Below are 141,545 nucleotides of genomic sequence, written 5' to 3'. Positions count from 1 at the left end.
GGGATGGAGTCCTGGGCTTCTAACCTGGTCAGCATGGAGTCCTGAGCTTCTAACCTGGTCAGTATGGAGAGGTGGAGTCCTGGGCTGCTAACATGGTCAGCATGGAGGGATGGCGTCCTGGGCTTCTAACCTGGTCAGTATGGAGTCCTGGGCTTCTAACCTGGTCAGAATGGAGAGGTGGAGTCCTGGGCTTCTAACCTGGTCAGCTTGGAGGGATGGAGTCCTGGGCTTCTAACCTGGTCAGCATGGAGGGATGGAGTCCTGGACTGCTAACCTGATCAGCATGGAGGGATGGAGTCCCGGTCTTCTAACCTGGACAGCTTGGAGGGATGGAATCCTGGGCTTCTCACCTGGTCAGCATGGAGGGATGGAGTCCTGGTCTTCTAACCTGGTCAGCATGGAGGGATGGAGTCCTGGTCTTCTAACCTGGTCAGCTTGGAGTGATGGAGTCCTGGGCTTATCACCTGGTCAGCATGGAGGGATGGAGTCCTGGGCTTCTAACCTGGTCAGCTTGGAGGGATGGAGTCCTGGGCTTCTAACCTGGTCAGCATGGAGGGATGGAGGCCGTGCTTCTAACCTGGACAGCATGGAGACGTGGAGTCCTGGGCTGCTAACATGGTCAGCATGGAGTCCTGGGCTTCTAACCTGGTCAGCATGGAGTCCTGGGCTTCTAACCTGGTCAGCATGGAGGGATGGAGTCCTGGGCTGCTAACATGGTCAGCATGGAGGGATGAAGTCATTGGCTTCTAACCTGGTCAGCTTGGAGGGATGGAGTCCTGGGCTAATCACCTGGTCAGCATGGAGGGATGGAGTCCTGGGCTACTAACCCGGTCAGCTTGGAGGGATGGAGTCCTGGACTGCTAACCTGGTCAGCATGGAGGGATGGAGTCCTGGGCTTCTAACCTGGTCAGCTTGGAGGGATGGAGTCCTGGGTTCTAAACTGGTCAGCATGGAGGAATGGAGTCCTGGACTGCTAACCTGATCAGCATGGAGGGATGGAGTCCCGGTCTTCTAACCTGGATAGCTTGGAGGGATGGAGTCCTGGGCTTATCACCTGGTCAGCATGGAGGGATGGAGTCCTGGGCTTCTAACCTGGTCAGCTTTGAGGGATGGAGTCCTCGGCTTCTCACCTGGTCAGCATGGAGGGATGGAGTCCTGGTCATCTAACCTGGTCAGCTTGGAGGGATGGAGTCCTGGGCTTATCACCTGGTCAGCATGGAGGGATGGAGTCCTGGGCTTCTAACCTGGTCAGCATGGAGCGGTGCAGTCCTGGGCTTCTAATCTGGTCAGCTTGGAGGGATGGAGTCCTGGGCTTCTAACCTGGTCAGCTTGGAGGGATGGAGTCCTGGGCTTCTAACCTGGTCAGCATGGAGTCCTGGGCTTCTAACCTGGTCAGTATGGTGAGGTGGAGTCCTGGGCTGCTAACATGGTCAGCATGGAGGGATGGAGTCCTGGGCTTCTAACCTGGTCAGTATGGAGTCCTGGGCTTCTAACCTGGTCAGCATGGAGAGGTGGAGTCCTGGGCTTCTAACCTGGTCAGGTTGGAGGGATGGAGTCCTGGGCTTCTAACCTGGTCAGCATGGAGGGATGGAGTCCAGGACTGCTAACCTGATCAGCATGGAGGGATGGAGTCCCGGTCTTCTAACCTGGACAGCTTGGAGGGATGGTGTCCTGGGCTTCTCACCTGGTCAGCATGGAGGGATGGAGTCCTGGTATTCTAAACTGGTCAGCATGGAGTCCTGGGTTTCTAACCTGGTCAGCATGGTGTCCTGGGCTTCTAACCTGGTCAGCCTGGAGAGATGCAGTCCTGGGCTGCTAACATGGTCAGCATGGAGGGATGAAGTCATGGGCTTCTAACCTGGTCTGCATGGGGTCCTGGGCTTCTAGCCTTTTCAGCTTGGAGGGTTGGAGTCCAGGACTGCTAACCTGGTAAGCTTGGAGGGATGGAGTCCTGGGCTTCACACCTGGTCAGCATGGAGGGATGGAGTCCTGGTCTTCTAACCTGGTCAGCTTGGAGGGATGGAGTCCTGGTCTTATCACCTGGTCAGCATGGAGGGATGGAGTACTGGGCTTCTAACCTGGTCAGCTTGGAGGGATGGAGTCCTGGACTGCGAATCTGGTCATGATGGAGGGATGGAGTCCTGGGCTTCTAACCTGGTCAGCTTGGAGGGATGCAGTCCTGGTCTTCTAAACTGGTCAGCATGGAGGGATGGAGTCTTGGACTGCTAACCTGATCAGCATGGAGGCATGGAGTCCCGCTCTTCTAACCTGGTCAGCTTGGAGGGCTGGAGTCCTGGGCTTATCACCTGGTCAGCATGGAGGGATGGAGTCCTGGGCTTCTGACCTGGTCAGCTTGGAGGGATGGAGTCCTGGGCTTATAATCTGGTCAGCATGGAGAGGTGGAGTCCTGGGCTTCTAACCTGGTCAGCATGGAGTCCTGGGCTTCTAACCTGGTCAGCATGGAGGGATGGAGTCCTGGGCTTCTAACCTGGTCAGCATGGAGAGGTGGAGTCCTGGGCTTCTCATCTGGTCAGCTTGGAGGGATGGAGTCCTGGGCTTCTAACCTGGTCAGCATGGAGGGATGGAGTCCTGGGTTTCTAACCTGGTCAGCATGGAGTCCTGGGCTTCTAATCTGGTCAGCTTGGAGGGATGGACTCCTGGGCTTCTAACCTGGTCAGCTTGGAGGGATGGAGTCCTGGGCTTCTAACCTGGTCAGCATGGATTCCTGGGCTTCTAACCTGGTCAGCATGGAGAGGTGGAGTCCTGGGCTTCTCACCTGGTCAGCTTGGAGAGATGGAGTCCTGGGCTTCTAACCTGGTCAGTATGGAGAGATGGAGTCCTGGACTGCTAACCTGATCAGCATGGAGAGATGGCCTCCTGGGCTTCTCACCTGGTCAGCATAGCGGGATGAGGTCCTGGGCTTCTAACCTGGACAGCATGGAGGGATGGAGTCCTGGGCTTCTAACCTTGTCTGCATGGGGTCCTGGGCTTCTAACCTGGTCAGCTTGGAGGGAAGGAGTCCTGGGCTTCTAACGTGGTCTGCATGGGGTCCTGGGCAGCTAACATGGTCAGCTTGGAGGGATGGAGTCCTGGACTGCTAACCTGATCAGTATGGAGGGATGGAGTCCTGGACTGCTAACCTGGTCAACATGGAGGGATGGAGTCCTGGCCTTCTAACCTGGTCAGCTTGGAGGGATGGAGTCCTGGGCTTCTCACGTGGTCAGCATGGAAGGATGGAGTCCCGGGCTTCTAACCTGGTCAGCTTGGCGGGCTGGAGTCCTGGACTGCTAATCTGGTCAGCATGGAGGGATGGAGTCCTGGGCTTCTAACCTGGTCAGCTTGGAGGGATGGAGTCCTGGGCTTCTCACCTGGTCAGCATAGCGTGACGAAGTCCTGGGCTTCTAACCTGGTCAGCTTGGAGGGATGGAGTCCTGGGCTTCTAACCTGGTCAGCATGGAGGGATGGAGTCCTGGGCCTCTAAACTGGTCAGCTTGGAGGGATGGAGTCCTGGGCTTCTAACGTGGTCTGCATGGGTTCCGGGGCTTCTAACCTGGTCAGCTTGGAGGGATGTAGTCCTGGGATTCTAAACTGGTCAGCTTGGAGGGATGGAGTCCTGGACTGCTAACCTGGTCAGCATGGAGGGATGGCGTCCTGGGCTTCAAACCTGGTCAGCTTGGAGGGATGGAGTCCTGGGCTTCTCACCTGGTCAGCATAGCGGGATGAAGTCCTGGGCGTCTAACCAGGTCAGCATGAATTCCTGGGCTTCTCACCTGGTCAGCATGGAGAGGTGGAGTCCTGGGCTTCTCACCTGGTCAGCATGGAGAGGTGGAGTCCTGGGCGTCTAACCTGGTCAGCTTCGAGGGAAGGAGTCCTGGGCTTCTAACCTGGTCTGCATGGGGTCCTGGGCTTCTAACCTGGTTAGCTTGGAGGGATGGAGTCCTGGACTGCTAACCTGATCAGCATGGACGGATGGAGTCCCGGTCTTCTAACCTGGACAGCTTGGAGGGATGGAGTCCTGGGCTTCTCATCTGGTCAGCATGGAGGGATGGAGTCCTGGGCTTATCACCTGGTCAGCTTGGAGGGATGGAGTCCTGGGCTTATCACCTGGTCAGCATGGAGGGATGGAGTCCTGGACTGCTAACCTGTTAGCATGGAGCGGTGGAGTCCTGGGCTTCTCACCTGGTCAGCTTGGAGGGATGGAGTCCTGGGCTTCTAACCTGGTCAGCATGGAGGGATGGAGTCCTGGGTTTCTAACCTCGTCAGCATGGAGTCCTGAGCTTCTAACCTGCTCAGTATGGAGAGGTGGAGTCCTAGGCTGCTAACATGGTCAGCATGGAGGGATGGAGTCCTGGGCTTCTAACCTGGTCAGTATGGAGTCCTGGGCTTCGAACCTGGTCAGCATGGAGAGGTGGAGTCCTGGGCTTCTAACCTGGTCAGCTTGGAGGGATGGAGTCCTGGGCTTCTATCCTGGTCAGCATGGAGGGATGGAGTCCTGGACTGCTAACCTGATCAGCATGGAGGGATGGAGTCCCGGTCTTCTAACCTGGACAGCTTGGAGGGATGGAATCCTGGGCTTCTCACCTGGTCAGCATGGAGGGATGGAGTCCTGGTCTTCTAACCTGGTCAGCTTGGAGTGATGGAGTCCTGGGCTTATCACCTGGTCAGCATGGAGGGATGGAGTCCTGGGCTTCTAACCTGGTCAGCTTGGAGGGATGGAGTCCTGGGCTTCTAACCTGGTCAGCATGGAGGGATGGAGGCCTGGGCTTCTAACCTGGTCAGCATGGAGACGTGGAGTCCTGGGCTGCTAACACGGTCAGCATGGAGTCCTGGGCTCCTAACCTGGTCAGCATGGAGTCCTGGGCTTCTAACCTGGTCAGCATGGAGGGATGGAGTCCTGGGCTGCTAACATGGTCAGCATGGAGGGATGAAGTCATGGGCTTATCACCTGGTCAGTATGGATAGGTGGAGTCCTGGGCTGCTAACATGGTCAGCATGGAGGGATAGAGTCCTGGGCTTCTAACCTGGTCAGCATGGAGGGGTGGAGTCCTGGGCTTCTAACCTGGTCACCATGGAGGGATGGAGTCCTGGGCTTCTAACCTGGTCAGCTTGGAGGGATGGAGTCCTGGTCTTCTAATCTGGTCAGCATGGAGAGGTGGAGTACTGGGCTTCTAACCTGGTCAGCATGGAGTCCTGGGCTTCTAACCTGGTCAGCATGGAGAGGTGGAGTCCTGGGCTTCTAACCTGGTCAGCTTGGAGGGATGGAGTCATGGGCGTCTAAACTGGTCAGCATGGAGGCATGGAGTCCTGGGCTTCTAACCTGGTCAGTATGGAGGGATGGAGTCCCGGGCTTCTCACCTGGTCGGCATGGAGGGATGGTGTCCTGGGCTTCTAACCTGGTCAGTATGGAGGGATGGAGTCCTCGGCTTCTAACCTGGTCAGCTTGGAGGGATGGAGTCCTGGGCTTCTCGCCTAGTCAGCATAGCGGGATGAAGTCCTGGGCTTCAAACCTGGTCAGCTTGGAGGGATGGAGTCCTGGGCTTCTAACCTGGTCAGCTTGGAGGGATGGAGTCCTGGACTGCTAACCTTATCAGCATGGAGGGATGGAATCCCGGTCTTCTAACTTGGACAGCTTGGAGGGATGGAGTCCTGGGCTTCTCACCTGGTCAGCATGGAGGGATGGAGTCCTGGGCTTATCACCTGGTCAGCTTGGAGGGATGGAGTCCTGGGCTTATCACCTGGTCAGCATGGAGGGATAGAGTCCTGGACTTCTAACCTGGTCAGCATGGAGCGGTGGAGTCCTGGGCTTCTCACCTGGTCAGCTTGGAGGGATGGAGTCCAGGGCTTCTAACCTGGTCAGCATGGAGGGATGGAGTCCTGGGTTTCTAACCTCGTCAGCATGGAGTCCTGGGCTTCTAATCTGGTCAGCTTGGAGGTATGGAGTCCTGGGCTTCTAACCTGGTCAGCTTGGAGGGATGGAGTCCTGGGCTTCTAACCTGGTCAACATGGAGTCCTGAGCTTCTAACCTGGTCAGTATGGAGAGGTGGAGTCCTGGGCTGCTGACATGGTCAGCATGGAGGGATGGAGTCCTGGGCTTCTAACCTGGTCAGTATGGAGTCCTGGGCTTCTAACCTGGTCAGCATGGAGAGGTGGAGTCCTGGGCTTCTAACCTGGTCAGCTTGGAGGGATGGAGTCCTGGGCTTCTAACCTGGTCAGTATGGATAGGTGGAGTCCTGGGCTGCTAACATGGTCAGCATGGAGGGATAGAGTCCTGGGCTTCTAACCTGGTCAGCATGGAGGGGTGGAGTCCTGGGCTTCTAACCTGGTCACCATGGAGGGATGGAGTCCTGGGCTTCTAACCTGGTCAGCTTGGAGGGATGGAGTCCTGGTCTTCTAATCTGGTCAGCATGGAGAGGTGGAGTCATGGGCTTCTAACCTGGTCAGCATGGAGTCCTGGGCTTCTAACCTGGTCAGCATGGAGAGGTGGAGTCCTGGGCTTCTAACCTGGTCAGCTTGGAGGGATGGAGTCCTGGGCGTCTAACCTGGTCAGCATGGAGGGATGGAGTCCTGGGCTTCTAACCTGGTCAGTATGGAGGGATGGAGTCCCGGGCTTCTAACCTGGTCGGCATGGAGGGATGGAGTCCTGGGCTTCTAACCTGGTCAGTATGGAGGGATGGAGTCCTGGACTGCTAACCTGGTCAGCATGGAGGGATGGAGTCCTCGGCTTCTAACCTGGTCAGCTTGGAGGGATGGAGTCCTGGGCTTCTCGCCTGGTCAGCATAGCGGGATGAAGTCCTGGGCTTCAAACCTGGTCAGCTTGGAGGGATGGAGTCCTGGGCTTCTAACCTGGTCAGCTTGGAGAGATGGAGTCCCGGGCTTCTCACCTGGTCGGCATGGAGGGATGGTGTCCTGGGCTTCTAACCTGGTCAGTATGGAGGGATGGAGTCCTGGACTGCTAACCTGGTCAGCATGGAGGGATGGAGTCCTCGGCTTCTAACCTGGTCAGCTTGGAGGGATGGAGTCCTGGGCTTCTCGCCTAGTCAGCATAGCGGGATGAAGTCCTGGGCTTCAAACCTGGTCAGCTTGGAGGGATGGAGTCCTGGGCTTCTAACCTGGTCAGCTTGGAGGGATGGAGTCCTGGACTGCTAACCTTATCAGCATGGAGGGATGGAATCCCGGTCTTCTAACTTGGACAGCTTGGAGGGATGGAGTCCTGGGCTTCTCACCTGGTCAGCATGGAGGGATGGAGTCCTGGGCTTATCACCTGGTCAGCTTGGAGGGATGGAGTCCTGGGCTTATCACCTGGTCAGCATGGAGGGATAGAGCCCTGGACTTCTAACCTGGTCAGCATGGAGCGGTGGAGTCCTGGGCTTCTCACCTGGTCAGCTTGGAGGGATGGAGTCCTGGGCTTCTAACCTGGTCAGCATGGAGGGATGGAGTCCTGGGTTTCTAACCTCGTCAGCATGGAGTCCTGGGCTTCTAATCTGGTCAGCTTGGAGGTATGGAGTCCTGGGCTTCTAACCTGGTCAGCTTGGAGGGATGGAGTCCTGGGCTTCTAACCTGGTCAGCATGGAGTCCTGAGCTTCTAACCTGGTCAGTATGGAGAGGTGGAGTCTTGGGCTGCTAACATGGTCAGCATGGAGGGATGGAGTCCTGGGCTTCTAACCTGGTCAGTATGGAGTCCTGGGCTTCTAACCTGGTCAGCATGGAGAGGTGGAGTCCTGGGCTTCTAACCTGGTCAGCTTGGAGGGATGGAGTCCTGGGCTTCTAACCTGGTCAGTATGGATAGGTGGAGTCCTGGGCTGCTAACATGGTCAGCATGGAGGGATAGAGTCCTGGGCTTCTAACCTGGTCAGCATGGAGGGGTGGAGTCCTGGGCTTCTAACCTGGTCACCATGGAGGGATGGAGTCCTGGGCTTCTAACCTGGTCAGCTTGGAGGGATGGAGTCCTGGTCTTCTAATCTGGTCAGCATGGAGAGGTGGAGTCATGGGCTTCTAACCTGGTCAGCATGGAGTCCTGGGCTTCTAACCTGGTCAGCATGGAGAGGTGGAGTCCTGGGCTTCTAACCTGGTCAGCTTGGAGGGATGGAGTCCTGGGCTTCTAACCTGGTCAGTATGGAGGGATGGAGTCCCGGGCTTCTAACCTGGTCGGCATGGAGGGATGGAGTCCTGGGCTTCTAACCTGGTCAGTATGGAGGGATGGAGTCCTGGACTGCTAACCTGGTCAGCATGGAGGGATGGAGTCCTCGGCTTCTAACCTGGTCAGCTTGGAGGGATGGAGTCCTGGGCTTCTCGCCTGGTCAGCATAGCGGGATGAAGTCCTGGGCTTCAAACCTGGTCAGCTTGGAGGGATGGAGTCCTGGGCTTCTAACCTGGTCAGCTTGGAGAGATGGAGTCCTGGGATTCTAACCTGGTCTGCATGGGGTCCTGGGCTTCTAACCTGGTCAGCTTGGAGGGATGGAGTCCTGGGCTTCGAACCTGGTCTGCATCGGGTCCTAGGCTGCTAACATGGTCAGCATGGAGGGATGGAGTCCTGGGCTTCTAACCTGGTCAGTATGGAGGGATGGAGTCCTGGACTGCTAACCTGGTCAGCATGGAGTCCTGGGCTTCTAACCTGGTCAGCATGGAGTCCTGGGCTTCTAACCTGGTCAGCATGGAGGGATGGAGTCCTGGGCTGCTAACATGGTCAGCATGGAGGGGTGAAGTCATGGGCTTCTAACCTGGTCAGCTTGGAGGGATGGAGTCCTGGGCTTATCACCTGGTCAGCATGGAGGGATGGAGTCCTGGGCTTCAAACCCGGTCAGCTTGGATGGATGGAGTCCTGGACTGCTAACCTGGTCAGCATGGAGGGATGGAGTCCGGGGCTTCTAAACTGGGCAGCATGGAGGGATGGAGTCCTGGACTGCTAACCTGATCAGCATGGAGGGATGGAGTCCCGGTCTTCTAACCTGGTCAGCTTGGAGGGATGGAGTCCTGGGCTTCTAACCTGGTCAGTATGGATAGGTGGAGTCCTGGGCTGCTAACATGGTCAGCATGGAGGGATAGAGTCCTGGGATTCTAACCTGGTCAGCATGGAGGGGTGGAGTCCTGGGCTTCTAACCTGGTCACCATGGAGGGATGGAGTCCTGGGCTTCTAACCTGGTCAGCTTGGAGGGATGGAGTCCTGGTCTTCTAATCTGGTCAGCATGGAGAGGTGGAGTCATGGGCTTCTAACCTGGTCAGCATGGAGTCCTGGGCTTCTAACCTGGTCAGCATGGAGAGGTGGAGTCCTGGGCTTCTAACCTGGTCAGCTTGGAGGGATGGAGTCCTGGGCGTCTAACCTGGTCAGCATGGAGGGATGGAGTCCTGGGCTTCTAACCTGGTCAGTATGGAGGGATGGAGTCCCGGGCTTCTAACCTGGTCGGCATGGAGGGATGGAGTCCTGGGCTTCTAACCTGGTCAGTATGGAGGGATGGAGTCCTGGACTGCTAACCTGGTCAGCATGGAGGGATGGAGTCCTCGGCTTCTAACCTGGTCAGCTTGGAGGGATGGAGTCCTGGGCTTCTCGCCTGGTCAGCATAGCGGGATGAAGTCCTGGGCTTCAAACCTGGTCAGCTTGGAGGGATGGAGTCCTGGGCTTCTAACCTGGTCAGCTTGGAGAGATGGAGTCCCGGGCTTCTCACCTGGTCGGCATGGAGGGATGGTGTCCTGGGCTTCTAACCTGGTCAGTATGGAGGGATGGAGTCCTGGACTGCTAACCTGGTCAGCATGGAGGGATGGAGTCCTCGGCTTCTAACCTGGTCAGCTTGGAGGGATGGAGTCCTGGGCTTCTCGCCTAGTCAGCATAGCGGGATGAAGTCCTGGGCTTCAAACCTGGTCAGCTTGGAGGGATGGAGTCCTGGGCTTCTAACCTGGTCAGCTTGGAGGGATGGAGTCCTGGACTGCTAACCTTATCAGCATGGAGGGATGGAATCCCGGTCTTCTAACTTGGACAGCTTGGAGGGATGGAGTCCTGGGCTTCTCACCTGGTCAGCATGGAGGGATGGAGTCCTGGGCTTATCACCTGGTCAGCTTGGAGGGATGGAGTCCTGGGCTTATCACCTGGTCAGCATGGAGGGATAGAGCCCTGGACTTCTAACCTGGTCAGCATGGAGCGGTGGAGTCCTGGGCTTCTCACCTGGTCAGCTTGGAGGGATGGAGTCCTGGGCTTCTAACCTGGTCAGCAAGGAGGGATGGAGTCCTGGGTTTCTAACCTCGTCAGCATGGAGTCCTGGGCTTCTAATCTGGTCAGCTTGGAGGTATGGGGTCCTGGGCTTCTAACCTGGTCAGCTTGGAGGGATGGAGTCCTGGGCTTCTAACCTGGTCAGCATGGAGTCCTGAGCTTCTAACCTGGTCAGTATGGAGAGGTGGAGTCCTGGGCTGCTAACATGGTCAGCATGGAGGGATGGAGTCCTGGGCTTCTAACCTGGTCAGTATGGAGTCCTGGGCTTCTAACCTGGTCAGCATGGAGAGGTGGAGTCCTGGGCTTCTAACCTGGTCAGCTTGGAGGGATGGAGTCCTGGGCTTCTAACCTGGTCAGTATGGATAGGTGGAGTCCTGGGCTGCTAACATGGTCAGCATGGAGGGATAGAGTCCTGGGCTTCTAACCTGGTCAGCATGGAGGGGTGGAGTCCTGGGCTTCTAACCTGGTCACCATGGAGGGATGGAGTCCTGGGCTTCTAACCTGGTCAGCTTGGAGGGATGGAGTCCTGGTCTTCTAATCTGGTCAGCATGGAGAGGTGGAGTCATGGGCTTCTAACCTGGTCAGCATGGAGTCCTGGGCTTCTAACCTGGTCAGCATGGAGAGGTGGAGTCCTGGGCTTCTAACCTGGTCAGCTTGGAGGGATGGAGTCCTGGGCTTCTAACCTGGTCAGTATGGAGGGATGGAGTCCCGGGCTTCTAACCTGGTCGGCATGGAGGGATGGAGTCCTGGGCTTCTAACCTGGTCAGTATGGAGGGATGGAGTCCTGGACTGCTAACCTGGTCAGCATGGAGGGATGGAGTCCTCGGCTTCTAACCTGGTCAGCTTGGAGGGATGGAGTCCTGGGCTTCTCGCCTGGTCAGCATAGCGGGATGAAGTCCTGGGCTTCAAACCTGGTCAGCTTGGAGGGATGGAGTCCTGGGCTTCTAACCTGGTCAGCTTGGAGAGATGGAGTCCTGGGATTCTAACCTGGTCTGCATGGGGTCCTGGGCTTCTAACCTGGTCAGCTTGGAGGGATGGAGTCCTGGGCTTCGAACCTGGTCTGCATCGGGTCCTAGGCTGCTAACATGGTCAGCATGGAGGGATGGAGTCCTGGGCTTCTAACCTGGTCAGTATGGAGGGATGGAGTCCTGGACTGCTAACCTGGTCAGCATGGAGTCCTGGGCTTCTAACCTGGTCAGCATGGAGTCCTGGGCTTCTAACCTGGTCAGCATGGAGGGATGGAGTCCTGGGCTGCTAACATGGTCAGCATGGAGGGGTGAAGTCATGGGCTTCTAACCTGGTCAGCTTGGAGGGATGGAGTCCTGGGCTTATCACCTGGTCAGCATGGAGGGATGGAGTCCTGGGCTTCAAACCCGGTCAGCTTGGATGGATGGAGTCCTGGACTGCTAACCTGGTCAGCATGGAGGGATGGAGTCCGGGGCTTCTAAACTGGGCAGCATGGAGGGATGGAGTCCTGGACTGCTAACCTGATCAGCATGGAGGGATGGAGTCCCGGTCTTCTAACCTGGTCAGCTTGGAGGGATGGAGTCCTGGGCTTCTAACCTGGTCAGTATGGATAGGTGGAGTCCTGGGCTGCTAACATGGTCAGCATGGAGGGATAGAGTCCTGGGCTTCTAACCTGGTCAGCATGGAGGGGTGGAGTCCTGGGCTTCTAACCTGGTTACCATGGAGGGATGGAGTCCTGGGCTTCTAACCTGGTCAGCTTGGAGGGATGGAGTCCTGGTCTTCTAACCTGGTCAGCTTGGAGGGATGGAGTCCTGGGCTTCTAATCTGGTCAGCATGGAGAGGTGGAGTCCTGGGCTTCTAACATGGTCAGCATGGAGTCCTGTGCTTCTAACCTGGTCAGCATGGAGGGATGGAGTCCTGGGCGTCTAACCTGGTCAGCATGGAGGGATGGAATCCTGGGCTTCCAACCTGGTCAGTATGGAGGGATGGAGTCCCGGGCTTCTAACCTGGTCGGCATGGAGGGATGGAGTCCTGGGCTTCTAACCTGGTCAGTATGGAGGGATGGAGTCCTGGACTGTTAACCTGGTCAGCATGGAGGGATGGAGTCCTCGGCTTCTAACCTGGTCAGCTTGGAGGGATGGAGTCCTGGGCTTCTCGCCTGGTCAGCATAGCGGGATGACGTCCTGGGCTTCAAACCTGGTCAGCTTGGAGGGATGGAGTCCTGGGCTTCTAAACTGGTCAGCTTGGAGGGATGGAGTCCTGTGTTCTAAACTGGTCAGCATGGAGGGATGGAGTCCTGGACTGCTAACCTGATCAGCATGGAGGGATGGAGTCCCGGTCTTCTAACCTGGACAGCTTGGAGGGATGGAGTCCTGGGCTTCTCACCTGGTCAGCATGGAGCGGTGGAGTCCTGGGCTTCTCACCTGGTCAGCGTGGAGGGATGGAGTCCTGGGCTTCTAACCTGGTCAGCATGGAGGGATGGAGTCCTGGGTTTCTAACCTCGTCAGCATGGAGTCCTGGGCTTCTAATCTGGTCAGCTTGGAGGTATGGAGGCTGGGCTTCTAACCTGGTCAGCTTGGAGGGATGGAGTCCTGGGCTTCTAACCTGGTCAGCATGGAGTCCTGAGCTTCTAACCTGGTCAGTATGGAGAGGTGGAGTCCTGGGCTGCTAACATGTTCAGCATGGAGGGATGGCGTCCTGGGCTTCTAACCTGGTCAGTATGGAGTCCTGGGCTTCTAACCTGGTCAGAATGGAGAGGTGGAGTCCTGGGCTTCTAACCTGGTCAGCTTGGAGGGATGGAGTCCTGGGCTTCTAACCTGGTCAGCATGGAGGGATGGAGTCCTGGACTGCTAACCTGATCAGCATGGAGGGATGGAGTCCCGGTCTTCTAACCTGGACAGCTTGGAGGGATGGAATCCTGGGCTTCTCACCTGGTCAGCATGGAGGGATGGAGTCCTGGTCTTCTAACCTGGTCAGCATGGAGGGATGGAGTCCTGGTCTTCTAACCTGGTCAGCTTGGAGTGATGGAGTCCTGGGCTTATCACCTGGTCAGCATGGAGGGATGGAGTCCTGGGCTTCTAACCTGGTCAGCTTGGAGGGATGGAGTCCTGGGCTTCTAACCTGGTCAGCATGGAGGGATGGAGGCCGTGCTTCTAACCTGGACAGCATGGAGACGTGGAGTCCTGGGCTGCTAACATGGTCAGCATGGAGTCCTGGGCTTCTAACCTGGTCAGCATGGAGTCTTGGGCTTCTAACCTGGTCAGCATGGAGGGATGGAGTCCTGGGCTGCTAACATGGTCAGCATGGAGGGATGAAGTCATTGGCTTCTAACCTGGTCAGCTTGGAGGGATGGAGTCCTGGGCTTATCACCTGGTCAGCATGGAGGGATGGAGTCCTGCGCTACTAACCCGGTCAGCTTGGAGGGATGGAGTCCTGGACTGCTAACCTGGTCAGCATGGAGGGATGGAGTCCTGGGCTTCTAACCTGGTCAGCTTGGAGGGATGGAGTCCTGGGTTCTAAACTGGTCAGCATGGAGGAATGGAGTCCTGGACTGCTAACCTGATCAGCATGGAGGGATGGAGTCCCGGTCTTCTAACCTGGATAGCTTGGAGGGATGGAGTCCTGGGCTTATCACCTGGTCAGCATGGAGGGATGGAGTCCTGGGCTTCTAACCTGGTCAGCTTGGAGGGATGGAGTCCTGGGCTTCTCACCTGGTCAGCATGGAGGGATGGAGTCCTGGTCATCTAACCTGGTCAGCTTGGAGGGATGGAGTCCTGGGCTTATCACCTGGTCAGCATGGAGGGATGGAGTCCTGGGCTTCTAATCTGGTCAGCATGAAGCGGTGGAGTCCTGGGCTTCTAATCTGGTCAGCTTGGAGGGATGGAGTCCTGGGCTTCTAACCTGGTCAGCTTGGAGGGATGGAGTCCTGGGCTTCTAACCTGGTCAGCATGGAGTCCTGGGCTTCTAACCTGGTCAGTATGGTGAGGTGGAGTCCTGGGCTGCTAACATGGTCAGCATGGAGGGATGGAGTCCTGGGCTTCTAACCTGGTCAGTATGGAGTCCTGGGCTTCTAATCTGGTCAGCATGGAGAGGTGGAGTCCTGGGCTTCTAACCTGGTCAGGTTGGAGGGATGGAGTCCTGGGCTTCTAACCTGGTCAGCATGGAGGGATGGAGTCCAGGACTGCTAACCTGATCAGCATGGAGGGATGGAGTCCCGGTCTTCTAACCTGGACAGCTTGGAGGGATGGTGTCCTGGGCTTCTCACCTGGTCAGCATGGAGGGATGGAGTCCTGGTATTCTAACCTGGTCAGCATGGAGCCCTGGGTTTCTAACCTGGTCAGCATGGAGTCCTGGGCTTCTAACCTGGTCAGCCTGGAGGGATGCAGTCCTGGGCTGCTAACATGGTCAGCATGGAGGGATGAAGTCATGGGCTTCTAACCTGGTCTGCATGGGGTCCTGGGTTTCTAGCCTTTTCAGCTTGGAGGGTTGGAGTCCAGGACTGCTAACCTGGTAAGCTTGGAGGGATGGAGTCCTGGGCTTCACACCTGGTCAGCATGGAGGGATGGAGTCCTGGTCTTCTAACCTGGTCAGCTTGGAGGGATGGAGTACTGGGCTTCTAACCTGGTCAGCTTGGAGGGATGGAGTCCTGGACTGCGAATCTGGTCATGATGGAGGGATGGAGTCCTGGGCTTCTAACCTGGTCAGCTTGGAGGGATGCAGTCCTGGTCTTCTAAACTGGTCAGCATGGAGGGATGGAGTCTTGGACTGCTAACCTGATCAGCATGGAGGCATGGAGTCCCGCTCTTCTAACCTGGTCAGCTTGGAGGGCTGGAGTCCTGGGCTTATCACCTGGTCAGCATGGAGGGATGGAGTCCTGGGCTTCTGACCTGGTCAGCTTGGAGGGATGGAGTCCTGGGCTTATAATCTGGTCAGCATGGAGAGGTGGAGTCCAGGGCTTCTAACCTGGTCAGCATGGAGTCCTGGGCTTCTAACCTGGTCAGCATGGAGGGATGGAGTCCTGGGCTTCTAACCTGGTCAGCATGGAGAGGTGGAGTCCTGGGCTTCTCATCTGGTCAGCTTGGAGGGATGGAGTCCTGGGCTTCTAACCTGGTCAGCATGGAGGGATGGAGTCCTGGGTTTCTAACCTGGTCAGCATGGAGTCCTGGGCTTCTAATCTGGTCAGCTTGGAGGGATGGACTCCTGGGCTTCTAACCTGGTCAGCTTGGAGGGATGGAGTCCTGGGCTTCTAACCTGGTCAGCATGGATTCCTGGGCTTCTAACCTGGTCAGCATGGAGAGGTGGAGTCCTGGGCTTCTCACCTGGTCAGCTTGGAGAGATGGAGTCCTGGGCTTCTAACCTGGTCAGTATGGAGAGATGGAGTCCTGGACTGCTAACCTGATCAGCATGGAGAGATGGCCTCCTGGGCTTCTCACCTGGTCAGCATAGCGGGATGAGGTCCTGGGCTTCTAACCTGGTCAGCATGGAGGGATGGAGTCCTGGGCTTCTAACCTTGTCTGCATGGGGTCCTGGGCTTCTAACCTGGTCAGCTTGGAGGGATGGAGTCCTGGGCTTCTAACGTGGTCTGCATGGGGTCCTGGGCAGCTAACATGGTCAGCTTGGAGGGATGGAGTCCTGGACTGCTAACCTGATCAGTATGGAGGGATGGAGTCCTGGACTGCTAACCTGGTCAACATGGAGGGATGGAGTCCTGGCCTTCTAACCTGGTCAGCTTGGAGGGATGGAGTCCTGGGCTTCTCACCTGGTCAGCATGGAAGGATGGAGTCCTGGGCTTCTAACCTGGTCAGCTTGGCGGGCTGTAGTCCTGGACTGCTAATCTGGTCAGCATGGAGGGATGGAGTCCTGGGCTTCTAACCTGGTCAGCTTGGAGGGATGGAGTCCTGGGCTTCTCACCTGGTCAGCATAGCGTGACGAAGTCCTGGGCTTCTAACCTGGTCAGCTTGGAGGGATGGAGTCCTGGGCTTCTAACCTGGTCAGCATGGAGGGATGGAGTCCTGGGCCTCTAAACTGGTCAGCTTGGAGGGATGGAGTCCTGGGCTTCTAACGTGGTCTGCATGGGTTCCGGGGCTTCTAACCTGGTCAGCTTGGAGGGATGGAGTCCTGGGATTCTAAACTGATCAGCTTGGAGGGATGGAGTCCTGGACTGCTAACCTGGTCAGCATGGAGGGATGGAGTCCTGGGCTTCAAACCTGGTCAGCTTGGAGGGATGGAGTCCTGGGCTTCTCACCTGGTCAGCATAGCGGGATGAAGTCCTGGGCGTCTAACCAGGTCAGCATGAATTCCTGGGCTTCTCACCTGGTCAGCATGGAGAGGTGGAGTCCTGGGCTTCTCACCTGGTCAGCATGGAGAGGTGGAGTCCTGGGCGTCTAACCTGGTCAGCTTCGAGGGATGGAGTCCTGGGCTTCTAACCTGGTCTGCATGGGGTCCTGGGCTTCTAACCTGGTTAGCTTGGAGGGATGGAGTCCTGGACTGCTAACCTGATCAGCATGGACGGATGGAGTCCCGGTCTTCTAACCTGGACAGCTTGGAGGGATGGAGTCCTGGGCTTCTCACCTGGTCAGCATGGAGGGATGGAGTCCTGGGCTTATCACCTGGTCAGCTTGGAGGGATGGAGTCCTGGGCTTATCACCTGGTCAGCATGGAGGGATGGAGTCCTGGACTTCTAACCTGGTAGCATGGAGCGGTGGAGTCCTGGGCTTCTCACCTGGTCAGCTTGGAGGGATGGAGTCCTGGGCTTCTAACCTGGTCAGCATGGAGGGATGGAGTCCTGGGTTTCTAACCTCGTCAGCATGGAGTCCTGAGCTTCTAACCTGCTCAGTATGGAGAGGTGGAGTCCTAGGCTGCTAACATGGTCAGCATGGAGGGAAGGAGTCCTGGGCTTCTAACCTGGTCAGGATGGAGTCCTGGGCTTCGAACCTGGTCAGCATGGAGAGGAGGAGTGCTGGGCTTCTAACCTGGTCAGCTTGGAGGGATGGAGTCCTGGGTTTCTATCCTGGTCAGCATGGAGGGATGGAGTCCTGGACTGCTAACCTGATCAGCATGGAGGGATGGAGTCCCGGTCTTCTAACCTGGACAGCTTGGAGGGATGGAATCCTGGGCTTCTCACCTGGTCAGCATGGAGGGATGGAGTCCTGGTCTTCTAACCTGGTCAGCTTGGAGTGATGGAGTCCTGGGCTTATCACCTGGTCAGCATGGAGGGATGGAGTCCTGGGCTTCTAACCTGGTCAGCTTGGAGGGATGGAGTCCTGGGCTTCTAACCTGGTCAGCATGGAGGGATGGAGGCCTGGGCTTCTACCCTGGTCAGCATGGAGACGTGGAGTCCTGGGCTGCTAACATGGTCAGCATGGAGTCCTGGGCTTCTAACCTGGTCAGCATGGAGTCCTGGGCTTCTAACCTGGTCAGCATGGAGGGATGGAGTCCTGGGCTGCTAACATGGTCAGCATGGAGGGATGAAGTCATGGGCTTATCACCTGGTCAGTATGGATAGGTGGAGTCCTGGGCTGCTAACATGGTCAGCATGGAGGGATAGAGTCCTGGGCTTCTAACCTGGTCAGCATGGAGGGGTGGAGTCCTGGGCTTCTAACCTGGTCACCATGGAGGGATGGAGTCCTGGGCTTCTAACCTGGTCAGCTTGGAGGGATGGAGTCCTGGTCTTCTAATCTGTTCAGCATGGAGAGGTGGAGTACTGGGCTTCTAACCTGGTCAGCATGGAGTCCTGGGCTTCTAACCTGGTCAGCATGGAGAGGTGGAGTCCTGGGCTTCTAACCTGGTCAGCTTGGAGGAATGGAGTCATGGGCGTCTAAACTGGTCAGCATGGAGGCATGGAGTCCTGGGCTTCTAACCTGGTCAGTATGGAGGGATGGAGTCCCGGGCTTCTTACCTGGTCGGCATGGAGGGATGGTGTCCTGGGCTTCTAACCTGGTCAGTATGGAGGGATGGAGTCCTGGACTGCTAACCTGGTCAGCATGGAGGGATGGAGTCCTCGGCTTCTAACCTGGTCAGCTTGGAGGGATGGAGTCCTGGGCTTCTCGCCTAGTCAGCATAGCGGGATTAAGTCCTGGGCTTCAAACCTGGTCAGCTTGGAGGGATGGAGTCCTGGGCTTCTAACCTGGTCAGCTTGGAGGGATGGAGTCCTGGACTGCTAACCTTATCAGCATGGAGGGGTGGAATCCCGGTCTTCTAACTTGGACAGCTTGGAGGGATGGAGTCCTGGGCTTCTCACCTGGTCAGCATGGAGGGATGGAGTCCTGGGCGTATCACCTGGTCAGCTTGGAGGGATGGAGTCCTGGGCTTATCACCTGGTCAGCATGGAGGGATAGAGTCCTGGACTTCTAACCTGGTCAGCATGTAGCGGTGGAGTCCTGGGCTTCTCACCTGGTCAGCTTGGAGGGATGGAGTCCTGGGTTTCTAACCTGGTCAGCATGGAGGGATGGATTCCTGGGTTTCTAACCTCGTCAGCATGGAGTCCTGGACTTCTAATCTGGTCAGCTTGGAGGTATGGAGTCCTGGGCTTCTAACCTGGTCAGCTTGGAGGGATGGAGTCCTGGGCTTCTAACCTGGTCAGCATGGAGTCCTGAGCTTCTAACCTGGTCAGTATGGAGAGGTGTAGTCCTGGGCTGCTAACATGTTCAGCATGGAGGGATGGAGTCCTGGGCTTCTAACCTGGTCAGTATGGAGTCCTGGGCTTCTAACCTGGTCAGCATGGAGAGGTGGAGTCCTGGGCTTCTAACCTGGTCAGCTTTGAGGGATGGAGTCCTGGGCTTCTAACCTGGTCAGTATGGAGGGATGGAGTCCTGGACTGTTAACCTGGTCAGCATGGAGGGATGGAGTCCTCGGCTTCTAACCTGGTCAGCTTGGAGGGATGGAGTCCTGGGCTTCTCGCCTGGTCAGCATAGCGGGATGAAGTCTTGGGCTTCAAACCTGGTCAGCTTGGAGGGATGGAGTCCTGGGCTTCTAAACTGGTCAGCTTGGAGGGATGGAGTCCTGTGTTCTAAACTGGTCAGCATGGAGGGATGGAGTCCTGGACTGCTAACCTGATCAGCATGGAGGGATGGAGTCCCGGTCTTCTAACCTGGACAGCTTGGAGGGATGGAGTCCTGCGCTTCTCACCTGGTCAGCATGGAGCGGTGGAGTCCTGGGCTTCTCACCTGGTCAGCTTGGAGGGATGGAGTCCTGGGCTTCTAACCTGGTCAGCATGGAGGGATGGAGTCCTGGGTTTCTAACCTCGTCAGCATGGAGTCCTGGGCTTCTAATCTGGTCAGCTTGGAGGTATGGAGGCTGGGCTTCTAACCTGGTCAGCTTGGAGGGATGGAGTCCTGGGCTTCTAACCTGGTCAGCATGGAGTCCTGAGCTTCTAACCTGGTCAGTATGGAGAGGTGGAGTCCTGGGCTGCTAACATGGTCAGCATGGAGGGATGGCGTCCTGGGCTTCTAACCTGGTCAGTATGGAGTCCTGGGCTTCTAACCTGGTCAGAATGGAGAGGTGGAGTCCTGGGCTTCTAACCTGGTCAGCTTGGAGGGATGGAGTCCTGGGCTTCTAACCTGGTCAGCATGGAGGGATGGAGTCCTGGACTGCTAACCTGATCAGCATGGAGGGATGGAGTCCCGGTCTTCTAACCTGGACAGCTTGGAGGGATGGAATCCTGGGCTTCTCACCTGGTCAGCATGGAGGGATGGAGTCCTGGTCTTCTAACCTGGTCAGCATGGAGGGATGGAGTCCTGGTCTTCTAACCTGGTCAGCTTGGAGTGATGGAGTCCTGGGCTTATCACCTGGTCAGCATGGAGGGATGGAGTCCTGGGCTTCTAACCTGGTCAGCTTGGAGGGATGGAGTCCTGGGCTTCTAACCTGGTCAGCATGGAGGGATGGAGGCCGTGCTTCTAACCTGGACAGCATGGAGACGTGGAGTCCTGGGCTGCTAACATGGTCAGCATGGAGTACTGGGCTTCTAACCTGGTCAGCATGGAGTCTTGGGCTTCTAACCTGGTCAGCATGGAGGGATGGAGTCCTGGGCTGCTAACATGGTCAGCATGGAGGGATGAAGTCATTGGCTTCTAACCTGGTCAGCTTGGAGGGATGGAGTCCTGGGCTTATCACCTGGTCAGCATGGAGGGATGGAGTCCTGCGCTACTAACCCGGTCAGCTTGGAGGGATGGAGTCCTGGACTGCTAACCTGGTCAGCATGGAGGGATGGAGTCCTGGGCTTCTAACCTGGTCAGCTTGGATGGATGGAGTCCTGGGTTCTAAACTGGTCAGCATGGAGGAATGGAGTCCTGGACTGCTAACCTGATCAGCATGGAGGGATGGAGTCCCGGTCTTCTAACCTGGATAGCTTGGAGGGATGGAGTCCTGGGCTTATCACCTGGTCAGCATGGAGGGATGGAGTCCTGGGCTTCTAACCTGGTCAGCTTGGAGGGATGGAGTCCTGGGCTTCTCACCTGGTCAGCATGGAGGGATGGAGTCCTGGTCATCTAACCTGGTCAGCTTGGAGGGATGGAGTCCTGGGCTTATCACCTGGTCAGCATGGAGGGATGGAGTCCTGGGCTTCTAACCTGGTCAGCATGGAGCGGTGGAGTCCTGGGCTTCTAATCTGGTCAGCTTGGAGGGATGGAGTCCTGGGCTTCTAACCTGGTCAGCTTGGAGGGATGGAGTCCTGGGCTTCTAACCTGGTCAGCATGGAGTCCTGGGCTTCTAACCTGGTCAGCATGGAGGGATGGAGTCCAGGACTGCTAACCTGATCAGCATGGAGGGATGGAGTCCCGGTCTTCTAACCTGGACAGCTTGGAGGGATGGTGTCCTGGGCTTCTCACCTGGTCAGCATGGAGGGATGGAGTCCTGGTATTCTAACCTGGTCAGCATGGAGCCCTGGGTTTCTAACCTGGTCAGCATGGAGTCCTGGGCTTCTAACCTGGTCAGCCTGGAGGGATGCAGTCCTGGGCTGCTAACATGGTCAGCATGGAGGGATGAAGTCATGGGCTTCTAACCTGGTCTGCATGGGGTCCTGGGCTTCTAGCCTTTTCAGCTTGGAGGGTTGGAGTCCAGGACTGCTAACCTGGTAAGCTTGGAGGGATGGAGTCCTGGGCTTCACACCTGGTCAGCATGGAGGGATGGAGTCCTGGTCTTCTAACCTGGTCAGCTTGGAGGGATGGAGTACTGGGCTTCTAACCTGGTCAGCTTGGAGGGATGGAGTCCTGGACTGCGAATCTGGTCATGATGGAGGGATGGAGTCCTGGGCTTCTAACCTGGTCAGCTTGGAGGGATGCAGTCCTGGTCTTCTAAACTGGTCAGCATGGAGGGATGGAGTCTTGGACTGCTAACTTGATCAGCATGGAGGCATGGAGTCCCGCTCTTCTAACCTGGTCAGTTTGGAGGGCTGGAGTCCTGGGCTTATCACCTGGTCAGCATGGAGGGATGGAGTCCTGGGCTTCTGACCTGGTCAGCTTGGAGGGATGGAGTCCTGGGCTTATAATCTGGTCAGCATGGAGAGGTGGAGTCCTGGGCTTCTAACCTGGTCAGCATGGAGTCCTGGGCTTCTAACCTGGTCAGCATGGAGGGATGGAGTCCTGGGCTTCTAACCTGGTCAGCATGGAGAGGTGGAGTCCTGGGCTTCTCATCTGGTCAGCTTGGAGGAATGGAGTCCTGGGCTTCTAACCTGGTCAGCATGGAGGGATGGAGTCCTGGGTTTCTAACCTGGTCAGCATGGAGTCCTGGGCTTCTAACCTGGTCAGCTTGGAGGGATGGAGTCCTGGGCTTCTAACCTGGTCAGCATGGATTCCTGGGCTTCTAACCTGGTCAGCATGGAGAGGTGGAGTCCTGGGGTTCTCACCTGGTCAGCTTGGAGAGATGGAGTCCTGGGCTTCTAACCTGGTCAGTATGGAGAGATGGAGTCCTGGACTGCTAACCTGATCAGCATGGAGAGATGGCCTCCTGGGCTTCTCACCTGGTCAGCATAGCGGGATGAGGTCCTGGGCTTCTAACCTGGTCAGCATGGAGGGATGGAGTCCTGGGCTTCTAACCTTGTCTGCATGGGGTCCTGGGCTTCTAACCTGGTCAGCTTGGAGGGATGGAGTCCTGGGCTTCTAACGTGGTCTGCATGGGGTCCTGGGCAGCTAACATGGTCAGCTTGGAGGGATGGAGTCCTGGACTGCTAACCTGATCAGTATGGAGGGATGGAGTCCTGGACTGCTAACCTGGTCAACATGGAGGGATGGAGTCCTGGCCTTCTAACCTGGTCAGCTTGGAGGGATGGAGTCCTGGGCTTCTCACCTGGTCAGCATGGAAGGATGGAGTACTGGGCTTCTAACCTGGTCAGCTTGGCGGGCTGGAGTCCTGGACTGCTAATCTGGTCAGCATGGAGGGATGGAGTCCTGGGCTTCTAACCTGGTCAGCTTGGAGGGATGGAGTCCTGGGCTTCTCACCTGGTCAGCATAGCGTGACGAAGTCCTGGGCTTCTAACCTGGTCAGCTTGGAGGGATGGAGTCCTGGGCTTCTAACCTGGTCAGCATGGAGGGATGGAGTCCTGGGCCTCTAAACTGGTCAGCTTGGAGGGATGGAGTCCTGGGCTTCTAACGTGGTCTGCATGGGTTCCGGGGCTTCTAACCTGGTCAGCTTGGAGGGATGGAGTCCTGGGATTCTAAACTGGTCAGCTTGGAGGGATGGAGTCCTGGACTGCTAACCTGGTCAGCATGGAGGGATGGAGTCCTGGGCTTCAAACCTGATCAGCTTGGAGGGATGGAGTCCTGGGCTTCTCACCTGGTCAGCATAGCGGGATGAAGTCCTGGGCGTCTAACCAGGTCAGCATGAATTCCTGGGCTTCTCACCTGGTCAGCATGGAGAGGTGGAGTCCTGGGCTTCTCACCTGGTCAGCATGGAGAGGTGGAGTCCTGGGCGTCTAACCTGGTCAGCTTCGAGGGATGGAGTCCTGGGCTTCTAACCTGGTCTGCATGGGGTCGTGGGCTTCTAACCTGGTTAGCTTGGAGGGATGGAGTCCTGGACTGCTAACCTGATCAGCATGGACGGATGGAGTCCCGGTCTTCTAACCTAGACAGCTTGGAGGGATGGAGTCCTGGGCTTCTCACCTGGTCAGCATGGAGGGATGGAGTCCTGGGCTTATCACCTGGTCAGCTTGGAGGGATGGAGTCCTGGGCTTATCACCTGGTCAGCATGGAGGGATGGAGTCCTGGACTTCTAACCTGGTAGCATGGAGCGGTGGAGTCCTGGGCTTCTCACCTGGTCAGCTTGGAGGGATGGAGTCCTGGGCTTCTAACCTGGTCAGCATGGAGGGATGGAGTCCTGGGTTTCTAACCTCGTCAGCATGGAGTCCTGAGCTTCTAACCTGCTCAGTATGGAGAGGTGGAGTCCTAGGCTGCTAACATGGTCAGCATGGAGGGAAGGAGTCCTGGGCTTCTAACCTGGTCAGTATGGAGTCCTGGGCTTCGAACCTGGTCAGCATGGAGAGGTGGAGTGCTGGGCTTCTAACCTGGTCAGCTTGGAGGGATGGAGTCCTGGGTTTCTATCCTGGTCAGCATGGAGGGATGGAGTCCTGGACTGCTAACCTGATCAGCATGGAGGGATGGAGTCCCGGTCTTCTAACCTGGACAGCTTGGAGGGATGGAATCCTGGGCTTCTCACCTGGTCAGCATGGAGGGATGGAGTCCTGGTCTTCTAACCTGGTCAGCTTGGAGTGATGGAGTCCTGGGCTTATCACCTGGTCAGCATGGAGGGATGGAGTCCTGGGCTTCTAACCTGGTCAGCTTGGAGGGATGGAGTCCTGGGCTTCTAACCTGGTCAGCATGGAGGGATGGAGGCCTGGGCTTCTACCCTGGTCAGCATGGAGACGTGGAGTCCTGGGCTGCTAACATGGTCAGCATGGAGTCCTGGGCTTCTAACCTGGTCAGCATGGAGTCCTGGGCTTCTAACCTGGTCAGCATGGAGGGATGGAGTCCTGGGCTGCTAACATGGTCAGCATGGAGGGATGAAGTCATGGGCTTATCACCTGGTCAGTATGGATAGGTGGAGTCCTGGGCTGCTAACATGGTCAGCATGGAGGGATAGAGTCCTGGGCTTCTAACCTGGTCAGCATGGAGGGGTGGAGTCCTGGGCTTCTAACCTTGTCACCATGGAGGGATGGAGTCCTGGGCTTCTAACCTGGTCAGCTTGGAGGGATGGAGTCCTGGTCTTCTAATCTGGTCAGCATGGAGAGGTGGAGTACTGGGCTTCTAACCTGGTCAGCATGGAGTCCTGGGCTTCTAACCTGGTCAGCATGGAGAGGTGGAGTCCTGGGCTTCTAACCTGGTCAGCTTGGAGGAATGGAGTCATGGGCGTCTAAACTGGTCAGCATGGAGGCATGGAGTCCTGGGCTTCTAACCTGGTCAGTATGGAGGGATGGAGTCCCGGGCTTCTCACCTGGTCGGCATGGAGGGATGGTGTCCTGGGCTTCTAACCTGGTCAGTATGGAGGGATGGAGTCCTGGACTGCTAACCTGGTCAGCATGGAGGGATGGAGTCCTCGGCTTCTAACCTGGTCAGCTTGGAGGGATGGAGTCCTGGGCTTCTCGCCTAGTCAGCATAGCGGGATTAAGTCCTGGGCTTCAAACCTGGTCAGCTTGGAGGGATGGAGTCCTGGGCTTCTAACCTGGTCAGCTTGGAGGGATGGAGTCCTGGACTGCTAACCTTATCAGCATGGAGGGATGGAATCCCGGTCTTCTAACTTGGACAGCTTGGAGGGATGGAGTCCCGGGCTTCTCACCTGGTCAGCATGGAGGGATGGAGTCCTGGGCGTATCACCTGGTCAGCTTGGAGGGATGGAGTCCTGGGCTTATCACCTGGTCAGCATGGAGGGATGGAGTCCTGGGTTTCTAACCTCGTCAGCATGGAGTCCTGGGCTTCTAATCTGGTCAGCTTGGAGGTATGGAGTCCTGGGCTTCTAACCTGGTCAGCTTGGAGGGATGGAGTCCTGGGCTTCTAACCTGGTCAGCATGGAGGGATGGAGTCCTGGACTGCTAACCTGATCAGCATGGAGGGATGGAGTCCCGGTCTTCTAACCTGGAGAGCTTGGAGGGATGGAATCCTGGGCTTCTCACCTGGTCAGCATGGAGGGATGGAGTCCTGGTCTTCTCACCTGGTCAGCTTGGAGTGATGGAGTCCTGGGCTTATCACCTGGTCAGCATGGAGGAATGGAGGCCTGGGCTTCTAACCTGGTCAGCATTGAGACGTGGTGTCCTGGGCTGCTAACATGGTCAGCATGGAGTCCTGGGCTTCTAACCTGGTCAGCATGGAGTCCTGGGCTTCTAACCTGGTCAGCATGGAGGGATGGAGTCCTGGGCTGCTAACATGGTCAGCATGGAGGGATGAAGTCATGGGCTTCTAACCTGGTCAGTTTGGAGGGATGGAGTCCTGGGCTTATCACCTGGTCAGCATGGAGGGATGGAGTCCTGGCCTTCTAACCCGGACAGCTTGGAGGGATGGAGTCCTGGACTGCTAACCTGGTCAGCATGGAGGGATGGAGTCCTGGGCCTCTAACCTGGTCAGCTTGGAGGGATGGAGTCCGGGGCTTCTAAACTGGTCAGCATGGAGGGATGGAGTCCTGGACTGCTAACCTGATCAGCATGGAGGGATGGAGTCCCGGTCTTCTAACCTGGTCAGCTTGGAGGGATGGAGTCCTGGGCTTCTAACCTGGTCAGTATGGATAGGTGAGGTCCTGGGCTGCTAACATGGTCAGCATGGAGGGATAGAGTCCTTGGCTTCTAACCTGGTCAGCATGGAGGGGTGGAGTCCTGGGCTTCTAACCTGGTCACCATGGAGAGGTGGAGTCCTGGGCTTCTAACCTGGTCAGCATGGAGTTCTGGGCTTCTAACCTGGTCAGCATGGAGAGGTGGAGTCCTGGGCTTCTAACCTGGTCAGCTTGGAGGGATGGAGTCCTGGGGTTCTAACCTGGTCAGTATGGAGGGATGGAGCCCCGGGCTTCTAACCTGGTCGGCATGGAGGGATGGAGTCCTGGACTGCTAACCTGGTCAGTATGGAGGGATGGAGTCCTGGACTGCTAACCTGGTCAGCATGGAGGGATGGTGTCCTCGGCTTCTAACCTGGTCAGCTTGGAGGGATGGAGTCCTGGGCTTCTCGCCTGGTCAGCATAGCGGGATGAAGTCCTGGGCTTCAAACCTGGTCAGCTTGGAGGGATGGAGTCCTGGGCTTCTAACCTGGTCTGCATGGGGTCCTGGGCTTCTAACCTGGTCAGCATGGAGGGATGGAGCCCTGGGCTTCGAACCTGGTCTGCATCGGGTCCTAGGCTGCTAACATGGTCAGCATGGAGGGATGGAGTCCTGGGCTTCTAACCTGGTCAGTATGGAGGGATGGAGTCCTGGACTGCTAACCTGGTCAGCATGGAGTCCTGGACTTCTAACCTGGTCAGCATGGAGTCCTGGGCTTCTAACCTGGTCAGCATGGAGGGATGGAGTCCTGGGCTGCTAACATGGTCAGCATGGAGGGATGAAGTCATGGGCTTCTAACCTGGTCAGCTTGGAGGGATGGAGTCCTGGGCTTATCACCTGGTCAGCATGGAGGGATGGAGTCCTGGGCTTCTAACCCGGTGAGCTTGGATGGATGGAGTCCTGGAATGCTAACCTGGTCAGCATGGAGGGATGGAGTCCGGGGCTTCTAAACTGGTCAGCATGGAGGGATGGAGTCCTGGACTGCTAACCTGATCAGCATGGAGGGATGGAGTCCCGGTCTTCTAACCTGGTCAGCTTGGAGGGATGGAGTCTTGGGCTTCTAACCTGGTCAGTATGGATAGGTGGAGTCCTGGGCTGCTAACATGGTCAGCATGGAGGGATAGAGTCCTGGGCTTCTAACCTGGTCAGCATGGAGGGGTGGAGTCCTGGGCTTCTAACCTGGTCACCATGGAGGGATGGAGTCCTGGGCTTCTAACCTGGTCAGCTTGGAGGGATGGAGTCCTGGTCTTCTAATCTGGTCAGCATGGAGAGGTGGAGTCCTGGGCTTCTAACCTGGTCAGCATGGAGTCCTGGGCTTCTAACCTGGTCAGCATGGAGGGATGGAGCCCTGGGCGTCTAACCTGGTCAGCATGGAGGGATGGAGTCCTGGGCTTCTAATCTGGTCAGTATGGAGGGATGGATTCCCGGGCTTCTAACCTGGTCGGCATGGAGGGATGGAGTCCTGGGCTTCTAACCTGGTCAGTATGGAGGGATGGAGTCCTGGACTGCTAACCTGGTCAGCATGGAGGGATGGAGTCCTCGGCTTCTAACCTGGTCAGCTTGGAGGGATGGAGTCCTGGGCTTCTCGGCTGGTCAGCATAGCGGGATGAAGTCCTGGGCTTCAAACCTGGTCAGCTTGGAGGGATGGAGTCCTGGGCTTCTAAACTGGTCAGCTTGGAGGGATGGAGTCCTGGGTTCTAAACTGGTCAGCATGGAGGGATGGAGTCCTGGACTGCTAACCTGATCAGCATGGAGGGATGGAGTCCCGGTCTTCTAACCTGGACAGCTTGGAGGGATGGAGTCCTGGGCTTCTCACCTGGTCAGCATGGAGCGGTGGAGTCCTGGGCTTCTCACCTGGTCAGCTTGGAGAGATGGTGTCCTGGGCTTCTAACCTGGTCAGCATGGAGGGATGGAGTCCTGGGTTTCTAACCTCGTCAGCATGGAGTCCTGGGCTTCTAATCTGGTCAGCTTGGAGGTATGGAGTCCTGGGCTTCTAACCTGGTCAGCTTGGAGGGATGGAGTCCTGGGCTTCTAACCTGGTCAGCATGGAGTCCTGAGCTTCTAACCTGGTCAGTATGGAGAGGTGGAGTCCTGGGCTGCTAACATGGTCAGCATGGAGGGATGGCGTCCTGGGCTTCTAACCTGGTCAGTATGGAGTCCTGGGCTTCTAACCTGGTCAGCATGGAGAGGTGGAGTCCTGGGCTTCTAACCTGGTCAGCTTGGAGGGATGGAGTCATGGGCTTCTAACCTGGTCAGCATGGAGTGATGGAGTCCTGGTCTTCTAACCTGGTCAGCTTGGAGTGATGGAGTCCTGGGCTTATCACCTGGTCAGCATGGAGGGATGGAGTCCTGGGCTTCTAACCTGGTCAGCTTGGAGGGATGGAGTCCTGGGCTTCTAACCTGGTCAGCATGGAGGGATGGAGGCCTGGGCTTCTAACCTGGTCAGCATGGAGACGTGGAGTCCTGGGCTGCTAACATGGTCAGCATGGAGTCCAGGGCTTTGAACCTGGTCAGCATGGAGTCCTGGGCTTCTAACCTGGTCAGCATGGAGGGATGGAGTCCTGGGCTGCTAACATGGTCAGCATGGAGGGATGAAGTCATGGGCTTCTAACCTGGTCAGCTTGGAGGGATGGAGTCCTGGGCTTATCACCTGGTCAGCATGGAGGGATGGAGTCCTGGGCTACTAACCCGGTCAGCTTGGAGGGATGGAGTCCTGGACTGCTAACCTGGTCAGCATGGAGGGATGGAGTCCGGGGCTTCTAAACTGGTCTGCATGGAGGGATGGAGTCCTGGACTGCTAACCTGATCAGCATGGAGGGATGGAGCCCCGGTCTTCTAACCTGGCCAGCTTGGAGGGATGGAGCCCCGGTCTTCTAACCTGGCCAGCATGGAGGGATGGAGTCCTGGGCTTCTAACCTGGTCAGTATGGATAGGTGGAGTCCTGGGCTGCTAACATGGTCAGCATGGAGGGATAGAGTCCTGGGCTTCTAACCTGGTCAGCATGGAGGGGTGGAGTCCTGGGCTTCTAACCTGGTCACCATGGAGGGATGGAATCCTGGGCTTCTAACCTGGTCAGCTTGGAGGGATGGAGTCCTGGTCTTCTAATCTGGTCAGCATGGAGAGGTGGAGTCCTGGGCTTCTAACCTGGTCAGCATGGAGTCCTGGGCTTCTAACCTGGTCAGCGTGGAGAGGTGGAGTCCTGGGCTTCTAACCTGGTCAGCTTGGAGGGATGGAGTCCTGGGCGTCTAACCTGGTCAGCATGGAGGGATGGAGTCCTGGGCTTGTAAACTGGTCAGTATGGAGGGATGGAGTCCCGGGCATCTAACCTGGTCGGCATGGAGGGATGGAGTCCTGGGCTTCTAACCTGGTCAGTATGGAGGGATGGAGTCCTGGACTGCTAACCTGGTCAGCATGGAGGGATGGAGTCCTCGGCTTCTAACCTGGTCAGCTTGGAGGAATGGAGTCCTGGGCTTCTAACCTGGTCAGCTTGGAGAGATGGAGTCCTGGGCTTCTAACCTGGTCTGCATGGGGTCCTGGGCTTCTAACCTGGTCAGCTTGGAGGGATGGAGTCCTGGGCTTCTAACCTGGTCTGCATGGGGTCCTAGGCTGCTAACATGGTCAGCATGGAGGGATGGAGTCCTGGGCTTCTAACCTGGTCAGTATGGAGGGATGGAGTCCTGGACTGCTAACCTGGTCAGCATGGAGGGATGGAGTCCTGGGCTTCTAACCTGGTCAGCTTGGCGGGATGGAGTCCTGGACTGCTAACCTGGTCAGCATGGAGGGATGGAGTCCTGGGCTTATCACCTGGTCAGCATGGAGGGATGGAGTCCTGGGCTACTAACCCGGTCAGCTTGGAGGGATGGAGTCCTGGACTGCTAACCTGGTCAGCATGGAGGGATGGAGTCCTGGGCTTCTAACCTGGTCAGCTTGGAGGGATGGAGTCCGGGGCTTCTAAACTGGTCAGCATGGAGGGATGGAGTCCTGGACTGCTAACCTGATCAGCATGGAGGGATGGAGCCCCGGTCTTCTAACCTGGCCAGCTTGGAGGGATGGAGTCCTGGGCTTCTAACCTGGTCAGTATGGATAGGTGGAGTCCTGGGCTGACAACATGGTCAGCATGGAGGGATAGAGTCCTGGGCTTCTAACCTGGTCAGCATGGAGGAGTGGAGTCCTGGGCTTCTAACCTGGTCACCATGGAGGGATGGAATCCTGGGCTTCTAACCTGATCAGCTTGGAGGGATGGAGTCCTGGTCTTCTAATCTGGTCAGCATGGAGAGGTGGAGTCCTCGGCTTCTAACCTGTCAGCATGGAGTCCTGGGCTTCTAACCTGGTCAGCATGGAGAGGTGGAGTCCTGGGCTTCTAACCTGGTCAGCTTGGAGGGATGGAGTCCTGGGCGTCTAACCTGGTCAGCATGGAGGGATGGAGTCCTGGGCTTCTAACCTGGTCAGTATGGAGGGATGGAGTCCCGGGCATCTAACCTGGTCGGCATGGAGGGATGGAGTCCTGGGCTTCTAACCTGGTCAGTATGGAGGGATGGAGTCCTGGACTGCTAACCTGGTCAGCATGGAGGGATGGAGTCCTTGGCTTCTAACCTGGTCAGCTTGGAGGGATGGAGTCCTGGGCTTCTCGCCTGGTCAGCATAGCGGGATGAAGTCCTGGGCTTCAAACCTGGTCAGCTTGGAGGGATGGAGTCCTGGGCTTCTAACCTGGTCAGCTTGGAGAGATGGCGTCCTGGGCTTCTAACCTGGTCTGCATGGGGTCCTGGGCTTCTAACCTGGTCAGCTTGGAGGGATGGAGTCCTGGGCTTCTAACCTGGTCTGCATGGGGTCCTAGGCTGCTAACATGGTCAGCATGGAGGGATGGAGTCCTGGGCTTCTAACCTGGTCAGCATGGAGGGATGGAGTCCTGGGCTTCTAACCTGGTCAGCTTGGCGGGATGGAGTCCTGGACTGCTAACCTGGTCAGCATGGAGGGATGGAGTCCAGGGCTTCTAACCTGGTCAGCTTGGAGGGATGGAGTCCTGGGCTTCTCACCTGGTCTGCTTGGAGAGATGGAGTCCTGGGCTTCTCACCTGGTCAGCATAGCGGGATGAAGTCCTGGGCTTCTAACCTGGTCAGCATGGAGTCCTGGGCTTCTAACCTGGTCAGCATGGAGGGATGGAGTCCTGGGCGTCTAACCTGGTCAGCATGGAGGGATGGAGTCCTGGGCTTCTAACCTGGTCAGTATGGAGGGATGGAGTCCCGGGCTTCTAACCTGGTCGGCATGGAGGGATGGAGTCCTGGGCTTCTAACCTGGTCAGTATGGAGCGATGGAGTCCTGGACTGCTAACCTGGTCAGCATGGAGGGATGGAGTCCTCGGATTCTAACCTGGTCAGCTTGGAGGGATGGAGTCCTGGGCTTCTCGCCTGGTCAGCATAGCGGGATGAAGTCCTGGGCTTCAAACCTGGTCAGCTTGGAGGGATGGAGTCCTGGGCTTCTAAACTGGTCAGCTTGGAGGGATGGAGTCCTGGGTTCTAAACTGGTCAGCATGGAGGGATGGAGTCCTGGACTGCTAACCTGATCAGCATGGAGGGATGGAGTCCCGGTCTTCTAACCTGGACAGCTTGGAGGGATGGAGTCCTGGGCTTCTCACCTGGTCAGCATGGAGCGGTGGAGTCCTGGGCTTCTCACCTGGTCAGCTTGGAGGGATGGAGTCCTGGGCTTCTAACCTGGGCAGCATGGAGGGATGGAGTCCTGGGTTTCTAACCTCGTCAGCATGGAGTCCTGGGCTTCTAATCTGGTCAGCTTGGAGGTATGGAGTCCTGGGCTTCTAACCTGGTCAGCTTGGAGGGATGGAGTCCTGGGCTTCTAACCTGGTCAGCATGGAGTCCTGAGCTTCTAACCTGGTCAGTATGGAGAGGTGGAGTCCTGGGCTGCTAACATGGTCAGCATGGAGGGATGGCGTACTGGGCTTCTAACCTGGTCAGTATGGAGTCCTGGGCTTCTAACCTGGTCAGCATGGAGAGGTGGAGTCCTGGGCTTCTAACCTGGTCAGCTTGGAGGGATGGAGTCCTAGGCTTCTAACCTGGTCAGCATGGAGGGATGGAGTCCTGGACTGCTAACCTGATCAGCATGGAGGGATGGAGTCCCGGTCTTCTAACCTGGACAGCTTGGAGGGATGGAATCCTGGGCTTCTCATCTGGTCTGCATGGAGGGATGGAGTCCTGGTCTTCTAACCTGGTCAGCATGGAGTGATGGAGTCCTGGTCTTCTAACCTGGTCAGCTTGGAGTGATGGAGTCCTGGGCTTATCACCTGGTCAGCATGGAGGGATGGAGTCCTGGGCTTCTAACCTGGTCAGCTTGGAGGGATGGAGTCCTGGGCTTCTAACCTGGTCAGCATGGAGGGATGGAGGCCTGGGCTTCTAACCTGGTCAGCATGGAGACGTGGAGTCCTGGGCTGCTAACATGGTCAGCATGGAGTCCTGGGCTTTGAACCTGGTCAGCATGGAGTCCTGGGCTTCTAACCTGGTCAGCATGGAGGGATGGAGTCCTGGGCTGCTAACATGGTCAGCATGGAGGGATGAAGTCATGGGCTTCTAACCTGGTCAGCTTGGAGGGATGGAGTCCTGGGCTTATCACCTGGTCAGCATGGAGGGATGGAGTCCTGGGCTACTAAACCGGTCAGCTTGGAGGGATGGAGTCCTGGACTGCTAACCTGGTCAGCATGGAGGGATGGAGTCCTGGGCTTCTAACCTGGTCAGCTTGGAGGGATGGAGTCCGGGGCTTCTAAACTGGTCAGCATGGAGGGATGGAGTCCTGGGCTTCTAACCTGGTCAGTATGGATAGGTGGAGTCCTGGGCTGCTAACATGGTCAGCATGGAGGGATAGAGTCCTGGGCTTCTAACCTGGTCAGCATGGAGGGGTGGAGTCCTGGGCTTCTAACCTGGTCACCATGGAGGGATGGAGTCCTGGGCTTCTAACCTGGTCAGCTTGGAGGGATGGAGTCCTGGTCTTCTAATCTGGTCAGCATGGAGAGGTGGAGTCCTGGGCTTCTAACCTGGTCAGCATGGAGTCCTGGGCTTCTAACCTGGTCAGCATGGAGAGGTGGAGTCCTGGGCTTCTAACCTGGTCAGCTTGGAGGGATGGAGTCCTGGGCGTCTAACCTGGTCAGCATGGAGGGATGGAGTCCTGGGCTTCTAACCTGGTCAGTATGGAGGGATGGAGTCCCGGGCATCTAACCGGGTCGGCATGGAGGGATGGAGTCCTGGGCTTCTAACCTGGTCAGTATGGAGGGATGGAGTCCTGGACTGCTAACCTGGTCAGCATGGAGGGATGGAGTCCTCGGCTTCTAACCTGGTCAGCTTGGAGGGATGGAGTCCTGGGCTTCTCGCCTGGTCAGCATAGCGGGATGAAGTCCTGGGCTTCAAACCCGGTCAGCTTGGAGAGATGGAGTCCTGGGCTTCTAACCTGGTCTGCATGGGGTCCTGGGCTTCTAGCCTGGTCAGCTTGGAGGGATGGAGTCCTGGGCTTCTAACCTGGTCTGCATGGGGTCCTAGGCTGCTAACATGGTCAGCATGGAGGGATGGAGTCCTGGGCTTCTAACCTGGTCAGTATGGAGGGATGGAGTCCTGGACTGCTAACCTGGTCAGCATGGAGGGATGGAGTCCTGGGCTTCTAACCTGGTCAGCTTGGCGGGATGGAGTCCTAGACTGCTAACCTGGTCAGCATGGAGGGATGGAGTCCTCGGCTTCTAACCTGGTCAGCTTGGAGGGATGGAGTCCTGGGCTTCTCGCCTGGTCAGCATAGCGGGATGAAGTCCTGGGCTTCAAACCCGGTCAGCTTGGAGGGATGGAGTCCTGGGCTTCTAACCTGGTCAGCTTGGAGAGATGGAGTCCTGGGCTTCTAACCTGGTCTGCATGGGGTCCTGGGCTTCTAACCTGGTCAGCTTGGAGGGATGGAGTCCTGGGCTTCTAACCTGGTCTGCATGGGGTCCTAGGCTGCTAACATGGTCAGCATGGAGGGATGGAGTCCTGGGCTTCTAACCTGGTCAGTATGGAGGGATGGAGCCTTGGACTGCTAACCTGGTCAGCATGGAGGGATGGAGTCCTGGGCTTCTAACCTGGTCAGCATGAAGTCCTGGGCTTCTCACCTGGTCAGCATGGAGGGATGGAGTCCTGGGCTTCTAACCTGGTCTGCATGGGGTCCTGGGCTGCTAACCTGGTCAGCTTGGAGGGATGGAGTCCTGGACTGCTAACCTGATCAGCATGGAGGGATGGAGTCCCGGTCTTCTAACCTGGTCAGCTTGGAGGGATGGAGTCCTGGGCTTCTCACCTGGTCAGCATGGAGGGATGGAGTCCTCGGCTTCTAACATGGTCAGCTTGGAGGGATGGAGTCCTGGGCTTCTCGCCTGGTCAGCATAGCGGGATGAAGTCCTGGGCTTCAAACCTGGTCAGCTTGGAGGGATGGAGTCCTGGGCTTCTAAACTGGTCAGCTTGGAGGGATGGAGTCCTGGGTTCTAAACTGGTCAGCATGGAGGGATGGAGTCCTGGACTGCTAACCTGATCAGCATGGAGGGATGGAGTCCCGGTCTTCTAACCTGGACAGCTTGGAGGGATGGAGTCCTGGGCTTCTCACCTGGTCAGCATGGAGCGGTGGAGTCCTGGGCTTCTCACCTGGTCAGCTTGGAGGGATGGAGTCCTGGGCTTCTAACCTGGTCAGCATGGAGGGATGGAGTCCTGGGTTTCTAACCTCGTCAGCATGGAGTCCTGGGCTTCTAATCTGGTCAGCTTGGAGGTATGGAGTCCTGGGCTTCTAACCTGGTCAGCTTGGAGGGATGGAGTCCTGGGCTTCTAACCTGGTCAGCATGGAGTCCTGAGCTTCTAACCTGGTCAGTATGGAGAGGTGGAGTCCTGGGCTGCTAACATGGTCAGCATGGAGGGATGGCGTCCTGGGCTTCTAACCTGGTCAGTATGGAGTCCTGGGCTTCTAACCTGGTCAGCATGGAGAGGTGGAGTCCTGGGCTTCTAACCTGGTCAGCTTGGAGGGATGGAGTCCTGGGCTTCTAACCTGGTCAGCATGGAGGGATGGAGTCCTGGACTGCTAACCTGATCAGCATGGAGGGATGGAGTCCCGGTCTTCTAACCTGGACAGCTTGGAGGGATGGAATCCTGGGCTTCTCATCTGGTCTGCATGGAGGGATGGAGTCCTGGTCTTCTAACCTGGTCAGCATGGAGTGATGGAGTCCTGGTCTTCTAACCTGGTCAGCTTGGAGTGATGGAGTCCTGGGCTTATCACCTGGTCAGCATGGAGGGATGGAGTCCTGGGCTTCTAACCTGGTCAGCTTGGAGGGATGGAGTCCTGGGCTTCTAACCTGGTCAGCATGGAGGGATGGAGGCCTGGGCTTCTAACCTGGTCAGCATGGAGACGTGGAGTCCTGGGCTGCTAACATGGTCAGCATGGAGTCCTGGGCTTTGAACCTGGTCAGCATGGAGTCCTGGGCTTCTAACCTGGTCAGCATGGAGGGATGGAGTCCTGGGCTGCTAACATGGTCAGCATGGAGGGATGAAGTCATGGGCTTCTAACCTGGTCAGCTTGGAGGGATGGAGTCCTGGGCTTATCACCTGGTCAGCATGGAGGGATGGAGTCCTGGGCTACTAAACCGGTCAGCTTGGAGGGATGGAGTCCTGGACTGCTAACCTGGTCACCATGGAGGGATGGAGTCCTGGGCTTCTAACCTGGTCAGCTTGGAGGGATGGAGTCCGGGGCTTCTAAACTGGTCAGCATGGAGGGATGGAGTCCTGGACTGCTAACCTGATCAGCATGGAGGGATGGAGCCCCGGTCTTCTAACCTGGTCAGCTTGGAGCGATGGAGTCCTGGGCTTCTAACCTGGTCAGTATGGATAGGTGGAGTCCTGGGCTGCTAACATGGTCAGCATGGAGGGATAGAGTCCTGGGCTTCTAACCTGGTCAGCATGGAGGGGTGGAGTCCTGGGCTTCTAACCTGGTCACCATGGAGGGATGGAGTCCTGGGCTTCTAACCTGGTCAGCTTGGAGGGATGGAGTCCTGGTCTTCTAATCTGGTCAGCATGGAGAGGTGGAGTCCTGGGCTTCTAACCTGGTCAGCATGGAGTCCTGGGCTTCTAACCTGGTCAGCATGGAGAGGTGGAGTCCTGGGCTTCTAACCTGGTCAGCTTGGAGGGATGGAGTCCTGGGCGTCTAACCTGGTCAGCATGGAGGGATGGAGTCCTGGGCTTCTAACCTGGTCAGTATGGAGGGATGGAGTCCCAGGCATCTAACCTGGTCGGCATGGAGGGATGGAGTCCTGGGCTTCTAACCTGGTCAGTATGGAGGGATGGAGTCCTGGACTGCTAACCTGGTCAGCATGGAGGGATGGAGTCCTCGGCTTCTAACCTGGTCAGCTTGGAGGGATGGAGTCCTGGGCTTCTCGCCTGGTCAGCATAGCGGGATGAAGTCCTGGGCTTCAAACCCGGTCAGCTTGGAGGGATGGATTCCTGGGCTTCTAACCTGGTCAGCTTGGAGAGATGGAGTCCTGGGCTTCTAACCTGGTCTGCATGGGGTCCTGGGCTTCTAGCCTGGTCAGCTTGGAGGGATGGAGTCCTGGGCTTCTAACCTGGTCTGCATGGGGTCCTAGGCTGCTAACATGGTCAGCATGGATGGATGGAGTCCTGGGCTTCTAACCTGGTCAGTATGGAGGGATGGAGTCCTGGACTGCTAACCTGGTCAGCATGGAGGGATGGAGTCCTGGGCTTCGAACCTGGTCAGGTTGGCGGGATGGAGTCCTAGACTGCTAACCTGGTCAGCATGGAGGGATGGAGTCCTCGGCTTCTAACCTGGTCAGCTTGGAGGGATGGAGTCCTGGGCTTCTCGCCTGGTCAGCATAGCGGGATGAAGTCCTGGGCTTCAAACCCGGTCAGCTTGGAGGGATGGAGTCCTGGGCTTCTAACCTGGTCAGCTTGGAGAGATGGAGTCCTGGGCTTCTAACCTGGTCTGCATGGGGTCCTGGGCTTCTAACCTGGTCAGCTTGGAGGGATGGAGTCCTGGGCTTCTAACCTGGTCTGCATGGGGTCCTAGGCTGCTAACATGGTCAGCATGGAGGGATGGAGTCCTGGGCTTCTAACCTGGTCAGTATGGAGGGATGGAGCCTTGGACTGCTAACCTGGTCAGCATGGAGGGATGGAGTCCTGGGCTTCTAACCTGGTCAGCATGAAGTCCTGGGCTTCTCACCTGGTCAGCATGGAGGGATGGAGTCCTGGGCTTCTAACCTGGTCTGCATGGGGTCCTGGGCTGCTAACCTGGTCAGCTTGGAGGGATGGAGTCCTGGACTGCTAACCTGATCAGCATGGAGGGATGGAGTCCCGGTCTTCTAACCTGGTCAGCTTGGAGGGATGGAGTCCTGGGCTTCTCACCTGGTCAGCATGGAGGGATGGAGTCCTGGTCTTCTAAACTGGTCAGCTTGGAGGGATGGAGTCCTGGGCTTATCACCTGGTCAGCATGGAGGGATGGAGTCCTGGGTTTCTAACCTGGTCAGCATGGAGTCCTGGGCTTCTAACCGGGTCAGCTTGGAGGGATGGAGTCCTGGGCTTCTAATCTGGTCAGCATGGAGAGGTGCAGTCCTGGGCTTCTAACCTGGTCAGCATGGAGTCCTGGGCTTCTAACCTGGCCAGCATGGAGGGATGGAGTCCTGGGCTTCTAACCTGGTCAGCATGGAGAGGTGGAGTCCTGGGCTTCTCACCTGGTCAGCTTGGAGGGATGGAGTCCTGGGCTTCTAACCTGGTCAGCATGGAGGGATGGAGTCCTGGGTTTCTAACCTGGTCAGCATGGAGTCCTGGGCTTCTAATCTGGTCAGCTTGGAGGGATGGACTCCTGGGCTTCTAACCTGGTCAGCTTGGAGGGATGGAGTCCTGCGCTTCTAACCTGGTCAGCATGGATTCCTGGGCTTCTAACCTGGTCAGTATGGAGAGGTGGAGTCCTGGGCGGCGAACATGGTCAGCATGGAGGGATGGAGTCCTGGGCTTCTAACCTGGTCAGTATGGAGAGGTGGAGTCCTGGGCTTCTCACCTGGTCAGCTTGGAGAGATGGAGTCCTGGGCTTCTAACCTGGTCAGTATGGAGAGATGGAGTCCTGGACTGCTAACCTGATCAGCATGGAGAGATGGCCTCCTGGGCTTCTCACCTGGTCAGCATAGCGGGATGAGGTCCTGGGCTTCTAACCTGGTCAGCATGGAGGGATGGAGTCCTGGGCTTCTAACCTGGTCTGCATGGGGTCCTGGGCTTCTAACCTGGTCAGCTTGGAGGGATGGAGTCCTGGGCTTCTAACGTGGTCTGCATGGGGTCCTGGGCTGCTAACATGGTCAGCTTGGAGGGATGGAGTCCTGGACTGCTAACCTGATCAGTATGGAGGGATGGAGTCCTGGACTGCTAACCTGGTCAGCATGGAGGGATGGAGTCCTGGTCTTCTAACCTGGTCAGCTTGGAGGGATGGAGTCCTGGGCTTCTCACCTGGTCAGCATGGAAGGATGGAGTCCTGGGCTTCTAACCTGGTCAGCTTGGCGGGCTGGAGTCCTGGGCTTCTCACCTGGTCAGCATAGCGGGATGAAGTCCTGGGCTTCTAACCTGGTCAGCTTGGAGGGATGGAGTCCTGGGCTTCTAACCTGGTCAGCATGGAGGGATGGAGTCCTGGGCCTCTAAACTGGTCAGCTTGGAGGGATGGAGTCCTGGGCTTCTAACGTGGTCTGCATGGGTTCCGGGGCTTCTAACCTGGTCAGCTTGGAGGGATGCAGTCCTGGGATTCTAAACTGGTCAGCTTGGAGGGATGGAGTCCTGGACTGCTAAACTGGTCAGCACGGAGGGATGGAGTCCTGGGCTTCAAACCTGGTCAGCTTGGAGGGATGGAGTCCTGGGCTTCTCACCTGGTCAGCTTAGCGGGATGAAGTCCTGGGCTTCTAACCAGGTCAGCATGAAGTCCTGGGCTTCTCACCTGGTCAGCTTGGAGGGATGGAGTCCTGGGCTTCTAACCTGGTCTGCATGGGGTCCTAGGCTGCTAACATGGTCAGCATGGAGGGATGGAGTCCTGGGCTTCTAACCTGGTCAGTATGGAGGGATTTAGCCTTGGACTGCTAACCTGGTCAGCATGGAGGGATGGAGTCCTGGGCTTCTAACCTGGTCAGCATGAAGTCCTGGGCTTTTCACCTGGTCAGCATGGAGGGATGGAGTCCTGGGCTTCTAACCTGGTCTGCATGGGGTCCTGGGCTGCTAACCTGGTCAGCTTGGAAGGATGGAGTCCTGGACTGCTAACCTGATCAGCATGGAGGGATGGAGTCCCGGTCTTCTAACCTGGTCAGCTTGGAGGGATGGAGTCCTGGGCTTCTCACCTGGTCAGCATGGAGGGATGGAGTCCTGGTCTTCTAACCTGGTCAGCTTGGAGGGATGGAGTCCTGGGCTTATCACCTGGTCAGCATGGAGGGATGGAGTCCTGGGTTTCTAACCTGGTCAGCATGGAGTCCTGGGCTTCTAACCTGGTCAGCTTGGAGGGATGGAGTCCTGGGCTTCTAATCTGGTCAGCATGGAGAGGTGGAGTCCTGGGCTTCTAATCTGGTCAGCATGGAATCCTGGGCTTCTAACCTGGCCAACATGGAGGGATGGAGTCCTGGGCTTCTAACCTGGTCAGCATGGAGAGGTGGAGTCCTGGGCTTCTCACCTGGTCAGCTTGGAGGGATGGAGTCCTGGGCTTCTAACCTGGTCAGCATGGAGGGATGGAGTCCTGGGTTTCTAACCTGGTCAGCATGGAGTCCTGGGCTTCTAATCTGGTCAGCTTGGAGGGATGGACTCCTGGGCTTCTAACCTGGTCAGCTTGGAGGGATGGAGTCCTGGGCTTCTAACCTGGTCAGCATGGATTCCTGGGCTTCTAACCTGGTCAGTATGGAGAGGTGGAGTCCTGGGCGGCGAACATGGTCAGCATGGAGGGATGGAGTCCTGGGCTTCTAACCTGGTCAGTATGGAGAGGTGGAGTCCTGGGCTTCTCACCTGGTCAGCTTGGAGAGATGGAGTCCTGGGCTTCTAACCTGGTCAGTATGGAGAGATGGAGTCCTGGACTGCTAACCTGATCAGCATGGAGAGATGGCCTCCTGGGCTTCTCACCTGGTCAGCATAGCGGGATGAGGTCCTGGGCTTCTAACCTGGTCAGCATGGAGGGATGGAGTCCTGGGCTTCTAACCTGGTCTGCATGGGGTCCTGGGCTTCTAACCTGGTCAGCTTGGAGGGATGGAGTCCTGGGCTTCTAACGTGGTCTGCATGGGGTCCTGGGCTGCTAACATGGTCAGCTTGGAGGGATGGAGTCCTGGACTGCTAACCTGATCAGTATGGAGGGATGGAGTCCTGGACTACTAACCTGGTCAGCATGGAGGGATGGAGTCCTGGTCTTCTAACCTGGTCAGCTTGGAGGGATGGAGTCCTGGGCTTCTCACCTGGTCAGCATGGAAGGATGGAGTCCTGGGCTTCTAACCTGGTCAGCTTGACGGGCTGGAGCCCTGGACTGCTAATCTGGTCAGCATGGAGGGATGGAGTCCTGGGCTTCTAACCTGGTCAGCTTGGAGGGATGGAGTCCTGGGCTTCTCACCTGGTCAGCATAGCGGGATGAAGTCCTGGGCTTCTAACCTGGTCAGCTTGGAGGGATGGAGTCCTGGGCTTCTAACCTGGTCAGCATGGAGGGATGGAGTCCTGGGCCTCTAAACTGGTCAGCTTGGAGGGATGGAGTCCTGGGCTTCTAACGTGGTCTGCATGGGTTCCGGGGCTTCTAACCTGGTCAGCTTGGAGGGATGCAGTCCTGGGATTCTGAACTGGTCAGCTTGGAGGGATGGAGTCCTGGACTGCTAACCTGGTCAGCATGGAGGGATGGAGTCCTGGGCTTCAAACCTGGTCAGCTTGGCGGGATGGAGTCCTGGGCTTCTCACCTGCTCAGCTTAGCGGGATGAAGTCCTGGGCTTCTAACCAGGTCAGCATGAAGTCCTGGGCTTCTCACCTGGTCAGCATGGAGAGGTGGAGTCCTGGACTGCTAACCTGGTCAGCATGGAGGGATGGAGTCCTGGTCTTCTAACCTGGTCAGCTTGGAGGGATGGAGTCCTGGGCTTCTCACCTGGTCAGCATGGAAGGATGGAGTCCTGGGCTTCTAACCTGGTCAGCTTCGAGGGATGGAGTCCTGGGCTTCTAACCTGGTCTGCATGGGGTCCTGGGCTTCTAACCTGGTCAGCATGGAGGGATGGAGTCCTGGACTTCTAACGTGGTCAGCATGGAGGGATGGAGTCCTGGGCTTCTAACCTGGTCAGCATGGAGGGATGGAGTCCTGGGCTGCTAACATGGTCAGCATGGAGGGATGGAGTCCTGGGCTTCTAACCTGGTCAGCATGGAGGGATGGAGTCGTGGGCTTCTAACATGGTCAGTATGGAGACGTGGAGACCTGGGCTGCTAACATGGTCAGCATGGAGGAATGGAGTCCTGGGTTTCTAACCTGGTCAGCATGGAGGGATGGAGTCCTGGGCTTCTAACCTGGTCAGCATGGAGGGATGGAGTCCTGGGCTTCAAACCTGGTCAGCATGGAGCATTGGAGTCCTGGGCTTCTAACCTGGTCAGCTTGGAGCGATGGAGTCCTGGGCTTCTAATCTGGTCAGCATGGAGTCCTGGGCTTCTAATCTGGTCAACTTGGAGGGATGGAGTCCTGGGCTTCTAACCTGGTCAGCATGGAGGGATGGAGTCCTGGGCTTCTAACCTGGTCAGCTTGGAGTCCTGGTCTTCTAACCTGGTCAGTATGGAGAGGTGGAGTCCTGGGCTGCTAACATGGTCAGCATGGAGGGATGGAATCCTGGGCTGCTAATATGGTCAGCATGGAGGGATGGAGTCCTGGGCTTCTAATCTGGTCCGCTTGGAGGGATGGAGTCTTGGGCTTCTAACCTGGTCAGTATGGAGAGATGGAGTTCTGGACTGCTAACCTGTTCAGCTTGGAGGGATGGCGTCCTGGGGTTCTAACTTGGTCAGCATGGAGGGATGGCGTCCTGGGCTTCTAACCTGGTCAGCATGGAGTCCTGGGCTTCTAACCTGGTCAGTGTGGAGTCCTGGGCTTCTAACCTGGTCAGCATGGAGACGTGGAGTCCTGGGCTTCTAACCTGGTCAGTATGGAGAGATGGAGCCCTGGACTGCTAACCTGGTCATCTTGGAGGGATGGCGTCCTGGGCTTCTAACCTGGTCAGCATGGAGGGATGGAGTCCTGGGCTTCCAAACTGGTCAGCATGGAGAAGTGGAGTCCTGGGCTTCTAACCTGGTCAGCTTGGAGTGATGGAGTCCTGGGCTTCTAACCTGGTCAGTATGGAGGGATGGAGTCCTGGGCTTCTAACCTTGTCAGCATGGAGTCCTGGGCTTCTAATCTGGTCAGCCTGGAGGGATATAGTCCTGGGCTTCTAACCTGGTCAGCATGGAGGGATGGAGTCCTGGGCCTCTAAACTGGTCAGCTTGGAGTCCAGGGCTTCTAACCTGGTCAGTATGGAGAGGTGGAGTCCTGGGCTGCTAACATGGTCAGCATGGAGGGATGGAGTCCTGGGCTGCTAACATGGTCAGCATGGAGGGATGAAGTCCTGGGCTTCTAACCTGGTCAGCTTGGAGGGATGGAGTCCTGGGCTTCTATCCTGGTCAGTATGGAGAGATGGAGTCCTGGACTGCTAACCTGATCAGCTTGGAGGGATGGCGTCCTGGGCTTATCACCTGGTCAGCATGGAGGGATGGAGTCCTGGGCTTCTAACCTGGTCAGCATGGAGCGGTGCAGTCCTGGGCTTCTAATCTGGTCAGCTTGGAGGGATGGAGTCCTGGGCTTCTAACCTGGTCAGCTTGGAGGGATGGAGTCCTGGGCTTCTAACCTGGTCAGCATGGAGTCCTGGGCTTCTAACCTGGTCAGTATGGTGAGGTGGAGTCCTGGGCTGCTAACATGGTCAGCATGGAGGGATGGAGTCCTGTACTGCTAACCTGGTCAGCATGGAGGGATGGAGTCCTGGGCTTCTAACCTGGTCAGCTTGGAGGGATGGAGTCCGGGGCTTCTAAACTGGTCAGCATGGAGGGATGGAGTCCTGGACTGCTAACCTGATCAGCATGGAGGAATGGAGCCCCGGTCTTCTAACCTGGTCAGCTTGGAGGGATGGAGTCCTGGGCTTCTAACCTGGTCAGTATGGATAGGTGGAGCCCTGGGCTGCTAACATGGTCAGCATGGAGGGATAGAGTCCTGGGCTTCTAACCTGGTCAGCATGGAGGGATGGAGTCCTGGGCTTCTAACCTGGTCAGCATGGAGCGGTGGAGTCCTGGCTTCTAACCTGGTCAGCATGGAGCGGTGGAGTCCTGGGCTTCTCACCTGGTCAGCTTGGAGGGAGGAGTCCTGGGCTTCTAACCTGGTTAGCATGGAGGGATGGAGTCCTGGGTTTCTAACCTGGTCAGCATGGAGTCCTGGGCTTCTAATCTGGTCAGCTTGGAGGGATGGAGTCCTGGGCTTCTAACCTGGTCAGCTTGGAGGGATGGAGTCCTGGGCTTCTAACCTGGTCAGCATGGAGTCCTGGGCTTCTAACCTGGTCAGTATGGTGAGGTGGAGTCCTGGGCTGCTAACATGGTCAGCATGGAGGGATGGAGTCCTGGGCTTCTAACCTGGTCAGTATGGAGTCCTGGGCTTCTAACCTGGTCAGCATGGAGAGGTGGAGTCCTGGGCTTCTAACCTGGTCAGCTTGGAGGGATGGAGCCCTGGGCTTCTAACCTGGTCAGCATGGAGGGATGGAGTCCAGGACTGCTAACCTGATCAGCATGGAGGGATGGAGTCCCGGTCTTCTAACCTGGACAGCTTGGAGGGATGGTGTCCTGGGCTTCTCACCTGGTCAGCATGGATGGATGGAGTCCTGGTCTTCTAACCTGGTCAGCATGGAGTCCTGGGTTTCTAACCTGGTCAGCATGGAGTCCTGGGCTTCTAACCTGGTCAGCCTGGAGGGATGCAGTCCTGGGCTGCTAACATGGTCAGCATGGAGGGATGAAGTCATGGGCTTCTAACCTGGTCTGCATGGGGTCCTGGGCTTCTAGCCTTTTCAGCTTGGAGGGATGGAGTCCAGGACTGCTAACCTGGTAAGCTTGGAGGGATGGAGTCCTGGGCTTCACACCTGGTCAGCATGGAGGGATGGAGTCCTGGTCTTCTAACCTGGTCAGCTTGGAGGGATGGAGTCCTGGTCTTATCACCTGGTCCGCATGGAGGGATGGAGTACTGGGCTTCTAACCTGGTCAGCTTGGAGGGATGGAGTCCTGGACTGCGAATCTGGTCATGATGGAGGGATGGAGTCCTGGGATTCTAACCTGGTCAGCTTGGAGGGATGCAGTCCTGGGCTTCTAAACTGGTCAGCTTGGAGTCCTGGGCTTCTAACCTGGTCAGTATGGAGAGGTGGAGTCCTGGGCTGCTAACATGGTCAGCATGGAGGGATGGAATCCTGGGCTGCTAACATGGTCAGCATGGAGGAATGGAGTCCTGGTCTTCTAACCTGGTCCGCTTGGAGGGATGGAGTCCTGGGCTTCTAACCTGGTCAGTATGGAGAGATGGAGTTCTGGACTGCTAACCTGGTCAGCTTGGAGGGATGGCGTCCTGGGCTTCTAACTTGGTCAGCATGGAGGGATGGCGTCCTGGGCTTCTAACCTGGTCAGCATGGAGTCCTGGGCTTCGAACCTGGTCAGTATGGAGAGATGGAGTTCTGGACTGCTAACCTGGTCAGCTTGGAGGGATGGCGTCCTGGGCTTCTAACTTGGTCAGCATGGAGGGATGGCGTCCTGGGCTTCTAACCTGGTCAGCATGGAGTCCTGGGATTCTAACCTGGTCAGTGTGGAGTCCTGGGCTTCTAACCTGGTCAGCATGGAGAGGTGGAGTCCTGGGCTTCAAACCTGATCAGTATGGAGAGATGGAGCCCTGGACTGCTAACCTGGTCATCTTGGAGGGATGGCGTCCTGGGCTTCTAACCTGGTCAGCATGGAGGGATGGAGTCCTGGGCTTCTAAACTGGTCAGCATGGAGAAGTGGAGTCCTGGGCTTCTAACCTGGTCAGCTTGGAGGGATGGAGTCCTGGGCTTCTAACCTGGTCAGTATGGAGGGATGGAGTCCTGGGCTTCTAACCTTGTCAGCATGGAGTCCTGGGCTTCTAATCTGGTCAGCCTGGAGGGATGGAGTCCTGGGCCTCTAACCTGGTCAGCATGGAGGGATGGAGTCCTGGGTTTCTAACCTGGTCAGCTTGGAGTCCTGGGCTTCTAACCTGGTCAGTATGGAGAGGTGGAGTCCTGGGCTGCTAACATGGTCAGCATGGAGGGATGGAGTCCTGGGCTTCTAACATGGTCAGCATGGAGGGATGGAGTCCTGGGCTTCTAACCTGGTCAGCTTGGAGGGATGGAGTCCTGGGCTTCTATCCTGGTCAGTATGGAGAGATGGAGTCCTGGACTGCTAACCTGGTCAGCTTGGAGGGATGGCGCACTGGGCTTCTAACCTGGTCAGCATGGAGGGATGGCGTCCTGGGCTTCTAACCTGGTCAGCATGGAGTCCTGGGCTTCTAACCTGGTCAGTATGGAGTCCTGGGCTTCTAACCTGGTCAGCATGGAGAGGTGGAGTCCTGGGCTTCTAACCTGGTCAGTATGGAGAGATGGAGTCCTGGACTGCTAACATGGTCAGCTTGGACGGATGGCGTCCTGGGCTTCTAACCTGGTCAGCATGGAGGGATGGCGTCCTGGGCTTCTCACCTGGTCAGCATAGCGGGATGAAGTCCTGGGCTTCTAACCTGATCAGCATGGAGTCCTGGGCTTCTAACCTGGTCAGCATGGGGTCCTGGGCTTCTAACCTGGTCAGCTTGGAGGGATGGAGTCCGGGGCTTCTAACCTGGTCAGCATGGAGGGATGGAGTCCTGGGCTTCTAACCTGGTCAGTTTGGAGAGGTGGAGTCCTGGGTTGCTAACATGGTCAGCATGGAGTCATGGGCTTCTAACCTGGTCAGCATGGAGGGATGGAGTCCTGGGCTTCTAACCTGGTCAGCATGGAGGGATGGAGTCCTGGGCTTCTAACCTGGTCAGTATGGAGGGATGGAGCCCTGGGCTGCTAACATGGTCAGCATGGAGGAATGGAGTCCTGGGCTTCTAACCTGGTCAGCATGGAGGGATGGAGTCCTGGGCTTCAAACCTGGTCAGCATGGAGAAGTGGAGTCCTGGGCTTCTAACCTGGTCAGCTTGGAGGGATGGAGTCCTGGGCTTCTAACCTGGTCAGTATGGAGGGATCGAGTCCTGGGCTTCTAATCTGGTCAGCATGGAGTCCTGGGCTTCTAATCTGGTCAGCTTGGACGGATGGAGTCCTGGGCTTCTAACCTGGTCAGCATGGAGGGATGGACTCCTGGGCTTCTAACCTGGTCAGCTTGGAGGGATGGAGTCCTGGGCTTCTAACCTGGTCAGTATGGAGAGGTGGAGTCCTGGGCTGCTAACATGGTCAGCATGGAGGGATGGAACCCTGGGCTGCTAACATGGTCAGCATGGAGGAATGGAGTCCTGGTCTTCTAACCTGGTCCGCTTGGAGTGATGGAGTCCTGGGCTTCTAACCTGGTCAGTATGGAGAGATGGAGTTCTGGACTGCTAACCTGGTCAGCTTGGAGGGATGGCGTCCTGGGCTTCTAACTTGGTCAGCATGGAGGGATGGCGTCCTGGGCTTCTAACCTGGTCAGCATGGAGTCCTGGGCTTCTAACCTGGTCAGTATGGAGAGATGGAGTTCTGGACTGCTAACCTGTTCAGCTTGGAGGGATGGCGTCCTGGGCTTCTAACTTGGTCAGCATGGAGGGATGGCGTCCTGGGCTTCTAACCTGGTCAGCATTGAGTCCTGGGCTTCTAACCTGGTCAGTGTGGAGTCCTGGGCTTCTAACCTGGTCAGCATGGAGAGGTGGAGTCCTCGGCTTCTAACCTGGTCAGTATGGAGAGATGGAGCCCTGGACTGCTAACCTGGTCATCTTGGAGGGATGGCGTCCTGGGCTTCTAACCTGGTCAGCATGGAGGGATGGAGTCCTGGGCTTCTAAACTGGTCAGCATGGAGAAGTGGAGTCCTGGGCCTCTAACCTGGTCAGCTTGGAGGGATGGAGTCCTGGGCTTCTAACCTGGTCAGTAAGGAGGGATGGAGTCCTGGGCTTCTAACCTTGTCAGCATGGAGTCCTGGGCTTCTAATCTGGTCAGCCTGGAGGGATGGAGTCCTGGGCTTCTAACCTGGTCAGCATAGAGGGATGGCGTCCTGGGCTTCTAACCTGGTCAGCATGGAGGGATGGAGTCCTGGGCTTCTCACCTGGTCAGCATAGCGGGATGGAGTCCTGGGCTTCTTACCTGGTCAGCATGGAGTCCTGGGCTTCTAACCTGGTCAGCATGGAGGGATGGAGTCCTGGGATTCTAACCTGGTCAGCATGGAGGGATGGAGTCCTGGGCTTCTAACCTGGTCAGCTTGGAGGGATGGAGTCCTGGGATTCTAACCTGGTCAGCATGGGGGGATGGAGTCCGGGGCTTCTAACCTGGTCTGCATGGGGTCCTGGGCTTCTAACCTGGTCAGCTTGGAGGGATGGAGTCCTGGGCTTCTAACCTGGTCAGTATGGAGAGATGGAGTCCTGGACTGCTAACCTGGTCAGCATGGAGGGATGGCGTCCTGGGCTTTTAACCTGGTCAGCTTGGTGGGATGGAGTCCTGTGCTTCTAACCTGGTCAGTATGGAGAGGTGGAGTCCTGGGCTGCTAACATGGTCAGTATGGAGGAATGGAGTCCTGGTCTTCTAACCTGGTCCGCTTGGAGGGATGGAGTCCTGGGCTTATCACCTGGTCAGCATGGAGGGATGGAGTCCTGGGCTACTAACCCGGTCAGCTTGGAGGGATGGAGTCCTGGACTGCTAACCTGGTCAGCATGGAGGGATGGAGTCCTGGGCTTCTAACCTGGTCAGCTTGGAGGGATGGAGTCCGGGGCTTATCACCTGGTCAGCATGGAGGGATGGAGTCCTGGGCTACTAACCCGGTCAGCTTGGAGGGATGGAGTCCTGGGCTTCTAACCTGGTCAGCTTGGAGGGATGGAGTCCTGGGCTTATCACCTGGTCAGCATGGAGGGATGGAGTCCTGGGCTACTAACCCGGTCAGCTTGGAGGGATGGAGTCCTGGACTGCTAACCTGGTCAGCATGGAGGGATGGAGTCCTCGGCTTCGAACCTGGTCAGCTTGGAGGGATGGAGTCCGGGGCTTCTAAACTGGTCAGCATAGCGGGATGAAGTCCTGGGCTTCAAACCTGGTCAGCTTGGAGGGATGGAGTCCTGGGCATCTAACCTGGTCAGCTTTGAGAGATGGAGTCCTGGGCTTCTAACCTGGTCTGCATGGGGTCCTGGGCTTCTAACCTGTTCAGCTTGGAGGGATGGAGTCCTGGGCTTCTGACCTGGTCTGCATGGGGTCCTAGGCTGCTAACATGGTCAGCATGGAGGGATGGAGTCCTGGACTTCTAACCTGGTCAGTATGGAGGGATCGAATCCTGGACTGCTAACCTGGTCAGCATGGAGGGATGGAGTCCTGGGCTTCTAACCTGGTCAGCTTGGCGGGATGGAGTCCTGGACTGCTAACCTGGTCAGCATGGAGGGATGGAGTCCTGGGCTTCTAACCTGGTCAGCTTGGAGGGATGGAGTCCTGGGCTTCTAACCTGGTCAGCTTGGAGAGATGGAGTCCTGGGCTTCTCACCTGGTCAGCATAGCGGGATGAAGTCCTGGGCTTCTAACCTGGTCAGCATGAAGTCCTGGGCTTCTCACCTGGTCAGCATGGAGGGATGTAGTCCTGGGCTTCTAACCTGGTCTGCATGGGGTCCTGGGCTACTAACCTGGTCAGCTTGGAGGGATGGAGTCCTGGACTGCTAACCTGATCAGCATGGAGGGATGGAGTCCCGGTCTTCTAACCTGGTCAGCTTGGAGGGATGGAGTCCTGGGCTTCTCACCTGGTCAGCATGGAGGGATGGAGTCCTGGTCTTCTAACCTGGTCAGCTTGGAGGGATGGAGTCCTGGGCTTATCACCTGGTCAGCATGGAGGGATGGAGTCCTGGGCTTCTAACCTGGTCAGCTTGGAGGGATGGAGTCCTGGGTTCTAAACTGGTCAGCATGGAGGGATGGAGTCCTGGACTGCTAACCTGATCAGCATGGAGGGATGGATTCCCGGTCTTCTAACCTGGACAGATGGAGGGATGGAGTCCTGGGCTTCTCACCTGGTCAGCATGGAGGGATGGAGTCCTGGTCTTCTAACCTGGTCAGCTTGGAGGGATGGAGTCCTGGGCTTATCACCTGGTCAGCATGGAGGGATGGAGTCCTGGGCTTCTAACCTGGTCAGCATGGAGCGGTGGAGTCCTGGGCTTCTCACCTGGTCAGCTTGGAGGGAGGAGTCCTGGGCTTCTAACCTGGTTAGCATGGAGGGATGGAGTCCTGGGTTTCTAACCTGGTCAGCATGGAGTCCTGGGCTTCTAATCTGGTCAGCTTGGAGGGATGGAGTCCTGGGCTTCTAACCTGGTCAGCTTGGAGGGATAGAGTCCTGGGCTTCTAACCTGGTCAGCATGGAGTCCTGGGCTTCTAACCTGGTCAGTATGGTGAGGTGGAGTCCTGGGCTGCTAACATGGTCAGCATGGAGGGATGGAGTCCTGGGCTTCTAACCTGGTCAGTATGGAGTCCTGGGCTTCTAACCTGGTCAGCATGGAGAGGTGGAGTCCTGGGCTTCTAACCTGGTCAGCTTGGAGGGATGGAGCCCTGGGCTTCTAACCTGGTCAGCATGGAGGGATGGAGTCCAGGACTGCTAACCTGATCAGCATGGAGGGATGGAGTCCCGGTCTTCTAACCTGGACAGCTTGGAGGGATGGTGTACTGGGCTTCTCACCTGGTCAGCATGGATGGATGGAGTCCTGGTCTTCTAACCTGGTCAGCATGGAGTCCTGGGTTTCTAACCTGGTCAGCATGGAGTCCTGGGCTTCTAACCTGGTCAGCCTGGAGGGATGCAGTCCTGGGCTGCTAACATGGTCAGCATGGAGGGATGAAGTCATGGGCTTCTAACCTGGTCAGCATGGAGGGATGGAGTCCTGGTCTTCTCACCTGGTCAGCTTGGAGGGGTGGAGTCCTGGTCTTATCACCTGGTCCGCATGGAGGGATGGAGTACTGGGCTTCTAACCTGGTCAGCTTGGAGGGATGGAGTCCTGGACTGCGAATCTGGTCATGATGGAGGGATGGAGTCCTGGGCTTCTAACCTGGTCAGCTTGGAGGGATGCAGTCCTGGGCTTCTAAACTGGTCAGCTTGGAGTCCTGGGCTTCTAACCTGGTCAGTATGGAGAGGTGGAGTCCTGGGCTGCTAACATGGTCAGCATGGAGGGATGGAATCCTGGGCTGCTAACATGGTCAGCATGGAGGAATGGAGTCCTGGCCTTCTAACCTGGTCCGCTTGGAGGGATGGAGTCCTGGGCTTCTAACCTGGTCAGTATGGAGAGATGGAGTTCTGGACTGCTAACCTGGTCAGCTTGGAGGGATGGCGTCCTGGGCTTCTAACTTGGTCAGCATGGAGGGATGGCGTCCTGGGCTTCTAACCTGGTCAGCATGGAGTCCTGGGCTTCGAACCTGGTCAGTATGGAGAGATGGAGTTCTGGACTGCTAACCTGTTCAGCTTGGAGGGATGGCGTCCTTGGCTTCTAACTTGGTCAGCATGGAGGGATGGCGTCCTGGGCTTCTAACCTGGTCAGCATGGAGTCCTGGGATACTAACCTGGTCAGTGTGGAGTCCTGGGCTTCTAACCTGGTCAGCATGGAGAGGTGGAGTCCTGGACTTCTAACCTGGTCAGTATGGAGAGATGGAGCCCTGGACTGCTAACCTGGTCATCTTGGAGGGATGGCGTCCTGGGCTTCTAACCTGGTCAGCATGGAGGGATGGAGTCCTGGGCTTCTAAACTGGTCAGCATGGAGAAGTGGAGTCCTGGGCTTCTAACCTGGTCAGCTTGGAGGGATGGAGTCCTGGGCTTCTAACCTGGTCAGTATGGAGGGATGGAGTCCTGGGCTTCTAACCTTGTCAGCATGGAGTCCTGGGCTTCTAATCTGGTCAGCCTGGAGGGATGGAGTCCTGGGCCTCTAACCTGGTCAGCATGGAGGGATGGAGTCCTGGGTTTCTAACCTGGTCAGCTTGGAGTCCTGGGCTTCTAACCTGGTCAGTATGGAGAGGTGGAGTCCTGGGCTGCTAACATGGTCAGCATGGAGGGATGGAGTCCTGGGCTTCTAACATGGTCAGCATGGAGGGATGGAGTCCTGGGCTTCTAACCTGGTCAGCTTGGAGGGATGGAGTCCTGGGCTTCTATCCTGGTCAGTATGGAGAGATGGAGTCCTGGACTGCTAACCTGGTCAGCTTGGACGGATGGCGTGCTGGGCTTCTAACCTGGTCAGCATGGAGGGATGGCGTCCTGGGCTTCTCACCTGGTCAGCATAGCGGGATGAAGTCCTGGGCTTCTAACCTGATCAGCATGGAGTCCTGGGCTTCTAACCTGGTCAGCATGGGGTCCTGGGCTTCTAACCTGGTCAGCTTGGAGGGATGGAGTCCGGGGCTTCTAACCTGGTCAGCATGGAGGGATGGAGTCCTGGGCTTCTAACCTGGTCAGTTTGGAGAGGTGGAGTCCTGGGTTGCTAATATGGTCAGCATGGAGTCATGGGCTTCTAACCTGGTCAGCATGGAGGGATGGAGTCCTGGGCTTCTAACCTGGTCAGCATGGAGGGATGGAGTCCTGGGCTTCTAACCTGGTCAGTATGGAGGGATGGGGCCCTGGGCTGCTAACATGGTCAGCATGGAGGAATGGAGTCCTGGGCTTCTAACCTGGTCAGCATGGAGGGATGGAGTCCTGGGCTTCTAACCTGGTCAGCATGGAGGGATGGAGTCCTGGGCTTCAAACCTGGTCAGCATGGAGAAGTGGAGTCCTGGGCTTCTAACCTGGTCAGCTTGGAGGGATGGAGTCCTGGGCTTCTAACCTGGTCAGTATGGAGGGATGGAGTCCTGGGCTTCTAATCTGGTCAGCATGGAGTCCTGGGCTTCTAATCTGGTCAGCTTGTAGGGATGGAGTCCTGGGCTTCTAACCTGGTCAGCATGGAGGGATGGACTCCTGGGCTTCTAACCTGGTCAGCTTGGAGGGATGGAGTCCTGGGCTTCTAACCTGGTCAGTATGGAGAGGTGGAGTCCTGGGCTGCTAACATGGTCAGCATGGAGGGATGGAATCCTGGGCTGCTAACATGGTCAGCATGGAGGAATGGAGTCCTGGTCTTCTAACCTGGTCCGCTTGGAGGGATGGAGTCCTGGGCTTCTAACCTGGTCAGTATGGAGAGATGGAGTTCTGGACTGCTAACCTGGTCAGCTTGGAGGGATGGCGTCCCGGGCTTCTAACTTGGTCAGCATGGAGGGATGGCGTCCTGGGCTTCTAACCTGGTCAGCATGGAGTCCTGGGCTTCTAACCTGGTCAGTATGGAGAGATGGAGTTCTGGACTGCTAACCTGTTCAGCTTGGAGGGATGGCGTCCTGGGCTTCTAACTTGGTCAGCATGGAGGGATGGCGTCCTGGGCTTCTAACCTGGTCAGCATGGAGAGGTGGAGTACTGGGCTTCTAACCTGGTCAGTATGGAGAGATGGAGCCCTGGACTGCTAACCTGGTCATCTTGGAGGGATGGCGTCCTGGGCTTCGAACCTGGTCAGCATGGAGGGATGGAGTCCTGGGCTTCTAAACTGGTCAGCATGGAGAAGTGGAGTCCTGGGCCTCTAACCTGGTCAGCTTGGAGGGATGGAGTCCTGGGCTTCTAACCTGGTCAGTATGGAGGGATGGAGTCCTGGGCTTCTAACCTTGTCAGCATGGAGTCCTGGGCTTCTAATCTGGTCAGCCTGGAGGGATGGAGTCCTGGGCTTCTAACCTGGTCAGCATGGAGGGATGGCGTCCTGGGCTTCTAACCTGGTCAGCATGGAGGGATGGAGTCCTGGGCTTCTCACCTGGTCAGCATAGCGGGATGGAGTCCTGGGCTTCTTACCTGGTCAGCATGGAGTCCTGGGCTTCTAACCTGGTCAGCATGGAGGGATGGAGTCCTGGGATTCTAACCTGGTCAGCATGGAGGGATGGAGTCCTGGGCTTCTAACCTGGTCAGCTTGGAGGGATGGAGTCCTGGGATTCTAACCTGGTCAGCATGGGGGGATGGAGTCCGGGGCTTCTAACCTGGTCTGCATGGGGTCCTGGGCTTCTAACCTGGTCAGCTTGGAGGGATGGAGTCCTGGGCTTCTAACCTGGTCAGTATGGAGAGATGGAGTCCTGGACTGCTAACCTGGTCAGCATGGAGGGATGGCGTCCTGGGCTTCTAACCTGGTCAGCTTGGTGGGATGGAGTCCTGTGCTTCTAACCTGGTCAGCATGGAGTCCTGGGCTTCTAACCTGGTCAGTATGGAGTCCCGGGCTTCTAGCCTGGTCAGTATGGAGAGGTGGAGTCCTGGGCTGCTAACATGGTCAGCATGGAGGGATGGAGTCCTTGGCTTCTAACCTGGTCAGCATGGAGAGGTGGAGTCCTGGGCTTCTAACCTGGTCAGCATGGAGTCCTGGGCTTCTAACCTGGTCAGCTTGGAGGGATGGAGTCCTGGGCTTCTAAACTGGTCAGCATGGAGGGATGGAGTCCTGGGCTTCTAACCTGGTCAGTATGGAGTCCCGGGCTTCTAACCTGGTCGGCATGGAGGGATGGAGTCCTGGGTTTCTAACCTGGTCAGTATGGAGGATTGGAGTCCTGGACTGCTAACCTGGTCAGCATGGAGGGATGGAGTCCTTGGCTTCTAACCTGGTCAGCTTGGAGGGATGGAGTCCTGGGCTTCTAACCTGGTCAGCATGGAGGGATGGAGTCCTGGGCTTCTAACCTGGTCAGTATGGAGGATTGGAGTCCTGGGCTTCTAACCTGGTCAGTATGGAGGATTGGAGTCCTGGACTGCTAACCTGGTCAGCATGGAGGGATGGAGTCCTTGGCTTCTAACCTGGTCAGCTTGGAGGGATGGAGTCCTGGGCTTCTAACCTGGTCTGCATTGGGTCCTGGGCTTCTAACCTGGTCTGCATGGAGGGATGGAGTCCTGGGCTTCTAACCTGGTCTGCATGGGGTCCTGGGCTTCTAACCTGGTCAGCTTGGAGGGATGGAGTCCGGGGCTTCTAACCTGGTCAGCATGGAGAGGTGGAGTCCTGGGCTTCTAACCTGGTCAGCTTGGAGGGATGGAGTCCTGGGCTTCTAACCTGGTCAGCATGGAGGGATGGAGTCCTGGGCTTCTAACCTGGTCAATATGGAGGGATGGAGTCCTGGGCTTCTAACCTGGTCAGCATGGAGTCCTGGGCTTCTAACCTGGTCATCTTGGAGGGATGGAGTCCTGGGCTTCTAACCTGGTCAGCATGGAGAGGTGGAGTCCTGGGCTTCTAACTTGGTCAGCTTGGAGGGATGGAGACCTGGGCTTCTAACCTGGTCAGTATGTAGGGATGGAGTCCTGGGCTTCTAACCTGGTCAGTATGGAGGGATGGAGTACCGGGCTTCTAAACTGGTCAGCATGGAGGGAGTCCTGGGCTTCTAACCTGGTCAGCTTGGAGGGATGGACTCCTGGGCTTCTAACCTGGTCAGTATGGAGGGATGGAGTCCTGGGCTTCTAACCTGGTCAGTATGGAGGGATGGAGTCCCGGGCTTCTAACCTTGTCAGCTTGGAGGGATGGAGTCCTGGGCTTCTCACCTGGTCAGCATGGAGGGATGGAGTCCTGGGCTTCTAACCTGGTCAGCATGTGGTCCTGGGCTTCTAACCTGGTCAGCTTGGAGGGATGGAGTCCTGGACTGCTAACCTGGTCAGCATGGAGGGATGGAGCCCTGGGCTTCTAACCTGGCCTGCATGGGGTCCTGGGCTGCTAACATGTTCAGCATGGAGGGATGGAGTCCTGGGCTTCTAACCTGGTCAGTATGGAGGGATGGAGTCCTGGACTGCTAATCTGGTCAGCATGGAGTCCTGGTCTTCCAACCTGGTCAGCTTGGAGAGATGGAGTCCTGGGATTCTCATCTGGTCAGCATGGCGGGATGGAGTCCTGGGCTTTTCATCTGGTCAGCATGGAGGGATGGAGTCCTGGGCTTCTAACCTGGTCAGCTTGGAGGGATGGAGTCCTGGACTGCTAACCTGGTCAGCATGGAGGGATGGAGTCCTGGGCTTCTAACCTGGTCAGCTTGGAGGGATGGAGTCCTGGGCTTCTCACCTGGTCAGCATAGCGGGATGAAGTCCTGAGCTTCTAACCTGGTCAGCATGAATCCTGGGCTTCTAACCTGGTCAGCTTGGAGGGATGGAGTCCTGGGCTTCTAACCTGGTCAGTATGGAGGGATGGAGTTGGGCTTCTAACCTGGTCAGCATGGAGTCCTGGGCTTCTAACCAGGTCAGCATGGAGGGATGGAGTCCTGGGCTTCTAACCTGGTCAGTATGGAGGGATGGAGTCCTGGGCTTCTAACCTGGTCAGTATGGAGGGATGGAGTCCTGGGCTTCTAACCTGGTCAGCATGGAGGGATGGAGTCCTGGGCTTCTAACCTGGTCAGTATGGAGCGATGGAGTCCTGGGCTTCTAACCTGGTCAGCATGGAGTCCTGGGCTTCTAACATGGTCAGCATGGAGGGATGGAGTCCTGGGCTTCTAACCTGGTCATCTTGGAGGGATGGAGTCCTGGGCTTCTAACCTGGTCAGCATGGAGAGGTGGAGTCCTGGGCTTCTAACTTGGTCAGCTTGGAGGGATGGAGACCTGGGCTTCTAACCTGGTCAGTATGTAGGGATGGAGTCCTGGGCTTCTAACCTGGTCAGTATGGAGGGATGGAGTACCGGGCTTCTAAACTGGTCAGCATGGAGGGAGTCCTGGGCTTCTAACCTGGTCAGCTTGGAGGGATGGACTCCTGGGCTTCTAACCTGGTCAGTATGGAGGGATGGAGTCCTGGGCTTCTAACCTGGTCAGTATGGAGGGATGGAGTCCCGGGCTTCTAACCTTGTCAGCTTGGAGGGATGGAGTCCTGGGCTTCTCACCTGGTCAGCATGGAGGGATGGAGTCCTGGGCTTCTAACCTGGTCAGCATGTGGTCCTGGGCTTCTAACCTGGTCAGCTTGGAGGGATGGAGTCCTGGACTGCTAACCTGGTCAGCATGGAGGGATGGAGCCCTGGGCTTCTAACCTGGCCTGCATGGGGTCCTGGGCTGCTAACATGTTCAGCATGGAGGGATGGAGTCCTGGGCTTCTAACCTGGTCAGTATGGAGGGATGGAGTCCTGGACTGCTAATCTGGTCAGCATGGAGTCCTGGTCTTCCAACCTGGTCAGCTTGGAGAGATGGAGTCCTGGGATTCTCATCTGGTCAGCATGGCGGGATGGAGTCCTGGGCTTCTCATCTGGTCAGCATGGAGGGATGGAGTCCTGGGCTTCTAACCTGGTCAGCTTGGAGGGATGGAGTCCTGGACTGCTAACCTGGTCAGCATGGAGGGATGGAGTCCTGGGCTTCTAACCTGGTCAGCTTGGAGGGATGGAGTCCTGGGCTTCTCACCTGGTCAGCATAGCGGGATGAAGTCCTGAGCTTCTAACCTGGTCAGCATGAAGTCCTGGGCTTCTAACCTGGTCAGCTTGGAGGGATGGAGTCCTGGGCTTCTAACCTGGTCAGTATGGAGGGATGGAGTTGGGCTTCTAACCTGGTCAGCATGGAGTCCTGGGCTTCTAACCAGGTCAGCATGGAGGGATGGAGTCCTGGGCTTCTAACCTGGTCAGTATGGAGGGATGGAGTCCTGGGCTTCTAACCTGGTCAGTATGGAGGGATGGAGTCCTGGGCTTCTAACCTGGTCAGCATGGAGGGATGGAGTCCTGGGCTTCTAACCTGGTCAGTATGGAGCGATGGAGTCCTGGGCTTCTAACCTGGTCAGCATGGAGGGATGGAGTCCTTGGCTTCTAACCTGGTCAGCATGGAGTCCTGGGCTTCTAACCTGGTCAGTATGGAGGGATGGAGTCCTGGGCTTCTAACCTGGTCAGCTTGGAGGGATGGAGTCCCGGGCTTCTAACCTGGTCAGCATGGAGTCCTGGACTTCTAACCTGGTCTGCATGGGGTCCTGGGCTTCTAACCTGATCAGCTTGGAGGGATGGAGTCCTGGGCTTCTAACCTGGTCAGTATGGAGGGATGGAGTCCTGGGCTTCTAACCTGGTCAGTATGGAGGGATGGAGTCCCGGGCTTCTAACCTGGTCAGCTTGGAGGGATGGAGTCCTGGGCTTCTCAACTGGTCAGCATGGAGGGATGGAGTTGGGCTTCTAACCTGGTCAGCATGGAGTCCTGGGCTTCTAACCAGGTCAGCATGGAGGGATGGAGTCCTGGGCTTCTAACCTGGTCAGTATGGAGGGATGGAGTCCTGGGCTTCTAACCTGGTCAGTATGGAGGGATGGAGTCCTGGGCTTCTAACCTGGTCAGCATGGCGGGATGGAGTCCTGGGCTTCTCACCTGGTCAGCATGGAGGGATGGAGTCCTGGGCTTCTAACCTGGTCAGCTTGGAGGGATGGAGTCCTGGGCTTCTAATCTGGTCAGCTTGGAGGGATGGAGTCCTGGGCTCCTAACCTGGTCTGCATGGGGTCCTGGGCTGCTATCATGTTCAGCATGGAGGGATGGAGTCCTGGGCTTCTAACCTGGTCAGTATTGAGGGATGGAGTCCTGGACTGCTAACCTGGTCAGCATGGAGGGATGGAGTCCTGGTCTTCTAACCTGGTCAGCATGGAGGGATGGAGTCCAGGGCTTCTCACCTGGTCAGCATGGCGGGATGGAGTCCTGGGCTTCTCACCTGGTCAGCATGGAGGGATGGAGTCCTGGGCTTCTAACCTGGTCAGCTTGGAGGGATGGAGTCCTGGGCTTCTAACCTGGTCAGCTTGGAGGGATGGAGTCCTGGGCTTCTAACCTGGTCAGTATGGAGAGATGGAGTCCTGGACTGCTAACCTGGTCAGCATGGAGGGATGGCGTCCTGGGCTTCTAACCTGGTCAGCTTGGAGGGATGGAGTCCTGGGCTTCTCACCTGGTCAGCATAGCGGGATGAAGTCCTGCGCTTCTTACCTGGTCAGCATGGAGTCCTGGGCTTCTAACCTGGTCAGCATGGAGGGATGGAGTCCTGGGATTCTAACCTGGTCAGCATGGAGGGATGGAGTCCTGGGCTTCTAACCTGGTCAGCTTGGAGGGATGGAGTCCTGCGATTCTAACCTGGTCAGCATGGGGGGATGGAGTCCGGGGCTTCTAACCTGGTCTGCATGGGGTCCTGGGCTTCTAACCTGGTCAGCTTGGAGGGATGGAGTCCTGGGCTTCTAACCTGGTCAGTATGGAGAGATGGAGTCCTGGACTGCTAACCTGGTCAGCATGGAGGGATGGCGTCCTGGGCTTCTAACCTGGTCAGCTTGGTGGGATGGGGTCCTGTGCTTCTAACCTGGTCAGCATGGAGTCCTGGGCTTCTAATCTGGTCAGTATGGAGTCCCGGGCTTCTAACCTGGTCAGTATGGAGAGGTGGAGTCCTGGGCTGCTAACATGGTCAGCATGGAGGAATGGAGTCCTTGGCTTCTAACCTGGTCAGCATGGAGAGGTGGAGTCCTGGGCTTCTAACCTGGTCAGCATGGAGTCTTGGGCTTCTAACCTGGTCAGCTTGGAGGGATGGAGTCCTGGGCTTCTAAACTAGTCAGCATGGAGGGATGGAGTCCTGGGCTTCGAACCTGGTCAGTATGGAGTCCCGGGCTTCTAACCTGGTCGGCATGGAGGGATGAAGTCCTGGGCTTCTAACCTGGTCAGTATGGAGGATTGGAGTCCTGGACTGCTAACCTGGTCAGCATGGAGGGATGGAGTCCTTGGCTTCTAACCTGGTCAGCTTGGAGGGATGGAGTCCTGGGCTTCTCACCTGGTGAGCATGGCGGGATGGAGTCCTGGGCTTCTAACCTGGTCTGCATGGGGTCCTGGGCTTCTAACCTGGTCTGCATGGAGGGATGGAGTCCTGGGCTTCTAACCTGGTCAGCTTGGAGGGATGGAGTCCTGGGCTTCTAACCTGGTCAGCATGGCGGGATGGAGTCCTAGGGCTTCTCACCTGGTCAGCATGGAGGGATGGAGTCCTGGGCTTCTAACCTGGTCAGCTTGGAGGGATGGAGTCCTGGGCTTCTAACCTGGTCTGCATGGGTTCCTGGGCTGCTAACATGTTCAGCATGGAGGGATGGAGTCCTGGGCTTCTAACCTGGTCAGTATGGAGGGATGGAGTCCTGGACTGCTAACCTGCTCAGCATGGAGGGATGGAGTCCTGGTCTTGTAACCTGGTCAGCATGGAGGGATGGAGTCCAGGGCTTCTCACCTGGTCAGCATGGCGGGATGGAGTCCTGGGCTTCTCACCTGGTCAGCATGGAGTCCTGGGCTTCTAACCTGGTCAGCTTGGAGGGATGGAGTCCTGGGCTTCTAACCTGGTCAGCTTGGAGGGATGGAGTCCTGGGCTTCTAACCTGGTCAGTATGGAGAGATGGAGTCCTGGACTGCTAACCTGGTCAGCATGGAGGGATGGCGTCCTGGGCTTCTAACCTGGTCAGCTTGGAGGGATGGAGTCCTGGGCTTCTCACCTGGTCAGCATAGCGGGATGAAGTCCTGCGCTTCTTACCTGGTCAGCATGGAGTCCTGGGCTTCTAACCTGGTCAGCATGGAGGGATGGAGTCCTGGGATTCTAACCTGGTCAGCATGGAGGGATGGAGTCCTGGGCTTCTAACCTGGTCAGCTTGGAGGGATGGAGTCCTGCGATTCTAACCTGGTCAGCATGGGGGGATGGAGTCCGGGGCTTCTAACCTGGTCTGCATGGGGTCCTTCGCTTCTAACCTGGTCAGTATGGAGTCCCGGGCTTCTAACCTGGTCAGTATGGAGAGGTGGAGTCCTGGGCTGCTAACATGGTCAGCATGGAGGGATGGAGTCCTTGGCTTCTAACCTGGTCAGCATGGTGAGGTGGAGTCCTGGGCTTCTAACCTGGTCAGCATGGAGTCCTGGGCTTCTAACCTGGTCAGCTTGGAGGGATGGAGTCCTGGGCTTCTAAACTGGTCAGCATGGAGGGATGGAGTCCTGGGCTTCTAACCTGGTCAGTATGGAGTCCCGGGCTTCTAACCTGGTCGGCATGGAGGGATGGAGTCCTGGGCTTCTAACCTGGTCAGTATGGGGTCCTGGGCTTCTAACCTGGTCAGCTTGGAGGGATGGAGTCCGGGGCTTCTCACCTGGTGAGCATGGCGGGATGGAGTCCTGGGCTTCTAACCTGGTCTGCATGGGGTCCTGGGCTTCTAACCTGGTCTGCATGGAGGGATGGAGTCCTGGGCTTCTAACCTGGTCTGCATGGGGTCCTGGGCTTCTAACCTGGTCAGCTTGGAGGGATGGAGTCCGGGGCTTCTAACCTGGTCAGCATGGAGAGGTGGAGTCCTGGGCTTCTAACCTGGTCAGCTTGGAGGGATGGAGTCCTGGGCTTCTAACCTGGTCAGCATGGAGGGATGGAGTCCTGGGCTTCTAACCTGGTCAGCTTGGAGGGATGGAGTCCTGGGCTTCTCACCTGGTCAGCATAGCGGGATGAAGTCCTGAGCTTCTAACCTGGTCAGCATGAAGTCCTGGGCTTCTAACCTGGTCAGCTTGGAGGGATGGAGTCCTGGGCTTCTAACCTGGTCAGTATGGAGGGATGGAGTTGGGCTTCTAACCTGGTCAGCATGGAGTCCTGGGCTTCTAACCAGGTCAGCATGGAGGGATGGAGTCCTGGGCTTCTAACCTGGTCAGTATGGAGGGATGGAGTCCTGGGCTTCTAACCTGGTCAGTATGGAGGGATGGAGTCCTGGGCTTCTAACCTGGTCAGCATGGAGGGATGGAGTCCTGGGCTTCTAACCTGGTCAGTATGGAGCGATGGAGTCCTGGGCTTCTAACCTGGTCAGCATGGAGTCCTGGGCTTCTAACATGGTCAGCATGGAGGGATGGAGTCCTGGGCTTCTAACCTGGTCATCTTGGAGGGATGGAGTCCTGGGCTTCTAACCTGGTCAGCATGGAGAGGTGGAGTCCTGGGCTTCTAACTTGGTCAGCTTGGAGGGATGGAGACCTGGGCTTCTAACCTGGTCAGTATGTAGGGATGGAGTCCTGGGCTTCTAACCTGGTCAGTATGGAGGGATGGAGTACCGGGCTTCTAAACTGGTCAGCATGGAGGGAGTCCTGGGCTTCTAACCTGGTCAGCTTGGAGGGATGGACTCCTGGGCTTCTAACCTGGTCAGTATGGAGGGATGGAGTCCTGGGCTTCTAACCTGGTCAGTATGGAGGGATGGAGTCCCGGGCTTCTAACCTTGTCAGCTTGGAGGGATGGAGTCCTGGGCTTCTCACCTGGTCAGCATGGAGGGATGGAGTCCTGGGCTTCTAACCTGGTCAGCATGTGGTCCTGGGCTTCTAACCTGGTCAGCTTGGAGGGATGGAGTCCTGGACTGCTAACCTGGTCAGCATGGAGGGATGGAGCCCTGGGCTTCTAACCTGGCCTGCATGGGGTCCTGGGCTGCTAACATGTTCAGCATGGAGGGATGGAGTCCTGGGCTTCTAACCTGGTCAGTATGGAGGGATGGAGTCCTGGACTGCTAATCTGGTCAGCATGGAGTCCTGGTCTTCCAACCTGGTCAGCTTGGAGAGATGGAGTCCTGGGATTCTCATCTGGTCAGCATGGCGGGATGGAGTCCTGGGCTTCTCATCTGGTCAGCATGGAGGGATGGAGTCCTGGGCTTCTAACCTGGTCAGCTTGGAGGGATGGAGTCCTGGACTGCTAACCTGGTCAGCATGGAGGGATGGAGTCCTGGGCTTCTAACCTGGTCAGCTTGGAGGGATGGAGTCCTGGGCTTCTCACCTGGTCAGCATAGCGGGATGAAGTCCTGAGCTTCTAACCTGGTCAGCATGAAGTCCTGGGCTTCTAACCTGGTCAGCTTGGAGGGATGGAGTCCTGGGCTTCTAACCTGGTCAGTATGGAGGGATGGAGTTGGGCTTCTAACCTGGTCAGCATGGAGTCCTGGGCTTCTAACCAGGTCAGCATGGAGGGATGGAGTCCTGGGCTTCTAACCTGGTCAGTATGGAGGGATGGAGTCCTGGGCTTCTAACCTGGTCAGTATGGAGGGATGGAGTCCTGGGCTTCTAACCTGGTCAGCATGGAGGGATGGAGTCCTGGGCTTCTAACCTGGTCAGTATGGAGCGATGGAGTCCTGGGCTTCTAACCTGGTCAGCATGGAGGGATGGAGTCCTGGGCTTCTAACCTGGTCAGCATGGAGTCCTGGGCTTCTAACCTGGTCAGTATGGAGGGATGGAGTCCTGGGCTTCTAACCTGGTCAGCTTGGAGGGATGGAGTCCCGGGCTTCTAACCTGGTCAGCATGGAGTCCTGGACTTCTAACCTGGTCTGCATGGGGTCCTGGGCTTCTAACCTGGTCAGCTTGGAGGGATGGAGTCCTGGGCTTCTAACCTGGTCAGTATGGAGGGATGGAGTCCTGGGCTTCTAACCTGGTCAGTATGGAGGGATGGAGTCCCGGGCTTCTAACCTGGTCAGCTTGGAGGGATGGAGTCCTGGGCTTCTCAACTGGTCAGCATGGAGGGATGGAGTTGGGCTTCTAACCTGGTCAGCATGGAGTCCTGGGCTTCTAACCAGGTCAGCATGGAGGGATGGAGTCCTGGGCTTCTAACCTGGTCAGTATGGAGGGATGGAGTCCTGGGCTTCTAACCTGGTCAGTATGGAGGGATGGAGTCCTGGGCTTCTAACCTGGTCAGCATGGCGGGATGGAGTCCTGGGCTTCTCACCTGGTCAGCATAGCGGGATGAAGTCCTGAGCTTCTAACCTGGTCAGCATGAAGTCCTGGGCTTCTAACCTGGTCAGCTTGGAGGGATGGAGTCCTGGGCTTCTAACCTGGTCAGTATGGAGGGATGGAGTTGGGCTTCTAACCTGGTCAGCATGGAGTCCTGGGCTTCTAACCAGGTCAGCATGGAGGGATGGAGTCCTGGGCTTCTAACCTGGTCAGTATGGAGGGATGGAGTCCTGGGCTTCTAACCTGGTCAGTATGGAGGGATGGAGTCCTGGGCTTCTAACCTGGTCAGCATGGAGGGATGGAGTCCTGGGCTTCTAACCTGGTCAGTATGGAGCGATGGAGTCCTGGGCTTCTAACCTGGTCAGCATGGAGGGATGGAGTCCTGGGCTTCTAACCTGGTCAGCATGGAGTCCTGGGCTTCTAACCTGGTCAGTATGGAGGGATGGAGTCCTGGGCTTCTAACCTGGTCAGCTTGGAGGGATGGAGTCCCGGGCTTCTAACCTGGTCAGCATGGAGTCCTGGACTTCTAACCTGGTCTGCATGGGGTCCTGGGCTTCTAACCTGGTCAGCTTGGAGGGATGGAGTCCTGGGCTTCTAACCTGGTCAGTATGGAGGGATGGAGTCCTGGGCTTCTAACCTGGTCAGTATGGAGGGATGGAGTCCCGGGCTTCTAACCTGGTCAGCTTGGAGGGATGGAGTCCTGGGCTTCTCAACTGGTCAGCATGGAGGGATGGAGTTGGGCTTCTAACCTGGTCAGCATGGAGTCCTGGGCTTCTAACCAGGTCAGCATGGAGGGATGGAGTCCTGGGCTTCTAACCTGGTCAGTATGGAGGGATGGAGTCCTGGGCTTCTAACCTGGTCAGTATGGAGGGATGGAGTCCTGGGCTTCTAACCTGGTCAGCATGGCGGGATGGAGTCCTGGGCTTCTCACCTGGTCAGCATGGAGGGATGGAGTCCTGGGCTTCTAACCTGGTCAGCTTGGAGGGATGGAGTCCTGGGCTTCTAACCTGGTCAGCTTGGAGGGATGGAGTCCTGGGCTCCTAACCTGGTCTGCATGGGGTCCTGGGCTGCTATCATGTTCAGCATGGAGGGATGGAGTCCTGGGCTTCTAACCTGGTCAGTATGGAGGGATGGAGTCCTGGACTGCTAACCTGGTCAGCATGGAGGGATGGAGTCCTGGTCTTCTAACCTGGTCAGCATGGAGGGATGGAGTCCAGGGCTTCTCACCTGGTCAGCATGGCGGGATGGAGTCCTGGGCTTCTCACCTGGTCAGCATGGAGGGATGGAGTCCTGGGCTTCTAACCTGGTCAGCTTGGAGGGATGGAGTCCTGGGCTTCTAACCTGGTCAGCTTGGAGGGATGGAGTCCTGGGCTTCTAACCTGGTCAGTATGGAGAGATGGAGTCCTGGACTGCTAACCTGGTGAGCATGGAGGGATGGCGTCCTGGGCTTCTAACCTGGTCAGCTTGGAGGGATGGAGTCCTGGGTTTCTCACCTGGTCAGCATAGCGGGATGAAGTCCTGCGCTTCTTACCTGGTCAGCATGGAGTCCTGGGCTTCTAACCTGGTCAGCATGGAGGGATGGAGTCCTGGGATTCTAACCTGGTCAGCATGGAGGGATGGAGTCCTGGGCTTCTAACCTGGTCAGCTTGGAGGGATGGAGTCCTGCGATTCTAACCTGGTCAGCATGGGGGGATGGAGTCCGGGGCTTCTAACCTGGTCTGCATGGAGTCCTGGGCTTCTAACCTGGTCAGCTTGGAGGGATGGAGTCCTGGGCTTCTAACCTGGTCAGTATGGAGAGATGGAGTCCTGGACTGCTAACCTGGTCAGCATGGAGGGATGGCGTCCTGGGCTTCTAACCTGGTCAGCTTGGTGGGATGGGGTCCTGTGCTTCTAACCTGGTCAGCATGGAGTCCTGGGCTTCTAACCTGGTCAGTATGGAGTCCCGGGCTTCTAACCTGGTCAGTATGGAGAGGTGGAGTCCTGGGCTGCTAACATGGTCAGCATGGAGGAATGGAGTCCTTGGCTTCTAACCTGGTCAGCATGGGGAGGTGGAGTCCTGGGCTTCTAACCTGGTCAGCATGGAGTCCTGGGCTTCTAACCTGGTCAGCTTGGAGGGATGGAGTCCTGGGCTTCTAAACTGGTCAGCATGGAGGGATGGAGTCCTGGGCTTCGAACCTGGTCAGTATGGAGTCCCGGGCTTCTAACCTGGTCGGCATGGAGGGATGGAGTCCTGGGCTTCTAACCTGGTCAGTATGGAGGATTGGAGTCCTGGACTGCTAACCTGGTCAGCATGGAGGGATGGAGTCCTTGGCTTCTAACCTGGTCAGCTTGGAGGGATGGAGTCCTGGGCTTCTCACCTGGTGAGCATGGCGGGATGGAGTCCTGGGCGTCTAACCTGGTCTGCATGGGGTCCTGGGCTTCTAACCTGGTCTGCATGGAGGGATGGAGTCCTGGGCTTCTAACCTGGTCAGCTTGGAGGGATGGAGTCCTGGGCTTCTAACCTGGTCAGCATGGCGGGATGGAGTCCTAGGGCTTCTCACCTGGTCAGCATGGAGGGATGGAGTCCTGGGCTTCTAACCTGGTCAGCTTGGAGGGATGGAGTCCTGGGCTTCTAACCTGGTCTGCATGGGGTCCTGGGCTGCTAACATGTTCAGCATGGAGGGATGGAGTCCTGGGCTTCTAACCTGGTCAGTATGGAGGGATGGAGTCCTGGACTGCTAACCTGCTCAGCATGGAGGGATGGAGTCCTGGTCTTCTAACCTGGTCAGCATGGAGGGATGGAGTCCAGGGCTTCTCACCTGGTCAGCATGGCGGGATGGAGTCCTGGGCTTCTCACCTGGTCAGCATGGAGTCCTGGGCTTCTAACCTGGTCAGCTTGGAGGGATGGAGTCCTGGGCTTCTAACCTGGTCAGCTTGGAGGGATGGAGTCCTGGGCTTCTAACCTGGTCAGTATGGAGAGATGGAGTCCTGGACTGCTAACCTGGTCAGCATGGAGGGATGGCGTCCTGGGCTTCTAACCTGGTCAGCTTGGAGGGATGGAGTCCTGGGCTTCTCACCTGGTCAGCATAGCGGGATGAAGTCCTGCGCTTCTTACCTGGTCAGCATGGAGTCCTGGGCTTCTAACCTGGTCAGCATGGAGGGATGGAGTCCTGGGATTCTAACCTGGTCAGCATGGAGGGATGGAGTCCTGGGCTTCTAACCTGGTCAGCTTGGAGGGATGGAGTCCTGCGATTCTAACCTGGTCAGCATGGGGGGATGGAGTCCGGGGCTTCTAACCTGGTCTGCATGGGGTCCTGGGCTTCTAACCTGGTCAGCTTGGAGGGATGGAGTCCTGGGCTTCTAACCTGGTCAGTATGGAGAGATGGAGTCCTGGACTGCTAACCTGGTCAGCATGGAGGGATGGAGTCCGGGGCTTCTAACCTGGTCTGCATGGGGTCCTTCGCTTCTAACCTGGTCAGTATGGAGTCCCGGGCTTCTAACCTGGTCAGGATGGAGAGGTGGAGTCCTGGGCTGCTAACATGGTCAGCATGGAGGGATGGAGTCCTTGGCTTCTAACCTGGTCAGCATGGTGAGGTGGAGTCCTGGGCTTCTAACCTGGTCAGCATGGAGTCCTGGGCTTCTAACCTGGTCAGCTTGGAGGGGTGCAGTCCTGGGCTTCTAAACTGGTCAGCATGGAGGGATGGAGTCCTGGGCTTCTAACCTGGTCAGTATGGAGTCCCGGGCTTCTAACCTGGTCGGCATGGAGGGATGGAGTCCTGGGCTTCTAACCTGGTCAGTATGGGGTCCTGGGCTTCTAACCTGGTCAGCTTGGAGGGATGGAGTCCGGGGCTTCTCACCTGGTGAGCATGGCGGGATGGAGTCCTGGGCTTCTAACCTGGTCTGCATGGGGTCCTGGGCTTCTAACCTGGTCTGCATGGAGGGATGGAGTCCTGGGCTTCTAACCTGGTCTGCATGGGGTCCTGGGCTTCTAACCTGGTCAGCTTGGAGGGATGGAGTCCGGGGCTTCTAACCTGGTCAGCATGGAGAGGTGGAGTCCTGGGCTTCTAACCTGGTCAGCTTGGAGGGATGGAGTCCTGGGCTTCTAACCTGGTCAGCATGGAGGGATGGAGTCCTGGGCTTCTAACCTGGTCAATATGGAGGGATGGAGTCCTGGGCTTCTAACCTGGTCAGCATGGAGTCCTGGGCTTCTAACATGGTCAGCTTGGAGGGATGGAGTCCTGGGCTTCTCACCTGGTGAGCATGGCGGGATGGAGTCCTGGGCTTCTAACCTGGTCTGCATGGGGTCCTGGGCTTCTAACCTGGTCTGCATGGAGGGATGGAGTCCTGGGCTTCTAACCTGGTCTGCATGGGGTCCTGGGCTTCTAACCTGGTCAGCTTGGAGGGATGGAGTCCGGGGCTTCTAACCTGGTCAGCATGGAGAGGTGGAGTCCTGGGCTTCTAACCTGGTCAGCTTGGAGGGATGGAGTCCTGGGCTTCTAACCTGGTCAGCATGGAGGGATGGAGTCCTGGGCTTCTAACCTGGTCAATATGGAGGGATGGAGTCCTGGGCTTCTAACCTGGTCAGCATGGAGTCCTGGGCTTCTAACATGGTCAGCATGGAGGGATGGAGTCCTGGGCTTCTAACCTGGTCAGCTTGGAGGGATGGAGTCCTGGGCTTCTAACCTGGTCAGCATGGAGAGGTGGAGTCCTGGGGTTCTAACCTGGTCAGCTTGGAGGGATGGAGTCCTGGGCTTCTAACCTGGTCAGTATGTAGGGATGGAGTCCTGGGCTTCTAACCTGGTCAGTATGGAGGGATGGAGTCCCGGGCTTCTAACCTGGTCAGCATGGAGGGAGTCCTGGGCTTCTAACCTTGTCAGCTTGGAGGGATGGAGTCCTGGGCTTCTAACCTGGTCAGTATGGAGGGATGGAGTCCTGGGCTTCTAACCTGGTCAGTATGGAGGGATGGAGTCCCGGGCTTCTAACCTTGTCAGCTTGGAGGGATGGAGTCCTGGGCTTCTCACCTGGTCAGCATGGAGGGATGGAGTCCTGGGCTTCTAACCTGGTCAGCATGGGGTCATGGGCTTATAACCTGGTCAGCTTGGAGGGATGGAGTCCTGGGCTTCTAACCTGGTCAGTATGGAGTCCTGGACTGCTAACCTGGTCAGCATGGAGGGATGGAGCCCTGGGCTTCTAACCTGGTCTGCATGGGGTCCTGGGCTGCTAACATGTTCAGCATGGAGAAATGGAGTCCTGGGCTTCTAACCTGGTCAGTATGGAGGGATGGAGTCCTGGACTGCTAACCTGCTCAGCATGGAGGGATGGAGTCCTGGTCTTCTAACCTGGTCAGCATGGAGGGATGGAGTCCAGGGCTTCTCACCTGGTCAGCATGGCGGGATGGGGTCCTGGGCTTCTCACCTGGTCAGCATGGAGTCCTGGGCTTCTAACCTGGTCAGCTTGGAGGGATGGAGTCCTGGGCTTCTAACCTGGTCAGCTTGGAGGGATGGAGTCCTGGGCTTCTAACCTGGTCAGTATGGAGAGATGGAGTCCTGGACTGCTAACCTGGTCAGCATGGAGGGATGGCGTCCTGGGCTTCTAACCTGGTCAGCTTGGAGGGATGGAGTCCTGGGCTTCTCACCTGGTCAGCATAGCGGGATAAAGTCCTGCGCTTCTTACCTGGTCAGCATGGAGTCCTGGGCTTCTAACCTGGTCAGCATGGAGGGATGGAGTCCTGGGATTCTAACCTGGTCAGCATGGAGGGATGGAGTCCTGGGCTTCTAACCTGGTCAGCTTGGAGGGATGGAGTCCTGCGATTCTAACCTGGTCAGCATGGGGGGATGGAGTCCGGGGCTTCTAACCTGGTCTGCATGGGGTCCTGGGCTTCTAACCTGGTCAGTATGGAGTCCCGGGCTTCTAACCTGGTCAGTATGGAGAGGTGGAGTCCTGGGCTGCTAACATGGTCAGCATGGAGGGATGGAGTCCTTGGCTTCTAACCTGGTCAGCATGGTGAGGTGGAGTCCTGGGCTTCTAACCTGGTCAGCATGGAGTCCTGGGCTTCTAACCTGGTCAGCTTGGAGGGATGGAGTCCTGGGCTTCTAAACTGGTCAGCATGGAGGGATGGAGTCCTGGGCTTCTAACCTGGTCAGTATGGAGTCCCGGGCTTCTAACCTGGTCGGCATGGAGGGATGGAGTCCTGGGCTTCTAACCTGGTCAGTATGGGGTCCTGGGCTTCTAACCTGGTCAGCTTGGAGGGATGGAGTCCGGGGCTTCTCACCTGGTGAGCATGGCGGGATGGAGTCCTGGGCTTCTAACCTGGTCTGCATGGGGTCCTGGGCTTCTAACCTGGTCTGCATGGAGGGATGGAGTCCTGGGCTTCTAACCTGGTCTGCATGGGGTCCTGGGCTTCTAACCTGGTCAGCTTGGAGGGATGGAGTCCGGGGCTTCTAACCTGGTCAGCATGGAGAGGTGGAGTCCTGGGCTTCTAACCTGGTCAGCTTGGAGGGATGGAGTCCTGGGCTTCTAACCTGGTCAGCATGGAGGGATGGAGTCCTGGGCTTCTAACCTGGTCAATATGGAGGGATGGAGTCCTGGGCTTCTAACCTGGTCAGCATGGAGTCCTGGGCTTCTAACATGGTCAGCTTGGAGGGATGGAGTCCTGGGCTTCTCACCTGGTGAGCATGGCGGGATGGAGTCCTGGGCTTCTAACCTGGTCTGCATGGGGTCCTGGGCTTCTAACCTGGTCTGCATGGAGGGATGGAGTCCTGGGCTTCTAACCTGGTCTGCATGGTGTCCTGGGCTTCTAACCTGGTCAGCTTGGAGGGATGGAGTCCGGGGCTTCTAACCTGGTCAGCATGGAGAGGTGGAGTCCTGGGCTTCTAACCTGGTCAGCTTGGAGGGATGGAGTCCTGGGCTTCTAACCTGGTCAGCATGGAGGGATGGAGTCCTGGGCTTCTAACCTGGTCAATATGGAGGGATGGAGTCCTGGGCTTCTAACCTGGTCAGCATGGAGTCCTGGGCTTCTAACATGGTCAGCATGGAGGGATGGAGTCCTGGGCTTCTAACCTGGTCAGCTTGGAGGGATGGAGTCCTGGGCTTCTAACCTGGTCAGCATGGAGAGGTGGAGTCCTGGGCTTCTAACCTGGTCAGCTTGGAGGGATGGAGTCCTGGGCTTCTAACCTGGTCAGTATGTAGGGATGGAGTCCTGGGCTTCTAACCTGGTCAGTATGGAGGGATGGAGTCCCGGGCTTCTAACCTGGTCAGCATGGAGGGAGTCCTGGGCTTCTAACCTTGTCAGCTTGGAGGGATGGAGTCCTGGGCTTCTAACCTGGTCAGTATGGAGGGATGGAGTCCTGGGCTTCTAACCTGGTCAGTATGGAGGGATGGAGTCCCGGGCTTCTAACCTTGTCAGCTTGGAGGGATGGAGTCCTGGGCTTCTCACCTGGTCAGCATGGAGGGATGGAGTCCTGGGCTTCTAACCTGGTCAGCATGGGGTCATGGGCTTATAACCTGGTCAGCTTGGAGGGATGGAGTCCTGGGCTTCTAACCTGGTCAGTATGGAGTCCTGGACTGCTAACCTGGTCAGCATGGAGGGATGGAGCCCTGGGCTTCTAACCTGGTCTGCATGGGGTCCTGGGCTGCTAACATGTTCAGCATGGAGGGATGGAGTCCTGGGCTTCTAACCTGGTCAGTATGGAGGGATGGAGTCCTGGACTGCTAACCTGGTCAGCATGGAGTCCTGGTCTTCTAACCTGGTCAGCTTGGAGGGATGGAGTCCTGGGCTTCTCATCTGGTCAGCATGGAGGGATGGAGTCCTGGGCTTCTAACCTGGTCAGCTTGGAGGGATGGAGTCCTGGACTGCTAACCTGGTCAGCATGGAGGGATGGAGTCCTGGGCTTCTAACCTGGTCAGCTTGGAGGGATGGAGTCCTGGGCTTCTCACCTGGTCAGCATAGCGGGATGAAGTCTTGAGCTTCTAACCTGGTCAGCATGAAGTCCTGGGCTTCTAACCTGGTCAGCTTGGAGGGATGGAGTCCTGGGCTTCTCACCTGGTCAGCATAGCGGGATGAAGTCTTGAGCTTCTAACCTGGTCAGCATGAAGTCCTGGGCTTCTAACCTGGTCAGCTTGGAGCGATGGAGTCCTGGGCTTCTAACCTGGACAGTATGGAGGGATGGAGTTGGGCTTCTAACCTGGTCAGCATGGAGTCCTGGGCTTCTAACCAGGTCAGCATGGAGGAATGGAGTCCTGGGCTTCTAACCTGGTCAGTATGGAGGGATGGAGTCCTGGGCTTCTAACCTGGTCAGTATGGAGGGATGGAGTCCTGGGCTTCTAACCTGGTCAGCATGGAGGGATGGAGTCCTGGGCTTCTAACCTGGTCAGCATGGAGGGATGGAGTCCTGGGCTTCTAACCTGGTCAGTATGGAGCAATGGAGTCCTGGACTTCTAACCTGGTCAGCATGGAGGGATGGAGTCCTGGGCTTCTAACCTGGTCAGCATGGAGTCCTGCGCTTCTAACCTGGTCAGTATGGAGGGATGGAGTCCTGGGCTTCTAACCTGGTCAGCTTGGAGTGATGGAGTCCCGGGCTTCTAACCTGGTCAGCATGGAGTCCTGGACTTCTAACCTGGTCTGCATGGGGTCCTGGGCTTCTAACCTGGTCAGCTTGGAGGGATGGAGTCCTGGGCTTCTAACCTGGTCAGTATGGAGGGATGGAGTCCTGGGCTTCTAACCTGGTCAGTATGGAGGGATGGAGTCCCGGGCTTCTAACCTGGTCAGCTTGGAGGGATGGAGTCCTGGGCTTCTCAACTGGTCAGCATGGAGGGATGGAGTTGGGCTTCTAACCTGGTCAGTCATGGAGTCCTGGGCTTCTAACCAGGTCAGCATGGAGGGATGGAGTCCTGGGCTTCTAACCTGGTCAGTACGGAGGGATGGAGTCCTGGGCTTCTAACCTGGTCAGGATGGAGGGATGGAGTCCTGGGCTTCTAACCTGGTCAGCATGGAGGGATGGAGTCCTGGGCTTCTAACCTGGTCTGCATGGGGTCCTGGGCTGCTAACATGTTCAGCATGGAGGGATGGAGTCCTGGGCTTCTAACCTGGTCAGTATGGAGGGATGGAGTCCTGGACTGCTAACCTGGTCAGCATGGAGGGATGGAGTCCTGGTCTTCTAACCTGGTCAGGTTGCAGGGATGGAGTTCTGGGCTTTTCACCTGGTCAGCATGGAGATGTGGCGTCCTGGGCTGCTAACTTGGTCAGCCTGGAGCGTGTGGGGGAAGCACGGTTTTAGTGCCTTCTGCTCGAAATCATTCCAGGGCAAGTGGGTCTGGCTCTGCCTCGTGGTCTCTGGAAGGACATACTCCTTAACCACAGCGGTACTGTGGTGTTTGGCGACTGGGTGGAAAATGTGTTGCCGGCTGATTAGAGCAGCTTTCCAACCGCTCAGAGAATCTCAAGTTGCACCAACTGTGCAGCTCCTTGAGCCTGGCCGACAGGGTGCAGTGGTCCTGGGGCGTTCCCAGAAACTTTCAGGACGTTTGCAGCTCTTGGCTGATGACAGCGGAAGAGGAACAGGGAATATCCGAGTCTCTCTGCTGTGAGCCACTCTGCTCACCCAGGCCAAATGCCCATTTCTCTCTGTTCTCAATCTGGGCAGATCAATTCTAGTTCTTTGATTTTAGCTGCTGCACTCGAATACCCAAAGTCGGCGATGAAACATGAAGGATTAACGGAAGAGTGCGAGAATGGCGCCAAAATATACAAACCTTTATCTTGTTGAAATAACTTTTCACAATGTACAGTAAATAAAAAAATAAATCAGACAGAACAGGTCTATCCATTTGTTAAATCCCTCACCAGGGACACCAGACTCCTGCCGCCCACAAAGGTTCTCTCTTCAGGGGAAGATTACTGAGATTCTAGATGCAAACTCGCCCTTCCTCAATCGAGTAAATAGCAGGGCAGCGCCCAGGAACATTCAGCAGAAAGGGACAGGGCCTCAGAACGTCACTAAGCCCTCCTCAGCCAATAAGTACGTCTGAAACAGCAATGAAATAAGGAAATGTTACATGGGGACAGGGTGAAGCTGTGCTGGCCTCTGCTGAATAGCCGCCATACTATCGAGGTTCACCCTTGATGAGTGGTAGCTGGGCTGCCACTTCCTCGACGATACCGGACCCGAACATTACTCAGTGCCTCCAAGACAAGAAATAAAGCAAATATCACCCCCCCCCCCCCACCCCCCCCAACCGCACCAAAAAAAAAACACAGGACCTGGAGAGCAAAAGGCTCAAAAGAAAGAGTGTGGGGAGGAAATCTGACTGATAGCGGATTCAGCAAGTTGGGCTTCTCCTCTCTCCACACGTGTGGAGGTGTAAGACCAGGGGGGGAGATGCTCGGGTATTTGGCAGATCAGCTGGGTCCTTAGGGCTACAATTCAGCAATAGCACCTTTGAAAACGGAGTTTATAATCAAGAGGGTTTGAGAAATTCAAATCAGGGAAACAATGTTTGAGCGGAAAACAAAGTCCCCCCCCCCCGCCCCCCCAAACCGGACAAACAGTGCACAGCAAGACTCCACAATCTGATCAAATCCAAGAAGGAACGTCCTGCCCGGTTACCCTGCTGTTCACCAGCCTACTGCGTTTTCTGTAACTAATCTGATCCCTGCCGAAAACTTTAAAATCTAAACAGCATGAAATAAATGTAGGAAAGGTAGAGTCCAATTTTACATAAAAAGCAAGTGACTCAATTGCCCGATTTCAAAACACCCATAAAATTAAATTAACATTTTTCTTTCAACATAATTTTTTTCTTGTTTTAGCCAGCTGTGACTACATATAGCCAAACTTATATTTGCGACAAGGGTGTCCAACTTGTCCATGATGAACAAGTTACTTAAGAAAATACGTATTTTCCCCCGGGTTTCTATCTCTCCCCCCCCCCCCCCCCACCCACTGTGACACTGGATCAATCCTGGTCAGTTTTTTAGATCACCCGACTCAGAACTTGCCAAGTATAAAACCGGGGCCTTCAGGTAGAACGCCAATTCGTTCCCTTCATCCAGCCGGCCATTGGCAGACAGATAATGATAAACCTTGAAGCAAAGTTTGCCCTCACTGAAGTGATGCTCTGGGCAAGTGGGGGCCACGTATAGTACAACTTAGATAAAGAGCAAAATGTCCCATCAAACACTCCCAGGACAGGCACAGCACGGGGTTAGATAGGGAGTAAAGCTCCCTCTACACTGTCCCCATCAAACACTCCCAGGACAGGTACAGCACGGGGTTAGATACAGAGTAAAGCTCCCTCCCTCTACACTGTCCCCATCAAACACTCCCAGGACAGGTACAGCACGGGATTAGATACAGAGTAAAGCTCCCTCTACACTGTCCCCATCAAACACTCCCAGGACAGGTACAGCACGGGGTTAGATACAGAGTAAAGCTCCCTCTACACTGTCCCCATCAAATACTCCCAGGACAGGTACAGCATGGGGTTAGATACAGAGTAAAGCTCCCTCTACACTGTCTCCATCAAACAGTCCCAGGACAGGTACAGCACGGGGTTAGATACAGAGTAAAGCTCCCTCTACACTGTCCCCATCAAACACTCCCAGGACAGGTACAGCACGGGGTTAGATACACAGTAAAGCTCCCTCTACACCGTCCCCATCAAACACTCCCAGGACAGGTACAGCACGGGGTTAGATACAGAGTAAAGCTCACTCCACACTGTCCCCATCAAACACTCCCAGGACAGGTACAGCACGGGGTTAGATACAGAGTAAAGCTCCCTCTACACTGTCCCCATCAAACACTCCCAGGACAGGTACAGCACGGGGTTAGATACAGAGTAAAGCTCCCTCTACACTGTCCCCATCAAACACTCCCAGGACAGGTACAGCACGGGGTTAGATACAGAGTAAAGCTCCCTCTACACTGTCCCCATCAAATACTCCCAGGACAGGTACAGCATGGGGTTAGATACAGAGTAAAGCTCCCTCTACACTGTCTCCATCAAACAGTCCCAGGACAGGTACAGCACGGGGTTAGATACAGAGTTAAGGTCCCTCTACACTGTCCCCATCAAACACTCCCAGGACAGGTACAGCACGGGGTTAGATACAGAGTAAAGCTCCCTCTACACCGTCCCCATCAAACACTCCCAGGACAGGTACAGCACGGGGTTAGATACAGAGTAAAGCTCCCTCTACACTGTCCCCATCAAACACTCCCAGGACAGGTACAGCACGGGGTTAGATACAGAGTAAAGCTCCCTCTACACTGTCCCCATTAAACACTCCCAGGACAGGTACAGCATGGGGTTAGATACAGAGTAAAGCTCACTCCACACTGTCCCCATCAAACACTCCCAGGGCAGGTACAGCACGGGGTTAGATACAGAGTAAAGCTCCCTCTACACTGTTCCCATCAAACACTCCCAGGACAGGTACAGCACGGGGTTAGATACAGAGTAAAGCTCCCTCTACACTGTCCCCATCAAACACTCCCAGGACAGGTACAGCACGGGGTTAGATACAGAGTAAAGCTCCCTCTACACTGTCCCCATTAAACACTCCCAGGACAGGTACAGCACGGGGTTAGATACAGAGTAAAGCTCCCTCTACACTGTCCCCATCAAACACTCCCAGGACAGGTACAGCACAGGGTTAGATACAGAGTAAAGCTCCCTCTACACTGTTTCCATCAAACACTCCCAGGACAGGTACAGCACGGGGTTAGATACAGAGTAAAGCTCCCTCTACACTGTCCCCATCAAACACTCCCAGGACAGGTACAGCACAGGGTTAGATACAGAGTAAAGCTCCCTCTGCACTGTTTCCATCAAACACTCCCAGGACAGCAACAGTACGGGGTTAGATACAGAGTAAAGTTCCCTCTACACTGTCCCCATCAAACACTCCCAGGACAGGTACAGCACAGGGTTAGATACAGAGTAAAGCTCCCTCTACACTGTTTCCATCAAACACTCCCAGGACAGGTACAGCACGGGGTTAGATACAGAGTAAAGCTCCCTCTACACTGTCCCCATCAAACACTCCCAGGACAGGTACAGCACAGGGTTAGATACAGAGTAAAGCTCCCTCTACACTGTTTCCATCAAACACTCCCAGGACAGCAACAGTACGGGGTTAGATACAGAGTAAAGCTCCCTCTGCACTGTCCCCATCAAACACTCCCAGGACAGGTACAGCACGGGGTTAGATACAGAGTAAAGCTCCCTCTACACTGTCCCCATCAAACACTCCCAGGACAGCAACAGTACGGGGTTAGATACAGAGTAATGCTCCCTCTACACTGTTTCCATCAAACACTCCCAGGACAGCAACAGTACGGGGTTAGATACAGAGTAAAGCTCCCTCTACACTGTTCCCATCAAACACTCCCAGGACAGGTGTCCCAACAATCTCCCATGTCCCAGTTGATAAGGATTGGATGGGGGGGGGGGGGGCGGTTCAGAGAATAAGGGTGTGCATTCACAATTTAGGGAGGCTCTATCTCTAATGAGAAGCAATCACAGAGATTGATACAGTTCCTTAGGAACAGAAACAATAATTTTTCTTTTTAGAAATCCAACACATGAAACAGCATAAACATAGATTTCAAATTCCACTGAGATCCAGAATTGGAAGCGATCCAATCTGTGCAGATATTCCGGAGTCCAGGAGGAAAGATAGGCCGGAATGGTTCACAGAACCCGGTGCTGTGCGTAGGCACGATTGAGAACAACTTCAACACTGCTGCCTCCTTGGTTGCAGATGTCAAGGATTAAGATGAAGAGCATTTCCTCCAGGTCTGTCGCAGATGTCAGAATGTCACCTGTCAATAAGCAAACCAACGATTTATATTTCAAATAATAATTCCTCGTCCCCTTCTTGGTTTGCTTTTCAACATCCAGTCAGCTGTGTTCAGTGGGTATCTCTCTCTCTCTCTCACCTTTAGTGTGTTTGAGGCTGAGAGAGAGAGTTTTAACTAGTGAGGCAATCGAGGGTGATGGGGATAAGGCGGGAAAGTGGATCTGAGGATTATATCAGATCAGCCATGATTTCATTGAATGGGGGAGCGGAGTCGATGGGGCGAATGGCCTCCGTCTGCTCCCACGTCTTAATGTCTTGAGTCAGGAAATGTGAGCTCACAACGTGGGCGTGGGCACTCTGTAGTTAGTGGGATCTTGCTGTGTGGTGCTTTCGGGTGTCCAGAGATTGTGAAAGGCACCCTGCAGGAATGCCACTTCCTATTTTGTTCCTTCTCCTAAATTCAACTTTCTCTTCTCGGTACAGGCCTGGTTACCCCCACCTGGCTACAAGTGAAGCTGGGTAGTGAGTGGTAGTGTGCTACTCGACCAGTGAGTTCATCCACCTGTGTAGCTTCCTGTATTGGTGAATAATCAGGAGGGAGACGCAAAGCAGGACAAAGCAGCCCGTTTGATCCTCCCACAATCCACCAATTTAAACATTCACTCCCTCCACGACCGTGCACAGTGGCAGCCGTGTACACCATCTACAAGTTGCACTGCAGCGACTCAACAAGGCTCCTTCAACAGCGCTGCCGAAACTCACAAACTCAACCACCGAAAGGGCAAGGACAGGAAACGCATGGGGAATCCCACCACCTACAAATTCCCCTCCAAGTCACTCACCATCCTGACTGGGAAATATATCGGCCGTTCCTTCATTGTCGCTGGGTCAAAACCCTGGAACTACCTCCCTAACAGCACTGTGGGTGTATCTACACCTCATGGACTGCAGCGGGTTCAAGAAAGTGGTTCGCTACCACCTTCTCAAGTGGCAATTCGGCATGGGCAACAATGTTGGCTTTGCGAGTGATGTCTACGCTCCATGACGAATAAAGAGAGCTACTCCACCTCCACATGCTGCTAGCAACAGCAACTTGCATTTATATAGCGCCCTTAACATTGTAAAACATGCCAAGGCAGTTCAGAGATGTGGCTATCGAGTGAAATCTGACTCCCAGCCACTGACGGGATATATTCAGACAGGTGATCAAAATCTTGATTTGAAGTAGGTTTTAAAGTTAGTAATGAAGGACGAGAGAGTTTGTAAGAGGGAAGCCCAGACCTCATGGCTCAGGCAGCTGAAGGCACGGCCACCAATGGTGGAGCGATGGGAATGGGGGGATGTTTCAAAGGCCAAAATTGGGAGAGCGTGAAGATCCCAAAGAGTTGCAGAACTGGATAGGGTTATAGAGATAGGGAGGGCTGAGGAGGGATTTGAACAGGAGGAGGAGAGGTTTACATTTTAAGGGTTGCTGGGTGTTTGGCACAATTTAGGAGGCCAGGCGGCAGAGTTTTGGATCAGATGGGGCCATGCTCCTATCATTGCTTTTGTTAACTCTGGACAGGCAGGAATCACACCTGGAACTTTACTGACCTTAGCAAAACTTGCTGAGCCATTATGGAACGGTCTGAGCAACAGACCAATGGCAGTTTCTAATTCATTCCCCATAAGACTGTAATAGACATGGGGAAAGAGCGCCCTCTCCTGGCTGGGAAATGGGACCTATCCTCGTCACTCCTCTTGCTCACAGGCCGGGTTTTACCTCCAAGGTGGTTAGGTCAAGCCCTCTCAGTAAAAAGTGCTGTAAGACGCACCATTTCCACTCTGGGCAGCATAAAGTAATGATAGCCCCTGGGGAAATGTCAACAAAGAGCTCCATTGAAACTGCATGACCAAATGCTTTTTTTCCCTAGCCTATGCCAGTCAATCAAAGCAGACAACCAGGAGGTTTATTTTGAACTCACTGACAGCGGGGGCATTTAGAAACCTTCAGATTATGACAATTAGACAGACCTTATCTGCCTTTGAGAGTGTTCACTGCTACTCCAACAATTTGTGACCCCTACAGTGCCAATTAAAGCTCTTGCAGCAGCCAATTGGGGTCTGTTTGAACTCATCATCGAGTTCATGGACCTGCTGAGTTTGGTCCCCCTCCAAAGCAATAACTGGATCTGTCAGAAATGGGGGCGGGAGCCGTTTACGGCGTTGCCGACGGGATCCAAGAAATGGAACCTGCACATCCACATCCCGCCACCCACCCGGTCATTTTTAATGGTTCGCAGGCTCTTCCGGACTCTGCCAATCTGGCCCACAATGAAGAGACCGTCAATGGGCAACCTGAGAGAAATCTTTAAAATTATGCGGCAGATCATTATGGTAAAATTGTAAAAGTTGTTTCAACTTGTGGGGAAGACCAGAACTAGGAGGCCGGAAATTTAAGACAGTCACTAATCAATCCAACAGAGTATTCCGGAAAAACATCTTTTCCCAGAGAGTGGGGAGAATGTGGAAATCGCTCCCACAGGGAATGGGGAGAATGTGGAACTCACTCCCACAGGGAGTGGGGAGAATGTGGGACTCGCTCCCACATGGAATAGGGAGAATGTGGGACTCGCTCCCACATGGAATGGGGAGAATGTGGGACTCGCTCCCACGGGGAATGGGGAGAATGTGGAAATCGCTCCCACATGGAATGGGGAGAATGTGGGACTCGCTCCCACGGGGAATGGGGAGAATGTGGGACTCGCTCCCACGGGGAATGGGAAGAATGTGGAAATCGCTCCCACGGGGAGTGGGGAAAATGTGGGACTCGCTCCCACGGGGAATGGGGAGAATGTGGAAATCGCTCCCACATGGAATGGGGAGAATGTGGGACTCGCTCCCACGGGGAATGGGGAGAAAGTGGAAATCGCTCCCACGGGGAGTGGGGAAAATGTGGAACTCACTCCCACGGGAATGGGGAGAATGTGGAAATCGCTCCCACAGGGAATGGGGAGAATGTGGGACTCGCTCCCACGGGGAATGGGGAGAATGTGAAAATCGCTCCCACAGGGAAAGGGGAGAATGTGGAACTCACTCCCACAGGGAGTGGGGAGAATGTGGTACTCGCTCCCACGGGGAGTGGGGAGAATGTGGAACTCATTCCCACAGGGAGTGGGGAGAATGTGGAAATCGCTCCCACAGGGAATGGGGAGAATGTGGGACTCGCTCCCATGGGGAGTGGGGGAGAATGTGGGACTCGCTCCCACGGGAAGTGGGGGAGAATATGGGTCTTGCTCCAACAGGGAGTGGGGGAGAATGTGGGACTCGCTCTCACAGGGACTGGGGAGAATGTGGGTCTCGCTCTCACAGGGAGTGGGGAGAATGTGGGACTCGCTCCCACGGGGAGTGGGGAGAATGTGGGACTCGCTCCCACGGGAAGTGGGGGAGAATGTGGGTCTCGCTCTCACAGGGAGTGGGGAGAATGTGGGACTCGCTCCCATAGGGAGTGGGGAGAATGTGGAACTCACTCCCACAGGGACTGGGGAGAATGTGGGACTCGCTCCCATGGGGAGTGGGGAGAATGTGGGACTCGCTCCCATAGGGAGTGGGGAGAATGTGGAACTCACTCCCACAGGGACTGGGGGAGAATGTGGGACTCACTCCCACAGGGAGTGGGGAGAATGGTCGAGGTGAATCTTATCGAGACATTTAAGGGGAGACGCTGAATAAACACATGAGGGACAGAAGAATAGATGGATATGATGGGGGAATCAGAATTGAAACATCACATGCAGCATAAGCAGTGGTGTGTGTTAGTGCCATTGTTGGCCTGTTTCCCTGACCTCAATGTAATTCGAGGATAACAGATGATGAGTGTGAACCGAGATGAAGTATCAGTGGACATTGGAACTTGTGCCCAGTGAGGGGAGAGACTGCGAGAAGGAAAACTTACCAGGAGAAGGTGGAGAACACTCTGAACTCTCTGTGTCAATGTGACAGGGTTCTTTGGATGCTGCTCCTCCATGAGCCAAGATGGAGACCAGGGTGTTGCTGTGCTTGGCAGGGTACATAGATCTGTGATCCAAACTGGAAACGATAGGGAGAAAGATGCTGTCTAAAGACAGCTCTTCATTTAGGCCTGGAAGAGGGAAGGGGATAAAATAATTCAGATTCTGCTTCACCCTTCCTCGTTCCGCAGCTCCCTGAGGGCTGCTTCCAGTCTTTCCTTCATTCATATCAGCTTCTGGTTGGATACGATCACCCTGGACAGGGGAAGACAAGGTTGCTGCTCCTGAGCTCAAAACTCTCCCTATCGACTGGTGTCCAATACTAATCCCACTGTCCCACACTCTCCCCATAGACTGGTGTCCAATACTAATCCCACTGCCCCGCACTCTCCCCATAGACTGGTGTCCAATACTAATCCCACTGTCCCCCACTCTCCCCACAGACTGGTGTCCAATACTAATCCCACTGCCCCTCACCCTCCCCATAGACTGGTGTCCAATACTAATCCCACTGCCCCACACTCTTCCCATAGACTGGTGTCCAATACTAATCCCACTGCCCCACACTCTTCCCATAGACTGGTGTCCAATACTAATCCCACTGTCCCGCACTCTCCCCATAGACTGGTGTCCAATACTAATCCCACTGCCCCACACTCTCTCTATAGACTGGTGTCCAATACTAATTCCACTGCCCCACACTCTCCCCATAGACTGGTGTCCAATACTAATCCCACTGTCCCGCACTCTCCCCATAGACTGGTGTCCAATACTAATCCCACTGTCCCACAGTCTCCCCATAGACTGGTGTCCAATACTAATCCCACTGCCCCTCACCCTCCCCATAGACTGGTGTCCAATACTAATCCCACTGCCCCACACTCTCCCCATAGACTGGTGTCCAATACTAATCCCACTGTGCCACACTCTCCCTATAGACTGGTGTCCAATACTAATCCCACTGCCCCTCATCCTCCCCATAGACTGGTGTCCAATACTAATCCCACTGCCCCACACTCTCCCTATAGACTGGTGTCCAATACTAATCCCACTGCCCCACACTCTCCCTATAGACTGGTATCCAATACTAATCCCACTGCCCCACACTCTCCCCATAGACTGGTGTCCAATACTAATCCCACTGTCCCACACTCTCACCATAGACTGGTGTCCAATACTAATCCCACTGCCCCACACTCTTCCTATAGACTTGTGTCCAATACTAATCCCACAGCCCCACACTCTCCCCATACACAGGTGTCCAATACTAATCCCACTGTCCCACACTCTCCCCATAGACTGGTGTCCAATACTAATCCCACTGCCCCACACTCTCCCCATAGACTGGTGTCCAATACTAATCCCACTGTCCCACACTCTCACCATAGACTGGTGTCCAATACTAATCCCACTGCCCCACACTCTTCCTATAGACTTGTGTCCAATACTAATCCCACTGTCCCACACTCTCCCCATAGACTGGTGTCCAATACTAATCCCACTGTCCCACACCCTCCCCATAGACTGGTGTCCAATACTAATCCCACTGTCCCACACTCTCCCCATAGACTGGTGTCCAATACTAATCCCACTCCCCCACACTCTCCCTATAGACTGGTGTCCAATACTAATCCCACTGCCCCACACTCTCCCCATAGATTGGTGCCCAATACTAATCCCACTGTCTCACACTCTCCCCATAGACTGGTGTCCAATACTAATCCCACTGCCCCACACTCTCCCTATAGACTGGTGTCCAATACTAATCCCACTGTCCCACACTCTCCCCACAGACTGGTGTCCAATACTAATCCCACTGCCCCTCACCCTCCCCATAGACTGGTGTCCAATACTAATCCCACTGCCCCACACTCTTCCCATAGACTGGTGTCCAATACTAATCCCACTGCCCCACACTCTCCCCATAGACTGGTGTCCAATACTAATCCCACTGTCCCACACTCTCACCATAGACTGGTGTCCAATACTAATCCCACTGCCCCACACTCTTCCTATAGACTTGTGTCCAATACTAATCCCACTGTCCCACACTCTCCCCATAGACTGGTGTCCAATACTAATCCCACTGTCCCACACCCTCCCCATAGACTGGTGTCCAATACTAATCCCACTGTCCCACACTCTCCCCATAGACTGGTGTCCAATACTAATCCCACTCCCCCACACTCTCCCTATAGACTGGTGTCCAATACTAATCCCACTGCCCCACACTCTCCCCATAGATTGGTGCCCAATACTAATCCCACTGTCTCACACTCTCCCCATAGACTGGTGTCCAATACTAATCCCACTGCCCCACACTCTCCCTATAGACTGGTGTCCAATACTAATCCCACTGTCCCCCACTCTCCCCACAGACTGGTGTCCAATACTAATCCCACTGCCCCTCACCCTCCCCATAGACTGGTGTCCAATACTAATCCCACTGCCCCACACTCTTCCCATAGACTGGTGTCCAATACTAATCCCACTGCCCCACACTCTTCCCATAGACTGGTGTCCAATACTAATCCCACTGTCCCGCACTCTCCCCATAGACTGGTGTCCAATACTAATCCCACTGTCCCACACTCTCTCTATAGACTGGTGTCCAATACTAATTCCACTGCCCCACACTCTCCCCATAGACTGGTGTCCAATACTAATCCCACTGTCCCGCACTCTCCCCATAGACTGGTGTCCAATACTAATCCCACTGTCCCACAGTCTCCCCATAGACTGGTGTCCAATACTAATCCCACTGCCCCTCACCCTCCCCATAGACTGGTGTCCAATACTAATCCCACTGCCCCACACTCTCCCCATAGACTGGTGTCCAATACTAATCCCACTGTGCCACACTCTCCCTATAGACTGGTGTCCAATACTAATCCCACTGCCCCTCATCCTCCCCATAGACTGGTGTCCAATACTAATCCCACTGCCCCACACTCTCCCTATAGACTGGTGTCCAATACTAATCCCACTGCCCCACACTCTCCCTATAGACTGGTATCCAATACTAATCCCACTGCCCCACACTCTCCCCATAGACTGGTGTCCAATACTAATCCCACTGTCCCACACTCTCACCATAGACTGGTGTCCAATACTAATCCCACTGCCCCACACTCTTCCTATAGACTTGTGTCCAATACTAATCCCACAGCCCCACACTCTCCCCATACACAGGTGTCCAATACTAATCCCACTGTCCCACACTCTCCCCATAGACTGGTGTCCAATACTAATCCCACTGCCCCACACTCTCCCCATAGACTGGTGTCCAATACTAATCCCACTGTCCCACACTCTCACCATAGACTGGTGTCCAATACTAATCCCACTGCCCCACACTCTTCCTATAGACTTGTGTCCAATACTAATCCCACTGTCCCACACTCTCCCCATAGACTGGTGTCCAATACTAATCCCACTGTCCCACACCCTCCCCATAGACTGGTGTCCAATACTAATCCCACTGTCCCACACTCTCCCCATAGACTGGTGTCCAATACTAATCCCACTCCCCCACACTCTCCCTATAGACTGGTGTCCAATACTAATCCCACTGCCCCACACTCTCCCCATAGATTGGTGCCCAATACTAATCCCACTGTCTCACACTCTCCCCATAGACTGGTGTCCAATACTAATCCCACTGCCCCACACTCTCCCTATAGACTGGTGTCCAATACTAATCCCACTGTCCCACACTCTCCCCATAGACTGGTGTCCAATATTAATCCCAGTGTCCCACATTCTTCCCATAGACTGGTGTCCAATACTAATCCCACTGTCCCCCACTCTCCCCACAGACTGGTGTCCAATACTAATCCCACTGCCCCTCACCCTCCCCATAGACTGGTGTCCAATACTAATCCCACTGCCCCACACTCTTCCCATAGACTGGTGTCCAATACTAATCCCACTGCCCCACACTCTTCCCATAGACTGGTGTCCAATACTAATCCCACTGTCCCGCACTCTCCCCATAGACTGGTGTCCAATACTAATCCCACTGTCCCACACTCTCTCTATAGACTGGTGTCCAATACTAATTCCACTGCCCCACACTCTCCCCATAGACTGGTGTCCAATACTAATCCCACTGTCCCGCACTCTCCCCATAGACTGGTGTCCAATACTAATCCCACTGTCCCACAGTCTCCCCATAGACTGGTGTCCAATACTAATCCCACTGCCCCTCACCCTCCCCATAGACTGGTGTCCAATACTAATCCAACTGCCCCACACTCTCCCCATAGACTGGTGTCCAATACTAATCCCACTGTGCCACACTCTCCCTATAGACTGGTGTCCAATACTAATCCCAGTGCCCCTCATCCTCCCCATAGACTGGTGTCCAATACTAATCCCACTGCCCCACACTCTCCCTATAGACTGGTGTCCAGTACTAATCCCACTGCCCCACACTCTCCCTATAGACTGGTATCCAATACTAATCCCACTGCCCCACACTCTCCCCATAGACTGGTGTCCAATACTAATCCCACTGTCCCACACTCTCACCATAGACTGGTGTCCAATACTAATCCCACTGCCCCACACTCTTCCTATAGACTTGTGTCCCATACTAATCCCACAGCCCCACACTCTCCCCATACACAGGTGTCCAATACTAATCCCACTGTCCCACACTCTCCCCATAGACTGGTGTCCAATACTAATCCCACTGCCCCACACTCTCCCCATAGACTGGTGTCCAATACTAATCCCACTGTCCCACACTCTCACCATAGACTGGTGTCCAATACTAATCCCACTGCCCCACACTCTTCCTATAGACTTGTGTCCAATACTAATCCCACTGTCCCACACTCTCCCCATAGACTGGTGTCCAATACTAATCCCACTGTCCCACACCCTCCCCATAGACTGGTGTCCAATACTAATCCCACTGTCCCACACTCTCCCCATAGACTGGTGTCCAATACTAATCCCACTCCCCCACACTCTCCCTATAGACTGGTGTCCAATACAAATCCCACTGCCCCACACTCTCCCCATAGATTGGTGCCCAATACTAATCCCACTGTCTCACACTCTCCCCATAGACTGGTGTCCAATACTAATCCCACTGCCCCACACTCTCCCTATAGACTGGTGTCCAATACTAATCCTACTGTCCCACACACTCCCCATAGACTGGTGTCCAATATTAATCCCAGTGTCCCACATTCTTCCCATAGACTGGTAACCAATACTAATCCCACTGTCCCACACTCTCCCCATAGACTGGTGTCCAATACTAATCCCACTGCCCCACACTCTCCCTATAGACTGGTGTCCAATGCTAATCCCACTGTCCCACACTCTTCCCATAGACTGGTGTCCAATACTAATCCCACTGTCCCACACTCCCTATTGACTGGTGTCAAATACTAATCCCACTGCCCCACACGCTCCCCATAGACTGGTGTCCAATACTAATCCCACTGTCCCACACTCTCCCCATAGACTGGTGTCCAATACTAATCCCACTGCCCCACACTCTCCCCACAGACTGGTGTCCAATACTAATCCCACTGTCCCACACTCTCCCCTAGATTGGTGTCCAATACCAATCCCACTGCCCCACACTCTCCCCATAGACAGGTGTCCAATACTAATCCCACTGTCCCACACTCTCCCCATAGACTGGTGTCCAATACTAATCTCACTGCCCCACACTCTCCCCATAGACTGGTGTCCAATACTAATCCCACTGCCCCACACTCTCCCCACAGACTGGTGTCCAATACTAATCCCACTGTCCCACACTCTCCCCTAGATTGGTGTCCAATACTAATCCCACTGCCCCACACTCTCCCCATAGACAGGTGTCCAATACTAATCCCACTGTCCCACACTCTCCCCATAGACTGGTGTCCAATACTAATCTCACTGCCCCACACTCTCCCCATAGACTGGTGTCCAATACTAATCCCACTGCCCCACACTCTCCCCATAGACTGGTGTCCAATACTAATCCCACTGTCCCACACTCTCCCCCATGACTGGTGTCCAATACTAATCCCACTCCCCCACACTCTCCCTATAGACTGGTGTCCAATACTAATCCCACTGCACCACACTCTCCCCATAGATTGGTGCCCAATACTAATCCCACTGTCTCACACCCTCCCCATAGACTGGTGTCCAATACTAATCCCACTGTCCCACACTCTCCCCATAGACTGGTGTCCAATACTAATCCCACTCCCCCACACTCTCCCTATAGACTGGTGTCCAATACTAATCCCACTGCCCCACACTCTCCCCATAGATTGGTGCCCAATACTAATCCCACTGTCTCACACTCTCCCCATAGACTGGTGTCCAATACTAATCCCACTGCCCCACACTCTCCCTATAGACTGGTGTCCAATACTAATCCTACTGTCCCACACACTCCCCATAGACTGGTGTCCAATATTAATCCCAGTGTCCCACATTCTTCCCATAGACTGGTAACCAATACTAATCCCACTGTCCCACACTCTCCCCATAGACTGGTGTCCAATACTAATCCCACTGCCCCACACTCTCCCTATAGACTGGTGTCCAATGCTAATCCCACTGTCCCACACTCTTCCCATAGACTGGTGTCCAATACTAATCCCACTGTCCCACACTCCCTATTGACTGGTGTCCAATACTAATCCCACTGCCCCACACGCTCCCCATAGACTGGTGTCCAATACTAATCCCACTGTCCCACACTCTCCCCATAGACTGGTGTCCAATACTAATCCCACTGCCCCACACTCTCCCCACAGACTGGTGTCCAATACTAATCCCACTGTCCCACACTCTCCCCTAGATTGGTGTCCAATACCAATCCCACTGCCCCACACTCTCCCCATAGACAGGTGTCCAATACTAATCCCACTGTCCCACACTCTCCCCATAGACTGGTGTCCAATACTAATCTCACTGCCCCACACTCTCCCCATAGACTGGTGTCCAATACTAATCCCACTGCCCCACACTCTCCCCACAGACTGGTGTCCAATACTAATCCCACTGTCCCACACTCTCCCCTAGATTGGTGTCCAATACTAATCCCACTGCCCCACACTCTCCCCATAGACAGGTGTCCAATACTAATCCCACTGTCCCACACTCTCCCCATAGACTGGTGTCCAATACTAATCTCACTGCCCCACACTCTCCCCATAGACTGGTGTCCAATACTAATCCCACTGCCCCACACTCTCCCCATAGACTGGTGTCCAATACTAATCCCACTGTCCCACACTCCCTATAGACTGGTGTCCAATGCTAATCCCACTGTCCCGCACTCTTCCCAAAGACTGGTGTCCAATACTAATCCCACTGCCCCACACTCCCTATAGACTGGTGTCCAATACTAATCCCACTGTCCCGCACTCTCCCGAGAGTCTGGTGTCCAATACTAATCCCACTGTCCCGCACTCTCTCTATAGACTGGTATCCAATACTAATCCCCCTGCCCCGCACTCTCCCCATAGACTGGTGTCCAATACTAATCCCACTGCCCTACACTCTCCCCATAGACTGGTGTCCAATACTAATCCCACTGTCCCACACTCTCCCCATAGACTGGTGCCCAATACTAATCCCACTGCCCCACACGCTCCCCATAGACTGGTGTCCAATACTAATCCCACTGTCCCACACTCTCCCCATAGACTGGTGTCCAATACTAATCCCACTGCCCCACACTCTCACCATAGACTGGTGTCCAATACTAATCCCACTGTCCCACACTCTCCCCACAGGATGGTGTCCAATACTAATCTCACTGCCCCACACTCTCCCTATAGACTGGTGTCCAATACTAATCCCACTGTTCCACACTCCCTATAGACTGGTGTCCAATACTAATCCCACTGCCCCACACTCTCCCTTTCGGCTGGTGTCCAATACTAATCCCACTGTCCCACCCTCTCCCCATAGACTGGTGTCCAATACTAATCCCACTGCTCCGCACTCTCCCCATAGACTGGTGTCCAATACTAATCCCACTGTCCCCCACTCTCCCCACAGACTGGTGTCCAATACTAATCCCACTTACCCTCACCCTCCCCATAGACTGGTGTCCAATACTAATCCCACTGCCCCACACTCTTCCCATAGACTGGTGTCCAATACTAATCCCACTGCCCCACACTCTTCCCATAGACTGGTGTCCAATACTAATCCCACTGTCCCGCACTCTCCCCATAGACTGGTGTCCAATACTAATCCCACTGTCCCACACTCTCTCTATAGACTGGTGTCCAATACTAATTCCACTGCCCCACACTCTCCCCATAGACTGGTGTCCAATACTAATCCCACTGCCCCTCACCCTCCCCATAGACTGGTGTCCAATACTAATCCCACTGCCCCACACTCTCCCCATAGACTGGTGTCCAATACTAATCCCACTGTCCCGCACTCTCCCCATAGACTGGTGTCCAATACTAATCCCACTGTCCCACACTCTCTCTATAGACTGGTGTCCAATACTAATTCCACTGCCCCACACTCTCCCCATAGACTGGTGTCCAATACTAATCCCACTGCCCCTCACTCTCCCCATAGACTGGTGTCCAATACTAATCCCACTGTCCCCCACTCTCCCCATAGACTGGTGACCAATACTAATCCCACTGCCTCTCATCCTCCCCATAGACTGGTGTCCAATACTAATTCCACTGCCCCACACTCTCCCCATAGACTGGTGACCAATACTAATCCCACTGCCCCACACTCTCCCTATAGACTGGTGTCCAATACTAATCCCACTGCCCCACACTCTCCCCATTGACTGGTGTCCAATACTAATCCCACTGCCCCACACTCCCTATAGATTGGTGTCCAATACTAATCCCACTGCCCCACACTCTCCCTATAGACTGGTGTCCAATACTAATCCCACTGCCCCACACTCTCCCTATAGACTGGTATCCAATACTAATCCCACTGCCCCACACTCTCCCCATAGACTGGTGTCCAATACTAATCCCACTGTCCCACACTCTCACCATAGACTGGTGTCCAATACTAATCCCACTGCCCCACACTCTTCCTATAGACTTGTGTCCAATACTAATCCCACTGTCCCACACTCTCCCCATAGACTGGTGTCCAATACTAATCCCACTGTCCCACACCCTCCCCATAGACTTGTGTCCAATACTAATCCCACTGTCACACACTCTCCCCATAGACTGGTGTCCAATACTAATCCCACTCCCCCACACACTCCCTATAGACTGGTGTCCAATAATAATCCCACTGCCCCACACTCTCCCCATAGATTGGTGCCCAATACTAATCCCACTGTCTCACACTCTCCCCATAGACTGGTGTCCAATACTCATCCCACTGCCCCACACTCTCCCTATAGACTGGTGTCCAATACTAATCCCACTGTCCCACACTCTCCCCATAGACTGGTGTCCAATATTAATCCCACTGTCCCACATTCTTCCCATAGACTGGTATCCAATACTAATCCCACTGTCCCACACTCTCCCCACAGACTGGTGTCCAATACTAATTCCACTGCCCCACACTCTCCCCATAGACTGGTGTCCAATACTAATCCCACTGCCCCACACTCTCCCCACAGACTGGTGTCCAATACTAATCCCACTGCCCCACACTCTCCCCACAGACTGGTGTCCAATACTAATCCCACTGCCCCACACGCTCCCCATAGACTGGTGTCCAATACTAATCCCGCTGTCCCGCACTCTCCCTATAGACTGGTGTCCAATACTAATCCCACTGCCCCACACTCTCCCCACAGACTGGTGTCCAATACTAATCCCACTGCCCCACACTCTCCCCATAGACTGGTGTCCAATACTAATCCCACTGCCCCACACTCTCCCCACAGACTGGTGTCCAATACTAATCCCACTGCCCCACACTCTCCCCATAGACTGGTGTCCAATACTAATCCCACTGCCCCACACTCTCCCCATAGACTGGTGTCCAATACTAATCCCACTGTCCCACCTTTGCCCATAGACTTGTATCTATACTAATTCACTGCCCCACACTCTCCCCATAGACTGGTGTCCAATACTAATCCCACTGTCCCACACTCTCCCCTTAGACTGGTGTCCAATACTAATCCCACTGTCCCACCTTTGCCCATAGACTTGTATCTATACTAATTCACTGCCCCTTGCTCTTACAGCTTTGTCAGAATCCCAAAGCTTGTTTGTACCAGCAGGCCTGTTAAGGCTTAGGACCCCCGAAACAAGCTGCCCACATGTGGCGATAACAGCAGTGAAAAATTGACCCCGTTTCCCAAACTCCCTTTACCTAAAATGGTGACAGTGTAATATCCATGGTGACACGATGTTTCGCAATGTTCGAGATCCTCTGTCTGATCAACTGGGGTACCGGAGAAGATCGAGGGCTGCAGACCAAATGTTTGGAGGAGGAAGGCCTTGTCCCTGAGGTGGAATCGCCGAGCCACCATCTGCGAGATGTCTCCGCGGTGGGGGAGGTGCTCTGGCTGTGGTGAGCAGTCGGTCGAGTGGGCGATTGGCAGGGCTGAGCAGGGGCTCATTGTGGCCTCCTCCACATCCTCTGAGTCTGTGTGGAACTCCTGGCAAGCCTTGGCGAAGCTGAGATCTTTGAAAGAAGGAAGAAAGACTGCATTTGGACCACTCTACTTTCACACCGCACACCCCTTATCTACAATAGTTTATTCTCGCAGTGCTCTCACTGCAGCGTAAGGAAGTCAGCAGCCACTTTGTGCACATTACAATGCCACAAGCAGTAATGACTAAATGGCTAGGAATATACTTTTAATGGCTGAGGACGGAACGCTGACTGGGAAACGTTCCAGTTCTTCCACAGCTCCTGCTGTGGACACTTTTGATTTGAACAGATGGACATCGTCAATATTTAACATCTGAACCCTCAGGACTGAAATCACAATTTAGCCCAACTTAACTGTTGAACACTGTTTAAACTCACAAGATGAAAGTCAGAGTTTAGCTTCAGTCTATTCTATCTGATCAAGGTCGATCACCAAATGCACTGCTCTCTCCCCATAGCCCTGTATCAATCCCCAAACCAGTCCCACTGCCCCGCTCTCTCCCCATACCCCTGTATTAATCCATAAACTAATCCCACTCCCCGCTCTCTCCCCATAGCCCTGTATCAATCCATAAACTAATCCCACTGCCCCTCTCTCTCCCCCTAGCCCTGTATCAATCCCCAAACTAATCCCACTGCCCCACTCTCTCCCCATAGCCCTGTATCAATCCCAAACTAATCCCACTGTCCCGCTCTCAACCATAGCCCTGTTATCAATCTCAAACTAATCCCACTGCCCCGCTCTCTCCCCATAGCCCTATATCAATCCTCAAACTAATCCCACTGTTCCGCTCTCTCCCCATAGACTGGTGTCCAATATTAATCCCACTGCCCCACTCTCTCCCCATAGTCCTGTATCAATCCCAAACTAATCCCACTGCCCCACTCTCTCCCCATAGCCCTGTATCAATCCCCAAACTAATCCCACTCCCAGCTCTCTCCCCATAGCCCTGTATCAATCACAAACTAATCCCACTGTCCCACTCTCTCCCCATAGCCCTGTATCAATCCCAAACTAATTCCACTGCCCCACTCTCTCCATAGCCCTGTATCAATCCCCAAACTAATCCCACTGCCCCGCTCTCTCGCCATAGCCCTGTATCAATCCCAAACTAATCCCACTGCCCCACTCTCTCCATAGCCCTGTATCAATCCCCAAACTAATCCCACTGCCCCGCTCTCTCGCCATAGCCCTGTATCAATCCCCAAACTAATCCCACTGTCCCACTCTCCCCCCATAGCCCTGTATCAATCCCAAACTAATCCCACTGCCCCGCTCTCTCCCCATAGCCCTGTATCAATCACAAACTAATCCCACTGTCCCACTCTCTCCCCATAGCCCTGTATCAATCCCAAACTAATCCCACTGCCCCACTCTCTCCATAGCCCTGTATCAATCCCCACACTAATCCCACTGCCCCACTCTCTCCCCACAGCCCTGTATCAATCCCAAACTAATCCCACTGCCCCACTCTCTCCCCATAGGTCTGTATCAATCCCCAAACTAATCCCACTGCCCCACTCTCTCCCCGTAGGCCTGTATCAATCCCCAAACTAATCCCACTGCCCCGCTCTCTCCCCATAGCCCTGTATCAATCTCAAACTAATCCCACTGTCCCACTCTCTCCCCATAGCCCTGTATCAATCCCAAACTAATCCCACTGCCCCACTCTCTCCCCATAGCCCTGTATCAATCCCCAAACTAATCCCACTGCCCCACTCTCTCCATAGCCCTGTATCAATCCCAAACTAATCCCACTGCCCCACTCTCCCCCCACATCCCTGTATCAATCCCCAAACTAATCCCACTGCCCCACTCTCTCCATAGCCCTGTATCAATCCCAAACTAATCCCACTGCCCCACTCCCTCCCCATAGCCCTGTATCAATCCCCAAACTAATCCCACTGCCCCACTCTCTCCATAGCCCTGTATCAATCCCAAACTAATCCCACTGCCCCACTCTCTCCCCATAGCCCTGTATCAATCCCCAAACTAATCCCACTGCCCCACTCTCTCCATAGCCCTGTATCAATCCCAAACTAATCCCACTGCCCCACTCTCCCCCACATCCCTGTATCAATCCCCAAACTAATCCCACTGCCCCACTCTCCCCCCACATCCCTGTATCAATCCCCAAACTAATCCCACTGTCCCACTCTCTCCATAGCCCTGTATCAATCCCCAAACTAATCCCACTGCCCCACTCTCTCCATAGCCCTGTATCAATCCCAAACTAATCCCACTGCCTCGCTCTCTCCCCATAGCCCTGTACCAATCCCATTGGAGCTCCTCCTGTATTACAAGATTCATTATTCTGTATAACAATCCCAAACTAATCCCTGTTTGCTCTGCTTTTTTCCCTGACTACTACATCAGACTGTTGGGGCCTTTGCACCAACAGATGTCTCTGACTTGAGTCTCTCTCAATAACCTGCCTCATCCCATTTTGGGGTAGCAGTGGAATGAATTAGCCTCTTTCCCAGATGCGTTTAGACGCTCAGAGGGAAAAGTGATTGTAACTCACTCCAGCCCGGGGCACTAATAATAATCTTTATTATTGTCACAAGTAGACTTACATTAACACTGCAATGAAGTTACTGTGAAAAGCCCCTAGTCGCCACACTCCGGGGCCTGTTCGGGTACACGGAGGGAGAATTCAGAATGTCCAATTCACCCAACAGCACGTCTTTCGGGAGGTGAGGGAGGGAACCGGAGCACCCGGTGGAAACCCACGCAGACACGGGGAGAATGTCAGATTCGCACAGACAGTGACCCAAGCCGGGAATGGAACCCGAGACCCTGGCGCTGTGAAGCAACAGTGCTAACCACTGTGCTACCGTGCCGCCCTATCACTGTGCCATTGTTGCCACTACAACAGACTGACTGACGCAACTTCCAGCAGTGCACCGCTCGCTCGGTACTGGCACTGACAGTGGTGTAGCCAGGTTTCTGCAGTGGGACTTGAATTCATGCCTACTTGGAGATGAGATTACTGCGCAGAGTCATGCCTACAGGCTAATCACAGAATAAATCCCTGGGGATGGCAAAGAGGCAACTGTGTATTCAAACCTCGCACAGGACTTTCAGCACGGTTCACAGCCCTCTCACGTGTTGGTGAACGCTGGGTCAGAGTGTGATCCTGGTCGCTCGATCCTGTGTCGTTACGGAGCCTAGGCGAAACAGGAACCAGTTAGATGGTGCTTGTCACCTGCTACATTCTCTAAACGCTTCATAGGGAAGGTTCCGATCAGCACAACTCCCAGTGTTCAAACAAAATCAGTGGCCATCGTACAGTTTTCTAACCCCACCCCCCCCCCACCCCCGAGTTGTGGTCTCTGTCTCCCCCCCCCCACTCGAGTTGTGGTCTCTCTCTCCCCCCCCCACTCGAGTTGTGGTCTCTCTCTCCCCCCCCCACTCAAGTTGTGGTCTCGCTCTCCCCCCCCCCCACTCGAGTTGTAGTCTCTCTCTCCCCCCCCCCCACTCGAGTTGTAGTCTCTCTCTCACCCCCCCCCCACTCGAGTTGTGGTCTCTCTCTCCTCCCCCCCCCACCCGAGTTGTGGTCTCTCTCTCCTCCCCCCCCCCCACTCGAGTTGTGGTCTCTCTCGCCTCCCCCCCACTCGAGTTGTGGTCTCTCTCTCCCCCCCCCACTCGAGTGGTAGTCTCTCTCTCCCCCCCCCACTCGAGTTGTAGTCTCTCTCTCCCCCCCCCACTCGAGTTGTAGTCTCTCTCTTCCCCCCCCCACTCGAGTTGTAGTCTCTCTCTCCCCCCCCACTCGAGTTGTAGTCTCTCTCTCCCCCCCACTCGAGTTGTAGTCTCTCTCTCCCCCCCCACTCAAGTTGTAGTCTCTCTCTCCACCCCCACTCGAGTTGTAGTCTCTCTCTCCCCCCCCCCCACTCGAGTTGTAGTCTCTCTCACCCCCCCCACTCGAGTTGTAGTCTCTCTCTCCCCCCCCACTCGAGTTGTAGTCTCTCTCTCCCCCCCCACTCGAGTTGTAGTCTCTCTCCCCCCCCACTCGAGTTGTAGTCTCTCTCTCCCCCCCCCCACTCGAGTTGTAGTCTCTCTCTCCCCCCCCCACTCGTGTTGTAGTCTCTCTCTCCCCCCCCCCACTCGAGTTGTAGTCTCTCTCTCCCCTCCCCACTCGAGTTGTAGTCTCTCCCCCCCCCCCACTCGAGTTGTAGTCTCTCTCTCCTCCCCCCCCCACTCGAGTTGTGGTCTCTCTCTCCTCCCCCCCCCCCACTCGAGTTGTAGTCTCTCTCTCCCCCCCCCACTCGAGTTGTAGTCTCTCTCTTCCCCCCCCCACTCGAGTTGTAGTCTCTCTCTTCCCCCCCCCCCACTCGAGTTGTAGTCTCTCTCTCCTCCCCCCCCCACTCGAGTTGTGGTCTCTCTCTCCTCCCCCCCCCCCCCCACTCGAGTTGTGGTCTCTCGCTCCTCCCCCCCCCACTCGAGTTGTAGTCTCTCTCTCCCCACCCCCCCCCACTCGAGTTGTGGTCTCTCTCTCTTCCCACACACCCCCACTCAAGTTGTAGTCTCTCCCACAGCTATCTGTCTCAGCTATTTCATGTGATGGAAAAGGGAAAGTTAAAACGGAGCTTCCACTGCCGTCTGGGAAGGTGGATGCAGGAGGCCATTCGGCCTCTCGAGCACGCTCTATCATTTAACTCAATCGTGGCTGATTTTCCACCACAACGCCATCTTCTTGCATTATCCCCGTATCCCCTGATGTCATTGGCATCTCGAAAGCGACTGACCTCGGCTTTGAACTTTCTCAATGACAGCCTCCACAGCCCACTGGGGGAGATTCACCACCATCTGACTGAAAAACATCCTTCCTCATCTCAGTCTTAAATCCTAGAATTCCTGCAGTGCAGAAGGAGGCCAATCAGCCCATCGAGTCTGCACCAACCCTCAGAAAGAGCACCCTGCCTAGGCCCACACCCCTCCTTAGCCCTGTAACCCCATCTAACCTCTTTGGACACTAAGGGGCAATTTAGCATGGCCAGTCCACCCAACCTGCACATCTTGGACTGTGGGAGGAAACCGGAGCACCCGGAGGAAACCCACGCAGACACGGGGAGAACGTGCAGACTCCACACAGACACCCAAGGCCGGAATTAAACCAGGATCCCTGATGCTGTGAGGCAGCAGTGCTTACCCACTGTGCTGCCCTGAGCTCTCAAATCAGTCTCTTTTTCTCAGACTGTGTCCCCTGTTTCTAAACCCTCCTCCGACCAGGGGAAATATCCTTCCTCTATCCACCCTGTCGCACCCTGTACACTTCAATAAGGTCACCTCTCATTCTTCAAAACCTTCAAGAATACAGGGAAGCCTCCTCAATCTTACCTCATCCGACAATCCCCGCTAGATTAGTTTGCTGAACCTACATTACTCTCATCGAGGGCCAGTATATCCTTCCTTAGGTACAAGACCAAAGCTGCACACAATGGTTTCACAAAGGCGGTGTATAATCACAGCAAGACCTCCTCACTCCTCTACTCAAATTCCCTTTCAATAAAGACTATCAACCTTCCTCATTGCTTGCTGCAGCTGCCCCCTGGCTTTCTGTAACTCACGGACAAGAACACCCAGGTTCCTTTGGCCACCAACACATCCCAATCCCGCCCCGTTTAAGATACTCTGCCTTTCTGTTTTCCCTGCCAAAGTTGATAACTTCACATTTCTTCACATCATATTCCATCTGCCATTTTGTGCCTATTCACTTAGCCTGGTGAAATCCCCCTGAAGCCTCTGAGAAATCTCTTCAAAGGTCACACTTCCACCACGTTTTATATCATCAACAAACTTGGAAATGTTAATTTGATTCCCACATCCAAATCATTGATATAGATCGTGATTTCCAAATCACTGATATAGATTGTAATTTCCAAATCACTGATATAGATCGTGATTTCCAAACCATTGATATAGATTATGATTTCCAAATCACTGATATAGATTATGATTTCCAAATCACTGATATCGATTATGATTTCCAAATCACTGATATAGATCATGATTTCCAAATCTGATATAGATCATGATTTCCAAATCATTGATATAGATTGTAATTTCCAAATCATTGATATAGATTGTGATTTCCAAATCACTAATATAGATTATTTCCAAATCGCTGATATAGATTGTGATTTCCAAATCATTGATATAGATTGTGATTTCCAAATCACTGATATTGATTGTGGCTTCCAAATAATTGATACAGATTGTGATTTCTAAATCATTGATATAATCACTGGTAGAGATTGTGATCTCCAAATCACTGATATAGATTGTGATTTCCAAAGCACTGATATAGATTGTGACTTACAAATCATTGATATAGACTCTGATTTGCAAATCACAAATATAGATTATTATTCCCAAATCACTAATATAGATTGTGACTTCCAAGTCATTGATATGGAGCGTGATTTCCAAATAATTGATTAAAGAAAAATTATTTTAGAGTACCTAATTGTTTTTCCAATTAAGTGGCAATTTAGCGTGGTCAATCTACCTACCCTGTACATCTTTAGGTTGTGGGGGTGAGACCCACATAGGCAGGGGGAGAATGTGCAAACTCCACACGGACAGTGACCCGGGGACGGGTTCGAACTTGGGTCCTCAGCGTCGTGAGGCAGCAGTGCTAAACACTGCACCACCGTGCCGCCTCCAATCATTGATATTGATTTCCAAATCATTGATATAGATTGTGATTACCAAATCATTGGTATAGATTGTGATTTCCAAATCATTGATATAGATTGTCATTTCCAAATCATTGGTATAGATTGTGATTGGTTGGGGTCCAAGCACTGATCCTTGCTGTGCCCCACGAGTCGCAGCCTGCCACCCAAGAATGATCAGTCAATCGCTACTCTCTGTTTTCTGCCCGTCAGCCAATTCTCAAACCCCACCAGTATATTACCCCCAATCCCATGTGCTCTATTTTTATTTACTAACCTCTTCTATCAAAGTCCAAATACACCACATCCATAGAGTCATAAAGATCTACGGCACAGAAAAGGCCCTTCAGTCCATTGCCGTCTGTGCCGGTCAAAAACCACCACCTAACAATTCTAATCCCATTTTCCAGCACATGGCCCATAGCCGTGTCTGCCCTGGCATTGCAAGCGCACATCTAAATACTTCTTAACTGTTATGAGTGTCTCTGCCTCCACCCCCCTTTCAGCAGCGAGGTACAGACTCCCCACCCTCTGGGTGGAAAGGTTTTTCCGCACAGCATTGCTGTATCCCTTGATATCCAGGGCTCACTAGATTTGTTGCCTGGGTTTGTGATCTAAAAGTAAGTCCAGGACTGCCCCCTCTCTTGTACGTCCTTCCACATACTGGCTTAAAAAGTTCTTCTGAAATCATTTTAAGAACTCCGCTTCCTTTAAATCTTTCACACAATGGCTAACCCAGTTAATATTGAGGAAGTTGAAAACCCCACTATCAGGACCCTATTACTTTTACACTTCTCTGAAATTTGCCTACATATCTGCTCTTATATTTCTCTTGGACTGTTAGGGAGTCCACAGAACACTCCCAGCAACGTGATTGTTCCTTTTTGGTTTTTAAGTTAATCCTATATTGCTTCATTTGAACAGCCCGCTAAGATGTCCTCTCTCCATAACTGCTGTAATTGATTCCCTGATCAAAATTGCAACACCTCCTTCATTTTACCTCCTTCCAAATCACTGGAAGGATCTTCCCCATCTAACCTGAAGATCACATATCCTGGAATATTGAACTGCCAATCCTGCCCCTCTCTCAACCATGTCTCAGTGACAGCAATGACATCATACCTCTGTGTTATAATTTATGCCCTCAACTCATCTGCCTTGTTCGTCAGACTCCTTGTATTCAAATAAATACCATCCTATGTTGCCAAAGTTCCTTGGACTTAACTAGTGGAGGAATTTATGTCTTCCTTGACTCACCTGATGCCTCTTCTAATTTTGGCTGTGCATCTATCCTTCGGGGTCCCAGCTCCCTGCCAAGTTAGTTTAAACCCTCCACTGTTTCTCCTTTATCTATGCTACAAGTAACATCCACAAACCTCTCCCAGCAAGTTTGTCAAACATGATTTCGCTTTCCTAAATCTGCCCAATCCTACCATTACTTTCGAAGTGCCCAGTTATCCCTTTATAATAGATGTCGGCATTTTCCCTACTACTGACGTCAGGCTGACAGGTCTGTATTTCTCTGCTTTCTCCCTCCATCCATTCCTAAATCGTGGGGTTACATTTACTACCTGCTAATCTTGAAAGCACTGTTGCAGAATGTATAGAATTTTGAAAATTGATCTCCAATGCATCCTCTATCTCTGTAGCAACCCCTTTAATTGTATAGTTTTTAATTGCATGCAGGCGCTGGACATGAATTGGGGATTCACTCGTGCTCCTGCAGATGGACACAGACTGAAACTGTGGTTGTTGAATTCGGGAGGTACATGCCTATAACGTGTAACTGGAAATAAATGTGAATATAATAGTGTAAAGTTTGGCTCTAGTTCTGTCTCTCACCAACTGGTTTTCTGGAGTAAAGCACAGTGACTCTTAATGGAAAGTATTCATACACGGGGGCAGAGGGCGAGAGCGTCGGGTACACTCACCCTCTAAACCACCATGGTTAAGTTGTCACCCAATACTTAACCGTCTGGATTGGCTGGGGAATGGAGCAGAGAGTGAAAAGCCAGCACCCTCAGCAGAGACTTGGGGATTATTTGAAAGAAGCACATTGTTGAGTGGTGAGTGAAGGCTCCTGTTACCTTGCTGACGGCCGCTTTTTACTGCCTTTTCGTCTTCTTTTCTGTGACAAGCCCGCTTGTTTTCCGAGAGGACTTCCACTCCTGCAATATAAAGATCCAGTGATTCATTCAGTCACGTCTCCATCACAGAGCAGCACAGGGCCTGGCTTCCTGACTCCCCACCTCTTGTCTTAAAGCTAGTTCTGGTGCTGAGGTCAAGCCTCAATGTGAGTCGCCTACTCCGGCTCATTCTTCCCCAAGGTCTCCAAACGGAGCCAGTCTTTAGCTCCCGTAATTATTCCCTTCCTTCGGCTATCCATAAGAACTTAAACACGAAGCTTGATATCACCTGCTCACTACGTTTTCACTAATCTTCCTATCTTGGTCACAAATTACACGGTTTGCTGATGATTGATACTTGAGCTGTTTGACGCAGTGTCTCAGTAAAGAGTATTAGGAAAGCCCCGGCTGCAATCTCAGCACAGGCAGCAATGTGATAGGGGGCAGGATTCTCCGGTCGGCGATGCCAAAATCGCATTCGGTGATCGGCCGGACAATCCCCGTTCACGACTGAATCGCGTGATGCACTGCCCCGTCCAAAGCGGCACTCTGAGAGGTCCTCCCCCGCTATTTCGACAGCGCTCCACTTCCACGACAGCGCCCCGCCTCCTCGCCAGCGCCCCGCCTCGACAGCGGCACGCCTCCTCGCCAGCGCCCCGCCTCCTCGCCAGCGCCGCGCCTCCTCGCCAGCGCCGCGCCTCCTCGACAGCGCCACGTCTCGACAGCGCCACGCCTCCTCGGCAGCGCCCCGCCTCCTCGACAGCGCCACGCCTCCTCGACAGCGCCACGCCTCCTCGACAGCGCCACGCCTCCTCGACAGCGCCACGCCTCCTCGACAGCGCCACGCCTCCTCGACAGCGCCCCGCCTCCTCGACATCACCCGCTTTACTCGACAGCGCCCCGCCTTCCCGACAGAGCCCCGCCTTCCCGACAGAGCCCCGCCTTCCCGACAGAGCCCCGGCTTCCCGACAGAGCCCCGGCTTCCCGACAGAGCCCCGCCTTCCCGACAGAGCCCCGCCTTCTCGACAGAGCCCCGCCTACTCGACTGAGCCCCGCCTTCTCGACAGAGCCCCGCCTTCTCGACAGAGCCCCGCCTTCTCGACAGAGCCCCGCCTTCTCGACAGAGTCCCGCCTTCTCGGCAGCGCCACGCCTTCTCGGCAGCGCCACGCCTTCTCGACAGCGCCACGCCTCCTCGACAGCGCCACGCCTCCTCGACAGCGCCACGCCTCCTCGACAGCGCCACGCCTCCTCGACAGCGCCACGCCTCCTAGACAGCGCCACGCCTCCTAGACAGTGCCACGCCTCCTCGACATCACCTGCTTTACTCGACAGCGCCCCGCCTTACTCGACAGCGCCCCGCCTTACTCGACAGCGCCCCGCCTTACTCGACAGCGCCCCGCCTGACTCGACAGCGCCCCGCCTGACTCGACAGCGCCCCGCCTGACTCGACAGAGCCCCGCCTTACTCGACAGAGCCCCGCCTTACTCGACAGCGCCCCGCCTTACTCGACAGCGCCCCGCCTTACTCGACAGCGCCCCGCCTTACTCGACAGCGCCCCGCCTTACTCGACAGCGCCCCGCCTTACTCGACAGCGCCCCGCCTTCTCGACAGCGCCCCGCCTTACTCGACAGCGCCCCGCCTTACTCGACAGCGCCCCGCCTTACTCGACAGCGCCCCGCCTTACTCGACAGCGCCCCGCCTTACTCGACAGCGCCCCGCCTTACTCGACAGAGCCCCGCCTTCTCGACAGAGCCCCGCCTTCTCGACAGAGCCCCGCCTTCTCGACAGAGCCCCGCCTTCTCGACAGAGCCCCGCCTTCTCGACAGAGCCCCGCCTTCTCGACAGCGCCACGCCTTCTCGACAGCGCCACGCCTTCTCGACAGCGCCCCGCCTTACTCGACAGCGCCCCGCCTTACTCGACAGCGCCCCGCCTTACTCGACAGCGCCCCGCCTTACTCGACAGCGCCCCGCCTTACTCGACAGCGCCCCGCCTTACTCGACAGCGCCCCGCCTTACTCGACAGCGCCCCGCCTTACTCGACAGCGCCCCGCCTTACTCGACAGCGCCCCGCCTTACTCGACAGCGCCCCGCCTTACTCGACAGCGCCCCGCCTTACTCGACAGCGCCCCGCCTTACTCGACAGCGCCCCGCCTTACTCGACAGCGCCCCGCCTTACTCGACAGCGCCCCGCCTTACTCGACAGCGCCCCGCCTTACTCGACAGCGCCCCGCCTTACTCGACAGAGCCCCGCCTTACTCGACAGCGCCCCGCCTTACTCGACAGCGCCCCGCCTTCTCGACAGCGCCCCGCCTTACTCGACAGAGCCCCGCCTTACTCGACAGCGCCCCGCCTTACTCGACAGCGCCCCGCCTTACTCGACAGCGCCCCGCCTTACTCGACAGCGCCCCGCCTTACTCGACAGCGCCCCGCCTTACTCGACAGCGCCCCGCCTTACTCGACAGCGCCCCGCCTTACTCGACAGCGCCCCACCTTACTCGACAGCGCCCCACCTTACTCGACAGCGCCCCGCCTTCTCGACAGAGCCCCGCCTTCTCGAATGAACCCCGCCTTCTCGACAGAGCCCCGCCTTCTCGACAGAGCCCCGCCATCTCGACGGCACCCCGCCTTCCCCAAAGCGCCCCACCTTCACGACCGTGGCGTCCAGCTTTCACAAGTACAAATATCCAAGAACAGGAAAATTCCACCTCCTCCACACATGGATAATAAGCTTCACCTTGTGAGAGGAATCACTGGACTTTTGTTTCTTGTTTTGTCTGGGAATGATTGGTCTGCATTAAACAATTCTTCAAACTCCTCGATTCCTCCAATGCCCACGTCTCTTCTGTCACAGGCGGACTGGAAAAGAAGAATTTTATAAAACATCAACTGGCTAATTGCCAGGTTGGAAATCCGATCATAGGACATCAACCGCCTGCCCTACCATCAGAGAACAGCTCCGTAAATGCCTGTGGCAGTGTGTCTGTTGCCCAATACAATTTCTTGACCTGGTCAAAGGCGGCCTTGTTAGTCTATCATTGCCGAGTCATCATTTTGGTGCACTCATGTAAAACAGAAAATCATATTTCTGTCACACCCTGAAATGACCTTGGGGTGTTTCTAAACTCTAACAGCCAATGAATGATTTTGACGTTAAGTCACGGTTGTGGTGGAGGAAGCAAGGCTGCCAATTTGGACACAGCCAGCTCCCATGTGATAGTGACCACTACATCCGTTTTCTAGTGGTGCCAGTTGTTATCGGCCAGGATTGTTCAGGAATGAAATTGTGGTGTGGGATCTTTCTGTGCACCTTGCGTGACAGATGGGGACTGGGTTTCACCTGTCACCTCCAATTCCTCCCTTTTCCCCACACCACTCCAGCCAATGGGTTCTGCACAATTCTCCATTCTTCGCCCATTCGCTTTGCCACTGACCCATTACTGAACAGTTACTTTGCCAGCTCCATTACCTCTCCATCCACCTTGGCCAGTGATTGGTATGTTACAGATATGATGCGTCCCTGGACAGTGACCCGCCTGTACTCGCGGTACTCCAGTTGATTCAGGAGCTGCTTCAGCTCGGACATCGTAGTCAAGGGGCATCTACCTGGGGAAGAAAGAAAGCTTCAAAAAAAAAAACCTTCTAAATTTCCCAGCTCCTTTCCCGAAGGCAATGCCAGCTCACTTATCAACACAACGAATAGTCACGCCTTTACACCGTGAAGGAATGTAGAAGATTTACAGCACAGAATCAGACCATTCGGCCCATCCTTCCATAGGATAACTGACCAGGTCATCTGTACAGTGATTGGTTGGAGAGCTGATGATGACACCAATGGGGTTCTCCCCCCTGCTCTTCACTGAATAACACAGTATAGAAACACAGAAATTGGAAGGAGGAGGCCATTCGGCACCTCAAGCCTGCTCCGCCTTTCATTATGATAAGACATAGGAGCAGAATTAGGCCTCTCGGCCCATCGAGTCTAGCCCGCCATTCAATCATGGTTGATGTTTTCCTCATCCCCATTCTCCTGCCTTCTCCCCATATCCCTGAATTAATCTCGAACCAATAATCTCAGCCTGCATACCCACATCCTTCACTCTACTATTACCATAAATTCAATGCCAGGCATACCAAGAACTTGTGCAGCTGCAGCACTGGATTACATGCAAGCTATAGACAGAGGAAGCACGCTACAGATCCCACAGCCAGTGGATCAAAGCTCTGCAGGCCGATTACATCCAGTCGTGAATGGTGGGGGACAATTAAACAATTAACGGGAGGCGGCAGCTCCTCAAATCCCCATCCTCAATGATGGGCGCCTGGTGCACGCACAAAAACATAGAATATAGGAGCAGGAGGCCATTCGGCCCTTCGAGCCTGCTTCGCCATTCAGCACGATCATGGCTGATCAATACCGTGATCCTGCCTTCCCCCCCCATATCCTTTGATCTCCGTTCCAAGCGTTGTCTCAAACTACTTCTGGCAAACACACAGGGTTTTGGCTTCACCTACTTCCTGTGGTAACCGATTCCACAGGCCAACCCATCTCTGGGTGAAGGAATTTCTCACCTGTCCTAAAGGGTCTTCCCCGTATCCTCAGTCGGTGACCCCTGGTTCCGGCCACCCCCCACCATCGGGAACATGGATCTTTTACATTCGCCATAAATGGTAGATGCAGTCTTGTTGTAATGTTTCATCTGAAAGGTGGCACCTCTGACAGTGCGGCACTCCCTCAGTACTGATCCTCTGACAGTGCGGCACTCCCTCAGTACTGACCCTCAGACAGTGCGGCACACCCTCGGTACTGACCCTCCGATAGTGCGGCACTCCCTCAGTACTGACCCTCAGACAGTGCGGCACTCGCTCAGTACTGACCCTCTGACAGTGCAGCACTCCCTCAGTACTGACCCTCTGACAGTGCGGCACTCCCTCAGTACTGACCCTCTGACAGTGCGGCACTCCCTCAGTACTGACCCTCTGACAGTGCGGCACTCCCTCAGTACTGACCCTCTGACAGTGCGGCACTCTCTCAGTACTGACCCTCTGACAGTGCGGCACTCCCTCAGTACTGACCCTCTGACAGTGCGGCACTCCCTCAGTACTGACCCTCAGACAGTGCGGCACTCCCTCAGTACTGACCCTCTGACAGTGCGGCACTGCCTCAGTACTGACCCTCTGACAGTGCGGCACTCTCTCAATACTGACCCTCTGACAGTGCGGCACTCACTCAGTACTGACCCTCTGACAGTGCGGCACTCCCTCAGTACTGACCCTCTGACAGTGCGGCACTCCCTCAGTACTGACCCTCTGACAGTGCGGCACTCTCTCAATACTGACCCTCTGACAGTGCGGCACTCCCTCAGTACTGACCCTGACAGTGCGGCACTCACTCAGTACTGACCCTCTGACAGTGCGGCACTCCCTCAGTACTGACCCTCTGACAGTGCGGCACTCCCTCAGTACTGACTCTCTGACAGTGCAGCACTCCCTCGGTACAGACCCTCTGACAGTGCGGCACTCCCTCAGTACTGACCCTCTGACAGTGCGGCACTCCCTCAGTACTGACCCTCTGACAGTGCAGCACTCCCTCAGTACTGACCCTCCGACAGTGCGGCAATCTCTCAGTACTGACCCTCTGACAGTGCGGCACTCACTCAGTACTGACCCTCTGACAGTGCGGCACACCCACAGTCCTGACCCTCTGACAGTGCGGCACTCCCTCAGTACTGACCCTCTGACAGTGCAGCACTCCCTCAGTACTGACCCTCTGACAGTGCGGCACTCCCTCAGTACTGACCCTCTGACAGTGCAGCACTCCCTCAGTACTGACCCTCTGACAGTGCAGCACTCTCTCCGTGCTGACCCTCTGACAGTGCAGCACTCCCTCAGTACTGACCCTCTGACAGTGCAGCACTCCCTCAGTACTGACCCTCTGACAGTGCGGCACTCCCTCAGTACTGACCCTCTGACAGTGGAGCACCCCCTCAGTACTGACCCTCTGACAGTGCAGCACTCCCTCAGCACTGACCCTCTGACATTGCAGCACTCCCTCAGTACTGACCCTCTGATAGTGCAGCGCTCCCTCAGCACAGACCCTCTGACAGTGCAGCACTCCCTCAGTACTGACCCTCTGACAGTGCGGCAATCTCTCAGTACTGACCCTCTGACAGTGCGGCACTCCCTCATTACTGACCCTCTGACAGTGCGGCACTCACTCAGTACTGACCCTCTGACAGTGCGGCACACCCACAGTACTGACCCTCTGACAGTGCGGCACTCCCTCAGTACTGACCCTCTGACAGTGCAGCACTCCCTCAGTACTGACCCTCTGACAGTGCAGCACTCCCTCAGTACTGACCCTCTGACAGTGCAGCACTCCCTCAGTACTGACCCTCTGACAGTGCAGCACTCTCTCCGTGCTGACCCTCTGACAGTGCAGCACTCCCTCAGTACTGACCCTCTGACAGTGCAGCAGTCCCTCAGTACTGACCCTCTGTCAGTGCGGCACTCCCTCAGTACTGGCCCTCGGACAGTGCGGCACTCCCTCAGTACTGACCCTCTGACAGTGTGGCACGCCCTCAGTACTGACCCTCTGACAGTGCAGCACTCCCTCAGTCCTGACTCTCTGACAGTGCAGCACTCCCTCAGTCCTGACTCTCTGACAGTGCCGCACTCCTCAGTACTGACGCTCTGACAGTGCGGCACTCCCTCAGTACTGACCCTCTGACAGTGCAGCACTCCCTCAGTACTGACCCTCTGACAGTGCAGCAGTCCCTCAGTACTGACCCTCTGACAGTGCGGCACTCCCTCAGTACTGACCCTCTGACAGTGCGGCACTCCCTCAGTACTGACCCTCTGACAGTGTGGCACGCCCTCAGTACTGACCCTCTGACAGTGCAGCACTCCCTCAGTCCTGACTCTCTGACAGTGCCGCACTCCTCAGTACTGACGCTCTGACAGTGCGGCACTCCCTCAGTACTGACCCTCTGACAGTGCAGCACTCCCTCAGTACTGACCCTCTGACAGTGCGGCACTCCCTCAGTACTGACCCTCTGACAGTGCGGCACGCCCTCAGTACTGACCCTCTGACAGTGCGGCACTCCCTCAGTACTGACTGACAGTGCGGCACTCCCTCAGTGCTGACCCTCTGGCAGTGCCGCACTCCTCAGTACTGACCCTCTGTCAGTACCGCACTCCCTCAGTAACAGCACTGGGAGCATCAGGCTGGATTGTGCGCCCAGGTTTCGACAGTTAGAGACCACAACCTACTGACCCATGGGCAGCAAGGGAGGAGGGAAGGCTTCAGAAGATTAACCAACACCACACGTTTAGCAAGTGACTGGTTGGGGTTCCCTCACCGAGTATTTCACGCCGATAATCCCGCTCGCTGGAAGGGAGGGGAGGATAGCTGTAAGATCCACCAATCAGAGTGCGGCTCAGTCTATCGCTTTCTTGATCCTTGGCAGATTTTATCCAGGTAATAAACTCTTTTACCTTGCGGTTTTTCACATAGGGCTTTCCTTGATGATGTCCTAAAGGAGGCAAAGGGGGAAAATAAAAACCTATGAAAAATATTGATCGACTCTGCTTCCATTCCCCTTTTAAAGGTGCTGACTAATCCAGATTCAACTCTACACCACAGTTCCCACCTAACAGTCCTATTGCCAGTGTACATACCATTGACATATACCTGGCTGTACTCGGTGGTGAGCAGATAAGGGAATGTTGTCTGTCCACTGGGATCGATCACTTGGCATTCCACCGTGACATTCGTACACACAAGCAAGGTCACTTAAATGCGAGAAAGAAAAAAAAACACTTTAGAGCATGTATTTTTATTTCAGCCGAGTCGCTCTGTTTATCTTAGAATCTTTTCGTTCCTCAGGGTAGTGTCCTCGGCCCAACCACCTTCAGCTGCTTCAGCAATGACCTTCCTTCCAGCAGAAGGGCAGAAGTGGGGATGTTTGCGGATGACTGCACAATGTTCATCGCCATTCGCGACTCCTCAGATAATGAAGCAGTCCGTGTCCAAATGCAGCAAGACCCGGACAATATCCAGTCTCGGGCTGACAAGTGGCAAGTTACATTCGCTCCACACAAGTGCCAGGCAATGACCACCTCCGACAAGAGAGGATCTAACCATCGCCCCTCGACATTCAATGGCATTACCATCGCTGAATCCCCCACTATCAACGTCCTGGGGGCTACCATTGATCAGAAACTGAACTGGACCCGGCCACATTAATACTGTGGCTACCAGGGCAGGTCAGAGGCTGGGAATCCCCCCCCCAAAGCCTGTCCACCATCCACACGGCACAAGTCAGGAGTGCGATGGAATGCTCTCCACTTGCCTGGATGAGCGCAGCTCCAACAACACTCGAGAAGCTCGACACCATCCAGGACAAAGCAGCCCCGCTTGATTGCTCCCCTTCCACAAATATTCACTCCCTCCCCCACCGACGCACAGTGGCAGCCGTGTGTACCGTCTACAAGATGCACTGCAGCAACTCACCAAGGCTCCTTAGGCAGCACCTTCCAAACCCACCACCTCTACCATCTAGAAGGACAAGAGCAGCAGATACCTGGGAACCCCACCACCTGGAGGTTCCCCTCCGAGTCACTCACCGCCCTGACTTGGAAATATATCGGCCGTTCCTTCCCTGTCGCTGGGTCAACATCATGGAACTCCCTAACAGCATTGTGGGTGTACCTACACCACAGGGACTGCAGCAGTTTCAAGAAGGCGGCTCACCCACCTTCTCAAGCGGCAATTAGGGATGGGCAACAAATGCGGGGCCTGAGCCACATCCCGTAAAAACAAAATTTTAAAAATGACTACAAGGTTGAGTGTCCCCCATGGTGATGCTGCTGAATAGTTTAGGATCTGTACGACAGGCGGACCTGTCCCGTTAAGGATACCAGTTAAGTATTTCTTGTTGAAAAAGCAAATTGCAGTAACTTCAGCCACTTTATTTCGGGTGGCATTTCCAAATTTGCTGGTTTAGCACAGGGCTAAATCGCTGTCTTTGAAAGCAGACCAAGGCAGGCCAGCAGCACGGTTCAATTCCCGTACCGGCCTCCCCGAACAGGCGCCGGAATGTGGCGACTAGGGGCTTTTCACAGTAACTTCATTGAAGCCTACTTGTGACAATAAGCGATTTTCATTTCATTTGATTTCAGGTTTCCATTGCTGAACTGGTTTCCTTTCTCTATGAAATAACTCTACATGTGTCAGGAGCGGGGAGGGGGGTAAATTTAAACTGCCCTGACCTCCCCTCTCACTATCCCTCTATAAACAGAAAGATGTTTAGATTATTTGCATTTCCTCCTTTATATTTTCCTCAACCCTTAAATCTGGAGTGTTCCAATCCTCGCTGAATAACTTGCACAGGAAACTGGAGGTGAGATAGAATAAAAGGGGCTGGTTTATTTTTACACAGATCCTGTCTGCACGCGGAGTGAGTTAGTCTCAGAGGCAGGAGTTCCAACGTCCGTCCAGCAGTTCTGATGTGGGCCGGAGTTCATTCTACTGCCACCTGCTGGGTGGCTGACAGCACAGGCTGTTTGCCTGGAGTCCTCCACTCGTCGGAGGTCAAACAGTAACTGACGATAGGGGCCAAAGACTATAATCATGAAAGGCATTCGAGCGGTCCGTGTCTTGGTCACGTGATACCTTGTTAAATAAGGCCCCCCTGGTTGAAACCATTGTGCTGGAACAGTTAATGCTGAAGCCATTCGCACCATTATTGGAGATTAGGACTTGCTTGCAAGCGGCTGTCTTTGTTTGAAGCTCGATGAGGTAGACCGACCAGCCGCTGAGCCAGTGTATTAGCTTGGCGGCGATGGGGATGTTTATGCGATGCAAACATTCTGGGCGTTTGAGGTGTTCACCTTTTGCTCACTTTGAAACAGCTCAGAAACGCCCGGAAGCTTGTGACCAGCTGGAGAATCTCGTCTGCTCAGCAATTGCCCAAATTTTGAAAAGCACAAACTATGATTTTATAAAGCAGTCCAGCTCTTGAATGTGTATATTTATATTGATTCACGTCTCGGCCACGACAGTGACAAAGTGCGACATCTTCATCAATGATGCACCAAGGATGGCAGACAAGTGTCAGACATTTAGGGGCTGGATTAGCACAGTGGGCTAAACAGCTGGCTTGTGATGCAGAACGAGGCCAGCAGCGCGGTTCAATTCCTGTACCGGCCTCCCCGAACAGGCGCCGGAATGTGGTGACTAGGGGCTTTTCACAGTAACATCATTGAAGCCTACTTGTGACAATAAGCGATGATTATTATTTATCACATACCAACTGATCTCCTACGTCATTGCTGACAATAATTTGGATGCTGTGCTCTTTGATAGGGGCCTGTTACAGGCGTGTAGAGGACTAATGTTGACAGGACGGGGTCGCATTTAACATCTTGCTTGTACTGTGAATGTTACAAAGGGTGCTATTCGCACAATGGTAAACTGAGGTTCCAATCTGCCTTTCTGGATGTGAACGAGTCCATGGCTTTATTCAGAAAAGACAGGGTTGATAAGGATACACTATTTCCACTGGTTGGAGATTCTAAAACTAGGGGGCTTGTCTAAAACTTAGGGCCAGACGGTTCAGCAGAGATGTTGGGAAGAACTTCACTCAGATACTGGTAGAGGTTTGGAAATCTCTCCCACAAACAGCAGTTGAAGCTGGAACAGTTGTTCATTTTAAAGCTGAGATATATTTTTGTTAAGCAAAGATATTAAGGGATACGAGCCAAAGGCAGGGATATGGAGCTAGGCCACCGATCAACCATGATCCAGCCAAATCTACCACAAGGAAAACGACCTGCTCACTATCACAGTGTGGAGTCCTGCTGTGCACAAGCTGGCTTCTACATTATAAATCGGGTACCCATTGGTTGCAAAGTGATTTTGGACGCCCTGAGGTTGTGACATTCAAATCTTCCTTCCTCGTTTCACGTCAAGCACCAGAATGAACTATGTGACATGGGGACCGCTGCCTGGGGAAAGCGGGCAGCATGATCAAAGACCCCTCCAACTTCTTCCATTGGGCAGGAGATACAGGAGTCTGAGAACACGCACGAACAGACTCAAAAACAGCTTCTTCCCCACTGTCACCAGACTCCTAAATGACCCTCTTATGGACTGACCTCATTAACACTACACCCCTGTATGCTTCACCCGATGCCAGTGCTTACGTAGTTACATTGTGTACCTTGTGTTGCCCTATTATGTATTTTCTTTTCTTCCCTTTTCTTCCCGTTGATCTGTTGATCTGCTCACAGAAAAATACTTTTCACTGTACCTCGGTACACGTGACAATAAACCAATCCAATCGAATCGACCTTTCCCACCGGCCACATGGCAGAGATGTGGAGCCCCTTACCCGTGTTGTCCGCCACGCTGCACGGGGCGATCTGAGCCTGAATCTCAGGCTGCGAGGTCGAGAAAAGCTTCAGGACAAAAGGTTCCGACGCTGTCCCATCGATCAGGTGCAGCCAGCGGTAAACCAGGAATTCATCGGGGCGTTCTGCAAAGGTCAAATTCACATGGAAGAGAAGCTGGAACAAACTAGTTAATTCAAAGTGTGTCGACTAGTGGAATGAGTGGGGAGAAAGGGGTAATTTTCAGGATGGCAGCCGGTGACTAGTGGTGTGCCTCAGGGGTCGGTGCTGGGACCACAACTTTTCACAATGGACATTAATGATCTGGAAGAAGGTACTGAAGGCTCTGTTGCTACGTTTGCAGATGATACAACGATCTGTAGAGGGACAGGTAGTATGGAGGAAGCAGGCGGGCTGCAGAAGGACTTGGGCAGGCTAGGAGAGTGGGCAATGAAGTGGCAGATGGAATACAATGTGGAAAAATGTGAGGTTGTGCACTTTGGAAGGAGGAATGGAGGCAAAGACTATTTTCCAAATGGGGAAATGCTTATGAAATCAGAAGCACAAAGGGACTTGGGAGTCCTTGTTCATGATTCTCTTAAGGTTAATGTGCAGGTTCAGTCGGCAGTTAGGAAGGCAAACGCAATGTTAGCATTCATGTCGAGAGGGCGAGAATACAAGAGCAGGGATGTACTGCTGAGGCTATATAAGGCTCTGGTCAGACCCCACTTGGAGTATTGTGAGCTGTTTTGGGCCCCGTATTGAAGGAAGGATGTGCTGGCCTTGGAAAGGGTCCAGAGGAGGTTCACAAGAATGATCCCTGGAATGAAGAGCTTGTCGTATGAGGAATGGTTGAGGACTCTGGGTCTGTACCCAGATGGGCTGGTTTAGCACAGTGGTCTAAACAGCTGGCTTGTAATGCAGAACAAGACAAGCAGCGCGGGTTCAATTCCCGTACCAGCCTCCCCGAACAGGCGCCAGAATGTTGCGACTAGGGGCTTTTCACAGTAACTTCATTGAAGCCTACTTGTGACAATAAGGGATTATTATTATTACTCGTTGGAGTTTAGAAGGATGTGGGGGATTTTATTGAAACTTACAGGATACTGCGAGGCCTGGATAGAGTGGACGTGGAGAGGATGTAAGAAAAACTTGAACCAGAGGACACAATCTCAGATTAAAGGGACGATCCTTCAAAACAGAGATGAGGAGGAATCTCTTCAGCCAGAGGGTGGTGAATCTGTGGAACTCTTTGCCGCAGAAGGCTGTGGAGGCCAAATCACTGAGTGTGTTTAAGACAGAGAGAGATAGGTTCTTGATTAATAAGGGGATCAGGGGTTATGGGGAGAAGGCAGGAGAATGGGAAAAGAAAAATATCAGCCATGATTGAATGATGGAGCGGACATGATGGGCCGAAAGGCCTAATTCTGCTCCTATGTCTTATGGACTTAACAAAGGTCACTTAATCCAGCAGCATTGATTGAGGCCATTTGGCCCATCGTCCTCATGCCAGTGCTTTGAAAGACCATTAAATTAGTACCACTACTGCTCTTTCTCCAGAGCAGTGCAAATATTTCCTTTCAATGTATTTATTAAATTCTGTTTATAAGTCCAGATGTCAGCTATAGGGTGTGAGAGGTGTCTGGGAGTGAGGGACAGGAAGTGAGGGACAGGGAGTGAGGGACGGGGAGTGAGGGACGGGGAGAGAGGGACGGGGAGTGAGGGGCGGGGAGTGAGGGACGGGGAGTGAGGGGCGGGGAGTGAGGGGCGGGGAGTGAGGGGCGGGGAGTGAGGGGCGGGGAGCGAGGGGCGGGGAGCGAGGGGTGGGGAGCGAGGGGCGGGGAGCGAGGGGCGGGGAGCGAGGGGCGGGGAGCGAGGGGCGGGGAGCGAGGGGCGGGGAGCGAGGGGCGGGGAGCGAGGGGCGGGGAGCGAGGGGCGGGGAGCGAGGGGCGGGGAGCGAGGGACGGGGAGCGAGGGACGGGGAGCGAGGGACGGGGAGCGAGGGACGGGGAGCGAGGGACGGGGAGCGAGGGACGGGGAGCGAGGGACGGGGGGAGAGGTGTCTGGGAGTGAGGGACAGGGAGTGAGGGACAGGGAGTGAGGGACATGGAGTGAGGGACAGGGAGTGAGGCACAGGGAGTGAGGGACAGGGAGTGAGGCACGGGGAGTGAGGCACGGGGAGTGAGGCACGGGGAGTGAGGGACGGGGAGTGAGGGACGGGGAGTGAGGGACGGGGAGTGAGGGACGGGGAGTGAGGCACGGGGAGTGAGGCACGGGGAGTGAGGCACGGGGAGTGAGGCACGGGGAGTGAGGGACGGGGAGTGAGGGACGGGGAGTGAGGGGCGGGGAGTGAGGCGCGGGGAGTGAGGCGCGGGGAGTGAGGCGCGGGGAGTGAGGCGCGGGGAGTGAGGCGCGGGGAGTGAGGCGCGGGGAGTGAGGCGCGGGGAGTGAGGCGCGGGGAGTGAGGCGCGGGGAGTGAGGCGCGGGGAGTGAGGCGCGGGGAGTGAGGCGCGGGGAGTGAGGGACGGGGAGTGAGGGACGGGGAGTGAGGGACGGGGAGTGAGGGACGGGGAGTGAGGGACGGGGAGTGAGGGACGGGGAGTGAGGGACGGGGAGTGAGGGACGGGGAGTGAGGGACGGGGAGTGAGGCACGGGGAGTGGGGACGGGGAGTGAGGGACGGGGAGTGAGGCACGGGGAGTGAGGGACGGGGAGTGAGGGTAGGGAGTGAGGGACGGGGAGTGAGGCACAGGGAGTGAGGCACAGGGAGTGAGGCACAGGGAGTGAGGCACAGGGAGTGAGGCACAGGGAGCGAGGCACAGGGAGCGAGGCACAGGGAGCGAGGCACAGGGAGTGAGGCACAGGGAGTGAGGCACAGGGAGTGACAGTGTGCCTACCTTTGCTTCGGATACGCTCCTGTCTACCGACAAAGATAACAAGACCAATAATGTCGCGCACATCTCCAGAGCGAAGCGCTGACAATTCCTTCCTGCATCAATAATCAAACAGGACTCAGTTACTAATTCACCAGTAATAGTTTCTTGGTCGTACTGAATTTGGGTGTTGCTGAAAAAAGAGATATGCTGTCAACACTTTTCTTTTTTGCATTCATCAAATACCAAATTTCAAATTGAACAATGGAGACAAAGAATCACATTCGGCACATCAACCCTACACTGACCCTCTGAAAGAGCACCCAATCCCCCGCCCTATCCCTGGAACTCCATCTAACCGTTGAACATTAAGGGGCAATTTATCATGGCCAATCCACCTAACCTGAATATCTTTGGACTGTGGGAGGAGACCGGAGCACCCGGAGGAAACCCACGCAGACACCTGGAGAACGTGCAAACTCCACACAGACACCCAAGGGTTCGAACCCGGGTCCCTGGCGGTGTGAGGCAGCAGTGCTAACCACGTTGTATTCTTCCGGAAAACATATTGGACTCAACCTTAACTTTTGTTTCTCTCCACAGAATCTGCTGGAACTGTTCAGTTCTTCCAGTACTATCTGGATTCAATTGAGAGTTCCTGTATCTGCAGTGTTTGCTTTTACTTCACTTGGTATAGCTGATGTCAAGAAAACAAATGTCATGTTTCTCTTTTGGTAATATCATTGTATGTACTGCAAGACAGGCTAGTGGGGTGTAAGTATGGTAACTGGAGTAAAAGACACGGTGACCTCAGGAGGTTTATTATGCTAATGAACCAAGAGGAACTTCAATCAGAATTTTACATAACAAAAGGAATCATTTTGAATTGAGTTGTTTTAGTTCAAAGGGGGATATACATAGGTTATAAAAATGGTCTAAATAGGCAGGGTAAGTTTATTTCTTTTAAACCGAAGAGCTAAAGGAATAAATGCTGTCAATTCTGGGAGCAAAGCATTTCTGCAGAGATGGCTGGAAGCAATAGAGAGATCAACGGGAAAGAACGTATTTAAGGCTATGTGAGGGGGTAGCTGCTCAGATCTCCCAGAGGACAGAGGAAAATAACAGGGCATCCGTATTTTTCCTCTCTTAATTCCTTTAAGACATCTGAGGCGGGATTCTCCGACCCCCCGCCGGTTTGGAGCATCGCCGGGGGCTGGCGTGAATCCCGCCCCCGCCGGTTGCCGAATTCTATGGCACCGGATATTCGGCGGGGACGGGAATCGCGCCGGTTGGCGGGCCCCCCCCACCCCCGCGATTCTCCGGCCCGGATGGGCCGAAGTCCCGCTGCTAAAATGCCTGTCCCGCCGGCGTAGATGAAACCACTTACCTTACCGCCGGGACAAGGCGGCGCGGGCGGGCTCCGGGGTCCTGGGGGGGGCGCGGGGCGATCTGGCCCCGGGGGGTGCCCCCACGGTGGCCTGGCCCGCGATCGGGGCCCACCAATCCGCAGGCGGGCCTGTGCTGTGGGGGCACTCTTTCCCTTCCGCCTTCGCCACGGTCTCCACCATGGCGGAGGCGGAACAGACTCCCTCCACTGCGCATGCGCGGGAAACTGTCAGCGGCCGCTAACGCTCCCGCGCATGCGCCGCCCGGAGATGTCATTTCCGCGCCAGCTGGCGGGGCACCAAAGGCCTTTTCCGCCAGCTGGCGGGGCGGAAATTCATCCGGCGTCGGCCCAGCCCCTTAAGGTTGGGGCTCGGCCCCCAAAGATGCGGAGCATTCGGCATCTTTGGGGCGGCGCGATGCCCGACTGATTTGCGCCGTTTTGGGCGCCAGTCGGTGGACATCACGCCATTTCCGGAGAATTTCGCCCCTGGTCCTGGAGATTTGTCACCCTTTCGCGCCATTCTCTCCTCCCTTTCTGTTGTCTTATTGACAATAATTTGGGTTAGTTGGCACAAAGCTGAAAGTATGCGTTACCTGGTGACAAAGCAATGCCGCAGCGCTGGTAGCCGCCATTCTTCGCTAACACTCCTAGGATTGATCACAGTCATTTCAGCCGCTGGATTCCTTGGGTTTAAATTTAGCTCTGCAAACAGTGCAAAGGTGAAAGAGCAAAGGTGAAATGTGGTACAAAGGTTGTTGGCACATTATCGTAATTAAAAAACTATCTGCAGTGGATAGACATACGTGGAGTCAACCATAAGCTGGTTGCAGCACAGGGGCTGGTTTAGCACAGTGGGCTAAATGGCTGGCTTGTAATGCAGCACCAGGCCAGCAGCATGGTTCAATTCCCGTACCGGCCTCCCCGAACAGGCGCTGGAATGTGGCGACTAGGGGCTTTTCACAGTAACTTCATTAAAGCCTACTTGTGATAATAAGCGATTATTATTATTATTATAAGTGTGATCTTCAGATGAAGCAGGGAGCTATAATTCAGGAGATAATTGTGTCAGAAGCAATGTGACTGAGCATCCATTCAGAGATCCTGTATTCTGCCTTGTCTCTACAAGATAGCACTGTGGCTTCACAGCGCCAGGGCCCCAGGTTCGATTTCCCGCTGGATCACTGTCTGTACGGAGTCTGCACGTTCTCCCCGTGTGTGCGTGGGTTTCCGCCGGGTGCTCCGGTTTCCTCCCACAAGTCCAAAGACGCGCAGGTTAGGTGGATTGGCCATGCTAAATTGTCCCTTAGTGACCAAAGAAGGAAGGGTATTGGATTATGGGGATAGGGTGGAAGTGAGGGCTTAAGTGGGTCGGTGCAGACTCGATGGGCCGAATGGCCTCCATCTGCACTGTATGTTCTATGTCTAAGACTTTAGTTTTCTAGTTTACGCTGTAAGGTTTAAAAAAAATTTATTTAGAGTACCCGAATTGTTTTTCCAATTAAGGGGCAATTTATCGTGGCCAATCCACCGACCCTGCACATCTTTGGGTTGTGGGGGCGAAACCCACGCAGACACGGGGAGAATGTGCAAACTCCACACGGACAGTGACCCGGGGCCGGGATCGAACTCGGGTCCTCAGCGCCGTGAGGCAGCAGTGCTAACCACTGCGCCACCGTGCCGCCCCACTTTGAGGTTTAAATGTAAAAATAATTACTATTTCAGAAACAGGGCTGGGGAACTTGGAGGTGAGAGGCATGGCGTTACAGCACTAGCATTGATGAAAAGCTCCAATCCAGACAGAATCTAGGCTGACAGTGCAGTGCAGTACTGAGGGATTGCTGCAATGTTGGAAATGTCAGACTTTTGCTGAGATCTTAACTCAAGGCCCCTGCCTGCACACTATCCCCGAGGACAGGGGAGTTCTCAAAGGTGTCTTCATCAAGAGCTTTACTCTGTATCTAACGGGGTACCTATCCTGGGAGTGTTTGATGGTGACAGTGCAGAGGGAGCATTACTCTGCATCTAACCCCGTGCTGTACCTGTCCTGGAAGTGTTTGATGGTGACAGTGCAGAGGGAGCATTACTCTGTATCTAACCCCGTGCTGTACCTGTCCTGGAAGTGTTTGATGGGGACAGTGTAGAGGGAGCTTTACTCTGTATCTAACCCCGTGCTGTACCTGTCCTGGGAGTGTTTAATGGGGACAGTGTAGAGGGAGCTTTACTCTGTACCTAACCCCGTGCTGTACCTGTCCTGGGAGTGTTGATGGGGACAGTGTAGAGGGAGCTTTACTCTGTATCTAACCCCGTGCTGTACCTGTCCTGGGAGTGTTTGATGGTGACAGTGTAGAGGGAGCTTTACTCTGTATCTAACCCCGTGCTGTACCTGACCTGCGAGTGTTTGATGGGGACAGTGTAGAGGGAGCATTACTCTGTATCTAACCCCGTGCTGTACCTGTCCTGGGAGTGTTTGATGGTGACAGTGTAGAGGGAGCTTTACTCTGTATCTAACCCCGTGCTGTACCTGACCTGGGAGTGTTTGATGGGGACAGTGTAGAGGGAGCTTTACTCTGTATCTAACCCCGTGCTGTACCTGTCCTGGGAGTGTTTGATGGGGACAGTGTAGAGGGAGCTTTACTCTGTATCTAACCTCGTGCTGTACCTGTCCTGGGAGTGTTTGGTGAGACTATATGAGCTTTTCCTGTCTAATTCACACTGTACATGCTTTGCGAGTTTTTGATGGGGCAGTAGAGAAGGATCTTTCTCAAAAAGTATCAATACAGAACTGACAGCTTCAACATTTGAAAAGGCAAAACGAGACAGGTTGACTCTGATAACTGGCTGCACTGTAATGGTACCTAGAACCGGCTCCTCTCTTACTCCGGAGCCTTGCCTCATCCGGGCCGCGTAATCTTTCTTCACAATGTAGTTGTGCAGACGGAGCACCATTCCTGGTTGGAGGTGTTTGTACCAGTCCATACACAGCGAGTTCCACAGCACGACTGTCACGGACCACGACTTGTCTGCTACCAGGAACTTGGCCTATCGGGAACATGGAGACAAATACAAAAGTGTCGTTGTTTCAAAATAGTTTGTAACTGCACAGAAACCATTTGACCATCACATCGGTGCCCAGTACCGATATCCACATATGCCTTTTTCAGCAGGTGTCCCTGGCTGTAACCATGGGAAGTATTGAGGTAGAATTAATTCCTGACTATTGGACAAGGGGGGTGACAAATCACCAAAATTCTCACAACAAACTGAAAAATCACCAATTGCAGTGGTTAAAGGGCTGACACCGAGCAGCGGTTAAAGGGCCGATGCTGAGCAGTGGTTAAAGGGCTGACACCGAGCAGCGGTTAAAGGGACGGTGCCGAGCAGCGGTTAAAGGGCCGATGCCGAGCAGCGGTTAAAGGGCAGATGCCGAGCAGCGGTTAAGGGGACGGTGCCGAGCAGCGGTTAAAGGGACGGTGCTGAGCAGCGGTTAAAGGGACGGTGCTGAGCAGCGGTTAAAGGGCGGATGCTGAGCAGCGGTTAAAGGGCAGATGCCGCAAAACGGTTAAAGGTCCGATGCCAATCAGTGGTTAAAGGGACAGTGCCGAGCAGCGGTTAAAGGTCCGGTGCCGAGCAGCGGTTAAAGGGACGGTGCCGAGCAGCGGTTAAAGGACCGATGCCGAGCAGCGGTTAAAGGGACGGTGCCGAGCAGCGGTTGAAGGGCCGATGCTGAGCAGCGGTTAAAGGGACGGTGCCGAGCAGCGGTTAAAGGACCGATGCCGAGCAGCGATTAAATGGACGGTGCCGAGCAGTGGTTAAAGGGCCGATGCCGAGCAGCGGTTAAAGGGACGGTGCGGAGCAGCGGTTAAAGGACCGATGCCGAGCAGCGGTTAAAGGACCGATGCCGAGCAGCGGTTAAAGGGACGGTGCGGAGCAGCGGTTAAAGGACCGATGCCGAGCAGCGGTTAAAGGACCGATGCCGAGCAGCGGTTAAAGGGACGGTGCCGAGCAGCGGTTGAAGGGCCGATGCTGAGCAGCGGTTAAAGGGACGGTGCCGAGCAGCGGTTAAAGGACCGATGCCGAGCAGCGATTAAATGGACGGTGCCGAGCAGTGGTTAAAGGGCCGATGCCGAGCAGCGGTTGAAGGGCCGATGCTGAGCAGCGGTTAAAGGGACGGTGCCGAGCAGCGGTTAAAGGACCGATGCCGAGCAGCGGTTAAAGGTCCGATGCCAATCAGTGGTTAAAGGGACAGTGCCGAGCAGCGGTTAAAGGTCCGGTGCCGAGCAGCGGTTAAAGGGACGGTGCCGAGCAGCGGTTAAAGGGACGGTGCGGAGCAGCGGTTAAAGGACCGATGCCGAGCAGCGGTTAAAGGGACGGTGCGGAGCAGCGGTTAAAGGACCGATGCCGAGCAGCGGTTAAAGGACCGATGCCGAGCAGCGGTTAAAGGGACGGTGCCGAGCAGCGGTTGAAGGGCCGATGCTGAGCAGCGGTTAAAGGGACGGTGCCGAGCAGCGGTTAAAGGACCGATGCCGAGCAGCGATTAAATGGACGGTGCCGAGCAGTGGTTAAAGGGCCGATGCCGAGCAGCGGTTGAAGGGCCGATGCCGAGCAGCGGTTAAAGGGACGGTGCCGAGCAGCGGTTAAAGGACCGATGCCGAGCAGCGGTTAAATGGACGGTGCCGAGCAGTGGTTAAAGGTACCGATGCGGAGCAGCGGTTAAAGGGCAGATGCCGAGCAGCGGTTAAAGGGACGGTGCCGAGCAGCGGTTAAAGGGACGGTGCCGAGCAGTGGTTAAAGGACCGATGCCGAGCAGCGGTTAAAGGGACGGTGCCGAGCAGCGGTTAAAGGACCGATGCCGAGCAGCGGTTAAAGGACCGATGCCGAGCAGCGGTTAAAGGGACGGTGCCGAGCAGCGGTTAAAGGGACGGTGCCGAGCAGCGGTTAAAGGGACGGTGCCGAGCAGCGGTTAAAGGGACGGTGCCGAGCAGCGGTTAAAAGGACGGTGCCGAGCAGCGGTTAAAGGGACGGTGCCGAGCAGCGGTTAAAGGGCCGATGCCGAGCAGCGGTTAAAGGGCCGATGCCGAGTAGCGGTTAAAGGGCCGATGCTGAGCAGCGGTTGAAGGGCCGATGCTGAGCAGCGGTTAAAGGGACGGTGCCGAGCAGCGGTTAAAGGTACCGATGCGGAGCAGCGGTTAAAGGGCAGATGCCGAGCAGCGGTTAAAGGGACGGTGCGGAGCAGCGGTTAAAGTTCCGATGCCGAGCAGCGGTTAAAGGGACGGTGCCGAGCAGCGGTTAAAGGACCGATGCCGAGCAGCGGTTAAAGGACCGGTGCCGAGCAGCGGTTAAAGGGCAGATGCCGAGCAGCGGTTAAAGGGACGGTGCGGAGCAGCGGTTAAAGTTCCGATGCCGAGCAGCGGTTAAAGGGACGGTGCCGAGCAGCGGTTAAAGGACCGATGCTGAGCAGCGGTTAAAGGGACGGTGCGGAGCAGCGGTTAAAGGACCGATGCTGAGCAGCGGTTAAAGGGCCGATGCTGAGCAGCGGTTAAAGGGCCGATGCTGAGCAGCGGTTAAAGGGCCGATGCCGAGCAGCGGTTAAAGGGCCGATGCTGAGCAGCGGTTAAAGGACCGATGCTGAGCAGTGGTTAAAGGTACCGATGCCGAGCAGCGGTTAAAGGGACGGTGCCGAGCAGCGGTTAAAGGACCGATGCTGAGCAGCGGTTAAAGGGACGGTGCCGAGCAGCGGTTAAAGGACCGATGCTGAGCAGCGGTTAAAGGACCGATGCCGAGCAGCGGTTAAAGGACCGATGCCGAGCAGCGGTTAAAGGACCGATGCCGAGCAGCAGTAAAAGGACCGATGCTGAGCAGCGGTTAAAGGACCGATGCCGAGCAGCGGTTAAAGGGACGGTGCTGAGCAGCGGTTAAAGGACCGATGCTGAGCAGTGGTTAAAGGGCCGATGCCGAGCAGTGGTTAAAGGGCCGATGCCGAGCAGCGGTTAAAGGGCCGATGCCGAGCAGCGGTTAAAGGACCGATGCTGAGCAGTGGTTAAAGGTCCGATGCCGAGCAGCGGCAGAAGAGTGCAGACTGGAGCAGGAGACTGGAATGTTTCGCTGCAGAAGAGTGCAGACTGGAGCAGGAGACTGGAATGCTTCGCTGCAGAAGAGAGCAGACTGGAGCAGGAGACTGGAATGCTTCACTGCAGAAGAGAGCAGATTGGAGCAGGAGGATGGACAGCTTCGCTGCAGAAGAGAGCAGACTGGAGCAGGAGGATGGACAGCTTCGCTGCAGAAGAGAGCAGACTGGAGCAGGAGACTGGAATGCTTCGCTGCAGAAGAGAGCAGACTGGAGCAGGAGGATGGACAGCTTCGCTGCAGAAGAGCGCAGACTGGAGCAGGAGACTGGAATGCTTCGCTGCAGAAGAGTGCAGACTGGAGCAGGAGGCTGGAATGCTTCGCTGCAGAAGAGAGCAGACTGGAGCAGGAGACTGGAATGCTTCGCTGCAGAAGAGAGCAGACTGGAGCAGGAGGTTGGAATGCTTTGCTGCAGAAGAGAGCAGACTGGAGCAGGAGGCTGGAATGCTTCGCTGCAGAAGAGAGCAGACTGGAGCAGGAGGCTGTAATGCTGCGCTGGAGCAGTGTGCAGACTGCAGCAGGAGGCTGGACTGCTTCGCTGCAGAAGAGTGCAGACTGGAGCAGGAGACTGGAATGCTTCGCTGCAGAAGAGTGCAGACTGGAGCAGGAGGTGGAATGCTTCGCTGCAGAAGAGAGCAGACTGGAGCAGGAGACTGGAATGCTTCGCTGCAGAAGAGAGCAGACTGGAGCAGGAGGCTGGAATGCTTCGCTGGAGCAGAGTGCAGACTGGAGCAGGAGGCTGGAGTGCTTCGCTGGAGCAGAGTGCAGACTGGAGCAGGAGGCTGGAATGCTTCGCTGGAGCAGAGTGCAGACTGGAGCAGGAGGCTGGAATGCTTCGCTGCAGAAGAGAGCAGACTGGAGCAGGAGGCTGGAATGCTTCGCTGCAGAAGAGAGCAGACTGGAGCAGGAGGCTGGAATGCTTCGCTGCAGAAGAGAGCAAACTGGAGCAGGAGGCTGGAATGCTTCGCTGCAGAAGAGAGCAGACTGGAGCAGGAGGCTGGAATGCATCGCTGGAGCAGAGTGGCAACAATCATTGACTAATGATCATTGGCCTTCAAACCAACTTACCCGCGGGCTTGGAGAAGCTGGTAGAGGGTGTGGTGGGAATGTGCCACCTTGGAGCAGGTAAGATGGTAAAAACTAACCACGAAAGTGTGAGTTCTTGTGCAAGGTCAGTGGGAGCAGGATGGATCTCAGTCCTCTGTCCACTCACTGTGAAACTGTCTGCTGACTCGTGCTCTGGGCCCGTGCTCGAGAATGGACACTTGGTAAAGGTGCTGAAGGGTCCCTAGAAGCCACAGTAATGCAAGCAGAAGGGGTAAAACAAAGAACAAAGAAAAGTACAGCACAGGAACAGGCCCTTCGGCCCTCCAAGCCTGTGCCGACCATGCTGCCCGTCTAAACTAAAATCTTCTACACTTCCGGGGTCCATATGCCTCTATTCCCATCCTATTCATGTATTTGTCAAGATGCCCCTTAAACGTCACTATCGTCCCTGCTTCCACCACCTCCTCCGGCAAAGTGGGGTACAACAAAATAACAATAATGGCGTTTACCTGGAATGGGCATTCTGAATATCTGTCAGGGCGTCCAAAATGATAGAGTCTGTACTTGCGGAGGATCCGGACTATCACTGGAGGAAGGTCCTTTTTTTTTTGCCAGATGTAATCTTCCAGTTGTTTAAGATTGATACGAGACCCTGTACACATCCAGCAAACACAAGTCAGACGCCAGGCCGAAATCGGTTTCTCGCACCATCCGCTCCTTCCCCCTTTGCTCTCCCTCGCCATGCTCTGCACAATATACTATCATACCGAGCAGAACAGGGTTATTGGGCCCATCATGCTGTGCCAGCTCACGGAAAGAGCTTTCCAGTTAGTCCCACCAATCCTTGCTTGATCCCCCATTGGCCTAGTGTTCCCCCCCCCTCCCTCCCTTTCAAGTATTTACCCAATTCCCTTTTGAAAGCTACTGATGAACCCACTTCCATCGCCCTTTCAGGCAGTACATTCCAGCCCACTGAGGAAAAAATGTATCCTCGCCGGACCGTTAGGTTTCTTGCCAATTATCTTAAATCCCTGTCCTCAGATACCATCCTTCATTCCAGTAGATGCAGTTTCTCCCTATCTACTCAATCAAAACCATTCATGACTTTTAACTTTCTTTGGAGTTGAAGCTCGAGATCAGCCATGATGGTTTTGAATGACGGAACAGGTTCGGCAGGCCGTCTGGTCTGTTCTGATTTTCTATGTGCTGAGGAGGACAATTTCAACTTCCCTAGTCTCTTCACTGCGATGCAATGCAACCAGTACCTCACACTGTGTGGCTCCACGCAGCCAGTTGCCAACATACACTTGCATCTTCAATTCACCATGACCCAGATGGTGCCACTTTTATCGCCCATCCCCAGTTGTCTTGGTCACGCTAGCGATCATTTTTACTACCGAGCGGCTTGTTAAGTCACTTTGGAGGACATGAAATGAGTCAGCCACATCATGTGGACTGGACTCACCTGGGCAAGGCTGGTAGCATCCCCTTCCTGAACCAGCTCAATGTTTACAACAATCCAGTGATTTTTTTTTTCCTTCTTTTCAAAAAAAATTTAGAGTACCCAATTAATTTTTCCAATTAAAGGGCAATTTAGCGTGACAAATCCACCTAGGCTGCACATCTTCGGGTTGTGGGGGCGAAACCCACGCGAACACGGGGAGAATGTGAAAACTCCACATGGACAGTGACCCAGATTCGGGATCGAACCTGGGAATTCGGCGCCGTGAGGCTGCAGGGCTAACCCACTGCGCCACCGTGCTGCCCTCCAATCCAGTGATTTTTTTTGGATGCCAATCAATGAATTACCAACATTTATCGACCTTTCCATGGTGAATTTCAACTCATAACCTTGAATTTGCTCTAAGGAAACAAGCAAACTCATTAATTACTCAGTAGAGATTCAACTCAATCCCTCAAGGTGCGGATACAATCAAGCAACTATTTCTCAAAATGGGCCTCGACACTGAATACCAGCAATGGTAGGTAAGCTTCTACGATGCTTTCTATCCCCAAACATTCTGCAAATTCCCCTCCAGCATGGCCAATTCTGGCCTGATCTCCACAAGTCAATGGACAATTCTCTGCAGCAGCAGGAGGTTTTAACCCCCCCGTAGGCAGCTTTGATCTGCGAACCTTGCTGCAAATGCCAATACTGCCAGGGTGCTATTAATGCTGCCTAAACTGTGGAGCTTTGCATGTTTGTTTGTCCGGCCCATCTTCAAACTGTCTTGTCAAGATTCTTGAATCGTAATTGGCGCCGTTCCCTCAATGTGGAAGCTTTATGAGTGGGATAATATGAATCACATTGGATGAGGATAAGGTCTGGCTTATTGATCTTCACCATCAGCTGTGCCTTAGTGGGTAGCATCCTTGCCTCAGAGTCAGAGGTCGTGGACTCACGGCCTGCTCCAGAGGCTTCAGTCCAAGATCCAGGCTGACATTCACAGCACCGTACCGAAAGAAGGACAGACTTACATTTCTATTGTGCCAGATTTATTACTTTCTGGAAGCGTAGTCACTGTTATAATGGAGGAAATGTTCACACAGCAATCTCCCACCAACACCAATGTCATAATGTCTAGAAAATCCGATTATGTGATGTGAAGTGATGGATACATATTGACCCCAGCACCCCCCGAGCACTCACTGAGACGTGAGGGGCTACAGCAAGGCTGCAATCAGTGCTCACCATTTCACGTTTAAATCGCTTTGGAATTGAACAGTGCTGTCACTGGTACGTCACTAATGTGTAATCTTAGGTGGGCACGATTTTCATTCCGTGACCACTTCAACCAAATGGGACAGTCGAGATTGTCCTTCCAAATCGAAATGGCATGTGCGCAATTCAGACCGACATTCCTATTGTGGTACGGGCAGTCCTCAACGTTATGGCATTCAAGTTACGATGAACGGCTCTTACGATGTTTGGAGTGGTTTTTGTAGTTTCAACTTTGCAACATTGGTTTCGACGTTATGACGTCACGCCAGCCCATCTTTTATATTTTTATGAAAATGACAGATAAATTTGATATGTTTTGAACGAGCAGGGCGAAGTTGTGAAAGCTCCCGTTGAAACACAGGCCCTCTGCACCGGGCTGGAAAGGCGCTACAGAGAACGGTCACAAGGAGCTCGTCGGAAGTGTGCTGCCTGGCCAAGCTAAGGCCCAGAAACAGGGAAATTGGGATTTCAGGCCACAATTTGCTGGTAAAATTCCTGCCTTGATTACAATGGGATATTTCGCACCTGCTGTCTGAAGTCTTTCACTTGTTCAGCTACGTAAACAGTTGCTGTGGTCCGTCAGCAGAGGTCTAAATGTATGAGGACAAACTTCTAAAACCCACGGGTCACAATTTGCCGGAGAACATGCTGCCTTGCCCTGCTGACGGAACCAATCCCCCATTTTCAACATCCTTTCTGTGAGGAAATCGTTTCCGACTTATGACGTTTCGACTTACGACGCAGTTTCCAGGGATTAATCGTGTCGTAGGTCAGAGGACTGCCTGTACTGAGAGAGTGCTGCATTGTCGAGGGTGCCATCATGTGGGTGAGCCTTGATGTCGAGCACCCCCTGCCAAGATCCTAAGACCACTATTCCGAGGGGGAGCATGGGAAGTTCTCCTGACCAGAGGATCTTTCGTCCGAGGGAGCGGTAGTGGCAAGGTGGTTTAACATCTTGAAGGCAGAGGCAGCTAAATTCTGTGACTAACAATGGAGATAAATAGTGTCAGGAGAGGGAGCAGGAATGCTGTTGAGGCCACAGTCAGATCAAAGGCGTTCTTATTGAATGGTGGAGCGGGTCAAAGAGCCGGGTGGCCCTGTTCCATACGTTCGTATGACGTGATATTTACCCCGACCCACCCTACCTCATGGTCATTATCTCATTGCTGTTTGTGGGAGGCTTGCTGTGCACGGATTGGCGGTTGCGCAACCGCAGTTCTGTCATTGACAAAGTGCCTTGGGGCGTACTGTATGAACCCAAGGTTTACATAGATACATAGAAGATAGGAGCAGGAGGCCCTTCAAGCCGGCTCCACCATTCAGCACAATCATCCAACTCAATAGCCTAATCCTGCTTTCTCCCCATAGCCTTTGATCCTATTCTCCCCAAGTGCTATATCCAGCCGCCTCCTGAATATATTCAATGTTTTAGCATCAACTACTTCCTGTGGTAATGAATTCCACAGGCTCACCACTCTTTGTGTGAAGAAATGTCTCCTTGTCTCTGTCCGAAATGGTTTACCCTGAATCCTCAGACTGTGACCCCTGGTTCTGGACACACCCACCATGGGGAACATCTTCCCTGCGTCTACCCTGTCTAGTCCTGTCAGAATTTTATAAGTCTCTATGACATCCCCCCTCATTCTTCTAAACTCCAGCGAGAACAATCCCAACCTAGTCAATCTCTCCTCATATGACAGTCCCGCCATCCCTGGAATCAGTCTGGTAAACTTTCGCTGCACTCCCTCGAGAGCAACAACATCCTTCCTCAGAGGAGGCCAAAACTGCCCACAATACTCCAGGTGTGGCCTCACCAAGGCCCTGTATAATTGCAGCGACACATCCCTGCATCCACTCGAAACCTCTCACAATGAAGGCCGACATTTGTCATCTGCAGGAACCCAGGGAGGGGGGGCTCAGTGGGGGGGGGGGGGGGCAGCTCGGTGAGGGGGGGCTCAGTAGGGGGGGGGGGGCAGCTCGGTGGGGGGTGGCATCTTGGTGGGTGGGGGGGATCGGCTCAGTGGGTGGGTGGGGGAGGGCTCGGTGGATGGGGGTGGACGCGGGTGGCGACGGTTATTAGTGACTTGGCTCGAAATGTTGGAAGGCCCCGGAAAGGAAGCCTCAAGGCAGTGCCGCTTCACCTTCAAGTCGCCGGGCAGGGTGCCCAGGGGGCTGTTCATGCCAGGTGGCCCCATAGTAGTTGGCACTGTCCCAGAGGGGCAGGTAGTAGCTCCTCCTGGCTCTGAGTGGCAGCTCGGGCGCCTGCGCAGGCTCCTCCCCGCCCACCTGCAGCCGCTTCAACTTGAGCTTGCCGGCGGCAGGGGGCGCGGCGCCGTCGCCCCGGGCAACCACCTGGGCCTCCAGCAGGACGAACACCTTCCCGCCGCCACCCAGCCGCCTCTCGTCGTACTCGAGGCCGAGGCGGACGCCGCTCAGCTGGCAACCGCTGCGCAGCCGGTTATTGCACACCAGCGGGTTGAGGGCCGGGTGCAGGACGGCCCGCAGGCGGCAGTGACCCTCCGACAGGCCCAGGTCGTAGAGGTGGCCGTCCCCGCCGCCCGGGGCCGCCAGCAGGCCGCCGCCGCTGTCCGGGTCCCGCGGGTACCTCTCCACCGACAGCACCAACACCTCGGCCCGGCACACCGGCGACCAGCCGACCGGCCCGAAGCCAGCGGGCCCGAAGCCGGCGGGCGAGTCGGGAAACATCGCCCGGAAAGCGCAGCCGCCCGCCGCCATCTTGGTGCAGGATGACAGGTGCGGCCGCCGTCATTGCGTCGCACGCCGGCCCACTGGGGGGGGGGGGCGACGACGCGATGACGTCACAAGGGACCCAGGTTGGCCAAATGGACAAAGGACCTGAGCCCATTGAGGTTCACTGAGGAACATCCTTCTCTTTGGCCCCTTGGGTGAGAAAGTCCTGTGTTCCTGGCCCACTCCATACATTTTACCCCTTTATCTAGGTCGACACTCACTCGGTGCAGTACTGAGGGAGTGCGACAGTGTCAGAGGTGTTGGGAGGGATTTCTCTGGTCGTTCCCCCGAGTGGTATCTTACAGTCCGGCTGGTGGTGTCACTGGATACCCAGTTCACATTGGCGGGGCCAGGCACTGCCACCGGCAGCAACTGGCGAGCCGCCCCCTGCCTCTGCATGACACACCGCGGAGTGGAGAGGGTAGTCCCGCCCATTGTCTTCTGATTCAGATGTGAAATTGAGACTCCCGTCTTCCTCCCCCTCCAGCCAGATGTAAAAGATCCCACTACACTATTCCAAGAAGAGTGGGGCACGTCTCCCTACCATTCTGGACCAATGTTTATCCCTCAACAGGCAGGATCTTCCCCCCCCCCCCCCCTACCGCATTCTGCAGCGGGGGCATCTCACCAGTGACCGGTTTTCTGGTCCCGCCCTTGTCAACGGGGTTTTCCGTTGAACACCCCCTTTGCTGCCGCAAAACCCATGGGTGGGGTGCGGTATCAGCAGGAGTGTGAGATCTCGCCAGTGTGAACAGCCAGAGAAAATCCCGTGATCACTGAAAAGACATGATCTGACCATTTAGCATGTTGTTTGTGGGAGCTTCTTGTGCACAAATTGGCTGCCCGTGTTTCCTACATTAGTGGCTACGTTTCAAAAGTACTTTGTGAAATGTTCTGGGCTGCCCCATGGTTGGGAAGGATACTGCAAATGTTTTTTAGTTTGGCAATGGTGGCACAGTGTTTAGCACTGCTGCCTCACAGCGCCAGGGACCCGGGTTATATTCTGGCCTTGGGTGACTGTGAAGTTCTCCCCGTGCCTGCGCGGTTTCCTCCAGGTGCTCCGGTTTCCTCCCACAGTCCAAAAATGTGCAGGTTAGGTGGATTGGCCGTGCTAAATTACCCCTTAGTTAGATGGGGCTACGGGATTATGGGGGAGTGGGCCAAGGCTGGGTGCTCTTCCAGAGGCTTGGTGCAGAATTGATGGGCCGAGTGGCCTCCTTATGCACTGCAGGGTTTCTATGAACCAATTTCCATTCTGTTACCAGAACAAAATATTGTAGGGATCCGCTATCACAAGGCACAGAACATTAGGCAGTTTTCCTGTAATGCTAAGATACAACTTAGCAGCAGTTGTCCAAGTCTCAAATATTTGCTAAAGCCTTGGTAAAGTTCAATTTAGGATCTAAAACAGGGACTCTATTCTGACTAAGTTTCAGATCAATCAACCTGATTGGATTCACAGGACAACTCATCCCATGCCCACAGTTGTGATGGAAGTGGCAATTCTAAATGCCTGTATGGAGTCACGAGAAAGCTGAGAGATTTGGAATCACTACATGATTGGCTCATTGGCAACCTTTATGACAGCATAAGAAATGGAACACTACCACGCTCCCGGTAAACTTCAAGTTAACTGGTTTAATTCAAACACAGACAACTGTTTAAACGGAGCAGTTAAACCAGCTTGCTGCCTCAATCTTCGACCGTCCATCACTAGGCCGATAATGAGGAAGACAGCCAGCACGGCGATGGTCACTGGCCTCTGGCTGGGTCTCGTCCTGAAGGCCGAAGGCTGCATGTTCTGTGCTTTTCCACATAAAACAATAAAGGATAGATTTGAGAGGCTGTGCACGAAGTACAAGGAACTGACTGAGACTACAAACTGCACCACGTACACAGACGCAGAATTGAACAAATTTCTAATTGGTGAGGTTACCTATTATAGAATAAAATCATGGAACAGTGCAGCATGGAAGGAGTCCATTTGGGTCATCGAGTCTTTGCCAGCACTTTTGAATACTAATCCAGTTAGTTCCACTCCCCTCACCACCCCTCTGCATTTTTCTCCAATTTATTTTCTCCGTCAGGTTCATACCCAATTCTCCTTTGAACGTTTTCCCGAGTCTGTACACACCAACATAATCAGGTTTGAAACTTTAACACTGTTTATCCCTCTCAATTAAAACATTTTCCTTCCTGTTTCTCCCCACGAGGTGGAGATGGTGAGCAGTTTCAAATTCCTAGGGGTGCACATCTCCAAAAATCTTTCCTGGTCCACCCACGTTGACGCTACCACCAAGAAAGCACAACAGCGCCTATACTTCCTCAGAAAACTAAGGAAATTCGGCATGTCCACATTAACCCTTACCAACTTTTACAGATGCACTATAGAAAGCATCCTATCGGGCTGCATCAGAGCCTGGTATGGCAACTGCTCGGCCCAGGACCGCAAGAAACTTCAGAGAGTCGTGAACACCGCCCAGTCCATCACACAAACCTGTTTCCCATCCATTGACTCCATCTACACCTCCCGATGTCTGGGGAAAGCGGGCAGCAGAATCAAAGACCCCTCCCACCCGGCTTACTCACTCTTCCAACTTCTTCCATCGGGCAGGAGATACAGAAGTCTGAGAACACGCACGAACAGACTCCAAAACAGCTTCTTCCCCGCTGTTACCAGAGTCCTAAATGACCCTCTTATGGACTGACCTCATTAACACTACACCCTGTATGCTTCATCCGATGTTGGTTCTTATGTATTTTCTTTTATTCCCTTTTCTTCCCATATACTTAATGATCTGTTGAGCTGCTCGCAGAAAAGTCCTTTTCACTGTACCTCGGTACACGTGACAATAAAATCCAATCCAATCCAATCCCCTCCTTTGTTACCCATGTATATTTCTTAGAATCACCACTTCCCATTCTCTTGGTAAGGTCGCTGGGCAATCAGCCATGTAGACTTGTTCTGTTTGAATACAACGGGAAGGTAGGGAAAGGATTTGCTTCTATTGTTATGATCCAGCAGATGTTAATTGCTGCACAAACCAAATCTCAAAGGGAAACTTGGCCCACGGATCACAACCTTTTTTTTGTATTCAGACAAGGAGAAAAAAGTCAACAACCGGATTTAGAAGGCACAAATTTGAGTGACATTTTGGGGATTTTAAGCATTAAATTTAAACACTTGTCAACAAAAAGAAATCTTAATCACACAAGATTTAATTTGCAGTTAAAATTAACTTCACAAAATATTCCTCAAAAGTGCCTCATTTGGTTAGACAAGCAGGTAAACGCCCTCTAGACAAATCACCCTTATAGATGTTTCAGTACAAAATTCCAGTAATATAACCACAAGGCAAACTCGCTGTTGTTGTAGGAAAGGTATTATCACAGGATTTGCTAAGCTCACTTCCACTTTGCAGTGGAAATTCAAGAAACCTCTGTTATGGGCCAGGGTTGAGAGAACCCCAAAGTGTATCATGGAGTTCACCTGACCCACAACTTTTACTAGATTGTGGTATGGGGAGCACACGGCCCACTCTACAGGTGTGGGACAGCAGAAATGGAAAAGTACTTTTTTAAAGCAAAACAATGTTTAATCTATGAACTCAAGTCAACCTTTTTAAAACATACAGTGAACATCTTAGCAACCATTAATTCAAATACAACCCCCAACGAATACAACACTAAGTAATCCTTTAAGCTTTCCTTTTAACATCCATAAGACCTAAACACCTTTTACCAGAAGCACATCAGGTTAAAGTCACTATGTTATTAGTTTTAAATCACCAGGATCGATTTACAGTCTTTAGGTTACAGAGAGAGACTCTAATACACCTTCTGGCTGTGACTGCGGCTATCCAGCTCTGAAAACGAAACTAAAACACACCCTGCAGTAAACAGCCTAAAATGAAAGTAAAAAGCTGACAGACAGCCCAGCTCCACCCACTCTCTGACATCACTGCAGTAATAAACTCACATTTCTTAAAGGTATTCTCACTACAGATATTTATATACACACCCATTTATAAACACCCATTTCTTAAAGGTAGTCTTACATGACACTTCAAAAACAAAATCTTGCTTTCTGAAATACACATTGCTGGAATGGCTGCTTCTAACCTTGCATCTTCAGAGCTCTTTTTCCAACACAGAGCGGTACACCAAGAGGTCTCACATAGCCGCCACCTGACACAGCTCAACATCGGGGCGACACAGCGGTTAGCACTGCAGCAGGAACTCAAATTCGACTCCGTCTTAGGGAAACTCTGTGTGGAGTTTGCACGCTCTTCCCGTGTCTGTGTGGGTTTCCTCCGGGTGCTCCAGTTTCCTCTCAGACCAAGGATGTGCAGGTTAGGTGGGGTTACAAGGATAGGGCAGGCCAGTGGGTCTAGGTAGGGTGCTCTTTCAGAGGGTTGGTGCAGACTCAATGGCCTTCTGCATTGTAGGAATTCTATGGAACTCCCCTTGAATATCCTTTTTCTCTTTCGTCTTCAATTTCATTGTCCTTGGCACCTATTTGAACTTAACTTTCCCAAAAATAAAAATATGTTTTGTTCCCCCATTTTGGGGTCAAATAAAATTGAATAACCTTTCTTTGCTTACCGATGAAGGATTTCTAGCTGTAAAAGCCTGTTTACATCCTGTTGCAATTTAACAGCTGTAAGCAACAAATCACTAGGTATCTCCGAATGCAAATCTCTAAACCTAGCCTATTTACCTTTTTTTTCTATTCATTCATGGGACGTGGGTGTTGCTGGCTGGGCCAACATATATTGCCCGTCCCAAATTGCCCTTGAACAGAGTGCATTTCAAAGTACATTGCCATGGATTTGGGAGTCACATCCAGGCCAGTCCAGGTCCGGAAGGCAGATTTCCTTCCCTAAAGGATATTAGTGAACCAGATGGATTTTTGTGACAACCAGCAATGGTCTCATGGTCATCATTAGATTTTTAATTGCAAATTTCAATTGGATGCAAATTTCACCATCTGTCGTGGCCTAAAGATGTGCAGGCTAGGTGGGCAAGCATTACAGCTATAGGTCCCAGGTTCGATCCCTTCCCCGGGTCACTGTCCGTGTGGAGTTTGCACATTCTCCCCGTGTTTGCGTGGGTTTCGCCCACACAACCCAAAGATGTGCAGGCTAGGTGGATTGGCCACGCTACATTGCCCCTTAAATTGGAAAATTGGGTACACTAAATTTTTTTAAAAATAAATTAAGAATAACAAAATAGACACCAAAAATATTAAAAATAAACCATCTTTTGTCACACTGTTGACATTCCAGAACATGGATCAGGAATTCTGTAGAATGGCAATGAAAAGGAAATAGTTTTCATCCATTGGGATTCTGTGCAATGGGAGGGAGTGCGTTGCATCCAATGGGATTGAAGGAGAAGGGATTTGGTTTACTGGAATTCAATGCGAGGGAGAAGGCAGGTTTTTAGTCTGTAATGATAGGGAAAAGAAGCCATTCATTGGGATTTGAGGAGAGACGGTATTAGCCTAGCGGTGGTGCCACTGGCACTAGCTACCCACAGGGCGTGGCTAATCCGCCGGAGGACCGGCTTAAATAGCATCTGGTGGAAATTCAATTCAATAAATAGAAAAATCTGGAATTGAAAGCTAGTCTCGGTAATCGTGACCGTGAAACCACTGGATTGTTGTCAAGACTCATCTGGTTCACGAATTTCCTTCAGGGGAGGCAATCTGCCATCCTGACCTGCTCTGGCCTACATGTGATGGAATGGGCAACAAATGCTGGTCTTGTTTCGCAACGCCCACATCCCATATTTGGTTTAGAAAAATTATACAATGGGAAAAGATTTGTCCTTGGAATCTATGTTTGGACTGTTATGGGCCAGGGTTTAGAGAACCCCAAAGTGTATCATGGAGTTCCCCTGACCCACAACTTTTACTAGATTGTGGAAGGGGAGCACACGGCCCACTCTACAGGTGTGGGACAGCAGAGATGGAAAAGTATTTTTAAAAGCAAAACAATGTTTATTCTATGAACTCGAGTTAACCTTTTTAAAACATACAGTGAACATCTTAGCAACCATCAATTCAAATACAACCCCCAAAGAATACAACACTAAGTAATCCTTAATAATTTCCCAAACAACATCCACAAGACAGAAGAGACACCTTTCAACAGAAGCACATCAGGTTTACATTCACAACAGAGAACATTTATAATTCTGAATTCACCAAATGATCAAGAGATAGTCTTTTCATGGCAGAGAGATCAACAGTACACCTGCTCTGTCTGGCTTCAGCTCCAACACTGAAAACGAAACTAAAACACACTCTGCAGCCTGCTCAAAAATGAAAGTAAAAAGCTGACAGACAGCCCAGCTCCACCCACTCTCTGACATCACTGCAGTAGTAAACACCCATTTCTTAAAGGTACTCTCACTACAGATATTTATATACACACCCATTTATAAACACCCATTTCTTAAAGGTACTCTCACCTGACAGGACAAAGCATGTTATCAACGAAAGGCTTCGCATTCACGTCTGTTACTCTTTGTCTCCTTGGCCAGATGAAGTGTCGGTCGAAATGATCGCAGAAAAGGTGCATCGAGTTCTGCGAGTTATAGGTAGTTATGATTATTCTACCTTTATATTACACCACAGATGCTAGTCTAGAGAAGGACTGTCACAACCTCTGCAATGTGCCACTGTCTCCACAGAGATCAACCAGACCCTGACAGACTTGCCCGTCTTTTGGAACTGGCTGTATGGGGTGAAGCTTCCAAAGTTGACCCAAGAGGGTGAGAAGACTTTGCTATTAATATCTGTTTTTAAAATGATTATCATAATCCTGAACACAGGTCCTAGCCCAAGCCTCACGTGAGCCACACCCACTGGACAAGAGTCGCTGAGAGGGAAACTTGTTGCCGTGTTATTTTTTTTTTACCTTTGGAGGTAAGAATGTGGCAGCAACCAGTGTTAAATATCCCCATCCATCCCTTCATTGGGGTGAAATGGGATGGAGGTGCCCCCATCAAATGCAAACTAAGCAGCTGGAATGCTAACCCAGCATTGGGAGGTCGGTTGCGCCATTGTGCGGTTTCTGGGGCTGTCTGAAATGAGGCTTTTCTGCGTCGCCTGCGACCCTCTGCCCTCTGCGTCGCCTGACCCAACATCCCCCATGTGACGCGGCTTCAAATTCCATTCTGATAACGCCCTTGTCAAGCGCCTTGGCCCAGTTCATGACATTAAAGGTGCTATATAAATGCAGGCTGTTGTCACTGATCAGAGTTTTCTTTGTTTTGTTTCTGCAGCCATGTGTGCTCCCAAATGCAGTGAGTAGAACCTCGAAAACTGGCGGGTGTTAGCCTATCAGATATGAAGTGGAACGGACAGCCTGGAGGTTGGGGGGGTCAAATTAAATTCAGTGGAAAATTCAATGTGTGCAGGGGAAATGAGTTTACTCGGGAGTCAGCAGAGAGTAATATTGGGCAGGGGTATAAAACCCCGTGTGGTACCTTGTCCCGCGGGATTCTTGCTCATTGAGTTAGAATTGGCGTCGTCGCCCTCCCCTCCCAGTACCATGTGGATTTCCCGATGGCATCAAAGTCGCATCATCCTCTTAAGTCAGGAAGATCCCGAGGCTTCATAGAATCCTCATAGAATCCCGACAGTGCAGAAGAGGGCCATTCGGCCCATCAAATCTACACCGACACTCTGAAAGAGCACTCTACCTCGGCCTAACCCCCCCCCCCCCCCCCGCTCCGTTCTCCATAACCCCACCTGATCTTTGCATACTAAAGGGAAATTTAGCATGGCAAATCCACCAGAACAGCACATCTTAGAACTTTAATCCGTGCTTTATTTGGAGCACCTTTATTGGGATTTTTATCCGTTTATGGAGTGAAAACGAAAGCCCCCTTGTGTTAGCATTTTTGTTTAAAATTTCCTCGACTTCCCGTTTGAGCAAAAGAAAATGCACAGGGCAGGGCCTTGAAAAGTGGGTTCATGGACATTGAGCAGGAAGGGAATGGAATTATTTGGATTGCTCTTTCAAAGGGCCAGTACAGCTCCACAATGGGCTGAATGGACTCTGGCTGTGCTGTGAGATTCTTCTCTCACCTTGATTGAACCAGGAGGCGGGTAAACCAGGAGGAGGGGCCAAAGACCACTCGGCCCCTCTCTTCCCCATCACCATGCACTTGCTGGGACGGGGATGAGGGGGGGGAGGCCCCGGACCTCCAGCACCCCTCATCCCAAGGCCCAACTGACATTGGTTTCAAATGGAGGACAAAAGCAGGTGGGACGTAGACACCCTGTCGGGATTCAAAATGTCCCCTCCCGGTTAACCCCTGACGGGTTAATCCCCCTTCACAGATGCCTCCTGAACCTGCTGAACCTCCCTTTGCCTGGGCGACCAGTGTGGATGGGGTGGGGGTGGGGGGATTTGGCGGTGGGGGGTGGGGTGGGGGGGAGTGGTGTCTGACAACTGGTCAGTCGAATGTCCTCCTGGGTTCCTGGTTGTTTTTGATCTTGTGCTGCGCTCCGCGTCTCTTCAGGGGTCTCAACAACCGTTATAAACTGCAGTGTGTGTCAGGAGGTGGAGCTGAACTGCTGGAACATGAAGACTTGCTGGCCAAGTGAGTAACCGCGACGACCCCTCCCCTTCACCACTATTTCCCCCCCCCCCCCCGGCAACCACCTGGCTAGGCAACACCATTCCCCAGACACCTGGGCGGATGACATAGGCCTGGGTTTTCTGGCACTGGGGTGAGGGACTGGGGTGAGGGTGGGAGGGTATGGGGGTATGGGGGCTCATTTGAGTAAAGTCTTAGGTGGCTCAAGACCGAGAAGAGCAAACCGCTGACCCAAAAGAAAACCTGAACTCACCTTTTAGCCTGCGAGCCAGCTCTGGACAGTTGTGCCTGACAGGTCAGCTGATGCTACATCCCCTCCCCCACTCTCCTCATGGAAAACAACTCCCGCCACCCCCTCCCCAACCGAGATCAAGACTTAGATTGGAATTGCAGATCTGAGTGTGGCAAGGCGGGGCAGGAAGGCAGTGGGATAGGAGGGAGGAAGGTGGGCAAAGGGCAGCAAAGAGGACCAGTACCTCTGAGGTAACCATGTGCAATCTGACTGCCCAACGCTACAAGCCCCTCATAGTCAGATAGCCCCAATACTCATCACTGGGATCATATTGACCAAGGCACCCAGGGTTGTTGGGGAGGTCGAGGGGCAGAGTGGGGCTCTTTCAAAGAACTTTCACCAGCACGATGGGGCTGTAAGATTGTAACATTTCATTTTTGTTTCCAATAGACAGGTTAGACCTGAATGAGTCCATTTATCTGATTGTCGGACTGTCGGCAGGCTCAATGTTCATTGGGTGCATAACACTGATTTTTGAGTAAGTTAAAGAAAGATTACCGGAGAATTATAGCACGGAAATAGGCCATTCGGCCCAACTACTCCGCGCTGGTGTTCATCCTTCACACGAGCCCCCTCCCTATCCCTCTTCATCGCACCCTTTCAGCGGAACCTTCTAAACCTTTCGCCCGGGTGTGTTCACCTAGGTTCCCCCTAGATTAACTATCTCCAAATCTTCTCCCTCTCTATAATACACTAAAACCTCTCCAGTCCAGTCCAGAATACTTGAGGCCAAGTCGTTCTGGATTTCGGAATTCTTTGGAGTGGACTAACATGAGAATGTTCAATCACAAGCGCATGAACCCTGAAAATATTCTTTCACAGGGACGTTCGCGTTGCGGTTGTGGGCCAGCATTTGTGGCCCATTCCTAATTGCCCTTGAACCGAGTGTCTCGCTCGGCCATCTCGGAGGCAGTTAACATTGCTGTGGGTCTGGAGTCACATGTAGGCCAGATGGGTAAGGACGGTAAATTTCCTTCCCTGAAGGGGCATCAGTGAAGAAGGTAGTTGGTGAGATCCTTCAGTGTGATTTGGATAAGTTGAGTGAGTGGGCAAGTGCATGGCAGATGCAGTTTAATGTGGATAAATGTGAGGTTATCCATTTCGGTAGAAAAAAGCAGTAAGGCAGATTATTACCTGAATGGCCATAAGTTAGGAGAGGGGAGTGTGCAACGAGACCCGGGTGTCCTGTACACCAGTCATTGAAGATAAGCATGCAGGTACAGCAGGTGGTAAAGAAGGCAAATGGTATGTTGGCCTTCTTTTCGAGAGGATTCGAGTGCAGGAGCAGGGATGTGTCGCTGCAATTATACAGGGCCTTGGTGAGGCCACACCTGGAATATTGTGTTCAGTTTTGGTCTCCTTCTCTGAGGAAGGATGTTCTTGCTCTAGAGGGAGTCCAGCGGAGGTTTACCAGGCTGATTACTGGGATGGCGGGACTGATGTACGAGGAGAGATTGAGTCGGATAGGATTGTATTCGCTGGAGTTCAGAAGAATGAGGGGGGATCTCATAGAAACCTATAAAATTCTAACAGGACTAGACAGGGTCGATGCAGGAAGGATGTTCCTGATGGTGGGGGTGTCCAGAACCAGGGGTCACAGTCTGAGGATATGGGGTAGACCATTTAAGACAGAGATGAGGAGAGTACATGGCAAAGGCTGAGTGACGTGTCGGAGCAGTCAGTGTGAGATCCTAAATCTTCAGCCCTTTAAAACATTATTTTCTTGCACCACCTCCAAGCCTTTCCCGGGCTCTCTAGGTATTTAAAAGCTGTTAACTAATCACATTGTTCGCTCAGTAGCTGCCCTGCTTACCTCTGTGTCCGAATGTTGTGGGTTCGAGCGTCACTGTGGATACCTGATCCCGCAATCCAAGCTGATACGGAGGGAGTGCTGCCGTGTCGGAGGTGCCACCTTTTTCAACAAGAACTTAAACCGAGGCTGCATTCTGCCCCCTCAGGTGGATGTAAAAGATTACCCTGCCATTTTTCCAAAAAGCAGCAGGGGACAGTCCTTGCCTTGTCCTGGGGGCAAAACTCTCTCCCTCAACCACCGTCACTGGAACAGTTTATCTGGTCATTATCAGGATGTTGTTTATGGAATCTTGCTGTGTACAAGTTGACAGTTGTGGTTTCGGCGTTACGACAGCGAGTACCCCTCAAAAAAGGTATTTAATTGACTGTCAGACTTGAGATCATGGCAGATGCTGCAGAAAAGCAGTCTCACGGCGCTGAGGTCCCAGGTTCGATCCCGGCCCCGGGTCACTGTCCATGTGGAGTTTGCACACTTTCCCCGTGTTTGCGTGGGTCTCACCCCCACAACTCAAACATGTGCCGGGTAGGTGGATTGGCCACGCTAAATTGCCCCTTAATTGGGGAAAAAAAGAATTAGCACTGGGCTAAATAGCTGGCTTTTAAAGCAGGCCAAGGCAGGCCAGCAGCACGGTATCAGCCTCCCCGAACAGGCGCCGGAATGTGGCGACTAGGGGCTTTTCACAGTAGCTTCATTTGAAGCCTACTTGTGACAATAAGCGATTTTCATTTCATTTCATTTCTAAATTTGTAAATAAAAGAAAAGGAATCTTCTCCCTGCAGTAGTCTGAAATGTTAACTGCCTCTCTCTCCCTCTCGCTCTCCTTGCTTTCTCTCCCCCTCTCTCCTCTCATCGGCTGCCTGAGCTGCTGAGCATTTTACAGCGTTTCCTGGTGTCATCGCAGGTTTCCAGCACATTCATTTCACAATAAATATTCCTTTTTTCTTGTTAAAATTACCCCCCACAGATCAAGAAGGCTGCAAAGTCGGGGGGATAAAGCGGTTGAATAGAAAGGCCGAGTTTTACTCTCATGCACTGAACTCCCCAGGGTCAAGTGCTGTTGCGAAAGCGGAATTCACAAGCAGGTTACGGCGCTGTTCTGTCTTAATCCCAGATTACCTTCGTTAAACCAAGTGGTCACTCGTAGAAAAGGTTGGAAGTGGCCTTGATTCACAGCTCAGTTTTGGGTCGTTCGTAAGAGATGTACACAAGATATATTGTAAAGACCATGTTGCCGTAGACCTGTTATTGTCTGATAATATGTTTTTGATGATGTTCTCCTGTTAGTGACTGTAACCCTACAATAAATGAAAAGATACAATACATTGCTTATGTGTGATATATGTAGAGCAGGGTGTTACTGTTTATAGAGGACAGGCTGTGGAGAGTTAGCGTGTGGTTTATATTATTTTCGGGAGATTGGAGAGAGTATTTAGCCACATAAGGAAGTTGTGTTTGTGTGGTACCTCGCATGATCTCAGGACACTCCAAAGGAATTTACAGCCAACAAAGTACTCTTGAACTGTGCTCACTGTTGTAACTTCAAACCTGGTAGCAACAGAGAGACACTCCATTCTTTTGTCACCTCTATGCTTGATCATTCCATTAGTCTGCCACCTGGTTTCCCAGCTTCCGCCCTCCATAAACTTCAGTTCACCCAAATCTCTGCTACCTCTATCCTAACTCGTAACAAGCCCCATTTGCCCCTCTGCAATGGCTCCCAGTCTGGCAGCATCTCACTTTTACAATTTCCACCTTCACGCTCAAATACCCGTACCAGCCTCCCCGAACGGGCGCCGGAATGTGGCGACTAGGGGATTTACACAGCAATTTCATTGAAGCCTATTTGTGACAATAAGTGATTATTATTATTATTAAATATCTCCACGATCTTCCTCTCTCTACCTCCAAAAACCCTACAGCCCTTAAGGTCTCTGTTATAATCTTTATTATTGTCCCAAGTAGGCTTACATTAACACTGCAATGAAGTTACTGTGAAAAACCCCTAGTCGCCACATTCCAGCGCCTGTTCGGGTACACAGAGGGAGAATTCAGAATGTCCAATTCACCTAGCAGCACGTCTTTCGGGACTTGTGGGAGGCAACCGGAGCACCCGGAGGAAACCCACGCAGACACGGGGAGAACGTGCAGACTCCGCACAGTCAGTGACCCAAGCCGGGAATCGAACCTGGGACCCTGGAGCTGTGAAGCAATAGTACTAACCACTGTGCTACCGTGTTTCCATCTACTCTGACCTCTTGTGCACCCCTGCTTTTCATCGCCCTATCACTGACAGTCCTGCCCTCAGCTGCCTTGTCCCAGAGCTTTTGAATTTGCCCGAAACCTCGCCACCTTGCTTTCCTTCTCCAGGGGGGCTTTTTATCCAAGCTTATGGCCACATCCTGATGTGTCTCAGTGTCGAATGTTGTTTAATGTGAACTAAACAGTACCATTTATTTGGAAAATATTTTTATTGAAATTTTAACATTTATATCAAACATTTGTAACATAACACCACAATAACACACGCATCAAAAATTATAAACAACAGCAGTAACATGAACTCTAATAGCAGA

General features: G+C 54.3%; 2 protein-coding genes across 8 annotated transcripts; one reads left to right on the top strand and one right to left on the bottom strand.

The window, feature by feature from the left end:
* Positions 1-76,305: 76,305 nt before the first annotated feature.
* Positions 76,306-128,242, bottom strand: LOC140404661 (RPA-related protein RADX-like). Its single transcript, XM_072493289.1, has 15 exons — positions 127,642-128,242; positions 123,288-123,430; positions 118,464-118,647; positions 116,202-116,310; positions 114,246-114,337; positions 111,353-111,496; positions 107,637-107,750; positions 107,318-107,491; positions 103,426-103,562; positions 102,694-102,815; positions 99,920-100,000; positions 94,222-94,322; positions 90,867-91,181; positions 80,501-80,686; positions 76,306-76,588 (listed from the first exon to the last, which is right to left on the bottom strand). The coding sequence occupies exons 1-15, from the start codon at positions 128,234-128,236 to the stop codon at positions 76,458-76,460; spliced, it is 2,628 nt and encodes an 875-aa protein (XP_072349390.1). The 5' UTR covers positions 128,237-128,242; the 3' UTR covers positions 76,306-76,457.
* On the top strand, positions 128,109-140,292 carry LOC140404662 (sperm-egg fusion protein TMEM95-like). Of its 7 annotated transcripts, XM_072493295.1 has the most exons (8): positions 128,109-128,254; positions 129,682-130,177; positions 134,801-134,857; positions 134,951-135,031; positions 135,545-135,565; positions 136,790-136,870; positions 137,550-137,637; positions 139,937-140,292. In XM_072493295.1, exons 2-8 carry the CDS (start codon positions 129,847-129,849, stop codon positions 139,977-139,979), a joined length of 702 nt encoding a protein of 233 aa, XP_072349396.1. In that variant the 5' UTR covers positions 128,109-128,254; positions 129,682-129,846; the 3' UTR covers positions 139,980-140,292. The 7 variants fall into 7 exon arrangements, with proteins under 7 accessions (XP_072349396.1, XP_072349397.1, XP_072349391.1 ...); XM_072493296.1 differs by lacking the exon at positions 135,545-135,565; XM_072493290.1 differs by lacking the exon at positions 137,550-137,637.
* Positions 140,293-141,545: the final 1,253 nt, after the last annotated feature.

Source organism: Scyliorhinus torazame, chromosome 31, assembly GCF_047496885.1.
Source record: "Scyliorhinus torazame isolate Kashiwa2021f chromosome 31, sScyTor2.1, whole genome shotgun sequence".
Taxonomy (NCBI): Eukaryota; Metazoa; Chordata; class Chondrichthyes; order Carcharhiniformes; family Scyliorhinidae; genus Scyliorhinus; species Scyliorhinus torazame.
This window is presented reverse-complemented; position numbering and strand designations above follow the sequence as displayed.

Bases quoted from the DNA above. Each gene is read 5' to 3' on its own strand.
- LOC140404661 (XM_072493289.1), bottom strand. From the start codon at position 128,236: ATGGCGGCGGGCGGCTGCGCTTTCCGGGCGATGTTTCCCGACTCGCCC. The intron at 94,323-99,919 runs GTAACAGGAGCC...TGTTTCGCCTAG, and splicing joins AAAAAGCGGCCGTCAGCAAG to GCTCCGTAACGACACAGGAT. The intron at 91,182-94,221 runs GTTTGAATACAC...CTTCTTTCAAAG, and splicing joins TGCTGAAAGTCCTGTGCGAG to ATCTCAGCTTCGCCAAGGCT.
- LOC140404662 (XM_072493290.1), top strand. From the start codon at position 129,847: ATGGAACACTACCACGCTCCCGGTAAACTTCAAGTTAACTGGTTTAAT. The intron at 135,032-135,544 runs GTGAGAAGACTT...TTGTTTCTGCAG, and splicing joins TCCAAAGTTGACCCAAGAGG to CCATGTGTGCTCCCAAATGC. The intron at 135,566-136,789 runs GTGAGTAGAACC...GCGTCTCTTCAG, and splicing joins CATGTGTGCTCCCAAATGCA to GGGTCTCAACAACCGTTATA.